At 43.3% G+C, this 124,368-nt stretch overlaps 2 protein-coding genes across 6 annotated transcripts; one reads left to right on the forward strand and one right to left on the reverse strand.

Annotated features, from left to right (window-relative positions):
- Positions 1–4,311: 4,311 nt before the first annotated feature.
- clcnk (chloride channel K) lies at positions 4,312–73,460 on the reverse strand. Of its 5 annotated transcripts, none has more exons than XM_072245316.1 (19): positions 73,115–73,457; positions 61,574–61,702; positions 49,773–49,901; positions 43,357–43,496; positions 42,787–42,864; positions 40,740–40,818; positions 33,618–33,743; positions 32,562–32,646; positions 30,866–30,967; positions 28,710–28,794; positions 28,438–28,611; positions 28,198–28,267; positions 23,092–23,202; positions 21,778–21,991; positions 20,346–20,479; positions 20,053–20,150; positions 18,293–18,373; positions 11,824–11,910; positions 9,848–10,157 (listed from the first exon to the last, which is right to left on the reverse strand). In XM_072245316.1, the coding sequence occupies exons 1-19, from the start codon at positions 73,248–73,250 to the stop codon at positions 10,104–10,106; spliced, it is 2,112 nt and encodes a 703-aa protein (XP_072101417.1). In that variant the 5' UTR covers positions 73,251–73,457; the 3' UTR covers positions 9,848–10,103. The 5 variants fall into 5 exon arrangements, with proteins under 5 accessions (XP_072101420.1, XP_072101417.1, XP_072101416.1 ...); XM_072245315.1 differs by having other exon boundaries at positions 18,293–18,376; positions 73,115–73,456; XM_072245317.1 differs by lacking the exons at positions 9,848–10,157; positions 11,824–11,910 and adding an exon at positions 12,323–12,531 and having other exon boundaries at positions 18,293–18,376; positions 73,115–73,458.
- A 22,726-nt stretch (positions 73,461–96,186) lies between these two features.
- Positions 96,187–105,285, forward strand: hspb7 (heat shock protein family, member 7 (cardiovascular)). Its single transcript, XM_072245320.1, has 3 exons — positions 96,187–96,744; positions 100,096–100,229; positions 104,440–105,285. The coding sequence occupies exons 1-3, from the start codon at positions 96,543–96,545 to the stop codon at positions 104,623–104,625; spliced, it is 522 nt and encodes a 173-aa protein (XP_072101421.1). The 5' UTR covers positions 96,187–96,542; the 3' UTR covers positions 104,626–105,285.
- Positions 105,286–124,368: the final 19,083 nt, after the last annotated feature.

A 124,368-nucleotide genomic window follows, 5' to 3' on the forward strand; every position in this document is an offset into this window, starting at 1 on the left:
ATACTGCCATTTGAAAGACAAATGGCCAACTTTTAAGATTACAATAAAATACAAGATTTGTTTAATCATTGTGGTGAAGAGCGGCATTGAATTTTTATTTCAGGCCTGGTTCAGACAGTAAAAGATCACATTACCAAACCAACAGCCATGGCAAGTGGGCGTGTTGCTCACATCATTGAATGGAAGGGTTGGGGTGCCCAGCGCAGAGGGTGTAATGCCCCTCCAATGGATGAAGACCAATACTCCAATCTGACCGATGAACTAAAGGAAGCTCGTTTTGCCGCAGGTAAGGGAACCACGCTGGATGTTGGTTCATTGTTGAGATGGAAAAAGGAGGCATGAGTTCCAGACAACTGGAATATTTGATTTCAGCGCAGCAAGGATCAAACAGCAGGATAGCAACAGGAAATGGCCAGGAATTTGGAAAGTATTGAGATTTTGCAATAGGAAAGGCATTCCTCTGATATTTATATCTGAGGGGCTCAGGTGTGTAACTAGCTAATTGCAACATTTTGATTTACACATTACATTCCCCTATTGCAACAGTGATTCAGGAATGGTAGTAACAACCTGCAATGATACGAGGGGAAGCACCTGTTCCCAGGTATCTATCATATTGTAAACTCTAGAAATTCTGCAGATGCTGGAAATCCAAAGCAACACACACGAAATGCTGGAGGAACTCAGCAGGTCATGCAACATCTATGGAAAAGAGCAAACAGTTGACGTTTTGAGCCCCAAAAAGAGTCTCAGCCAGAAACACCAACTGCTTATACTCTTCCGTAGTTGCTGCCTGACCTGCTGAGTTCCTCCAGCATTTTGTGTGTGTTGCTTTATATATCATATTGCATTTCTCCAGTCCTTAAAGCCAAAGGATATTCAGGGGTTATGGGATGTCCCAGAGTGCATCTGAGGCCTAAAACATGAGATACCTCTTTCTCCCTCGTTAGTGAGAGAGAGAGAGAGAGCCTGTGGGATGTCGAACTGTTGGGATGAAGAGGGTTTTTTTTGATGGACTCTAGATCATGGTCTCTTTGTGGGGTGGGGGGCTGAAAATTTCTGCTGGAACAAGTGATTGAGGGAGAGGGGACGAGTTGATGCTTTGTTGCTGCTTGTGCGTGGGAGGGGGGGTTTTTGGGGCTCTAATATTTTTCTGTCATTCATCCTTTGGGGATTTTTCTTCTGTTTCATGGATGTCTGTGAAGACTAAGAATTTCAAGCTGTGTACTGTGCACATTCCCTGATACTGAAGGAACCACTGAACCATTGATATCTTAAGGCATTTTGGAGAATGCAGGCTGAAGCCTTGTTTCAGAGGAAATCATTGGTTTTAGTTGGGGCTGGCGGTGGGATGGTGCCTTTAAAGAGAAGTAGCAAAGCTAAAGGTATTGATCTGCAGATTCACCGATATCTACTTTTATAACAGAATTGGCTCCAGAGTCTCCAGTCAGTGTGCAGACTTGCCTTTCCCATTTCATCATCCCAGGTCTCTCCCTGTTGTACACCACAGTCTGTTCAGAGCTTGACTTGAGTTATTTGAAGAGCCGCTGATAACACTGCAGTTTACCTTGTGCCAACTCTGCAAAACCTGTTGCATCTAGCCTTGTCGAAGGTCATTGTTGCCGTGGGCAAACAGGGTATAAATGCCAAGAAAATCAGCTTTTTGTGTAAGCATAATTTAAATTAACATAAATTATATATATATATAATGCGTGTGCACAACAAACAACAAGATAAACATAATGACTCCAGTGTAATATTGAAAGAGCCAAGGGGGAGACAGACAGAATATATATATAATATATATATATATATATATATATATATAATAGTGTGAGGTAATATTAGAGTTTTTCAAGTTATTTCAAAAACCTGATGGTCCTGGGGAAGGAATTGAAGGAATTGTTGTTGAACGTTGAGGTGTTGGCCTTCAAACTCCTGTATCTCCTGCCTGGCAGTGATGAGAAGAGGTGGGAGGAAGTCCATAATGATGGTTGTCACATTCCTGAAACAATGGTTCTTACTGGGCTTCTTGTGGCTGTTTTTTTAAATCACATTTTTAAAAATTCCATCTTCTTTTTCCAACAGGCGTTGCTGAGCAGTTTGCTATTACTGAGGCAACACTGAGTGCTTGGTCCTCGCTGGACACTGAAGAAGTGCTTGGAGACAGCAGTCCAAGCAATATAGTTAACTACCTCAGTAGGTCAACATTCTTCATTCTCCCTCTATTTATTGGTCGTGGTGTCGGTTATTACAGGGGTGGGTTTCAATGAAAGGCCCCTTTGAGCTATTCCTTTCAAAACATCAACCATTCTCTTTCATTGCAGCATCTTGCTATTTCGTGTGCTGATTTACAATCACCTTCCTCCAAAATCTGTTCAGGTTGTCTTTCCTACTCTGAGGAACTGCTTAATATTAGTTGCAAATTTACCTTTCACAGTCTTGAACTCAGCACCTTGCTGGCTGGCTGTATCTGAAAACATTTCTCTGGGTCAACCCAATCCCCTTAACTAGCTCATACTGTCCTCAGCTGGGACCTCCTCTGAGATATCTCTTTGATAGTCTTAGATCATTCTTGCTGGCTGCCTATTCTTTAACACAGAGAACACTGGTGCACGATGGCACTGGTTGAGATGTAGGCTGTAGACACATAGATTATTAGAAATGACAGCAGAGGGAGGTTGACTTTCAGCCGGACTTTCTTGTACTGTTACTAACTCTTCCGAAGGAGTCCTACATTATTCACACTTTCTATGCCCTCTAATGTCACTTACTTGCAAAGATTTATTTTAAACTTTATGGAATCTCTACCCCAGCCAGGCTGAGCAAAACATTTCCAAGTCTAAACTATTCTTCTGGAAGTAAATGTCACAAATATGGGAAGAGGTTGTCATTACTTTCTTCAAAACCTTTAAAAACTTAATTAGTGGAAGTTCCACTGCTTTGTCAGAACTCCTAGCCTTGGCTTTGCATTGCAATACCTGAAAAAATGAACAAATAGTCTTAAATCATTTGGAGCCCCACTTTATGGCACTTGGCTTCTACCCAAATGTATCTGGCACTGGTCAAATACACGATTAGATTTAAATTTAAAGACTTGGCACTGGCTAATCCTCTGTATAAATGCAATTCTCACCACACCACTCACACTGGTTATACTTATTAAGGGCACCTACAGATATCATAAGACCATAAGATATAGGAGCAAAATTAAGCCATTTGTCCCATCGAATCTGCTCCACCATTTCATTATGGCTGATCCATTTTTCCTCTCAGTTCCAATCTCTTGCTTTCACTCCCCCGCACCCCCATATCCCTTCATGCCCTGACTACTCAAGAATCTATCAACCTCTGCCTGAAGTATACATAAAGAAGGCCTCCACAACTGCCTGTGGCAACGAGTTCCCCAGATTCACCACTCTGTGGCTAAAGAAATTCCTCCTCATCTCCATTCAAAAAGGACATCCCTCTATTCTGAGGCTGAGTCCTCTGGTCTTAGACTCCCCCACCATAGGAAAGATCCTCTCCACATCCACTCTATCAAGCATAATTCATTGTTTGATTGGTTTCAATGAGCTCACCCCTCATTCTTCTGAATTCTAGTGAATACAGTATCAGACTAATGCCCCCAGTCATGTGGCATTGCCATAGAAGTCTATCATACAGACACCACACCAACATCAGAGCACAGTTCTCATGCGGCAGGGAGGAAAGTGAGTTTTACCCTACAGCGTGACTGCATGTGAGGGTGTGATTTTCTGTGTGTGTGCATACATGCTTTGTGTCCGTACGTGTATGAATTTGCGTGTGCGCACACACACACACATGAATATAGATGTGCAGATATGCACATATATGTGTCTGTGTTTATGCACACACACACGTGTGTGTGTGTGTGTGTGTGTGTGTGTGTATTTGCTTAGGCTCATGAAGTGACCCTCCAGTTTTATTTTAGGACCTTGGGAAGAGACAGACAGCACCTCAGCTCCAGCCCAGTCCTCCCCACCCTTCCTGTTGATTCCACTTATGCATCATAACTAATCCGCTTGTTTTCCTGCCGACCTTAGCAGTTATTTGCCAACTTAAAGATTGTTCTGTCCAGGCAAAGTTGAGTCTTTGACCAGTTTTTAGTCAGTTCTTCACATCTAGAAAAGTCCGACTCTGACATAAAGATTCTGACGTAACTACTGTAATTTGAGGCCATTGTTAAGTGGGGTTTCCTATTTTAGAAGTACTTCACTATTTTGCTTCTACTACCCATGAACAATGCGGTTGACACCAAAATGTCCACATTTAGCTCTGGAGTCCATAACAATTAAATTCTCTGAAGTGGTGAACACTTTAATAATTCATATAGAGCCCATCACCATGAGGTCACCAGTGATAAATTCCATTAGTTTACAATAAAGTTTCTCTTTTTTTTATAGATACAGAGGACATTTATTATGAAGATCACTCCTCCAATGGGTCTCAAGGTTTTTACTCTCTAAACGTTGAAGGACCTTGCACTGTGGTGACTCCTGTCACATCGTCTGTAGACAGCCCAGCTGGCGAGCCAGTGCAAATAGACATGGCCACCCTCGATCCTGCTCACAACGCCTCGCCCGCCGCGACCTTGACTTACGAGCCTCCAAATTGCTTGTACCTTCCAGAAGCCAGCTCCTGTGGGGGGGTTTTGCACAGGACACTCGGACAGAGCACTGGAAGTCACCATCACCATTCACACTCCAGCAACAACAGCTCGTTCATCGAAGATGACGTATTTTATAATTAGCCTTATTGTGCCAGGAACTTATGGTCGGAAGCCACAGTGCTGGACAAGGATGCTTTCTGCTTCGTTATTCAAAATGGGACTGTTGTTGTTCTACTCCATTTGAACATTGTGTATGTGTGGTGTGTGCGTGTGCGTGTGTGTGCATGCACGCGTGTATGCATGTGTGTGTGTGTATTACATTCATCGGGATATAGGATGATTAAGTAACACGACACAACAATTGACCTCTTTGTCCCAGCGTTGAGCAGGAGAGGAAGTCTGTGTTTGCCCTGCAGTGACCCCTCCTAGAGGAAAAGAGACTCATTGCCCTCCACTGTCACATCCACACCACGCCTCGAAAGCTGAAGGGACTCCTGGTGTCCTCGAACTCCTGGCAGAACTTGCAGGGAGAAGACGACCAGGCTCACGCATTAGAAATGATCATCTTGGTAAGAAACAGAAGGCATCGAGGGTGAAAAACTAGAAAATGAAAGGTTGTTTATGTCCTAGCTTTGCTCGCGAATAGTACTGTGGTAACACAGAGCACCCCACTTTGGTGAAAAGGATTTATGGCCTGTCTTACTCTTGACATTGTAGCTCTATCTAAACTTGACCCAGCCCTCCGGTGAAGTATTAAAAAAGAAAAGGTTTATGTTGCAATTCTTCCTTTCAGTTGTTAGATACACTTTTCCCCTCAGGTATTACTCATCCAATAGCTCTTTGAATGATGTGTTATTCCTCCTGGTCACGCAATGCATAAAACATCGTCAAAAGGACTTCACAAGGACATGTGGTCATTGTCTCACAGGCCGCCGTGATACTATTTTGTCTTTGTTGTGTGGAATGTACGTGGAATCTATCACAATCAAGAAAAAGAAAAGAATTAAAACATTTAAATGTATTAAATGAATTACTCTGTCAGTCGTATTGTATGCCTTTAACATTCTGTGATGTGAATACTTTGGGGAAAAGGTGGGATGGTTTGGAAGAGGCAGCTGGAATGTAACACCTAAAAACGCACAGGCTGTGTGGTCTCTTGTGGGGTGAGGCCGGAAGGAAGCACCTTCTGCTGATGACAGAGATCACTCTCCGGAAGTGTGTGGGGCTTGCTCCATTTGTAATGACCACAAGGAACTGAGCAACACACATCAAAGTTGCTGATGAACACAGCAGGCCAGGCAGCATCTCTAGGAAGAGGTACAGTTGGCGTTTCGGGCCGAGACCCTTCGTCAGGACTAACTGAAAGAAGAGCTAGTAAGAGATTTGGAAGTGGGAAGGGGAGGGGGAGGGATGGAGCCAAGAGCTGGACAGTTGATCGGCAAAAGGGATATGAGAGGATCATCGGACAGGAGGCCCAGGGAGAAAGAAAAGGGGGAGGGGGTAAAGCCCAGAGGATGGGCAAGGGATATAGTGAGAGGGACAGAGGGAGAAAAAGGAAAGTGACAGAAAGAATGTGTGTATATAAACAAATAATGGATGGCGTACGAGGGGGAGGCGGAGCATTAGCGGAAGTTTGAGAAGGCGATGTTCGTGCCATCAGGTTGGAGGCTACCCAGACGGAATATAAGGTGTTGTTCCTCCAACCTGAGTGTGGCTTCATCTTTACAGTAGAGGAGACCATGGATAGACATATCAGAATGGGAATGGGACGTGGAATTAAAATGTGTGGCCACTGGGAGATCCTGCTTTCTCTGGTGGACAGAGCGTAGGTGTTCAGCGAAATGATCTCCCAGTCTGTGTCGAGTCTTGTCAATATATAGAAGGCCACATCGGGAGCACCGGATGCAGTATATCACCCCAGCCGACTCACAGGTGAAGTGTTGCCTCACCTGGAAGGACTGTCTGGGGCCCTGAATGGTAGTGAGGGAGGAAGTGTAAGGGCATGTATAGCACTTGTTCCGCTTACAAGGATAAGTGCCAGGAGGGAGATCAGTGTCCTCCTTTTTTAAAGAAAGGGGCTTCCCTTCCTCCACCATCAACTCTGCTCTCAAACGCATCTCTCCAATTTCATGCACATCTGTTCTCACTCCATCCTCCCGCCACCCCACTAGGAATAGGGTTAGGGTTAGGGTTACCTCACCTACCACCCCACCAGCCTCCGGGTTCAACATATAATTCTCTGTTACTTCCGCCACCTCCAACAGGATCCCACCACTAAGCACATCTTTCCGCCCCCACCCCGCTTTCCGCAAGGATTGCTCCCTACGCGACTCCCTTGTCCATTCGTCCCCCCCATCCCTCCCCACCGATCTCCCTCCTGGCACTTATCCTTGTAAGCAGAACAAGTGCTACACATGCCCTTACACTTCCTCCCTTACCACCATTTTGGGCCCCAGACAGTCCTTCCAGGTGAGACGACACTTCACCTGTGAGTCGGCTGGGGTGATATACTGCGTCCGGTGCTCCCGATGTGGCCTTCTATATATTGGCAAGACCCGACGCAGACTGGGAGACCGCTTTGCTGAACACCTACGCTCTGTCCGCCAGAGAAAGCAGGATCTCCCAGTGGCAACACATTTTAATTCCACATCCCATTCCCATTCTGACATGTCTATCCACGGCCTCCTCTACTGTAAAGATGGAGCCACACTCAGGTTGGAGGAACAACGCCTTATATTCCGCCTGGGTAGCCTCCAATCTGATGGCATGAACATTGACTTCTCAAACTTCCGCTAATGCCCCACCTCCCCCTTGTACCCCTCCCGTTATTTATTTATATACACACATTCTTTTTCTCTCTCTCCTTTTTCTCCCTCTGTCCCTCTCACTATACCCCTTGCCCATCCTCTGGGTTTCCCCCCCTCCTCCTTTTCTTTCTTGCATGAGAGGTCCCATCACCTATCACCTGTCCAGCTCTTGGCTCCATCCCTCCCCCTCCTGTCTTCTCCTATCATTTTGGATCTCCCCCTCCCCCTTACAAATCTCTTACTAACTCTTCTTTCAGTTAGTCCTGACGAAGGGTCTCGGCCCGAAACGTCGACTGTACCTCTTCCTAGAGATGTTGCTTGGCCTGCTGCGTTCACCAGCAACTTCGATGTGTGTCGCTTGAATTTCCATCATCTGCAGAATTCCTCGTGTTTGGATTTGTTAGACTGATAGAGGTTGTAACTGCCAGGAGGGGGACAACTGCTCGCTTTTCCTCTTGCCTCTTCTTTTCTTGCCACCTGCCCATCACCTCTCCCTACTTTCCCATTCTCCCATGGTCCACTCTCCTCTCCTATCAGATTGCTTCTTCTTCAGCCTTTTCCACCAGTCACCCCTCCAGCTTCCTACCCCCCATCCACCTCGCTTCACCTTTCACCTTCTGGCTCGTGCTCCTTCCCTCCCTTATTCTGGCTCCTTCTCCCTTCCTTTCCAGTCCTGACGAAGGATGTCGGCCCAAAATGTTGACTGTTTATTCCTTTCCTTAGATGCTGCCTGACCTGCTGAGTTTCTCCAGCATTTTGTGTGCGTTAATCTGACTGTATATCCTGTCTGTGCCTCTCATTTTTTATATATCTCTATCAGTTCTTTCCTCAGTCTCCTTTTCTCCAGGGAAAGCAAGCCCAACCTACCCAATCTCTTCCCATAACTACAGTCCTCCATTCCAGGCAACACCCTGGCAAATCTCCTCTGCACTCTCTCCAATGTAACCATATCCTTCCTGTAATGTGACCATACTGGCATTCATAGCAAGAGGATTCGAGTACAGGAGCAGGGAAGTACTACTGCAGTTGTACAAGGCCTTGGTGAGACCACACCGAGAATATTTTGTGCAGTTTTGGTCCCCTAATCTGAGGAAAGACATCCTTGCCATAGAGGGAGTACAAAGAAGGTTCACCAGATTGATTCCTGGGATGGCAGGACTTTCATATGATGAAAGATTGGATGGACTAGGCTTATACTCATTGGAATTTAGAAGATTGAGGGGGGATCTTATTGAAACGTATAAAATCCTAAAGGGATTGGACAGGCTAGATGCAGGAAGATTGTTCCCGATGTTGGGGAAGTCCAGAACGAGGGGTCACAGTTTGAGGATAAAGGGAAAGCCTTTTAGGACCGAGATGAGGAAAAACTTCTTCACACAGAGAGTGGTGAATCTGTGGAATTCTCTGCCACAGGAAACAGTTGAGGCCAGTTCATTAGCTATATTTAAGAGGGAGTTAGATATGGCCCTTGTGGCTACGGGGATCAGGGGGTATGGAGGGAAGGCAGTTACAGGATTCTGAGTTGGATGATCAGCCATGATCATACTGAATGGCGGTGCAGGCTTGAAGGGCCGAATGGCCTACTCCTGCACCTATTGTCTATGTTTCTATGTTTCTATAAGTGGACGCAATACTCCAAATGCAGGCAAACTAGCTGCAACAAATGCTCCAACTTTTATATGCCCTGGCCTAGGAAGGCAAGAATGCAAAGTGCCTTCTTCAGCACCTCGGTACTGGTGTTGCCCCCTTCAGGGAACAGTGGCCCCGCCATTTAATCAGTATTCTTTGTTGATGTCCTACCACTAATGCAGCAAGAACGTTTCAGGGTTTTCAGAAATGTGCTTTCAGGCCAAACATTTGTAAGGAGACGGTCAGGTGAGTGAAAGCTTGGAAACTGAATGCAGAGCCAGCAGTGATGGAGCCATTAACGTCAGGCACAAGCGAGAGACCAGAGGTACAGAAAAGCTCGGAAGGGCTGAATGAAGTTTCAAACTCAGTTCCTGAGAAAGTAGGAGTTAGAAAACAAAGAAGGTGATAGTATAAAATCACACTAGTTCAACAAGGAATGGACTGACAGACGATTGTAACCTAGAATCGTATATAGTACAATCCCGATTTCAACACAGATAGACACAACATGGAAGGCAGAATGAGGGAAATCGCCCCTGGTCAGGTGCCTTACCTCATAAACCTGGCAGTCTGAACGTGACTAACATTAAGCGACAACAGTTCAGCAGACCCTTGTTTGGCTGGACAGGGGTAGACCATAATTTGCTTCTGACATCAGTTCTAACTTCCCCTTTCCTTACATAAAGCATATTACTTAGAAAACAAGAAATTTTCATACTGAATGTTAAAATTAAATTATTACAGTTCCCCCCCATAAAACCTAATTAGACAACTCGCCTGATCCTTATCATTTAATTTTTTAAATATTTTGTATTATTAATGGTTCACAACTCATTTTGTTGTAGGGAAGTAAGTTCAGTGTATTATTAAACATTTTGGAATGTAGTTGTGTATTTGTGAGGACACACGACCTTTGGGTGTTTACTGGCAGTAAACATCTGTGTACTGCATGGAACATCTTGTTAAAATAATGTCAGGACAAGACTGCAGGATGGCCTGAAAAAGTAGCACATGTTTCTTCTCTTCTGTGGTAATTATGACTTGACTGGGATGCGCCCGTTTGCCAGATCTTCAATCACTTTCTTTAGCTGAGAGAAAACAGAGGTTTCAGTTATTGTAGCCCACAGCACAACCAGCGACATCACACGAGCATCTGAATACACAAGCGACATCACAATCCCAAGTAATGGCGCGAGGGCCTTGGCAAATCCTGTCGTGGTCGTGCATGACAGGAGCTTCATTTGATCCTCTCCACCCATGCTACCCAAAATCCCAGCTCTTCTCCATAACAGAAGTCTGATAGTAAAGTATCCGTCTGATATAATCATTAGTGCAGGGAGGTCAGAGACCATTTTAGAACAGCGGCTCTCAACCTGGGATCTATAGACCCCTTGGTTAATGGTAGGGGGCCCATGGTATAAAAAAGGTTTGGGACCCCCTGCCTTAGAGTTTCTCTCTCTCTCTCTCTCACACACACACACACACACACACACACACACACACACACACACACACACACACACAATGCTGGAGGAACTCAGCAGGCCAAGCAGCATCTATGGAAAGGAATAAAGAGTTGATGTTTTGGGCCGAGACCCTTCTTCAGGATCCTCGGTGTGACCTGTTGAGCTCCCCCAGTACTTTGTCTGTGTTACTCTGGATTCCCACCATCTGTAGAACCTCTTGTGTTAGAGACCTTTCAGGGAGAGATGCAGGTGCAAATTAATTTTCAGCTCGGGAGAACTGCCCCCATAGTGTTAGTCCTGGGGATTGCGTATTGCTGCAAAAGGAATTTATAGATAGCACAGTACTTTTATAAAATCCTTACTATTCCAGTATCTGCCTTGCTTGCTCGTATTCCAATAATGAGTGCAGCAGTGAAGAAACCACTACATTTTGTTTAAAAATCCTAGCTGCTTATAGTACCGGGTATGCTACAGAGAAATGGACAAGTGATACACAGACCTGCGAAACAAACAGATTGGGCTTATTTACTGGCTCATTCATGAGCAACACAGTTTCTGCCTCAAAGCTCCGGCAATTCAGGTGCCGTCTGTGTGTGGAGTTTGAACGTCCTCCCTGTGACTGCCCGGTTTCCCCCCGGGAGCTCGGGTCCCTCCTGCGTCTCAGGGTCATGCCGGTGTAAGGTTAATTGGCCTCTACAAACTGCACCCGATTTGTAGGCGAATGTTAGAACCTGGAGAGAGGTGGTGGGAGTGTGTGGAGAATAAAACACGATTAATATAAATGTGTCCTTGACAGTGAATGCAGACTCAGTCGGTCAGGGATCCTGTTTCTGAGCTGGATGACTCTAATCCACTAGTGGTCGGCCTCTGTGCGCTGGTTTTGGTTGATGTACAGTATGTGATTTTGAAATGTTAATATCTGGGGTCCTTTCCCGTTAGTCTTGCTGGCACAGGAAGGTGGTGGAACAGGGCGCAAAAATTCCTCATTTGATCCTCAGAGGAACCAAACTCCTCCTGAACAGAACTGCTAATCTAATAAACCAGCAACAAACTTAAAAGGCAAATTGGGCTTGTTGATTAAATCACTCTTGCTGAACAGTTAGAGCTGCGGTCGTACAGGTTTATTCCTAGCCTCTGGTCCCATGTGTTCTTAAAGCCAGGTTCTTAGCACTTAACACATCTGCGTCATACTCCATACCTGCTCAAGAATAAAGTTGGTGCACAATGTTTCAAAGTTACGCATGAGCTTACTTTAAAGTTCCCATTATCTTTCCTCGTCATGTCTTACCTCAGTTCTGGTTACAAAGCCAACAACCCTGCCTGCCGAAATGACAAACGTGTGTTGAAGGACAAGAAGTTCAAACAGTTTATGGGCCTGAAAATAGATTGGATGTTTTAATATTTCTCAGTACAATTTCCATATCATTCCTATTTATTATTCCTGCAGGTGGCAGCTGGCTGTTAAAGATAGAAAGTGACGGTTGATTGCAAACCACTTAACACATTAATCAAGCCCCAGCTAAATTGTGTGATGAATTTTAAAACATTTGCAGCTTAATTTCAGACAAGACAGGCGTAATTTGCGGAAAAGTAATATTTACCTCTCTTAAATGCAACAGTATTCAAAAACCAGTCAGTATATTTTTTTAGGGAGCCAAACAGCCTAATGTATACATTGAGTATCCAGATACACTCATACCTGCCTTTGCTACATAATCATTTTTTATAATGTTTCAAAACATTTGAATCATGCCTGCAGTGTTTTAGTAAGAGATTATTGGGTTCTTTATCAATTTACGTCCCTGGTGCCAGTTATGAATAACTTAAATTTCTAACCGGTTATAGACGTGCCAGTAACATTGCCAATCTAATCCACTTGTACTGTTGCATTGGCACCATCATTCTGGCCCATACTAGATGACCTTCACCTCTGCCCCAATCCAGGAAAGGGACTACGCAGAAGCAGGGATTACGCAGAAGCAGATGACGATGGAGTCTGGAATTGAGTGAGTCAATAACAAAAGGTCAAAATACATTTTATTATCAAAGTATGTATAAATTATACAAGCTTGAGATTCATCTGCTTACCGGCAGCCATACAACAAGAAACTCGAAACAGCCAATGCGTAGAGAGAGAGAGGACAAATCAAATCAAATCACACAAACATTAAAGCAAGCATCAGCATTCAGAATGAAACTGAGCCGATAAGCCTGAAGCTCAGAGCAGTCTGGATCGGCCAGAGTCTCAGTCCATCACATGCAGGCTATACATGCAAGAAAGATGCAGGCTGGGCCAGTGAATGGTGGCCAATACAACATTACAAATGGATTAAATTAGCAATGTTAGTGATATGTCCCTACTGGATAAAGATTTCAGTTTTTCATCCCAGGCAGCAAGGGATGTAGATCGATAAAGAACTCAATATTCTCTAACTAAAGCACTCAAGAGGTCATGATCTAAATGTTTTGAAGCATTATAAAAAGTGATGATGTAGCGTAATGCAGGTAGGAGTGTATTTAGATATGGGAGCAGGTGGATAGTCCGAACTATCATTTTATAGCCTGATCTATGGTTGTATAGCCTGAGCTATAGTTGTATAGTCCGAGCTATGGTTGTATAGTCTAGGTTATGGTTGTATAGTCTGAGTTATGGTTGTTTAGTCCAAGCTATGGTTGTTTAGTCCAAGACCTGATTACAGAATGTGCAGTTTCCACTATATTGCAAATGAAATAGGGTGTTGAACATTCACAAATGACAGCATCTAGGTAGCGTTCATCATCGTTAGTGCCGTGTCACATGACATGGGCGATCATAGTCTTTAACCATGTTTGTTCTTGGCAAATTTTTCTACAGAAGTGGTTTGCCATTGCCTTCTTCTGGGCAATGTCTTTACAAGACGGGTGACCCCAGCCATTATCAATACTCTTCGGAGATTGTCTGCCTGGCGTCAGTGGTCGCATCACCAGGACTTGTGATCACATGACCATCCCCCTGCTCCCATGGGGCTTCACGTGACCCTGATCGGCGGGGGGGGGGGGGGGGGTGGATGCTAAGCAGGTGCTACACCTTGCACAAGGGTGACCTGCAGGCTAGTGAAGGGAAGGAGCACTTTACACCTCCTTTGGCAGGGACGTATCTCTGACCTGCCACCCAACAGCAATTGTTACCAATAGCAATTAACACATTAGTGTGCCTCCAGCTACTTCACAGAGAGAGAAAAAAACACATGCAAAATGATGAGTGTGAAACATTGGGAATATGAAAATCTGAAATAATATCTAAAATTATGGAAATATCTACAGAGAAACCAAGAGTTAATGTTTTGGGTCAGACCTCTAGTTGTTTAAAAAGAATTATAGTGACTTCATCACAAAAAAGTAACAGCAGCAGTTTTTTTTCCTATCATAGTGTTGATTCTTAATTGTCTTTGTGTGAGGATTCAGACGATTTTTTTCCTTTTTGAACAGTACTTGTTCATTTTAAGCTACAAATTACCTATAAGAACATTATTATCAGCATGAGTGAGAATTCAGCAGGAAGCTGTGTTTTGTTTACAGCAGGAGAGAGTTGCAAAAGCAAAGCAGCAGCTTGTTCTGAGTGAGGCAGACTAGCTGCAGGGTGCTGAGGCTAATTTAAACCTTCGTATAACTGTTTTATTTTCAGCAGGAGGAAAGCGGTGAAACTTACAGAGCTGTGCTGATTGCAGAGGTGAGCTGTTGCATATCGGGGTCAAAGGGAGCAATTAATCCCTGCCCCTGGTAGCAGAAAATGGGCAACAAAACCTTTGCAGGTTGCGAGCTCACTCCTAAATTACTTACAGCCTGTTATGCCACTGGTGTTTAGGGCAGCTATGAAAGCTTTCCGTCTCTGTCTGTCCATACAGTTGCATGCCAATATAGGAAAGCTCTCATTGCTGTTTCTGTGACAATTTTGTTTTGCCGGCCAGGGTTGTTAGCCCTGAGCTGAACCCCTGAACCTGGAGGACCGGTGCACCACTCTTAGTCTGGCCTTTACCCTTTGACCTGTTTGGCATGGGTGACCCTACTGAGAGCCAAAGCCCAAGGTCCTAATTCCAGCCGACATAGCTCCCGGGGTCGTTGAGGCATGCAAGCCTCCCAGCCCCACAGCAAGGTTGTAGTCCTCTAGTCCTTAGCCATAGTGCTTAATTTTACATTAACAAATGGCACCATCTAGGTAGTGGTGCCAACAGCAATTAACAAATTAGTGTGCCTCAAAATACTTCACAGAAAAAAGTGCTTCTAAAATGATTGGTGTGAAACATCCATCCATTTCTCTCCTCGAGTGAAGTCATGTCTATCTTGATTTGCACAGTGAAAGTTGGTAGGCTATTCAACACAATGTTCTGCCATCTCCTGGGAGTACACTTGAGAATGACCATGGACCTCCCAATTAATTTATAACTGTTTAAAATTAACTGTTTAAATTGTCTAAAGCAGGGGTTCCCAACCTGGGGTCCACAGGTCCTTTGCTTAATGGTCTTGGTCTATGGTATAAAAAAAGTTGAGACCCCCTGATCTAAATGTAGAAGGAGCCTGAACCTGAGATCTTCCCATTCTCTACTCCATTCCTAAGCCCAGAATGGTGTCAAAGACCTGACCACACTCACTGGCGAGGGAATGTTATGGACCACAGTTACGGAAAGTATGTTTTTAAAAGTATTAAAGCTTTCTTTTTCCATCTTCTTATTCTCCCCCACCCGAGTTCCATTAGACAATCACTGGAAGTTTGAGCCTGTGTCAGCAGTTTTCCAAAGTGGTGATGTCCCTCAGTCTGCCAGAGTGGAATTCACAAACTCCAGCCTTGGGCTTGTGCCTGCAGTGGCTGAGACTCAGGTCACCGACGTTCTGGCTCCACGACCCCAACAGGAACCCATGTGCTCCAGGCACCAAGAAGCATAAAGGCTGGGATTTAAATATAGGATGGAGCCTCCGCGAAGCAGTCGCACAACTTTCATATTCCTGGATTTGTCAGGCAGACAGCTGCCGGAGCTCAAATCCTCGTCCTTTTTAGTTCTGTCTCAGTTGATCATTTTGGTTACAGTAGGGTGCTTTGAAAGAGGGTCAAGAAACTGTGTCGCACACACGATTGAAACAGTCATGTTGCTGAAGACATTGTAATCAATATGGATTGAAAATATCAGGTAAGAGAAGAGAGTGATAACCTGACTATCATGGAATTTTTGGTCGGTGACATTTCAACACTACTATTAAGTCTATCCAGGCTAATGTACAATAATGCAACATTGATTGACAAATATCAAATTAAAAGTCTTTTCATTTCTGATGTATGATGAAATATTTTTTTCCTCTCTTCGTAAGCAATGACTGAATGATTTTTTGGTAGTTTTAGCCAAATTGAGAAATGTTACTGCCTCATAGCATGAAACATCTCTAATTCAGTGTTAATCAGCATTACACTGGTACTCCTGTTCAGGGAAGACACAGCTGACCTGAGTAAATGAAAATACTATGCCAAGTATGATAGATGATACTCTTCTCAGTCTGTAGTAAAGACTATGGTTAGGTTACAGTTGAGGAAGATTACTTTGTATGAGCCCATTTTGTATCTGATCTTGGACAGCTAATGGTTTCCTGTCAATGGAAGAAATCAATGCATTCCCCAACATAGATATCCTTCACCCTGATATTAAAGTTATTGAAAAATATACTGGAAACTATTGGCCAGTTCCGTGATGGTTAGCACAACACTTTACAGTCCAGGTGACCCGGGTTCATCTTCCGCTGCTGCTTGTATGGAGTTCTCCCCGTGACCATGCGGGTTTCCTCCAGGCGCTACGGTTTCCTCCCACTGCCCAAAGACCTACTGGTTGGCGGGTTAAATGGCCATTGTAAATTGTCCTGTGATTAGGCTAGGATTAAATCAGGGGACTGCTGGGAGACACAGCCGGAAGGGCTGGAAGGGCCGATTCCACACTGTATCTCGGTAAATAAAAAAAAATAAAAACTCCCTGTGCATTTAGACAGACTACAATATGTGAGGTATCAGGCGAATGGAAGCACAGACACAAGAAAGCTGCAGATGCTGGAAATCGGGAATGAAACACAAAAGGTGCTGGAAGAACTCAGCAGGTCAGGCAGCATCTAAGGAAGGAAATGAACAATCAATGTTTCAGGCTGAGATCCTTCATCGTGTCTGGAAAGAATGAAGACAGAAGTCAGATTAAAGGGGAGGGGAGGGTGGAGGAATTGGGTGGGGCAGGGAGGATGAAAGGGAATGATGTGAGAAGCTGGGAGGGGATAGGTAAAGGGCTGAATAAAATAGAATCTGTTAGGAGAGGACAGTAGACCATGGAATAAAGGGAAGGAGGTGGTGAACCAGAGGGAGGAAGATGCGGGTTATTTGGCGGTCATGAGGGAGGGACAGGGAAATGGAAATGTCAGCTGACTGGCTCAAGAGACTTCACCAATGCCTAACTCTCCCCTTCCTCCCCACTCCGACATTTCAGAACATTTTCTGTTTCACTTGAGTCTAGGTGATAGATAAATGACACTGGCAACTCTGCTCAGCCCGTGCAGCTCCGCCTCTGAGTGAGAGGGTTTCAGGTTAAAGATCCTGTCCCAGACGTGAGTGCGTGAACAAGATAGACAACCTAGCTGTAAGGCACTGTTCCATGGAGGAGAGTGAGCAGTTTCAAGTTCCTGGGTGTCAAGACCTCTGAGGATCTAACCTGGTCCCAACATATCGATGCAGTTATAAAGAAGGCAAGACAGCAGCTATACTTCATTAGGAGTTTGAAGAGATTTGGCATGTCAACAAATACAATCAAAATCTTCTATAGATGTACCGTGGAGAGCATTCTGACAGGCCAGATCACTGTCTGGTATGGGGGTGGGGGTCGCTACAGCACAGGACTGAAAAAAGCTGCAGAGGGTTGTAAATTTAGTCAGCTCCATATTGGGTACTAGCCTACAAAATACCCAGGACATCTTCAAGGAGTGGTGTCTCAGAAAGGCAGCGTCCATTTTTAAGGACATCCAGCACCCAGGGCATGCCCTTTCCTCACTGTCACCATCAGGTTGGAGGTACAAAAGCCTGAAGGCACACACTCAGTGATTCAGGAACAGCTTCTTCCCCTCTGCCATCTGATTCCTAAATGGGCATTGAACACGTGAACACTACCTCACTTTTTTTTTAATATATATTATTTCCATTTTTGCATGATTTTTAGTCTATTCAATATACAGTATACTGCAATTGGTTTTCTTATCTATTATTATTATTTTATTTTGGGTTTTTTTCTTATTATGTATTGCATTGAACTGCGGCTGCTAAGTTAACAAATTTCACATCACCTGCTGGTGATAATAAACCTGATTCTGATGATTATATTCCGTCTTTCAGTTCAAGTGTGCATCTACATGGTGATGATTTTTTAAAAAAACCTTGGCACTGTTTGAGGAAGAAAAAAGGATTGTCTTACCGATATTTTCCCCTTGATACGCCTGACACAAACGAAAGGTCATTCACGACTTTTTCCTTAAGCCTTCTGTATGCCCAGTTACAAACAGACACCATATGTGCATGTGTGTGTTGAGCTACATGCAGAAACACACTCAGGAAACAGTTCAATCTTTTACTTCTAATTAATTATGATGAATATTAGATTAGGGTTTAGGACTAACCCTGCAAAATGATTGCAATTATAGTCTAAACCTGTGTATATCCTGATTCTCAGTTTCATATCAATTTCCTTCCCAGACTTTGATTTATTTACCTGATGTAGTGATGTACTTGGAGAGAGTTGGAAGGTTATTGGATCAATATGCCATTTTCCCTTAGGGTTTTCGTCCACTTCCTTCTGCAAACAAAAAGACTGATTTCAACCTGAGGTTTCTCTTTCGCAGCAATGCTATGACAACATTTATTCCAGAATTATAGATGAAGGAACTAAACAGACCTTTTCTCTCCCATTGTCCGGCATCGGTTTGGAATTCGACTGGGCTCTTCTGATCCTTGATGTCAAATTTGACTCCCCATCCTTTTTTATGTCATGGACCAATAACATTAAGCAAGGGATCCGTGAACCCCAGTTTGGGAATCTCTGCTCTAAGGAAACCTTTGGATCATATTATCTGCGCCAAGAATGGCCACTTTCATGTCTGCCCTACTCCACACTCTCCGCTCTTGAAACTTCCGTCCACGCCCCTGGCAATTCCTGCACACTTCCAGTTGCATCATTTCATACTCCATAAACTGAGGTCCTCCAAAGCTCTCCTGCTGGTGTTCCAGCTGTTTAACTCTTGGCCATGTCCTAGCTAATCTGTAGTGGCTCCTGATTAAACGTTGCCTGTTTTAAACTTCTCATCCTTATTCACAATCCACAGCCTTCATCATCTGTAAATCTCCTCAAGCCCTATAATCCCCTCAAGCAATCTCCACTCCATTGAATATGGCTCTTCATCATCACTAAATTTGTTTGTACACCATTACTAGTCTACACTTCATCTGTCTTTGCCTTAAACTTTGGAATTGTTCCCCTCCCCCAAAACCTCTCCACCTCTTTTTCTTCATTTAAGTTCGTTCAAATTCAAGGTTATTGTCATCAATGCACGCATACATATGTAAAACTGCCATGAAAATACCTTCTTATAGCAGAGGCACAGTATCTTGCAAGATAAGGACAAACATAAATTGGTATGAATTTAAATTCTCTTTTTAACCTACTTCATTATCCAAGTTTTCTATTATTATCAAACGTGACCTTGAGTTGTTTGACGCCGTGTTCTGCTTGGTAATGCCTCGAAGCATTTTAACAGTTCAGATATTTTGATATTAAGAGAACCAAATGACAGGAGGTTAGTTCTGGAAGTGGTGATCAAGACATGGATCAGCCAAGGTCTTGTTGAATGGTGAAGGCTACTTCTGTATTTTTAAACATTCTTATAACTTTGACCGGGAAGAAAAGCAATAGCTTGGATACGAGATTGCTAACAAATAGAAGACGATTTTCTTAAAGACAATCATGGATGACATGCTAGAGAGTCTGCAATATTATTGTTTTTAAAAACTCTATTTTTCCAGAATTTTAGTCTGACGTGGAAATTCAGTCATAATATTTCCTTAGATTGTGCAATAGCTGGGTTAAAAGATCAAATAATGAGCCATAATTAATCGTGAAATTAGGCTCTTTCAGTATATTATCAAAGAGGGTTAATAATAACAGTACAGGTGACCCGGGTTCAATTCCTGCCACTGCCCGTAAGGAGTTTGTACGTTCTTCCCAAGACCACGTGGGTTTCCTCTGGGTGCTCTGATTTCCTCCCACATTGCAAAAACATACTGGTTGGTAGGTTAATTGGTTATTGTAAATAGTCCCATGATTGAGCTAGGATTAAATCGGGGGGGGAGGGCATTGATGGGCAGTGTCATACAAAGGGCCAGAAGGCTCTATTCCACACCGTGTCTAAATAAATAAAATAAATTAATAAGCAAGACCATTCAGCCCATCATTCCAGTGCCCAGCAGTCTGCTTACCAGTGGCAAATTTTCTTCATGGCTTTTCTGTTCTGCTTGAGTCTGAAGAAAATTGATAAGTTCGCTCCTTTGAACAGATCCCACGAGCACCATGGACTCTGGCAACAGAAATCAAACCTCTGCTTAGGCTGTGTTACGAGGCAGCCAAAGTAAGAAGAAGCTGCAAAGCTCAAGACCTGAAGTAAAATAAAGGAAAGCATAAAAAAAAATGCAGAAGCTCACTCCGGTTGCCTACATGTGTTGGAAAACTGAGGCTGGTGAAGAAGAGTTTCCACGATTTTGAAGTTTATTACCTGCATTCTCAACTACAGGATATACGCCACTGGAACTGGAGGTTATCACTTGCAGAATATCTCTGTAGCTGCTGCTTGGATCCACACACTTGAACTTGGTGTTCATGAACTGTTCCACTGTCACACTGTAAGAGCTGAAGAATGGATGAGTGCCATCGTACAGTAACAGGCAGATTCAACCTACTGACAGGCAGTGGTCTGAAGCAGTGCCGTGCGGGTGTCTAACGCCTGCGTGAGAAGCGGTATCACAGAACGGGTTGGGCAGGCTGACTCCGGTTAGACCAACGACAAAGATGAGCAGAGTTTGAGAGGTGACGGGGAAAACATTAACCTAGGGCAACGGGTGTTCCTGGGCTGGGTGGGTGGTCGTAAAGTCACAGAGTTGTACAGCACAGAACCAGGCCCTTCAGCCCATCTCTTCTGTGCTAACCAGGACTTCCACCTAAGCCAGTCCCATCTGTCCGTGTTTGGTCCATAACCCTCTAAACCACAGGTTCCCAACTGGGGGTCCGCAGATCCCTTGGTTAACGGTAAGGCTCTGTGGCGTAAAGAAGATTGGGAACGCCTGCTCTAAACCTTTCCTATCCATGTACCTGTCCAAGTGTCTTGAAAATGTTGTAGTTGCCCCTACCTCAGTCACTTCCTCTGGCAGCTTGCTCCATAGACGCATCACCCTCCACATGAAGAAGTTGTTCCTCAGGTCTCCTTTAAATATTCTCCTCTCCCCTTAAACCTGTGTCCCCACCTTTTGATTCCTGTTCCTTGGATTCCTTGAGCATTCACCCTATCAAAGCCCCTCATGATTTTATAAGCCCCTTTAAGTTCATCCACCCCGGAGTCTTCTATGCCCCAATAAAGTCTAAAACTGCTCAGCTTCTCTCTATGACTTTGGCCCTCGAATTTGGCAACAATCTTGTACAATTCCTCTTCGCACTCTTTCCAGCTTAGTGAAATGCTTCCTACAAAAGGGTAGCCAAAACTGTACACATTCGTTCAGGTATGGCCTCACCAGCGTCTTGCCGCAATGTTATGAGGCAGAAACCGAGCCCCACACGCTCTCCTCCAGCTCTAAGGGAGGGGGAGAAAGGACGCAGGTCATCAGGTTACAATTACAGGGTGCGCAGGGTACCAAAGCTTCACTCAAACACACACCTCGCAACATACCCCATCATGATGATACACTTTAATATCAACCTGCACTGTACTCCTCTTTAGCTTCGATACTGAATTGTTTCACCTTTTTCTACCTCAGTGCACTGTGTAATGAGTTGATCTGTGCGACCAGTATGCAAAACAAGATATCTCAGTCCATGTGACAATAATAAACCAGTTCCAATTCATAAAACTCAAGCTAGTAAATTTCATTTGCATGCCTACCATCACCCATTCGTGCCTGCCACTCTCATCAACCTCCCACTGGAATCGTACATACCCAACATCAGTGCTCCATATTCTGGGTAAATAGGGCAGCTTTTTCACAATGATGGCTCCGTCATAGAACGAAGGTTGCAACTTCTGTGCGATGGCGTTTGCTACAAGTACAGCCAGTAAAACAGGAAGAATATGAGCTATCTGCCCGGTGAGCTCGAAGACCAGTAGTGCTGTGGACAATGTATGAGTCACGGCTCCAGAGAACGCTGCTGCTCCTGTCAAGATAAACAAGAAGGTTATCTCGTACTCTTTATGAGATTATCGGAGATACTGGCTACAGCTTCATGTAACAACCTAATCAGATGGGACTGCTCAAAGACAAAGCTTGGGTGCCATAGTAAGGGAATCTTGGCTAAATATAGAACAGAAATGGAAAGAGTGAGCAATTTCAAGTTCCTGGGTGTCAATATCTCTGAGGACCTATTCTGGACCCAACATATTGGTGGGCTATGAAGGCAAGACAGCAGCTATATTTCATTAGGAGTTTGAGGAGATTTGGTATGACGCCAAAAACACTCACAATTTTCCACATGGACCCTGGAGAGCATTCTAAGAGGCTACATCACCTTCTGGTATGGGGAGTGGGTGTGGTGTGGGGGCTACTGCACAGGATCGAAGTAAGCTTCAGAGAGTTGTAAAATTAATCAGCTCCATCATGGACACCAGCCTCTGTAGTATCCAGGACATCTTCGAGGAGCTACACCTCAGAAAGGCGGCGTCCGTCATTAAGGACCCCCATCATCCAGGACATGCCTTGTTCTCATTGCTACCATCAGGAAGGAGGTACAGAAGCCTGAAGGCACACACTCAGTGACTCAGGAACACCTTCTTTCCCTCTGCCATCCGATTTCTGAATGGACATTGAATCCACGAACCCTACCTCACTATTTCTTTTATTTCTATTTTTTTGCACTACTTTTTCAACTTAACTATTTAATAAATGTATAACTACTGTAATTCACAGTGTTCTTCTCTCTATTATTCTGTATTTCATTGTACTGCTGCCATAAGATTAACAAATTTCACGTCATATGCCGATGGTATTAAACCTGATTCTGAAATATGGGGTTATATGCATTCAGAGGAATAAAGTGAAAAAGGGTTTGATGGTCCAGGATTCAGGTAATCAAGCAGCCTCACAACTGACCTATACTGACCCTTTCCCCGAGGATGGTAGCAAATCTCCTGACTGGGATACTCCATCGCATCTGCAGTGCAAGGGACTATTTAGGACTACTCCTGCAGGGTAGGTCGGAGGAGATAAACCAACAATGTAGTAGCAGATTTAGAAAGTTCAGTATCATCACATACTCGCCTGCAAGGGCATATCCCCCTGGGATTATTGGGCTCAGTACGCCTTCTGACTTGATGCCATTAGGAAATATAGAAACCATTAGTTCTCCCACAGTACGACCTATAACAGCACCTACACAACCCAAAGGAGACAGGGAAGTACATTAGCTTTATAAACCCATTCTTTTCCACCAAAATAAAATGCGGATATAAAGTTCTCCTGAGAAAGGATTACATGCAAATCCTATTACCCCTCGGGTGGGAGGCTGAATTTCTATCTACAATTAACTTGAGGACAAATTCTATGTCCTTGTCTTTGTAGTCAACTATAATCAGACTAGATACATTCCTTTTCCATAAGAAAGCAGCTGTCTGTTCACTACTGGTGACACCTGCATCCTCCCAGGCAAAGGAATTCCAGATATTACAGGAAGTTTCTACTCCAGACTGTCCGGAGGAGATGCTCAGTTCTACTCTAAGACAGATAATAAGAAGATAAGAAATAGGAGCAGGAGTAGACCATCTGGCCCATTGAACCTGCCCCGCCATTCAATAAGATCATGGTTGATCTGTCCGTAAACTCAGCTCCATCTACCTGCCTTTTCCCCATAACCCTTAATTCCCCTACTATGTAAAAACTTATCTAACTGTTTCTTAAATATATTTAGTGAGGAAGCCTCAAATGCTTCCCTGGCAGAGAATTCCACAGATTCACCACTCTCTGGGAAAAACAGTTTCTCCTCATCTCCGTCCTAAATCTTCTCTCCCGAATCTTGAGGCAATGTCCCCTAGTTCTAGTCTCACCTACCAATGGAAACGACTTTCCTACTCCTATCTTATCTATCCCTTTCAAAATTTTGTATGTTTCTATAAGATCCCCTCTCATTCTTCTGAACTCCAGAGAGTATAGTCCCAGGCAATTTAAACTCTCCTCATAGGTTAACCCCTTCATCCCTGGAATCAACCTGGTGAACCTCCTCTGCACTGCCTCCAAAGCCAATATATCCTTCCTCAAGTATGGAGACCAGAACCGCACACAGTACTCCAGGTGCGGCCTCACCAGTACCCTGTATAGTTGCAGCATGACCTCCCTGCTCTTGAATTCAATCCCTCTCGCAATGAAGACCAACATTTCATTTGCTTTCTTAATAACCTGTTGGATTAAACTGATGAGAGGATTAAACTGTGATTCTATGTTATCAACAAGCGTAAGACTGTAAAATTCTTGAAAGATCACAGACTGAGCCTGTTCAACCTTACAATGAACCTTATCAGGAAAGGTGAGGGTTTGGAGGCTGGTGAATGGTTCAGGGTGAAAAATGTTTGAGACCTATATTCACCTCTAACAAGGTATAAGAAAATTAAAGCTTAAAATCCTGATGAAAGGACTTGGCCTGAAGTATCAACTCTTTATTCCTCTCCACAGATGCTGCCTGACCTGCCGAGTTCCTTCAGCAAACTGTGTGTGTTACTCTGGGGATTTCCAGCAGCTGCAGAATCCGCTGTGTTTAAGCACAAGCACTGAAAGGAGGAATGTGGTGTTTAGCCAATTGAACCTTCTCCAACATCCATCAAGATTATGGCTGATTTTCTATCCACCACGATTTTCCTCCACCTTTCCTATGTCACCTGATTCATTTCATACTCAGAAAGCTAACATAGTCTGCTTTGAATGCAATGCACCAATAACCGGGCCTTCAGAGCCAACCATGGTAGAGAATTCCAGGAGTCACAGTCTTTCTTAATGAAGAAAATGCTCCTTGTTTCAATGCTGAACAACCTTCTCTTTATTCTGAGACTCTGACAATCGGGTTTAGACGCTTCACCCAGAGTAATCGTCCTTCCTACATCCACTCCTGACAGAATAGTCTAAGTTTCGGTGAGATTGTCTCTCATTCCTCCAGACTTGAATAACAAAGGTCTAGGTTACTCAATCCCTCACCATACAATACAACCTTCCATTTCATAATCCTTCCTTGTAGTCTTGTCCTGGGAAGTAATGTTTTTAAGTTAATAACTACTAAAACCTTCCAACCTGATGGTATGAATATTGATTTCTCCTTCCCATAAATAAATTTTCCCCTCCTCTTAATCTCTTACTAGCTCTTCCTTCAGTTAGTCCTGACGAAGGGTCTCGGCCCGAAACGTCAACTGTACCTCTTCCTAGAGATGCTGCCTGGCCTGCTGTGTTCACCAGCAACTTTGATGTGTGTTGCTTTCCCCTCCCCCGTTCCCCACTCTGACCTTTTACTTCTTCTCATCTGCCTATTACTTCCCCCTGGGTCCCCTCCTCCTTCCCTTTCTCCTATGGTCCACTCTCCTCTCCTATTAGATTCTTTCTTCTCCAGACCTTGAGCTTTCCCACCCACCTGGCTTCACCTATCACCTTCCAACCAGCCACTTTCCCCTCCCACAGCTGCTTAACTTAGGCATCTCCACCACCCGCCCCCCCCCCAGTCCTGATGAAGGGTCTCGGCCCCAAACCTCGAGTGTTTATCCATTTTTATAAATGCTGCCTGACCTGCTGAGTTCCTCCAACATTTTGTGTGTGTTGCTTTGGATTTCCAGCATCTGAGTATTTTCTTGCATTTGTGATTTACAGCACACAATATTCAATGGGTGTTTTCACCAAGGCCCCGTTTATAAGACATTTCATTCCAGTTCTCAATTTACTTAATAATGGAGACCGATGTACCAATTGGTTAATTGTTTTTCTAGTGGCTTGATGCATCTGCAATTTAACTTTCAGGGGATTGCATACTAGGACAGCTGGGTCTCCTTAAATATTAAAGGTTCACAATTTCTCACCTTTTAACTGTACTCCATTTTGCTGTTCTGTGCACTAAAATGCATGACCTATTTTTCAATGTTATATTCCATCTGCCATATTCTTGCCTACTAATTCAAAGTGTCCACATCTGTTTGAAGTCTCCTTACGTCCCCATCTCGGCTCACAAAACTATCTGATTTTATACTCTCAGCAAATCTGTAAATATGACATTTGATCCACTCAGCAGAGTCAATGCTAGGGATCGTGAACAGTTGGGCCCAGATCCCAGTCCTTGTGGTAGCTGATAGATATCACCAGCCAATCTAAGTCATATCTGATTATTTTATTTTATTGTGTTCGCTTTATTAACCAATACTTAATTCATGCCAGTACATTAGTTACAATTTCTTGTATTCTGTTAACTAACATGATTCCTTAAGCTTGTTATAGCCAGGGGTGGTAATGGGGACAAGCTCTCACTACCTATCCAATAGTGTGTACCTCAAATTGCCTCTGACAACCAAGACCAGCTCCTGGCCTTTACATGTGGCTTAACTACTAAGCACAGCAGAACCATTTCTACTGACAGGAGAAGGGGCAAAGGAGGATTAAAACCACCTTAAAACCAGTCACTTTGAGCAGATGGGGCTCATCGGCTGTGGTTGGCAGCTCATCTAGGAGAGGGAAAACTCTGATCTCAAACCTCTGCTGCCTGGCGACTATACCCAGTCATGGGGAAGGCTTCGGGAGTAAGCCCCAAGGGAAAAATCCGGAGCTGGAGTCCCTAAGGCAGGCCCACATTGAGTTCAATGCTGACTGACAACTCCTGCTGGTGCCAAAATGTGTCGGTCCCTGCCGTTCCTTTGAGTTCATCAGATGTGTGGAGAGGGGGAGTTTGCTGCATGGGCAACAGCTTGATCTCCATATTGTACTGCCCAGGCTCGTGTATCTAGACGGCTAGGACATGACCAACAAAGGCCTCACTCACTCACTCACCTCACTCACTGTTAACTAAACTCTGGAAATCTAAATACATAACATTTACAGATTCTTCCTTAGATTTTACACAGGCCACTCCCTCAAACAACTCTAATAGATTAGTCGGACATGATTTCTCTTTCATTAATCCATGCTGAATCTACTCATTTCTATTATTTTTTACAAGGTGATCTTCATCACATTATCTATTGTAGATACCAGCATTTTCATTCCCACGGATGTTGGGCTGACAGATCAACAGTTCCACTTCCTCCCTTCCTCCTTGTTTAAATAGTGGCGTCACATTTCCGGTCTGCAAATCTACAGGAACCATACCGGTACCTGTAGAGTTTTGGAAGATCACAACCAAAGTACCCATTTTCTCTGCAGCCAGATCTCCAGGTTCTTGGGACATTTTGGCTTCTCATCTCACCAGCTCCTTCAGTACTTCTTACTTACTAATGCTGAATTCCTTCATTTTTGATGATTCTTCATTTATTTTTGTCTTTTCCCATGAGAGTGAGTGAAAGTCGCTTCTGAATTTCTCTGCTGACTCTTTGCTCTCCAATTACAGATTTTCCTTCTCTCTCTAAAGGAACTATATTTGCTCTCACCAGTATTTTCTTTTCAATGTGTCAGTAGTAGAAGTTCTTACAATTGTTTAAGAGGTTTCTTGCCAAATTAATCTCAGATTCTGTCTTCATTTTCTTTGTCAACTTCTCGATCCTCCATTGCTGAATTCTAAAATATTCTCAATCCTCAGGCCCAATGCTACTTCTCACAACTTTCTAAGCCTCTTCCTTTGATTTAGTCATAGTTATAGTCATAGTCATACTTTATTGATCCCGGGGGAAATTGGTTTTCGTTACAGCTGCACCATAAATAATTAAATAGTAATATGTAAATTATGCCAGTAAATTATGAAATAAGTCCAGGACCAGCCTATTGGCTCAGGGTGTCTGACCCTCCAAGGGAGGAGCTGTAAAGTTTGATGGCCACAGGCAGGAATGACTTCCTATGACGCTCAGTGTTGCATCTCGGTGGAATGAGTCTCTGGCTGAATGTACTCCTGTGCCCAACCAGTACATTATGTAGTGGATGGGAGACATTGTCCAAGATGGCATGCAACTTGGACAGCATCCTCTTTTCAGACACCACCGTGAGAGAGTCCAGTTCCATCCCCACAAGATCAATAAAGTTATATTTAATATAACTTTAACATCTGCTCTGTCATGGACCAGGCAGCTTACCTGCTGGAATTTTGCACATCAAAATATTTTTTTTTGTAAATGATAGGGTGCTTTCTTGAACTTACCACATATAAGTACCATATGTAAGTATGGTTAGATTGTACCATATGTAAGCACGGTTTGAACTTACCATATATAAGCACGGGCATGAAATATCCAGCTGGCATTGGCATGGTGGTGGCAAGGATCAACATCCAAAACTGCAGAAGAAGAAGCAAGGCAGAATCAGCCTAGACTGAACCCCCACATATTGCTCCTTATTGTATAGCCCTCCCTGCATCTTGAAGCCTGGGAATTATAAGCTCACTTTGGGAAAACACTTAATGAGGCAGAGCTTTATATTGCCAGGAGTGGAGACCTTCGCATCTACCTTCATGAATAAGAAGAAGAGCAAGGTGCCGTAAAAAGTGAAGGTCGGGTGACACCAGTCGATCCAGAGGTTGTCGGGATCCACTCTTGTGTGAACATTAAGCGTTGCGTTCTGGGAAAGCACGCCCCACGGCCGATGATCGAGGAGCGAGGAGAGGAGTTCCTTCATGCTGAGCTGCACAGAAGGAAGCAAGACATTCAGCGGCTAACTTTTCTACAAAAAGAGATCTCTTCATTTTCCCTTTCCATAAATGGAGCAATTGGAACACTTACCCTGGATGCCATGAGCTGCCCCAGTCCAGCAGGGAAGGTAATGGATGCCAAGAATAAGGTCATAACTCCAGAATATATAGCTTTCCTAATGGTAGAATGTTGCTATTAGCCAATGCCTTCGCAATTCCATCAAAATTTCACAGAGCTTAATACTTCCAAGTTAATTTTTCCATGGAAAGAGATGCTTGTTCTTGTTGTGTCTGTCTTTCCTGAAAACTTTAACTTTGAACCTTCACTAAAATTTTGACCAGCAACATCTCAAGTTTCAGAATAATTCAGCTAACTGAAGATGACCCTCAGCTCAACCTGCACAGAATTCTGATAGATCCCCCCTCTTCTTATTCCACATCTGCAGGCGCATTCTATTCCAGTGCAGAACTTTGGTGTATTTGTCCACGCTGGCTATCCACTGTAAATCAAAATGTGACAACCCATTTCTAATTTCTCCTAAAGCGATTGGGAAAGGGATCAAATTTTATTGCCTTGTCAATATTGCACAGTTAAAGAATATTAGATTGCAGAATGTTGCTTGAATTGAGACTCATTTGCAGAAAAACATCATTAAAATACAATGTTGGAAACCTAAGGTTTTGCAAGGTTTATTTTCAGAAATTTGACATTGCATGTGATAGGTTTTCATAGATGATACAACTGGTTTTGAAAATAGAGCCATAAAAGAAATAAGGTGGAAGGAAATTTGTTGAACTTGTTCAAAACCTTATTTGGAGCTTAGCAAGCAGTTTTGGGTGTAAACTTTGTGCAGCAGTAGGGCCACTGGATCCTTGTCATGAGTAAAATCATGAGTAATCTCAGCTCTGCAGCCTCCCTACCTACAGTCACTTTCCTCTCTCCTGCCTGTCAAGGATCCAACTTCTCTTCCTTGAGTACATTCAAAGACTCTGCTCCCAAAGACTCGTGATGAATAAAAACTGCTTCGTTTCTGGTGGACTCCAGATTTTAGAATGAGATATGCTCTCATACGGAACAATGGAACTCGTGTGTTTTTGTTCAGTAGGATTTTGCGAGGGATAATGAATGAAATTTTTGCTAAGAGGTGGCATGAGAAGTTAAGGTTTCTTACTAGAGCAGAGTGACTAAAGAAGCAACACCAAGCTTTAAAGGTTCACAAAGATTGTTTCTGTTGACTTATAACTCAAAATGAGTGGGTATCAACCAAGATAATCATGAGAAGAAATAAACAGAGACTGGTGGAGAAAAATAGCGAGGCAGGTTTAGTGGTCTGATTGATCCTCGATCTGGCCTGCATACTTTTTCCTTTCTTCATTGATTTTAACCTTATTCTTGCCATGTCTATAAACCCATTTCTCTCTTTAGCATCATGTCCAGGGTCCAAATTTATTTTAGGGACCACTGGCTCATTCATCTGCAAACATTTACCTGCTGGGGAATTTTGCATGAAACAGAAAATTAAACCCCATATTGGCAAACTCACAATACAAAATTATGAGGGGTGTAGATTGGGTCTATACCCTATGACCTTGGGGGATCTTAGGAAGGCGGTTTCCAACAGGAAGGCTTGGTGTAGAGGGGCAGTTTGCTCGGGAGAGCACGCGCAGAGTCGCCAGTTGCCGGCGCCATCTTGGTGTCACCTTGCTCGTGACCCTAAGGTCACGAAGAGTCAGACTCGACTTAACGACTGAACAACAACATAGATAGGGTAAATGGAAGCTTTTCCCACTGAGGTTGGGTGAGACTCGAACTAGAGGTCAGAGTTTAAAGGTGAATGGTGAAATTTTTAAGGGGGACATGAGTGGGAGCTTCTTCACTCAGAGGGTGGTGAGAGTGTGGAACGAACTGCCAGCAGAAGTGGTGGACGTGGGTTCGATTGGAAAATGTAAGAGAAATTTGGATAAATACATGGATGAGAGGGATATGGAGGGCTCTGTTTTCTGTGTGGATTGATTGGACTAGGCAGAATAACAGCTTGGCATGGATCGGACGGGCTGAAGGTTTCTGCTTCTGTGCTGTGGTGCTCCCTGACTCTAATTGAAATGATTCTGAATACCATTCCATTAAGCCTCAACTGAAAATATTTTCCCTTTCCCACCCCTCCACAACAATGGACAAGACATGTCTTGGGTCGACTGCTAATTTTTTGCCCCCTGCAAGCAGTGTATGTGGTATTCCATCCTCACTCAGTTGCCATGAAGTTCTGGATGAAGGCATTTCCCTTGATGTAACGCAGCAGCCGCCGCTGACAGTAGAGGTAGACGCAGCTCAGGATCCCACAGACCATTCTAATCACACCAGCAAGAGAAGAGAAAGGAGTTACATTGTAAACTGAACAACAAAAGATCTTTGTTACCGTAACGTTCATAGCGTGCCAATGTAGAACACCCATTTCATTCCAGCACTGTGTGTGTCAAGAGTGGTGAGCAATTTACCATAATCATAGTGTGCTGCCGTTACTTCTTGAATAGACGGCAGTGGGGCAAGTACCTAAAGGTGTCGCCTGTGCTGCGTGTGACGTCTATATGACACAAGTGCTGTGTGTGATATGCCCAAGATCTGATTCTATCGCTCCAGTGTTGTGTTTGATATTGCCAACGATCGTGTGAGTCACTGACATTTGCCTCTGGCATCGTAGAGCATTTACAGTCTGAAGAGTGGCAACATAGATGCAGAGACTGCAGATGCTGCACTCAGAGTGCAGGATACACACTCAGCAGGTCAGGCAGCATCTGTGGAGGAAGATAGACCGACAACATTTTGGGTTGAGACCCTTCATCTGGACTGGAAGGAAGGGGGAGATAGCCAGTGCAAAAAAGGTGGAGGGAAGGGGAGGTGGAGGAAGAGCTGGGAGGTGATAGGTGGGTCTGAGTGATAGGCAGGTGGAGGGGTTGGTGGGAATGATGTCAGCGGCTGGAAGCTGATAGGTGGATCCAAGGGAGGGTATGATAGGTGGATGGAGGGGTTGGTGGGAATGATGTCAGCGGCTGGAAGGTGATAGGTGGATCCAAGAGAGGGTGTGATAGGTGGATGGAGGGGTTGGCGGGAATGATGTCAGAGGATGCGACGTGGAAGTGGCAAAAGGATGAAGATGATGGACTCTGATAGGAGTGGAAGGTGAAGCCATGGAATAAAGGGAGGCAGGTAAGGTGGGGAGAAAATGGTTGTCTTTGTGTGGGGTGATGGGCAGATGGAGGTGGTGGAGAGGGAAAGGACATAGGGTGATGGAGTCCAGCTGGATCAGGAGGAGGGAGAGGAAAGAACAAGGGAAAAAGAGGTGGGGGAGGTCTGAATTCTGTAAGTTTGAGAAGACAGTGTCAGTGCCACCAGGTTGGAGACTGCCTGGATGGATTACAAGGACTGAGCAACACAAAGCAAGTTTCTGGATGCAAATGCTGTGTTTATCACATCAGTTAGATAAAATATTCTGTGGCCACGACATATCAATGTGCTTCCCCATCTTTTTTTCATTCAAACAAGTCTTCTGAAGTTTAGAACTGTTTAGATAAAGGGAACAGAATAAGGTCTGCAGCACAAGCTCACTTTATTCCATGTGTTTTTTTATGTCAATGTGCTATTTGACGAAAATCACGACGACTGCAGAATACGTTAAAATTGACTTTTATAATGTTAGACACTGCAACAGTAATTAACTCTTACCCTGTCTTTCAGTGAATGTTTAACACCAACCCAAAGGCTTGGTGTAAGCTTTAGGAGAATAAAAAATGGGGTCGTTTAGACTCCTAGTAACAATGTGAGGGAAATGCTACGTGACAGCTAGGACACAGCACAATGAGGATGTATGGTTGTGTGTGTGAGAGTCTGCAGTGTAATCACATCCTTCAAATAATCACATACACTAAACTTGCAAAGACACCTCACCCAAGGACAATAAAGATTAAAGTTTCTGGTAAATCAAACGGGAAGTCAACTTGAAACTTTGTCTTGAAAAGAGCAATGATGGTTTCTGCAGGGAAACAAAAATACATAAAAATGAGCTTTACAATTAACCTAAAACCGGAACGCTGAAGCAGGCAGTGATTGAATGCAAGTGTCTGGAGATTACACGCCGCTCCCCGCCCCCCCAACAACTTTCCTGCCTTCCTCTCCTCTTGTTCACAGAGATACATTTCCACATATTGTGCTGGTTACCCAGACAACACAGACCCTTTATGTTCATCAAGGTGGAGAATAACCTGTTGAGGATTACACATTCACCCTCTTCATTGTGCAGAATTACACTGCTGAGGATTACACATTCACCCTGTTCATTGTGCAGAATTACACTGCTGAGGATTACACATTCACCCTGTTCATTGTGGTGAATTACACTGCTGAGGATTACACATTCACCCTGTTCATTGTGGAGAATTACACTGCTGAGGATTACACATTCACCCTGTTCATTGTGGAGAATTACACTGCTGAGGATTACACATTCACCCTGTTCATTGTGGTGAATTACACTGCTGAGGATTACACATTCACCCTGTTCATTGTGGAGAATTACACTGCTGAGGATTACACATTCACCCTGTTCATTGTGGAGAATTACACTGCTGAGGATTACACATTCACCCTGTTCATTGTGGAGAATTACACTGCTGAGGATTACACATTCACCCTGTTCATTGTGGTGAATTACACTGCTGAGGATTACACATTCACCCTCTTCATTGTGCAGAATTACACTGCTGAGGATTACACATTCACCCTGTTCATTGTGGTGAATTACACTGCTGAGGATTACACATTCACCCTGTTCATTGTGGTGAATTACACTGCTGAGGATTACACATTCACCCTGTTCATTGTGGTGAATTACACTGCTGAGGATTACACATTCACCCTGTTCATTGTGAAGAATTACACTGCTGAGGATTACACATTCACCCTGTTCATTGTGAAGAATTACACTGCTGAGGATTACACATTCACCTTGTTCATTGTTGAACACAGAAAGCAGTCGGAACATGAATGCACCACATGTGGCCGCAAAGAATCCCCTCCAATAGTTTCGCACTGCAAAATGGGAAGACATCACCTCCACACTGAACAGAACACCTGAGGGTAAGAAACACAGTGTACATTTTAACATCAGCAATCTTGGCAGGGCTGGTTCCTAACCTCCTAGTGGACAACGGGTTCAGTGTCACTAATCGTTATTGTAAAACATCCTGATCATTCAGGGAGCACAATCCTTCAACACTCCGGTTTAAGTAATTACCCAATTATTGCCCAACACCCCGAAAGCTTGTTGTGAGTAGATTCGTACAGGTTAGGTTTCTAGCTATCTTGAGAAACATTATTTGAAAATAACTTGTCAGGGGTAAATTTGTTAATAAAAGTTTATTCTTTCCTTTCTCATTCATCAGATCACGTTCTCAGGTGACCCCGCTGAATGTGGGCAAGTGTTTCCAGCATGAATTCAGCTCTTAGATCCCGTATTGGTACAGTGGGGCTTAGTCCCTTCCAAAATGCAGCCTTAGCTTTAGAAGTATGCGTGTACTGACCAACATCTAACATCATTGCCCAAGGCCTAACGGTTTTAGGTCCATTCTGACCTGAACTGGCTTTTCGTAACCGTGCAGGTGACATTCAGTCTTGCTGAAGGTGAACTAAAGCCCAATTTATACTTCTGTATCAAATGTGCGCCGTAGTTACTGTGTACCTTACGTCGTAGGGTGACGTGCACCTCCCCAAAAATGTATCTCACACGTCGCGGCGACGCAGACCGCAACAACTGTGATTTGGTAGCATTGCATTTCCTCCTACACAATTCCGGTTGCTTTTCTCCACCATGACTGTACACTGATGCAAAATAAATGGTTGGGGACAATGAACCAAATCTTCAAATCTACTGCCGACATCCAAAAATATTTGAAATGCATTTCCTCGTCCATGTCTCTCACGAAGAAACTCAACACAGTGGCATATAAACCCCACTGCCAATTAGCGTTTTGGCGGTGAATTGCAGAGCGACGCAGACACAACTATGCATGCTCACTATGGCGTAGGGCAACACAGAAGTATAAATCAGGCCCACGGCATAGCCCATAGGCACAAGTATAGATCAACCTTAAGGAACTGTTTGGGATAAAGTGGTCATTTTCCCAGTTGTTAACAGTTGTGACCGGATTCATTCATTTCAAATAATACAACCCGTCTTTGCAACAGCAATGCAAAATAATGCTTGTGTTACTTTTCCTCTGCAAAGGTAGATTGCCTTACCTGACTGAAACAAAATAACTTCAATAGATTCATAGATTCTCTTTTTTTTTAAAGCCTAGCAGGACATTAGCCTTTCTCTGGACTTGGCAGCCTTTGCTGTTTCTAAATGGAAGCCTTTTAGAAACTGTAGAGTCAAACATCAATAGGTGTCCTCTGGGAAGAGCACGGGTGGAGAAACAGGGATCATTTGATGTGTAAAGCCCAACTTGCCTCAGCTGATGGGCTGAACCGTGAAGCCCTCTGCTGGCCACAGGTGGAAGAAAAGAGATTTTGAGTGCAATGCCTTCCAGCATCTGCAAAAAGTCTCCTGCTCTTCTGCAAAGGCTTCCACTCAGGCCCAAGTTAGAATTGCTGCCTTATTTTTCACTGATTCTTGAGCATTTGGATAAAACAGGTTTTAATTTTGAAAAGAAAAAATTTTAAGTGTTAAGAAACCTAAACTTATATGTTTATAGACAAGGTCTCAGCAATCAAACAGTATTTCGGAGCAACCTCCTGATTTTGTAATTTTTTCATAAAATATGTGTTTTTCCTGCCATTACTTAGTTTTTGTCAACACAGTCCGACACAATAAAAAGCTAATTGTTCGTATTTATTTAGTCTTATATAAATTTAGAGCTTTTAAATCATTGTGTCTACACCATAGGTACACATGCATGCTGTTAAATATTGAATATTCACTTTTGTTCATTTTTTATACTATTTCACGTGTACTCCTTTAAAAACTCTTACATCATGCAACTTTTATCACTAGCATTAAATATACAAAATAACAATTTTGGACATAAAAACACATTTTTAATTTTAAAGAGACAATTACTTTAATAAATGAACTGTTTTGGAGGAACAGATTGTAAGCATATTAATTTAAAACAAAGAGAGTTCCATCTGACGGTGGTGACTGAGACCTGGCAGTGGTGACAGTGGCCTAATTACAACAAACTATTCCAAACTTTTCACCACTCAAGTCAATGCTTCCTTGCTCAACAACTTTACTTAACAATTTGGTACAACAAATAATAATTTGTCATGTACATTTTATCCTTCTGTAAATATTAACAAACAACAGTAAACAGTAAAATAAAAACTACAGTACAACTGCAATGTTTAAGTATAAACATCAGAAAACACACCAGGAACTAAAAAAAAGTTCCAACCATTTCTGGGCTTGAAAATCTTCAAAAACGTTCAGTCAGTTTTATCGGGAAGTAGATGATTAATATGCTCCTCCTCTATGAAGTCCATTACTTCAGTAGACAGGTGGTATATCTCCCTCGTCATGCTTGCACGACCTGGTGATGATGGCTCCATCAGTTTGACCAGAATATCTTCAACTGGTATGAAGCACATATCCTTTCCGCCCTGGTTTTGGATGGAAGCGCGTGTTGGGCCCAAGAAGGTGGAAAAACTCCACTTGAACATCTTGATGATGAGCATCCACAGTGACAGCCTTTGCTAACCACTAATTCTGGTCATAAATGACTGCACGCCAATCTCCACAATTAATGACACCAGCAGATATATCTGTCGTAGTCCCGTCAGGACCACTCTGGGGTGCCTGCTCCATTTCCTCCATCAGCATTGCCAAAGGCCTCTGGTCTTTCGCATTGTGGTAGGGCCATCTCTGAGGACTGGTTCCATGTGAGTCCAAATGGCAGAAGCATCCTGTCGTTTAGATTCTGATATTGTACAAAATCCTTCTTTCTCTTCTTTTGTGTAGTACAAGCCAACGTGCAGATTGAGCTGTGGGAGATTCTGACCAAAATGGCATGCTATATTTGCATTTCCATGCCTCAGAAAGGTCCACACGCACAATTACAGTGCTTTCATTGCAGTTCTGTATCATGCTCCTGTATTCCCTGGACTGGTTATGAACCAAGCACACGTGTTGTTGTTTCACTCTTTAGTTTGTCTTCATACAGCTTGTTGAGCTCTGCCAGTGTGCCATTGTGCTTCACAAGTCTTGTATTGTAGTGAATTCCATCTGCTGTTTGGTCCTGAACTCGTTCCCATTGCTGCCACTCCACAGAGGTCAACTCTTGCTGTAGGGTGGGAAGTGTGTGCTTGTGGAGACACTGGGTGCAGCAGCGCAGAAGACATGCCTCTCTTGTCTGAGAACAACACACAAGTTCAAACCTATCCTCCAATTTGCTATATGCCATATACTCTTAGGACCTCAAACACCAGCTTTGCATTTTCATGGTACTGGCATCTTTCGATCTGATGGTTTTGGTGCTGTGACATAGAATGGACGTAAAGCACAGAAGGATGAATAACTGAATTTTACAGTTGGTTCCTTTTTGATGAACTCCCTGTGGAGGTTGAATATTGTGTCAGTCAGAATCATTCTCTGATGCTTTATTTTCTTCCGTGTTATCGTGTCCTGTTTGTCAGTCGTCATTCATGCAGCATTACGGTAGAAATCCTGAACCATCTGGGTTATTGTTTGAATGCAAGTGGGTTTTTTGTCAGTAGCTCTTCTCTTTCGCAGTGTGTTGTATGTCAGCCCAAACTGCTTTGTCTGGTGTATTAGGCGATATTTCTTTAGAACCCTGCCTCACGGAGTCAAGTTCTTTGATTTTTGAGCAGACTGTAAATTATTTTTGTTTTGATTAAATCCTTGAATGCGACAGTTGTGGAAGAGCAGGGTTTTCTAGACGGAGGGGTTTTTGAGTTTGCTTCCCTGTAGCATCTGCTCTGTTTTTTTCTCTTGGTGATTCTTGTTTTTTTTTATTTCTAGTTTGCTCTCATCGCCAGCGCTTTTTCAGTTTGTTCCTATCTTTCATTATCTCTTGAAGTTTATTTTTCAAAGCTTTCATCTCTCTCAAGTACCTTGCTTTTGTTTACTTTCTTTCCCTTTCCCCTGCTATAGTCTGCCTACTGCGAGCTGGCTCCTGTATAGTCTGATCCAATGGACTATCTGGGCGTTCTGGGCCCTTTCTCTTACGCCCTCTTGATTCTTGCTGTCTACATTTCCACGCCTTTCTCTTACTCCTCTTTACCCTTTCATTCAAATCACTGAGTTTTTATCTTCCCACCCTGTACTCTCTTCTTCCATCTTTGCTTTTCCTTTCTCAGGTATTCCTCCTTTAACTTTGGCTCACTATATATTTTCTCTTTCCGCTCTTTTTGGTATTCCCTGTTTCTTCTCCTTCGCTCCTCCACTGATAGCTGCTGCCTAGCCATAACTTCTAAAATAGATAATAAAATACATACAATTTCATAGTAATTCAATTACTATGAATTTAATTGTGTTTAATTTGGTGAAATTTTATAAAATGATTATGAAATGTTGCAACTAAATTCACTTATGGTTTGTCATTGGGGATACATATAGTAAGGAAATATTGTAGGCCTGTGTGTGGAAGAAATAAAAGGGAAATTATGTATATTGTAAATAAAGAGGTTAATGAAACATTACAAGCATTATTACTATTTATTGTGATCATAAATTATATTCAAGCCTCCAGTGAGGATGATTTGGATGTTTTTGTCAACAACGGCAAACTATGTGTCACCACCATCAGACAGAAAACTTGACGGTGTTGACGTCTGACGGTGGTGACAAAAATACATTTTTTTACACGACATGCATGAGTTGTATACAGGAACCATCTTGTTTTCCTTCTGTTGCTAGCTGCCTCTGGCCTCTACTCAAATGCATAAATTTATGACATAATTTAAAATAATTCTTTCTATACAAAAGAGACTGTTGACATGTCATGGTTGTGACAGTACCAACATCAACAAATATGTAAAAACTATTGAAAAAATAGCAAACTTACAGGAGCTTGTTTGACCTTGTTGTATTTAGCAGATCTGGAGGGTGGAAAGGGGGTCCTCAGGAATATAGTTGATCATGTGGTTGTCTGATTTTATTGCTTTTTTTATATATAAATATCTGACGGTGTTGACAAAAACTTGGGACACACTTTGATCAACCACAAAATAAGAGTAAATATTGTTGAAAATGCACTGCTTTTAGTTCTAAAGAGGTTTTTCACTCTACTCTTTCATCTGGCATATATATTATATATTTTAAATGACTTTTTTTCCACACTCTTTTATCAAATTGAAATGATAATCTCTTGTCTGAGGACAACTGATTTTGTGGGCACTGGACTATCATATAATCATACAATTTATAAAATTAAAAACCAACATATGAAAAAATCTTGCATTTGTGCAAAAGACCCACAGATTATCAACCCTGATTATTTTAAATAAGAAAGTATTCATTTTCAACGGAATTAGCACTTTTCTTAGTGGGACATGTTTTCGCCGAAGTCTCAAGAATCAGTGTTTTGTTAGAATGCTTTCCTCCAGCTCTTTTATTGTTTAGATTATGCTGGTATCATACAAGTTTTGCCTGAATTCAGCAAGCTTGGACAATGAATTGTTGAACCGTACATACCAGAAGACTCAAACCACTATGGGCTTTACCCCTATGAGCTAGATAGGAGAAAACTATCCACACTTGATCATTAGATGGTGACCACCAGAGCAGCTTGTGTGAGGGTTGCCATTTGGTGAGGTCATGCTAATAGTCACCCAGGGCGGGCATGACTGATGACCACTAACACTGACCACTGAAGGCTGACAGGGACTCACAGTTTCCAAGAGTCAAACAGCTCACAAACAGACCCTTTCGCCCAACGTGTCCATCCTATGCATTAAGTATCTCGGGAAGAAGCCGACAGCTTTAGGAGAGATGGTTACACGAAACAGCAGAGAAACACATTCAAACGAGAGGAGGTTGGAAGAAAAAATTTCCACAGAAAAACTCTAAGACTCTGTTGTAACCAAAGACCATAAGACATAAGAGCAGAATTAGGCCATTCAGCCCATCGAGTCTGTTCCACCATCATGGAGCCATCATGGAGCCATCATGGCTGACCCCGGATCCCACTCAACCCCATACACCTGCCTTCTTGCCATATCCTTTCATGCCCTGACCAATCAGGAAACGATCAACATCCCCCTTAAATGTACCCACGGACTTGGCCTCCACCACAGTCTGTGGCAGAGCATTCCACAGATTTACTACTCTCTGTCTAGAAAAATTCCTCCTTACCTCGGTTCTGAAAGGTCACCCCTCAATTTTGAGGCTATGCCCTCTAGTTCTGGACACCCCCACCAGAGGAAATATCCTCTCCACACGCACCCTATCTAGTCCTTTCAACATTCGGTAGGTTTCAATGAGATCCCCACGCAGTTTTCTAAATTCCAGTGAGTACAGCCCAAAGCTGCCAAATGCTCCTCGTACATTAACCCTTTCTTTCTCAAAATCATCCTTGTAAACTTCCACTGGACTCTCTCCAATGACAACACATCATTTCTGAGATACGGGGCCCAAAATTGTTGACAATCCTCCAAGTGAAGACTGACTAGTGTCTCATAAATGCTCAGCACTATCTCCTTGCTTTTATATTCTATTCCTCTTGAAATAAATGCTAACTTAAGCATTATATTCAGAAGTTGTTTATCTTTGGTTTCCACAGCTCTTCTGTCAAATATAATCTACACAAGCAAAAAGCAAACCCCACTAAAAATAGAGTTCATCCTTAAGACCTTTTCAATAGAAGTAGGAGATGTCAGTTCCAATTACACAGCCAGCTCATGGGGATCCATTATGTTTTCAACAATCTTACAGATCGCTAAAAACAAATTGTCCCCAACTAAACTGTCTTTCACCATTTTTTACCTCCTTGTGTTAAGGAGTGGCCATTACTACACCAGGAACGTTATCCACATTTCCTCAACTGTGACCAGGCATCGCCTCCAGTCTCTAGCAAAAAGGGAGCTACTTTGACCCAACCAGTTACTTACCACTGATGGGTGCGCCAAAGCAACTTGCCACCCCAACGGCCGCTGCCACCACCAGCATCTCGTACCTCTTGCTTGTATTCTGTAGGAAAGGAATAGCAGGGTGAACTGGGCTTGGTTCAGTCGCAATACAAAGTACAGTAGATTCCAGTTAACTGGGTCAGCTGCTTATTTGAGACAGCTCTTCACGAACAAAAACTCATTGAACAAATAGCCAGGATTCCCTTTGCTTATTTGGGACACAATGCCCCTTAACTGCTGAACAGTTTCTAACCAATGTCCGTTGAGCTCACTTGTGTGGCCATTGGGCACTTCCCTGTGCTTAGAGAGGACACTTTTTAAATAGCATCAGTTGTGTGTGCAAGTGTTGAAAAAGGCAGTGATTTTTGCCACTGATAGTTAGCGAGAGATCAGCAGTTAGACAATTCAGAACTGTTTTGCTGACTGCGGTTTCAGGCACTCGGGCTTGGAGATGCCAGAAATGGCCGGGAATGAAAAATGAAACGATTTGCTACTTCAACAAGTTAGAACTACAAAGAATTTGAAGGTATCAACAGCCATCCTGAATGTTGCAGTGAAAATGAAGATTTGGAGGATGAATTCGTCAAAGGCATTGTATGAAGGCAGTCGATTACCTGCACTGATTTTGTTTGTTTACAGTAAAAAAAAACACAGCAGCATGCACTGGATGAATTTCTCTGTCAATAACTATTAGGAACTAATACACAGTTTTATAGCACCGTAGTAGTATTGGTAGTGTTCAAATTCTGCATTTCATTTAAATATGTAATTTATGACTCAACAGTTTACCTTTTTTATACCTTTTAAACTATTTTCATTAAATTTCGGCTAATTGGGGCAGCCACTTAATTGAGGCAAAATGTACTGGTCCCGATGTGTCCCAATTAACTGGAATCCACTGTACTGTGAGCCTGCTATGTACTTTGCCATCCAGACAGAACTCGGGCAAGTTTAAGTACATTGGGAGTTTCTTTGCTGTCATATGAAAAATTACAATTATTACATGGTTTGTTAATGGCAGGAAATACTTCCAGCAGTAACTAAATATACAGTGGGGCTAAACTGGATAGTTCTAATAATAAACACGAGATTCTGCAGATGTTGGAAATCCAGAGCAATACACACAAAATGCCGGAGGAACTGAGCTGTGTCTGTTTATCCTATTATTGGGTGCTTACGTAAATCACCTACAGCTGTTCCAAGACAGAAAATGGCTGAACGTTGGAGCAAGTAGTCGCTTGGTATCTGGAGGGGCCGGGGAGAGTGGTGGAATGGAGTCGATGTCCAGAGATGTCATGTCGGTGCCAGGAGTCCTGGCACAAACACCTGGATCTGTGCCCTGAGGAGTCAACAGATCTTGTTCATTTGATCCAGGCTTGCAAATGCCTTTTCTGAGGCCACATCCCACCGTCTGCACTGCTCTGCTCACCACATCTCCGTCATCCAACGGCTGGTGACCTCTACCAACCGTGCCTAATGTTCACAGACCTTAGCGCAGCCTCACCTGTTCCAAGGTCCATGCCCACACCTCAGCTCCCACTGACTGCAGGTTGTCCAGTCAGGAAAGCCACACCATCCGAACTACTTTCAGAGCACTAGCTCGCACATTTCCTGTAAGAGGAGTGGGTAAAAGCCAAGTGCAGCTGCAAGTTATTCAATCTTCCATGGAGAAGAGGGATTGACCAATGAAGATCACATATTACAATCCGCTACAAGCAACAAGGGCTTATAGACAAGCACCTCTAATACTTCCCTCTCAGCCCCACTGCATTAACCTTGTGCCCTTCTCCTTTCAGAAACCTAACAAGTGCAGTCTGGCAGAGCAGTAGGCGAACGTCGGGAAGCAAGTGATGAAGTAAACACTCTATAAGACTTTGGTGAGGCCTAATTTGGAGTATTGTGTGCAGTTTTGGTCACCCACCTACAGGAAAGATGTAAATAAAGTTGAAAGAGTACAGAGAAAATTTGACAAGGTGTTGCCAGGTCTGGTTTAATGATTCATAAATTTAACTTCAATGTCCCTCCTTACCTCATAATCCCTGGTGACTGTCGTTCGGATCCTTCCCAAGTAAGTAGCAATCATGCTGCATATGTGTACAAAGGGACCCTGAGGATCAGAGGAAAATTGTTACGTTTCATGTAAAAATACAGAACGCTGCAAACGCTCAGCAGATCAAAGGCATGGACCTTAATACCGTTTCTCCTTCTGCACTTGTTGCCTGACCTGACAAGCGCTTCCTGGACTTTCTGCATCTATTTCAGATTTTTGCATCCGCAGTGTGTTCTTGTGTAAATTTCAGTGTTACATTTGCGGATCATTCCCACACTTAGGTTCCTGTCATCTCACAAGTATATTTTTCTTCCTTTTTGTTTTCTTACCCTTCCAAAAGATTTTCCTCCTCTTGGATCTTTGTCCCCCCTGGCCTTCCTTTTCTCTGCCCATTCTCAGTTACTTCAAGTCTCACTCAATGTCCTTCAGTTCAACATTTCCTTCCTGACTTCATCTCTCCTCCTCTTCCTCTGCCTTCCCTTTCCAGCTTCCCCAGTGCCCAAGCTCCTACCATTTTGTCCGGAGAACGTGCACCAGGTTTAAACTTACCACTTTCCCTAAAAAAATTGTACTCCCTGCTGCCAGGGAGCATATCAGACCGACTACTTTTGCTGTAAAGGTTTTCATGGTCAGGTACTCCTCCAGAAGAACTCCGGTCAGGATTGTCTTCAGCTCCGGAATCCCTGAACCTGAGTGAGAGATTGATATTCATCTGCAAACATCTCGAAAACATCGCCCGGAGAAGCAACAGCATAGAATGTCCAGGCTCAAGTAAACTAAACAACTATCACAAAGAGTTACAAAGCTCCGAAACTATAGGGAAAGGGCACCCTTGGTGTTTACCATTTGTTCTGTGTGAATTTCCCCCTGTTTTATTCCATCAGAATCACTTCAGGTCTCAATATTGAAACTGTCTCGAGCAAAGTTATAACATAGTTTGTTACAGGGGTTCATTAACGTTGCAGGTGTCAGTGTAGTCGATCAAACTACCCTCATCCAACATGCCTCTCTTCCACGTCATTCCACTTGGAATCAGAGTGTCTGAAACTGTAGATTCTAGTCCTCCTATAGTTTGTGGCGGTTGAAGTTTCTCATGTTCCCCTTGTAGGTATCTTGTGTCAGAAGCTTACAAGGGAAAGGCTGTGTCTGTATCTGCAATCACACTATGAAAGTAATTCATTGAGCGTTCAGTTTCAAAATATTTTGAGGCTCTATGTAAAGAGAAGTTCTTTCATTATTAACACACACAAAATGCTGGGGAGCTCTGCATGTCAGGCAGCATCTATGAAGGGAAGTAAAGAGCTGACGTTCGGGGCTGGGACCCTTCATCTGTTTCGTTTAAAAAATTACATTCAATTTCAGTTGATTATTTTGTCTAATAATTGTGTTATTTCAGTCAGAGTACTGCATAAAGCCTATTGGGGGCAGTCTAGCCATATTTTACTGTACTTAAGATCTGAACTATGACAGATGGATGTCAATAAACAATGCATGGGACAACAGTTCATATATCAAAAATCATCTCACTCTGGCAATATAAATATTGATATATGTAGGCAAATATGTTTTCAAATATTCTACTCAGTGCTATATTTTAGATGCTGAGGAGCAGTTGACATCCTGTCTCTCTGACAAAGATTCAATTCTGCCTTCACCTAACACACAATTTATTTACCACCAGAATTGACAGGACAATATTAAGGTGTAGCTTAACTGTTGTTTTTTAACCTTTCCTTAGTCTAGTCAAATAATTACTTGGACAAAAACACCTGATGATGGTAAGTCAGTCAGGCAGCTCCTGGCCACCACAATGGTCCATGATTCTCTCGTCTCCCTTGTGTGCATCATAGCTCAATGAAGAACTGCATTTGCAGAGAAGGCTCTGGTATCCTCTCGTATCTGTAGCTCTTTCCTATTCCATGTTCAAATATGATGGCAGAATATAGTATTAATGGTAAGACTCTTGGCAGTGTGGAGGATCAGAGGGATCTTGGGGTCCGAGTCCACAAGACACTCAAAGCAGCTGTGCAGGTTGACTCTGTGGTTAAGAAGGAATACGGTGTATTGGCCTTCATCAATCATGGAATTGAACTTTGGAGCCGAGAGGTGATGTTGCAGCTATATAGGACCCTGGTCAGAACCCACTTGGAGTACTGTGCTCAGTTCTGGTCACCTCACTACAGGAAGGATGTGGAAACATAGAAAGGGTGCAGAGGAGATTTACAAGGATGTCGCCTGGATTGGGGAGCATACCTTATTAAAACAGGTTGAGTGAACTCGGCCTTTTCTTCTTGGAGCGACGGAGGGTGAGAGGTGACCAGACAGAGGTGTATAAGATGATGAGAGTAATTGATCATGTGGATAGTCAGAGACTTTTTCCCAGGGCTGAAATGGCTGCCACAAGATGGCATGGGTTTAAGGTGTTGGGAGTAGGTACTGAGGAGATGTCTGGGGTAAGTTTTTTACTCAGAGAGTGATGAGTGCGTGGTATGGGCTGCCGGCAACGGTGCTGGAGGCAGATACGATAGGGTCTTTTAAGAGACTTTTGGATAGATACAAGGAGCTTAGAAAAATAGAGGGTTATGGGTAACCCTAGTAATTTCTAAGACAGGGACATGTTCAGCACGATATTGTGGGCCGAAGGGCCTGTATTGTGCTGTAGGTTTTCTATGTTTCTATGGACTATTCCTTGTCACTGCAGGTTAAAACCGTTTGTTTTTCCAATGTGTGCCCATTTCTCCCAATTTCTTTCCCCACCTGACTCCCCACCCCTCAGCTAATAGCCCATCTGACAGTCTGGGGACTCGTTTCTTGGAGTACGAGTGGCACAGTAGTGGAGAATCGGTTGTGCAAGTCGGGAAATCTTTTCCCATCGGTCCATAACCTCCCTCCTGGTATCCACTCCAGAAAATCACGGTTACAAAGACATCTGCTTCTTGCGACTCTCCCTCCACTGAGAATGTTAGATTGCACAGTCACGCACCATATAACATCCTATTTACAAATCAGGCTGTTAACATGACCTTCGTATATTGCTCTACTGAAGGGCAGGAGGCATCGAGGAAGGAGCTTGGGTAACTCAGCACAGAGGTGCTCTGACTAGGTGGTGGGCAGATCTACAGAATGCTCCAAGATTGGAAGAAAGACGACGTAGTAGCAGGTTGGGTACAAGGTTGAAGTAGGTGCTGAGATTTAAGCTGTTGAGTTCTGTCACCTGAACAAGTAGTCATGGTGGGAAGATGGGGTCAGAGGTGAGGGAGCTGGGGATTGGTGACGGTTGAGATTTGGAGTTGACTTCAAAAAAGAAAGCTAACCTTTTTATCCATGGCTCCTGATTGAAGATGTGATCTGACAACATGAAGACAGTTGTGGAGTTACGAAAAGTGATGGAGAGGTAGAGCTGACTGTCATCACACACATTTAGCGCTGTACAATATTCCACTGACAGCCTTATAACACTGGTCATTACAAATCAGACCACTGTTACAGGACAAGAATTAGTCTTGGGACCTTATCAGATCATCTGCCTGCTTGAACTCCTCCCCCTCACTTTCTTATTCTGGCTCCTATCCCCCTTTTCCCCAGTCCTGATGAATGGCCCCAGCCCAAAACATTGTCTACTCCCCTCCATTGATGCTGCCTGACCTGCTGAGTTCCTCCAGCATTTTGTGTGTGTTACATCAGGAGAACATTGGCCACAAAAGGGAGTCAGGTACACAGAAACATAGGAATGTGACAATTACCTCCAACCCCCCCAGGCTTTTTCAGGCAATCAGTGAGATGGGGCCCTCCGTAACCAAACTCCACATCCCCAGGCCAATCTAGTTAACAGAGATCTCAGAAGACATATAAACCACCGACTATTTACAGAAATAATTTCCAAACTCCTATCAGCCTCTGGATGTAGAAATATTTCCTCTATTTCCAACCTTAAAATCCTCGGATATGTCCCTAGTCCTCGAGCCCAGACCCTCAGAACAGTAGCTCTGCATTCATCCACGGGAACAGAGAGTGAGAGTGGACTTGATAGAGATATGAATGGGGTCTTAACAGGGTGGATGTGGAGATGCTGTTTTTTTCTCATGAGAAAGTAAACAACGAGCGGTCTCTGTTTATGAATAAGTGGACACCAAATTAAGAGAGATGTGAGTTTATTTTCTCTTACACCACCGTGGATCTTTGGAATTTTCTTCCACAAAGGTTGCTGGAAGCAGAATCTCTGTACGTCTTTCAGGCGGAGGTTGATGTTGATAAATGAGGGTGTGAGAGGTTACTGTGAGTTAGCAAGAATGTGGAGTGAGGCTGCAACCAGTTTGTCCATGGTCTTATTAAATGGCCCAGCAGGTTTGAGAGGCCGAATGGCCTGCTCCTGCTCCTAATTCATATGTTCATATATACCAATTCGCCTAAAATCATGAACATTTCAGCCAAACCACCGATTAACCTAAATCCCAGAGAACACAATATTGATTGTGGAATCTCTCCTCGTACTTTAATGCTTGGAATTCTAAAACTTAGAGCAATTTAAAACACCCAGAATGATCTTTTCAACTCTGCCATGGATGGTTCTGAGCCTGGCTGTGAAAGGAGGAGAGTTGGACATGGAGCTAGCAACTCCACCCTGTAAAAACCCAGGGCTATAGCAACACCAACAGAAGCTCCAGAGGCCTCATCCCTGGTGGAGAAAGGACAACCAAGAAGATGGGCTATGCCTGGGGACAACTTGAAGGTGTGACCGAGGACCGAGGACTCTAGTGAGCTGCTGATCTTCCCTGGGGCTCGTATAGCTGTAATGTAACTTCCTCTATATAAGAACAGTTTCTTCCTCTCTATCATCAGATTTCTGAATGGTCCATGAAGCTAAGAACAGTACATCACTATTCTGCTTTAGCACTCGTTATTTATTTATTTGTAACTTATAGTGATCTTTTATGTATTGCAAATTACTCTGCCACAAAACAACACATCTCATGACTTCTGTGAGTGATAGTAAACCTGATTCTGATCCTTGTGTCACAGTCGTAGACGATTCCTCTACTCAGTACTTTGATTTATAAAGGACAATGTGTCAAAAGCTTTCTTTACGACCCCAGCTACTCGTGACGCCACTTTCAATGAATTATTGACCTGCATTCCTTTGTACTCCTCAGTGCCCTACCACTCACTGTGTAAGACCTGCCCCGGTTGGTCCTCCCAACGTGCAACATCTCGCACTTGTCTGCATTAAATTCCATCTGCAGTTTCCCAGTTTGTCCAGATCCCACTGCAAGCTCTATTAGTCTTCCTCTCTGTCGCCCGGATCTAATTGCATTAGCCGTTTTGATGACGTTCTGTAAACACCAGTGATGTTGTGGGGATGGAACTGGACTCTTTGACGGTGGTGTCTGAAAAGAGGATGCTGTCCAAGTTGCATGCCATCTTGGACAATGTCTCCCATCCACTACGTAATGTACTGGGTGGGCACAGGAGTACATTCAGCCAGAGACTCATTCCACCGAGATGCAGCACAGAGCGTCATAGGAAGTCATTCCTGCCTGTGGCCATCAAACTTTACAACTCGTGCCTTGGAGGGTCAGACACCCTGAGCCAATAGGCTGGTCCTGGATTTATTTCCTGGCATAATTTACATATTACTATTTAATTATTTATGGTTTTATTACTATTTAATTATTTATGGTGCAACTGTAATGAAAACCAATTTCCCTTGGGATCAATAAAGTATGACTATGACTATGACTAAATGGTTTCCCAAATCTCTTAGGATGTCTACTGCTACCAGCTTTCCACCATATAAGTATACTCAGTACTATCCTTATGGATGCCTTCACATTTGCCTACATAATAATCTATTTGCCACAATAGTGTAAGGGTCATAGTGTTGGCTGCACAGAAATTAGCCCTTTGGTGCACATGGCTCTTTTAGCCAATCTATCTCTATGGTTTCTTCTATGTCTTGCTTATTTAAAACTTCCGTTCACTTCACCTGTTAGTATTTTATTGCAATCAGATGTTTCTTTCCACAGTTTTGTCTTCATGTGGTTTTCCGACCCAACTTCTAAATTATTTACGGATATGGCCAATAGCCACAGTCCGCAGGGTAGATATTTCGGGGCACCAGCGCTCATCTCTGTCTCCTGGTTTCCAGCCCGTTTCTGAGCCACCAATTCCATGAGCTTCAGTGGCAGCTATTTCGCCTTTAATGAGGGACAACAACAAATGCCTTCTGGATGTTCATCAAAACAAATATTCCATTGAGTAATGGTTTAGTCATCTTTCCGAAGGGGTCAATCAACTTTGTCAAGAGTGAGCTTCCATTTACAAATCCTTGGCATTGCTGCTCAAGCTAAAATGTTCACTGTGTTCAGCTTCCGTGGCCCGGATCAAACTACAGTCATTTTCCATTTGGGCTGCTTGCTCTATAATTTCCTTCTCTCTTCCCCCCCCCCCCCACCCACACACACACACATATCTTAAGCAGAGGAGAGTCAGCACCAATGTTTCAATTGGATGGAACAAATCCTGAGTCAAATGAAGATGGAGGGCTAAAGTTCACTTTCCATGCTCCCAGTACTGTCGTCAAAGGCTGCTTAAAGATTCAGCAGCACGAATACTCAGCCCACTCTCACTCTCCATCAAGGACCTGGCTGCCCGCTCTGAGCGGGATAACATTGACACTACCTCCGTCGAGAGCCTGGCTAACTACATCCTTGTTACCAGATTACCACACCAACCCTTACATCCAGCTGAATCCCTGAAATCTTCTGGAATTCACGGATAGGGTTTCAAAAGGGACCTGCATATCTAACAATGCTTTTCAGCTCATCTTGACGTGGGAACTTTTTTTCTCCCCCGCAGAAGACGCGCATGAGCAGCTGTGTTTTGTGGCGTGTTCACAGTGCCAGTGGGAGGCGAGTCGTGTGAATGCTTGTGCAGTTATAAATAAATCGATGTTGTGGTGGACTTACCTCCTGACTGTGGCGACAAGCTCTGAGAGAAACCGGTGGAGAACGTTGTCATAGCAACAGGGTACACAATCCAAGACATGTACTGCAGAAGATTGTTGCCTTCTAACTGCTCGTATAGCCACCGGTGAGCTGCAGAGACACAAGAAGCTCGATAAACCCCAGACCCTTAACGCAGGAATGAAGCGCGTTCTGTCTGCGTGCCAAACTCACGCTCACACAGCAGTTAGCGCGTTCGCTTTACAGCGGCCCGATTTCCCACTGCAGTCGAGAAGGAGTTTGTACGATCTCCCCGCGACTACGTGAGATTCCTCCGAGTGTCCCTGTTTCCTCCCACACTCCAAAGACACACGAGTTGGGGTGAGTGAGTTGTGGGCATGCTATGTCGGTGCTGGAAGCCTGGCGAAACTTGTGGGCGGCCCAGCATAAAACCTCACCGAGTTGACTCGATGCAAACGACGCACTTCACTGTATGTTTCGATGCATGTGTGACAAATAAAGCTAACCTTTAAAATTCACTAAGAAGCTTTGATCCAGTTTATTTTACTAACTATGCTGTGTGTTGAATATGGTAATGTACCACTCTAGAGTTAACCATTGGGAGAAATGATAATTCGCCCAGATCTCCTGGTGCCATTTCCCCAGTAATCTCACTGCTCAAATGGACGTGTTAAGTAGAAAGCGTTTATTTCTGCCACACTTTGTAACTGGAAGAAATGTTGGCAAACTATTAGCATTCAGAGGTTCAAAGGCAGGGCAAGGGCAGAAAGTGATGTTGGAAAATGAAACATAAGCCGTGTTTATTTACTAAATGTGCACTCATTGTGACCAATGGAATTATATTAGCTCATTTTATTCTTCATTGAAAACAAATCACACAAGTTAAGTTATTGAATATAAATAGTCTTTAATTTCAAGACCTATTGGGCTCAATAATCTCCTGGTTCATAATAAATAAATTATTTATGCTATCCCCACCACTCAACAGAAGATTCTCTGACCCAATCCCCTCAATGTTTGACCAAGACCAGGGCTCTCCCAACTCTTTCTCCAGAAGCCTCCAGCCTCTTCCTTCCTTTCCCAGTCCCTCGCCCTGATACCATTGCCCTTTCCCATCCTGAAGGAACCCCTGGGGCACAGGTCAGAACCAGGAGAGGTGAGTAGACACCTGGGCACAGCTCTAGGAAGTGACCTAATACCGTGCTCGCGGGTTGGCTTTGACAAGAGGAGAGGTTACAGGGAGGATGGAGAAGGGCTCATTCAGGTTGTGAGAATACCAAGACATTTAGTCACGATAATGTTGAGAGAGCAGAAGGCACAGCGAAAGACCAATGTGGACAAAATGTATTTCCATTCTCAGGGGACTGGTAACGGTGCTAGCGAAAGGGGCGGCTGTTCCGCTGGCACAGGCTTCCCCTGAATTGGTTTGGCACCAGAGTATTGAAGAACAAGACAGGGGAATTAATGGCACAAATAAAAGTAAATGAACAGAATCTAAAAGCCCTTCTGAAAAGTAACCAAACTTCTGAATTAAATTTTCCTGGAAATGGGCTAATTAGGATCCTCATCCCAATAACAAATATATAGATCATAGCTTGGAAAATCAAAAAGTAATATCAGTTTGGATGGATCAAAGATCATAAGATATAGGAACAGGAGTAGGCCATTCAGCCCATTGAGTCTGATCCGCTATTCAATCAGGGGCTGATCCAATTCTTCCAGTCATCCCCACTCACCTGCCTTCTCCCCATACCCTTTGATGCCCTGGCTAATCAAGAACCTATCTAACTCTGCCTTAAATGCACCTAATGACTTTGCCCCCACAGTCGCTCGTGGCAACAAATTCCACAGATTTACCACCCTCTGACTTAAGTAATTTCTCTGCATCTCTGTTCTAAATGGACATCCTTCAATTCTGAAATTGTGCCCTCTTGTCCTAGACTCCCCTACCATGGGAAATAACTTTGCCATATCTAATCTGTTCAGGGTGTTTAACATTTGGAATGTTTCTATGAGATCCCCCCTCATTCTCTCGAACTCCAGGGAATACAGCCCAAGAGCTGCCAGATGTTTCTCATATGGTAACCCTTTGATTCCTGGAATCATTCTCGTGAATCTTCTCTGAACCCTCTCCAATGTCAGTATATCCTTTCTAAAATAAGGAGCCTAAAACCACACTCAGTACTCCAAGTGTGGTCTCACGAGTGCCTTATAGAGCCTCAACATTACATCCCTGCTCTTATATTCAATACCTCTGGAAATGAATGCCAACATTGCATTCGCCTTCTTCACCACCGACTCAACCTGGAGGTTAACCTTTAGGGCATCCTGCACAAAGACTCCCAAGTCCCTTTGCAGCTCTGCATTTTGAATTCTCTCCCCATCTAAATAATAGTCTGCCCATTTATTTCTTCTACCAAAGTGCATGACCATACACATTTCAACATTGCATTTCATTTGCCACTTCTTTGCCCATTCCCCTAAACTATCTAAGTCTCTCTGCAGGCTCTCTGTATCCTCAACACTACCCACTCCTCCACCTATCTTTGTATCATTGGCAAATTTAGCCAAAAATCCATTAATCCCATAGTCCAAGTCATTGACATACATCGTAAAAGCAGTGGTCTCAACACCAACCCCTGTGGAACTCCACTGGTAACCGGCAGCCAGCCAGCGTAGGATCTCTTTATTCCCACTCTCTGTTTTCTGTCAATCAGCCAATGCTCCATCCATACCTGTAATTCCATGGGATCTTATCTCGCTAAGCAGCCTCATGTGCGACACCTTGTCAAAGGTCTTCTGAAAACCACATCTACTACATCTCCTTTGTCTACCCTGCTTGTAATTTCCTCAAAAAATTGCAGTAGGTTTGTCAGGCAGGATTTTCCTTTCAGGAAACTATGCTGGCTTTGGCCTATCTTGTCCTGTGTGTCCAGATACTCCATAACCTCATCCCTAACAATAGACTCCAACAACCTCCCAACCACTGATGTCAGGCTAACAGGTGTATAGTTTCCTTTCTGCTGCCTCCCACATATCTTAAGTAGCGGGGTAACATTTGTAATTTTCCAGTCATCTGGAACAATGCCAGAATCTATTGATTCTTGAAATATCATTGTTAATGCCTCCACAATCTCTCCAGCTACTTTCTTCAGAACCTGAGGGTGCATTCCATCAAGTCAAGGAGATTGATCCACCCTCAGACCATTAAGCTTCCTGAGCACCTTCTCAGTCATAATTTTCTCTGCACATCCTTCGCTTCCCTGACACTCTTGAAAGTCTGGTATACTGCAGACATCTTCCACTGTGAAGACTGATGCAAAATACGCATTCAGTCCCTCTGCCGTCTCTGCGTCTCTCATTACAATATCTCCAGAGTCATTTTCTATTGGCCCTATATTTACCCTCAACTCTCTTTTACCCTTTATATAATTAACCCTTTATATACTTGGTCCGCCGGTTAGAAAGAAGCAACAAGGGACAGAAATCATTGGGGTAGGTAATCTACCAGACCCCAAAGAGACATAGAAACATAGAAAACCTACAGCACAATACAGGCCCTTCAGCCCACAAAGCTGTGTTGAACATGTCCTTACCTTAGAAATTACCTAGGGTTACCCATAGCCCTCTATTTTTCTGAGCTCCATGTACCTGCCAGGAGTCCCTTAAAAGACCCTATTGTATCCGCCTCCACCACCGTTGCCGGCAGCCCATTCCACGTACTCACCACTCTCTGCGTTAAAACCTCACCCCTGACATCTCCTCTGTACCTGTTTCCAAGCACCTTAAAACTGTGCCCTCTTGTGCTAGCCATTTCAGCCCTGGGAAAAAGCCTCTGACTATCCACACAATCAATGCCTCTCATCATCTTATACACCTCTATCAGGTCACCTCTCATCCTCTGTTGCTCCAAGGAAAAAAGGCTGAGTTCATTCAACCTATTCTCATAAGTCATGCTCCCCAATCCAGGCAACATCCTTGTAAATCTCCTCTGCACCGTTTCTATAGTTTCTACATCCTTTCTATAGTGAGGCGACCAGAACTGAGCACAGTACTCCAAGTGGGGTCTGACCAGGGTTCTATATAGCTGCAAAATTACCTCTCGGCTCCTAAATTCAATCCCACGATTGATGAAGGCCAATACACCGCATGCTTTCTTAACCACAGAGTCAACCTGCGCAGCAGCTTTGAGTGTCCTATGGACTCGGACCCCAAGATCCCTCTGATCCTCCACACTACCAAGAGTCTTACCATGAATACTATATTCTGTCATCATATTTGACCAACCAAAATGAGCCACCTCACACTTATCTGGGTTGAACTCCATCTGCCACTTCTCAGCCCAGTTTTGCATCCTATCAATGTCCCGCTGTAACCTCTGACAGCCCTCCACACTATCCACATTACTTCCAACCTTTGTGTCATCAGCAAATTTACTATCCCATTCCTCCACTTCCTCATCCAGGTCATTTATAAATATCATGAACAGTAGGGATCCCAGAACAGATTCCTGAGGCACACCACTGGTGACTGGCCTCCATGCAGAATATGACCCGTCTACAACTACTCTTTGCCTTCTGTGGGCAAGCCAGTTCTGGATCCACAAAGCAATGTCCCCTTGGATCCCATGCCTCCTTACTTTCTCAATAAGCCTTGCATGGGGTACCTTATCACGTACCTTGCTGAAATCCGTATACGCTACATCTACTGCTCTTCCTTCATCAATGTGTTTAGTCACATCCTCAAAAAAATTCATAACACAGGAGGTGATATGAATCTGGAAATTGTAGGCCCATGTAGGAAGGGTGATCAATAATAATTGTTGGTGGTTAACCTATAGTCTGGGCAGTACTAGTGGGGGGAACAGACTGATTTTGTGAATCAGTATGTTGAAGAGTCAATGGGGGAATAGGCTATTCTAGATCTAGAAATGCACAATGTTAAAGAATTCATTAATAACATGGTTGTTAACATGGTTGTTAATAGGACTTTGGTGAAGTAATCATAATATTGTATAATAGTACTATAAAATAAAGTCTAAATGTGATTTAAATCACAGTTCAAAGTTCAAAGTAAATTTTAGTATCAAAGTACATTTATGTCATCATATACAACCCTTATATAGATAGATACTTTATTGACCCCAAAGGAAATTATAGTGTCACAGTAGTATTACAAGTGCACAGAAATACAAATATTGGAAAAGTAAGAAAGAATAAAAAATAAGTTACCTCAAACAGTCTAACAGGAGGGGGTCATCACTTCCCAGGCTATAGGTTGACTCATTATACAGCCTAATGGCTGAGGGTAAGAATGACCTCATATAGCGCTCTTTGGAGCAGTGCAGTTGTCTTAGTCTGTTATTAAAAATGCTCCACTCTTCAGCCAAGGTGGCATGCAGAGGGTGAGAAACATTGTTCAGAATGGCCAGGGTCCTCTGTTCTACACAGTCTCCAGTGTGCCCAGTCTGACTCCTATAACAGAGCCAGCCTTTCTAACCAGGTTATTGAGCCTGTTGGCATCACCCGTGTTGATGCCATTGCCCCAGCGTACCAACGCAGAGAAGATTGTACTGATGACAACAGACTGGTAGAACATGTGAAGGAGAGGCCTGCAAACTGCAACGGTCCTCAGTCTCCTCAGGAAGTAGAGGCATTCTCTTGTGGGCATACTCAACAAGTCTATCGAATAGTAACTATAACATAATCAATAAAAGACCCAACTAGGGTATTCAACCAAAGTGCAGAAGATAACAAACTGTGCAAATGCATAAAGAAGAAACAATAATATAAATAAATAAGCAATAAATATTAAGAACATGAGATGAAGAGTCCCTGAAAGTGAGTCCATTGGTTGAGGGAACATTTCAAGATGGAGCAAGTGAATTTGAGTGAAGTTAATCCCCTTTGGTTCAAGAGCCTAATGTTTGATGGGCAGACGTCCCACCCTGCAAAAACTCATTTCAGGGAGGTAGCACCATCAATTTGCGGGAGACTTCCAGGAGAGGTGGGATGTCTGCAATAGAGTAGCTCCTTAGCAGCCGGCCAGCTAGTTTAAATAACGTTAGCTATGCTAATGAACGAATGACACCTGTTAAACTCACCTCAACATGTCTTTTACAGTCTTAACCCACCATGGGCAATAGAAAAGTCACTGTTGCAAACAGCGCAGCGAGCAACACTGTCATTATTTTGACCCCTATTCGGCAGGGGTACACTTGAGGGTAGTCTGGGGTGACGTACGATTTATATTTTCTTTTTTTGGAAAACTCTGCCATGGCACGCTCTCTCTCTCTCTCGCACTCTCGCTTGCTTTCTCTCTCGCTTGCTTGCTGTCAAAAAAATTGATTTCCGTGACATTGTATATAATTTGCGGGCATCAGGGAGCCACTATTAATATGCGGGAGACTCCCGGAACTTCCGGGAGAGGTGGGATGTCTGGATGGGTAGTAACTGTTCCTGAACCTGGCGGTGTGAGAACTGCAGCTCTTTTACCTTCTTCCTAATAGCACCAGCGAGAAGACAGCACATCCTGGGTGGTGGTGGTCCCTGAAGACAGATGCTGCTTTCCAGGGACAGCGTTTCACGTAGGTGGGGAAGGCTTTACCTATGATGGACTGGGCCATATCCACTACCTTTCATAGGAATTTCCATTCAACGGTATTGGTATTTCCATACTAGGCTGGGATGCAACCAGTCAGTTTACTCTCCCTGACAAATCTATAGAAATTTGTCAAAGTTTTAGAAGTCATGCCAAATTTCCACAAACTCCTAAGGAAGTAGAGGCTCTGCTGTGCTTTCTTCGTAATTGCCTTTACGTGTTGGGCCCAGGACAGGTCCTCTGAAATAATAACACCAAGGTACTTAAAGTTGCTAACCTTCTCCATCTCTGATCCTCTGATGAGGACTGGCTTATGAACCTCTAGTTTCTTTCTAATGAAGTCTATATCAGTTCCTTGGTCTTGCTGACATTGAGTGAGAGGATATTGGTATGACACCACTCAGCCAGATTTTCAATCTCTATCTTATATGCTGCTTCATCACCACCTTTGACTAGGCCTACAAGAGTGGTGTCCTCAGCAAACTTGAATATGGCATTGGAGCTGTGCGTAGCCACACGGTCATAAGTATAAAGCGAGTAGAGCAGGGGACTAAGCACACAACACTGTGGTGCACCTGTGCCGATGGAGATCATGGAGAAGATGTTGTTGCTGTCCAGATGTTCCAGGGTTCCGGGAAGAGCCAATGATATGGCATCTGTTGTGGACCTGTTGCTCCGGTAGGCAATTTGGAGCAGAATCAGCCTTAACCCTCTTCTCATTGCTACCATCATGGAGTACGTACAGGAGCCCGGAAACAAACACTCAGCATTTTGGAAACAGCTACTTCATCTCCGCCATCAGATTTCTGAATGGACAGTGAACCCAAAAACACTGCTTCACTCATTTTGTTTTTCCTTGTTTTTCCTTTTTTTTTGCTCTCTTAAGCACCACTTAATTACATTTTTATATATACAGTACTTATCATAATTTATAGTTTTTTATTAATATTTATTGCACTTTACTCTGCCACAAATTTCATGACATTTAGCAGTGATTTTTATAACCTGATTCTGACTCTGTTCTGTGAAAGGAAAATCACATTTGACAAATCCATTAGTTTGTTGAGGCTTTAACCTGCAGAGAGGGTCAAGAACAAGGGCCTGAGTGGCCTTCTCCCATTCCTTCTCTAAGTGTGAATGGATGTTAGTCATAGTCATACTTTATTGATCCCAGGGAAATTGGTTTTCGTTACAGTTGCACCATAAATAATTAAATAGTAATAAAACCATAAATAATTAAATAGTAATATGTAAATTATGCCAGGAAATAAGTCCAGGACCAGCCTATTGGCTCAGGGTGTCTGACCCTCCAAGGGAGGAGTTGTAAAGTTTGATGGCCACAGGCAAGAATGACTTCCTATGACGCTCTGTGTTGCATCTTGGTGGAATGAGTCTCTGGCTGAATGTACTCCTGTGCCCACCCAGTACATTATGTAGTGGATGGGAAACATTGACCAAGATGGCATGCAACTTAGACAGCATCCTCTTTTCAGACACCACCGTCAGAGTGTCCAGTTCCATCCCCACAACATCACTGGCCTTACGAATGAGTTTGTTTATTCTGTTGGTGTCTGCTACCCTCAGCCTGCTGCCCCAGCACACAACAGCAAACATGATCGCACTGGCCACCACAGACTCGTAGAACATCCTCAGCATCGTCCGGCAGATGTTAAAGGACCTCAGTCTCTCAGGAAATAGAGACGGCTCTGACCCTTCTTGTAGACAGCCTCAGTGTTCTTTGACCAGTCCAGTTTATTGTCAATTCGTATCCCCAGGTATTTGTAATCCTCCACCATGTCCACACTGACCCCCTGGATGGAAACAGGGGTCACCGGTACCTTAGCTCTCATCAGGTCTACCACCAGCTCCTTAGTCTTTTTCACATTAAGCTGCAGATAATTCTGCTCACACCATGTGACAAAGTTTCCTACCGTAGCCCATTGCATTTGACTCTGAAGAAACAGGGAGTCAGTTATGATAAGCCGATGCTCCAAGCACTTTGTCAAGGGTTCTTCTAGGGTTGGATTTCCCTACCCTACCTTCCCAAACTCACCCCTTCCAGTCCTGGAGGGCTCAGAGGAATTTCGATCTGCAGTTACCTCAATAGCATTGGTGTAAAAAGGTGTGGTTGCTGCAAACATCAAGCTATGGAAAACATTTATGTTGATAAAACACCAGGCAGTTATCAGCAATAAAAGGCAAGCAAATCATAAACGAAAGAAATTCTGCAGATGCCGGAAATTCAAAGCACCACACAGGAAATGCCGGAGGAACTCAGCAGATCAGGCAGCATCTATTAGAAATGAATAAATGGTCGATGTTTCAGGCTGAGATCCATTTTCAGGACTGGAGAAGAAGTTGGAGGGGGGGAGGTGCCGGAATGAAAAGGTTGGGGAGGGGAAGAAGGATAGCTGGAATACGATAGGTGAAGCCAGGTGGGTGGGAAAGGTAAAGGGCTGGAGATGAAGGAATTTGATCAGAGAGGAGAGTGGACTATAGTAGAAAGGGAAGGAGGAGGTGATAGGCAGATAGAGAAGAGGTAAGAGGCCAGAGTAGGGAATAGAAGGGGTGGGGGCGGGATTTTTTTTACCGGAAGGAGAAATCGATATTCATGCCATCAGGTCAGAGGCTACCCAGATGGAATACAGGGTGTTGCTCCTCCACCCTGAGGGTGGCATCATCGTGGCACAATAGGAGGCTGTGGACCAACGTGTCGGAACAGGAATGAGAATGGGAGTTAAAATGTTGGGTCACTGGGAACTTCCGCTTTTGGCGGATGGAGCGGAGGTGATCCCCCAGTTTACAATGGGACTCATCGATGTAGAGGAGGCCACATCAGGAGCACTGGATGCAATAGACGACACCAGAAGATTCACAGGTTAAGTGTCGCCTTACCTGGAAGGATAGTCTTGGGCCCTGGAGGGAGGTGAATCAGGTGTAGTATGTTGGCCTCTTGCCAAAGTGCCAGGAGGGGGATTAGTGGGACGGACGAATGGACGGGGGAGTAGCAGAGGGAGTGGTCTCTGCGGAAAGTGGAGAATTGGGGGTCGGGAGTGGTTAACAGGTGACTGGTGGTAGGCTCCCACCCCCTTTCACAGAGATTAACCATAGGATCTGTGATTATTTACAGTGTGAACTGTAAGTAAAATTATCTCACTTTGAGGCCATATAAGGTTTTCTAAGGAGAGAGACATATTTAAAGAGATTTACAATTATGGAAATGCTATAAAAGTGTAATACTCCCTCTGAACAGGATCCTTAAAGTAAGAATCATCTTCGAAAATTGATTGTACACAGGAAACAAATTTTAAGTTCTGGGAGTTTATCCAAAAGTATACTAACATCTGAAAAATGCAGTGCTAATAAAGAACAAGTAATACTGTGCAATTTGGGCATCGAGGGAGAGAGGAAGAGGAGAGCCATCCGCAGTACCACCGATGTGGGAGAGAGGGCCTCAAGATGGCTGTGGCTCGAAAGAGGGGATCCATGGAGTCATAAGTAGCTAGCCATCTGGACACAAGCTGGGGTCTGATCAGCCCCGGCTGGGTCACCTGGAGGAGGTTGTATGATGTTGAAAGACCTGAAACACCCAATGATTCCAGGAACATCACTCAAGATGTGTCCAGAAGCATCAGTAGATGAATGTACACAACAGTGATGTGTAATTACTACTGTAATGCTCGGGTTGTAGCCAATTTAAGCTCACAGCAAACTTGTGCAAAGTATGGTGTGACAGTGGCTGTGTTAGAGTAAGGGTAAGTGGGAGATCACAATGGTTAGGGTGTAAAGATCGCAGGGATCACTGTACATTTCAATATAATACCAAAGGATTTCTTTTTAACTTACCTAAGAGGGTTTAACATTGCAACTTTGCCAGTTAGAGAGTTCTTCTTTAATTCTTCACTTGAATGTCACCCTAGAGCTTTGTAACAAGAATCTGGAACTGAACTTGAACTCAGCGGCATCAGGTACAGCTGATAGATTTCAATCTGTGCAATAGAACAACCTTGACGATCCCAGATCAAAGAAAGCCCTGGAGATGTTAGCTTTCTTCCTTCAGAACCACAAGCCATCTGGAAGAAGTCACGGATGCTTCAGGCCTCACACACCAGGTTCAGAAGCAGTTATTATGTCTCAACCATCAGGCTCTTGAACGTTAAGAGGGTAACTTCACTCAATTTCACTTTCCCCATCATTGAAATGTTCCCACTCACTTTCCAGGACTCTTCATCTCATATTCTCAAAATCTATTGTTTATTTATTTATTATTATTATTTATTTCTTTTTGTATTTGCATAGTTGTCTTTTGCGCAATGGTTGAACACCCAGTTGGTACGGTCTTTCATTGATTCTATTACGATTACTATTCTATTATAGATTTGTTGAGTATGCCCGCAATAAAATGAATCTCAGGGTCATATATAGTGACATATATGTCTTTTGACTTTGAAGCAGTACATTGTGTTACTCTCCGTCAGATAAACATGACACCATGAACATGTGGACCACAGAAGTGGTAGGCAATATCCATCTTTGACAGTTAAAAATCTAACTGTCGGCTCTTTGTATTCAGTGATGTGACCATCCCTGAGCCCTCACCATCATCGTCTTGGGAGGACCCACTACCCTGAAGTTCAACTGGACAAGCCACACGGCTGCCAGAGTGGGACAGAGACCCATCTTCCTGCTGTCCCAAGGCCATTCAATTGTCTACAAGACAGGAGTGTGATGGGATTAGTTTCAACTTGCCTGAATAAGTGTAGCATGAGCAACTCTTAGTAAGATTGACACAACCCAGGACAAAGCCACCCATTTGACTGGCCCCCAAGCAGCCACTCCAAGCATTCATTCCCCACACCACCGGTATACTGTGGCTGCAGTGAGTACCATCTGCAAATTGCACTGTAACTAATCGCCCAGCTGACCCCAACAGGACCCCTCAAACCAGGGATGTCTTCCATCTCCACACGCAGCTTCCCTCCAAAGCCCAGAAAATCCTTCTTGAAAAGAAATCACTGCATCTATGCAAGATTGCCACCACCCAGACCCCCGCAGCACTTCAAGAAGGCAGCTCACCATTATTTTAGCAAGTCCTGTTAGGGCAGGGCACTAAATGACGTCCTTATCTTTGATACATCCAACTCAAAAGTGAGTTTTTAGAAAAGCGTCAGAAAAAACAGTGTAAGAATTCTGACTGTGCTTACCTTTGAAAAGTTTGACCACTGTGCAGTCCATCGCAAAACTAATAAGAGCCATCAACACTCCAAGAATGAAGAGAAAATACCAGTCGTCTCCCACCCGGAAGAGCTGACGTTTGACAAAAGTCAAAAACGCTGCAAGACAGATCATGAAGCATGGCAAGTTTTTATTATAATGTATATGTAAGCTGGCATTACAGAGACTGTTCACATATACACAGGTTTCATAGCAATCATTTTAGGGTCCCAATCAGACTGCACAATTATGTTGGACAACAACTTCCACCATCTGCATTAGTCTTGGAAATTAGAAAGTTTCTGACTGGTTTCCATTCTCTTACAAAACCTTTGTGACATTGAGACTTGAGGGTATTCAAAGTTGTAAAAGAGCACCAAGTCACTCTAGTTATGTATTGGTTACTCACCAAATAAATAATAAATATTTTAATAAAGGTTTATCATGGCTTCCTGTGCTCTATGCATCTATTTGTACCACTTTTCAATAAAATATGCATAGATTCCCTCAGATCTCTATCTTCTTGTACCTTCTCAGAACTGTCCCCTCTAGTTTATACTTTCTTCTCATTCCTCCTATCAAAGTACAACAATTCACATTTCTGAGCATTACATTTCTTCTTCCATTCATTCACCCATTCTACTTATCTGTTTTTATCTCCCTGAAGTCTATTACTATCCTCTCCACAGTTTAGTAGACCTCAAAGTTTCACATCATCTGCAGATTTGTAAACTGTGTCCTGTATTTTCAAGTCCAAGTTATTAGCGTACTGTATGCACACGGGTACACCTGTATCCCTGCTCGTTAATGCAAGTGTCTAATCAGCTAATCATGTGGTAGCAACTCAATACAGTAAAGCATGCAAACATGGTCAAGAGGTTCAGTTGTTGCTCAGACCAAACATCAGAAATATTTTTCTGAAATATAATCTATGAGGAACTATGGAATGATTGTTGGTGCCAGACAGGGTGGTTTGAGTATCTCAGAAACTGCTGATCTCCTGGGACTTTTTTCACACACAACAGTCTCTAGGGTTTACAGAGAGGAGTGCGAGAAACAAAAAGCATCCAGTGAGCAGCAGTCCTGTGGGCGTAAACACCTCGTTAATGAGAGAGGTCAGAGGAGAAAGGCCAGACAGGCTCAAGCTGACACCAAGGCAACAGCAACTCAGGATAACCACAAGTTACAACAGTGGTGTGCAGAAGAGCATCTCTGAATGCACGACATGTTGAACCTGGAAGTGGATGGGCTACAGCAGCGAAGACCATGAACATACACTCAGCAGCTGCTTTATTAGGTACAGGAGGTGCAGAACTCCATTGGACTCCTCCCTCCGTATGAAAAACATTATTTCACTGCTCTCTGTTTCGTGTTAATGAGCTTAATTTTATATCCAACCACTTCCAGTCCTTTTCTTTCTGTACTCTTCATTTTAGCTAATAAGTGGCACCTTATCAAATGTCCATTGGAAGTCCACGTATACAATCTCAAGTGCATTTCCCTAATTGACACACTGCTAGCTTATCAAACACCTCTATTAAATTTCTTAGGGATGATTTACCTTTAACAAGTCCTTGCAGCCTTTCTTTAATCAATCAACACTTGTCCAAGCGGTTGCTAATTCTGTCCTTGATTTTATTTCTAGAACTTTACCCACTACCAAGGTCAAAAGGACTGGTCTGTAGCCATTATGTTTATCCCTAAACCTTGAACACATTTTCTGTGGTTAAGAGAATTATACAGGCAGAGGTAGTTATAGCCAGGGCCAATTCTTGTGTGACCTTTAGCAATGGCAATGAAGGACAAATACCTCCTCAGTATTTTACTTTGCAATTCATGTCTTGTAAAGAAATGCTCCAGGTTTCCTATCAAACCTTCCACATTAAAATAACATCTTTCTGGGATATGTGGGAATTCCTTCCAATTCCCACCTTAAAAATGGGAACTAGTACTTTTCCCTACCGTCGCCTCAAAAGAATTGAAAACTGCTCCCAAACACCTCAAGCTACAGTGTAGACAATTAAAAGTTTGGTCTATTATTTTTTTAATGAAAAAAGAGGGGAATTAGAAGCTGCAGGCAGAAACAACAGGGAAACTGCTCAACGCTCAAACGCTGAATCTCATGCATCGCAGTCATGGAAATGTTATCTAAGGAATGTAACTAGTCACAGTTCAGTAACGTAGCCTCTAATATTAGATCTGCATCCTGCAGTTTTAGTTGAATTGTATTTAATGTCTGTTAGCATTTCACTTTATTTGCTTGGAAGTTTAATTCTCCTCACTCACCTCTTACAGGCAGTAATGTACTTTGGCTTGAAGCTTCAATAATGTGAAATGCACAGAGGTTCTTAAAAGGAATAGATTATTCAGCTGACACTGTTGCAACGAGACAAATCTAATCACGAAACAACTTCTCTCCAATCTCCCTTGTTTGTATGTACTTTAAAACTGAAAATAACTCAGAAGAGGGTTTCTCTATGGACGTCACATAAATTTGCATTGATAACCGGCTAACCTGGTTACTTTTCTCAGTACCCTGGAGTCACAGAGTTAACAACCTTCTAGTTTGGACTAGTGTCCCAAAGGACACATCATGGAAATGCAAGCAAGCACCCTGCATAACACCCTGCTGCCACCCAGCACACATGTACTCCCCAACCGAAAGCCCTCCCGCTCCCCCCCACCCCCCATCCCACTCCCCAATTCACAGACACTCTCATCCTGCTCTGGGCACTCTTCATCTTCGATTGCTGCTGTTTCACGTATGAATGCAACTGTTTGTTTTATTGTGATAGTACCAGTAACATTACACTGCCTTACATAACCTCCTACTTTATGTTGACCTGTTAAGCCTCTTAGGGGGCTTGTGCTAATATTATTCTGTGGACTGCTACTGTGCGTGCTGGATTACAACTGCGTAGGCTGTGTGTGGCTACGTGTCCTGTGTTTTTCCCAGAGGAACGGTATTTCATTTGTCTATATACATGGTTATGGCTGAGCGACAATAACCTTGAGCTTGAAAATAATATAACGAAGGTATCAAGACTAAAACCTCATTGAAAGAGGTAGGCTTTAAAGATAATTTTAAAGGAAAGAGAGATAGAAACATTGAGGAAGGAAATTCTAAGGCCCAGTTAGCTGAAGTTCTCCCGTCATTGCCAGTGGGAGGAACAAAAATGGGAAAATTTGAAAAGCCACCCAATATTTTTTGCCCAACAGACCTCTTCTGCCAAGGTCACAGATATTTAACGCCTACTTAATATGCTGCATAGGGCTAGCTGCACCCAGTCTGCCTCACCAGTTGACTGAATCCGGTCGCCACTATTCTCTGAGAACGGTATCGCAGAAGTTTGATCCTATTTCTTCGTACAACCCCTACACATTTACATAGCTGCAGTGATTATTTATGCACTGGGATTAGTTCACCGTGCAGGGAAAATAAATCTGTGGGTTCTACAAACACAATGCGTGGTTTCGAGCCGTGTGCTGCACCCATATGTGAAGTATTTACTGAGAATGGATTTCAGTGAGTAAGGGATATGATCAACAGTGCAGCCTTATATCTAAATAATTAAACAGACTAACTTTGTTTGGTAAGTATATTAAAATGAATCGTAGGTCCGGCAGGATTTTCTGTGCAACCGTGAGCAATGGGAACTGTGGTGATCTACGAAGCCACATCAGCAGTTGGAGAAACTTTGGCTCACAGTTGATGGACTGAAGTTTGCGATTCAAACACTGCCATGAAGAAGGGAGGGGGAAAGTGACCTGGATACTTCATCCCAAAAGGCATCGTGGAGGAAGTCACTCAAGAGGGGGGTAAGTGGGTTTGACCAGGAGTGAGGTTGAGAAGGTACTGCTAAAGCAGCCTCACTCCTGGCACACTTGCAACAGGTACGAGGTTTCAGCAGCCTGTCAACCAGGACCAGAGACGGCGGGGAGGACAAGCAAACTGACCACGGCTCTGCGGTACAGGGAGACATTCAAACTGGGAGAGTGCAAGTGGATTCGCTAGTGATAAAAGGAGAGTGTAGTTAGGGGACAGACTCTGTTCTCTGCAGCTGAGGGCATGATTCCTGAAGGTAATGTCATCTCCCTGAGTCTGGAAAGGACTTGTGCTGTGGTCCCCAACCACCGGGCCGCAAAGCAAGTGCTACCGGGCCGCGAGGAAATGATATGATTTGGCGATATGAAGAGTCAGCTGCACCTTTCCCCATTCCCTGTCACGCCCACTGTTGAACTTGAACGCACGCGAGTTCACTACCCACGTGAGGCCATCAGTCGGTCATTAACCTACAACTACTCGATGAGTGAAAAACAAACGTCGCTTGAGAGTTTCTTTGGAAGAGGTGGTAAGGGACATAAAAGGCCTAACGCTGATGATAACTCAGAGGCAGCTGAGGCCGAGACTGCAAAAAAAAGAGAAAGCTTCCTTCAACAGAAAATACAACGAGTCATACATAAAATATGGCTTTATTGTGACCGGAGACTCGCACGCTCCAAGCCCCCTGTGTGTGATATGTGGAGACAAGCTGTCTAATGAGGCAATGAAGCCCTCAAAACTGCTTCGGAACCTTGAGTCCAAGCACCCTGCACTTAAAGACAAACCCGTTGAGTTTTTTGAGCGGAAAAAACATGAGCAAGTGGGACAGAAGCAAGTGCTTATAAGTGACTTATAATTGACTTATCACTATATTCATGCGAGGAAAATATGTGTTGTGTGTTTAATATTAAATTCGTTAGATAAACCCTTTTAGAAATGAAATTGAGTGTATTAGCCACTTCTAAGTGACTTATCACCTATATTCCAGTCGTGATTAACACCCCCCAACCCCCCGTCGGCCAGTCCGCAGTGCAGAAAAGGTTGGGGACCACTGAACTTGTGTATTAGAGGTTTGGAGTAAACCATTTGTGTTGTGTGATATACAGGTTGGATAAGGAAAGAGGATATGCAGATTGGGAATGAGCACATAATTTCTGGATAACTACCTGAGGGATATGTAAATAAACAGAGAACCAACATAATCAGAGAAGTAGTACTGACAGTAATTTATAATGAAACATTTTAAAGCAAAAAAACTCAACAGTAAAAGGGCTAATGAGGAAAATTCAAGATATTATTAGATCAAAGGTGGTAAAAAGAGCAGTAAGCCTGAAAATTGGGAACAATCCCAATTCAGCAAATAATGACCAAGGCTTTGACAAAGGAATGGAACGAAAAATTCAAGACTAAACCATGAGTAATGTCAAGGAAAACTGTAAAAGATTGTAAAATTATGTAAAGGGGAAATGTTTAGGTAATGTTGTCCCTTGCAGACTGGCTTGAGAGAAAATATATTGAGGAATATTTTATTATATTTGCTAAATTTCATTAGGAGTGTGAGGAGATTTAGTTTGACACCAAGGAGCTCGCTAATTTCTACAGAGGTACCATGGAGAACGTTCTAACTGGCTGCATCACTGTCTGGTATGGGGGCAGAGTGGTGGGGGTGATGGGGGCGACTGCACAAGAACGAAATAAGTTGCAGAGGGTTGTAAAATTAGTCGGCTCCATCATGGACACTAGCCTCTAGTATCCAGGACATCTTCAAGGAGCGATGCCTCAAAAGGTGGCATCCATTATTAAGGACCTTCATGACCCAGGTGATGACTTGTTCTCATTGTTACCATCAGGAAGGAGGTACAGAAGCCTGAAGGCACACACTCAATGATTCAGGAACAGCATCTTCCCCTCTGCCATCCAATTCCTAAACGGACATTGAACCCGTGAACACTACCTCATTACTTTTTACACTTTTTAATTTCTTTTTGGACTAAACTTAAATATTATATATATATATTTACTGTAATTCACATTTTTTCTATTGTTATGTATTGCAATGTATATATTAGTACCAACGACATAGGCAGAAAATGGATGGAGGTCCTGAAAGCAGAATACAGGGAGTTAGGAAGGAAGCTGAGAAGCAGGACCTCAAAGGTGGTAATCTCCAGATTGCTGCCTGTGCCACGCGACAGTGAGTTTAGGAATAGAATGAGGTAGAGGATAAATGTGTGGTTGAAGGATTGGAGCAGGGGTCAGGGATTCAAATTTTTGGAACATTGGGACCTCTTCTGGGGCAGGTGTGACCTGTACAAAAAGGTCAGGTTGCACTTGAATCTGAAGGGGACTGATATCCTGGCGGAGAGCTTTGCTAATGCTATTGAGGAGGGTTTAAACTAGATTTGCAGGGGGATGGGAACTGAAGTGAAGAGGCAGAGGAAGGGGAGATTGGAGCACAAGTACAGACAGCTTGTAGGGAGTTTGTGAGGAAGGATAGGCAGATGTCAGAGCAAAGATGCACTCAGCCTGATGGTTTGAGATGTGTCTATTTTAATGCAAGGAGACTTGGCTGTCTCAGGAGCAGGAATGGCTGCTGTGTGTGCCAGGCTTTAGATGTTTCAGAAAGAGCAGGGAGGGAAGCAAAAGAGGTGGGGGTGTGGTATTGCTAATTAAGGATAGTGTCACAGTTGTAGAAAAGGAGGAAGTCACAGAGGGATGGTCCACTGAGTCACTATGGGTGGAAGTCTGAAACGGGAAAGGGGCAATAACTCTACTGGGTGTTTTTTATAGACTCCCCAATAATAACAGGGATATCGAGGAGCAGATAGGGAGACAGATTCTGGAATGGTGCAATAATAAGAGTTGTTGTGATGGGAGATTTTAACTTTCCTAATATTGATTGACATCTCCTTAGCTCAAAGGGTTTAGATGGGGTAGAGTTTGTTAGATGTGTTCAGGAAGGTTTCCTGACACAATATGTAGATAAGCCAACTAGAGGAGAGGCTGTACTTGATCTGGTATTGGGAAATGAACCTGGTCAGGTGTCACTCTCTCAGTGGGAAAGCATTTTGGAGGTAGTGACCACCTTCACCAGAGTGCTGGAGAGGGATAGGAGCAGACAATTTGGGATAACATTTAATTGGGGCAGGAACCTGGGAGCATAAATTGGGAGCAGATGTTCTCAGGGAAATGCACGACAGGTATGTGGCAAATGTTTAGGGAACATTTGCATGGAGTTCTGCATAGGTGTGTTCCTTTGAGGCAGGGAAAGAATCGTGGAGTTACGGAACCATGGTGTACAAAGGATTAGAAAATCTCGTGAAGAAGAAAAGAAAAGCTTACAAAAGGTTCAAGAAACTGGGTACTGTTAGAGCTCTAGAGAATAATAAAGTTGCTAGGAAGGAACGTAAGAATGGAATTAGGAGAGCCAGAAGGAGCCATGAGAAGGCCTTGCTGAGCAGGATTAAGGAAAACCTCAAGGCATTCTACAAGTATGTGAAGAACAAGAGGATGAGCTGTGTGAGAATAGGACCAATCAGATGCGATAGTGGAAACGTGTGCATGGAGTTGGAGGAGGTAGTGGAGGTACTTAATAAATACTTTGCTTCGGTATTCACTAGGGAAAAAGATCTTGGCAATTGTAGGGATGACTTACAGTGAACTGAAATGCTTGAGCATATAGACATTAAGAAAGAGGATGTGCTGGAGCTTTTGAAAAGCACGACGATGAGGAAGCAGTGTGCATGTGGCAAAATCTGCAAGAACGATCGTGGCTTGAAGATCCACCAAGCGAGGATGAAGTGTTTGGCGGGAGCAGGAACAGCACAACGCGCAGGTGTCCAACCTGGTGAGACGAAGGAGGGGCCAGGCCCGGAGTCACCCCATAGTGCCCGGAACATCCAAGTGTTGCAAACTAATCCCTCTAACATGAAGTCTAACGGGAGGCGGATCAAGTGGCCTGCAGCTAACATGACCTCACTGTGGAAGCAGTTTGATGAAGATGTTAACCAAATTCTGGAGGCAACGGCAAAGGGAGGGGTTGATAGGAAGCTGCAAGCCATGACAACAATTATTGTCAGTATCGCAGCTGAACGGTTCCCAGTGGAGGTTGGTTGTAGGGGATTCATAGCCCGTTCTTTAGTTAGAGCCTTCAGCATTTTGGGCATCGAGGGAGAGAGGAAGAGGAGAGCCATCCGCAGTACCACCGATGCGGCAGAGAGGGCCTCAAGATGGCTGTGGCTCGAAAGAGGGGAGCCATGGAGTCATAAGTAGCTAGCCATTTGGACACAAGCTGGGGTCTGATCAGCCCCGGCTGGGTCACCTGGAGGAGGTTGTATGATGTTGAAAGACCCGAAACACCCGATGATTCCAGGAACATCACTGAAGATGTGTCCAGAAGCATCAGTAGATGTATGTACACAACAAGTTAGATAAGTCACTGGGACCAGATGAGATATACCCCAGGCTACCATGGGAAGTGAGGGAGGAGATTGCTGAGCCTCTGGTGATGATCTTTGCATCATCAATAGGGACGGGAGAAGTACCAGAGGACTGGAGGGTTGCAAATGTTGTTCCCTAGTTCAAGAAAGGGAGTGGAGATAACACAGGAAAATATAGACCAGTGAGTCTGACTTCAGTTGTTGGAGAAGATCCTGAGAGGCAGGATTTATGAGCATTTGGAGAGACATAATCTTATTAGGGATAGTCAGCATGGCTTTTTCAAGGGCAGGTTGTGCCTTATGAGCCTGATTGAATTCTTTGAGAAGGTAACAAAACACATTGATGAAGGTAGAGCAGTGGATGTAGTGTATATGGATTTCAGTAAGGCATTTGATAAGGGTCCCCATGAAAGAGCCCTTCAGAAAGTAAAGAGGCATGGGATCCAAGGCAACCTTGTTTTGTAGATCCAGAATTGACTTGGCAACAGAAGGGAAGGGATGGTTATAGATGGTTCGCATCCTGCACGGAGGTCGGTAACCAGTGATGTTCTGTAGGGATCTGTTCTGGGAACCCTCCTCTTTGTGATTTTTATAAATGACCTGGATGAAGAAGTAGAAGGGAGGATCAGTAATTTTGCTGATGACACAAAGGTTGGGGGTGTTGTGGATAGTGTGGAGGGTTGTCAGAGGTTACAGCGTGACATCAATAGGGTGCAGAACTGGGCTGAGAAGTGGCAGATGGACTTCAACCCAGATAAGTGTGAAGTCGTTCATTTTGGAAGGTCAAATTTGAAGACAGAATGTAATATTAATGGTAAAACTCTTGGCAGTGTGGAGGATCTGAGAGATCTTGGGGTCCGTGTTGATAGGACACTCAAAGCAGCTACGCAGGTTGACAGTGTTGCTTTGAAGGCGTATGGTGTGTTGGCCTTCATCAACTGTGGGATTGAGTTCAAGAGCCGTGAGGTAATGTTACAACTATATAGGACCCTAGTCAGACCCCGCTTGGAGTACTGTGCTCAGTTCTGGTCACCTCACTACAGGAAGGATGTGGATACCATAGAGAGAGTGCGGAAGAGACTTACAAGGATGTTGCCTGGATTGGAGGGTGTACCTTATGAGAATAGGTTGAATGAACTTGGCTTTTTCTCCTTGGAGCGACAGAGGATGAGAGGTGACCTGATAGAGGCGTATAAGAGGGGCATTGATTGTGCGGCTAGCTAGAGGCTTTTTCCAGGGCTGAAATGGCTAACACAAGGGGGCAAAGTTTTAAGGTGCTTGGAAACAGGTACCGAGGAGATATCAGGGGTAGGTTTTTCACACAGAGAGTAGTGGGTGTGTGGAATGCATTGCCAGCAGCGGTGGTGGAAGCGGATACAATAGGGTCTTTTAAGAGCATCTTAGATTAGTACATGGAACTTGGAAAAATACAGGGCTATGCATTTGGGAAACTCTAGGCAGTTTCTACAGTAGGTCAAATGATTGGCACAACATTGCGGGCTAAAAGGCCTGTATGTGCTGTAGATTTCTATGCTCTATGTTCTAAAGTACTGCTGCTGCAAAGACAACAAATTTCACGACATATGCCGGTGATATTAAACCTGATTCTGATCCTGAATAAGGAAAGAGCAGAGAAATTAAACAAACATTTGTACACAGGGAATCTCCCAGAAGTTACGGAGAACTCCAGATCAGGAGTCAACGAGAAGATGAAAGCAGAATTAATAAAAGCAAGTATTGGAGAAACTAGTGAGACTGAACACCAATAAATCTTCAGGACCTGAAAAACTTCATCGCAAGATTTGGGAAAGAGGCAGCTATGGAAACAGTGTTTCCCACAGACCTGAAGGTAGTAAATGCAATCCTACTGTTAGATGCGGTGTATTTGATAAAGAGCTGCACGAGAGGATTAAGACAAAATTAAGCCCACAGGAATAAAGGGAATAGTTTGGTACGGATTAAAGACTGGTTAACGGAGAGAAACCAGAGAAGTGATCATATTGGAGCTGGGAGATATTAACTAGTGTAGTATTGAAGTGATCAGTCCTGGATCCTGGCTTTTCAAATCTATATCTGATGGAACCAAGTTTAACATACCCAGATTTGCTGATGATTTAAGGTTGGTGCCTTTATGGGTTGTGCCTAACAAAGACATCCTGGGGTCTAATTATATAGGGGCTTGGTGAGGCAATTTCTGAAATACTATATGCACTTGAGTGTTCTCTTCCTAAGGAAGGATGTACTAGAGATAGACCGGAAAACTGGAAATTGTCAAAGTGTTGACGGACATCAGAGATGAGGGTGAGAGCGAACTTGACATAAAAAGGATGAAATCAAGAAACGAGGTTGGGGTGGCAAGCTGAAACAATTCCTTCCCAGATTATGAACCTTGGGCAGGAGCCGGAAGTGGGCTGTCTGCAATAGAAGGCAAATCTCCCGGGAAAATGTAGTCAATGACTATTTGAGAGACAATGACCTAAGTTTGAACCATTGTCTTATTGAATGGTGAAACAGTCATGAAGGGTCAAATGGTCTATAGTGTAATTAAACCGAGGTGATTAATATACCATTTTTATTTCCATGTAACTATCCTGATACATTGAAATTCAAATTATATTAATCCTTTAGTTTCTTTTTATATTACAAAATATTGCATTCTCCCAATGCATCAATTCAACCTAATCAGTTTATGGCACTCTTGGTGTCACCCTGTTAAAACTTATTCAACCTACAGAAAGATTTGTAGTTTGGGAGAACGCTGAACACAGCAAGCTGCTGGAAATTTGAATATTTAATCAGACCGACAAAAACAAATTAATAATTAAAATAGTTAATATAAATGATAATTATTAAAGAAATTGAAGCAATTACCATTCACCAGTAAAAATCGTGACGTTACTACCTTTGAGAAGCATTATTATGACAACAGAACTTCAATTTAGAGTTGAATAAATATTTATGAAACCATAAATCATTGATATAGATTGCTAAAATGCAAAGGCATCTTATGGCAGACTTGATATTTTCACAGGCAACATCATTGACCGACAATTGATAGCTGAGCAGATTCTTTGGGTTTGATGGCCTCTCACATTAAACAAGCAAATTATACTGAGAAAGTTACTTCTTCTGGGAAGCCAGGATTAGTGCAAGTATTTTGTATTTAACATAATCATTTTCAACATTTAAGATGTCTGTACGCTACATGCTGAAACAGATAGACCTACTTTTAAAACGGCAGGTTTATTCAGTAGGCTAATCTTATTTACCTGTTACATGGTGCCTTGTTTTTGAACAGGGTCTCTGTGGCTTTTGCTGCAGAGGAGAATTTTCTTCTGCTCCTGGGCTGGAAAATTTCTCTCCTCCCCATTCTTCATCCATTGCACACATCAGACTTTTAAACATTTCTGTATCATTTATGCCCCCACCTACCACTGATCTTAACCAGACTCAGCCCCAACATACAGGCTCGCATGCACACACACACACGCACACAGACATATACACAGGTACACACACATGCAATCCTTTGCTAACAGTCTCTTGCCTAGTACACCTGGTTTAAACAATGACAACGCCTGCCCACTCCTCAAGCCCAAAACCACACCTCCCACAGAGAACACAAAACATTTACAGTCATAACCTGCCCTTGTACATTCCTTGTAACAGCCAAAGACCTTTCAAAAAATAAAGCGACCAATGAAGCCCACCGTGTAGACAAACCTCCACTGATCACATGGATGTCTATTCACCATTAGAATGATGTCATTACTAAATATTAACACATAGCTTTTTCGGGCAATTTGTGGCCTTTGTTGAAATTAGATTCTTATGTGATATTTTGCACATTTCTTCCTAAAGTACTCGTAAAGAAACATAGAAGCAGGAGCAGAACAGTCAGAGCTTTGAAGCTGATTCACTCAATCATGATGGACTTGTAGATTTACCAATTACCAGTCTTTGACCCCTTTGCCGATCAATGGAAGGTTGTATCAACTAATCTGAATGAATTTTTCAAGGAAGTGACTGAGTAGGTTGATGTGGGCAGTACGGTTGATGTGGGCTTTGATAAGGTCTCACATGGGAAAATGAGGCCTAGTGATCCAGGGCTCTGATACTACTACACATAGATCTGAGAGATTCTGCACGTCCCTGATCCTACAGCCCCATATACATCGTGGGTTCTAGCTAGCCTCCTTTCCCCCCCACCACCTTCTTATTCTGGTGACGTCCCCCTTCCATTTCCGTCCTGATGAAGGGTCTCGGCCCAAAACATCAACTGCTTACTCTTTCCCGTAGATGCTGCCTGACCTGCTGAGCTCCTCCAGCATTTTGTGTGCGCTGCTCTGGATTTCCAGCACCTGCTGACTTCCTCGTGTTTACGACTTCCTTCTCTGAAGCAACATGCCTGACTTCCAACAGTAACTTATTTGTACCACCCCACTTTCTCGCCAGATGGTCACCCAGGAATAGGAATCAGTCCACGGAAAACGGAAAAGAATTGAATGCAGTAGAGTTGATATGTCACAGCCCCAATGACCCAGGTTCACTCCTGACTGCGGGTGCTGTTTGTATGAGATGGTACATTCTCCCTGTGAGCAAATGGGGTTTCCCTGCTTGATCCAGTTTCCTTCTACATCCTAAAGACCTGTATGTCTATAGGTTAATTGGCACTGGGAATTGCCCCAGGGAGTGGTAGAATCTGGTGGGACTATGGGAATAATGAAATAGAGTTAGTGAAGGATTAATACAGCTGTATACTTATTTCTGTACATCATGAGCCTATGACTCAGCTACATTGCTTTAGGATGACAGACTAGGAAATGCAAGATTATCTGTTTCCACTGTGATTGGACTGTAGTGGCGTTCTGCACAAAGAAACCAGCAAGGACAGGAAATTTAGATGACAAAATACTGTAATAAGTTCATCATAGTGCTGCAAGTACTTGATGAGATAGCTTCATAGGGACCAAATTTCATGGCAAAATCTGCACAAATGCATTCAGAAAGTAATGAGACAAGGGACCCATAGAAACGTGACTGACAGATTGGGAATTGGCTTGCCCACAGAAGGCAGAGGATGGTAGTAGAGAGAGAGTCTGTGACTGGTGGTGTTCTGCAGGGATCTGTTCTGGGACCCCTGTTCTTAGTGATTTTTATAAATGACTTGAATGAGGAAGGTGGAAAGGTAGGTTGGTAAATTTTCAGATGACACAAAGGCTGGTTCCTTAAGCCAGGGGGTGGTAGTGGGGACAAGCGCCCACCACCTATTAAACGCTCCCAATGATGTGTACCTCGAATAGCCTCTGACAACCAAGTCCAGCTCTTGGCTTTCATGTGTGGCTTAGCTACTAAACCTGGTGGAACCGTTTCTACTGGCAGGAGAAGGGGCAGAGGTGGGCTACTGGTGCCTTTGGCAGCTCATCTAGGAGAAGGAAAACTCTGATCTCGAACCTCCGCTGCCTTGTGGCTGTACCCACCCATGGAGAAGCCTTCGGGAGTAAACCCTGAAGGAAAAATCCAGAGCTTGAGTCCCTAAGGCAGTGCAACGCCCACTGTTCACTCCTGCAAAGCTGCCGGCACCAAACTGTATCAGTCTCTGCCGTTCCTTTGGGTTTATCAGATGCGTGGAGACGGGGCGCTTGCCACATGGGCAACAGCTTGCTCTCCATATCGTACTGCCCAGGCTGGTGTATCTAGACAACTAGGGCACAACATCCATGGCCGACCCTGGCCAGTGGAGGTCCCACTCACTCACTCAGAAAGGCTGGTGGTGTTGTGTTGAAGATTGTCATAGGTTACAACAGAGTATAGACAGGATGCAAAGTCGGGCGGAGAAGTGGCGGATGGAGTTCAATTCAGAAAAGTGTGAAGTGTGAAGCAAAGTTGGAAAATTAAACATGAAGGCAGAGTACAAGTTCACTGGCAGGATTTTTAGCAGTTTGGAGGAATGAAAGGATCTTAAAGTCCAAGTCCAGAGATCCTTCAAAGTTGCTGCACAGATTGATAGGGTGGTTAAGAAGGCATATGGTGAGATGGCTTTCATTAGTCACGGAAATGAGTTCAAGAACTTTGTGGTAATGCTGGAGCTCTATAAGTCCCTGGTTAGACCGCACTTAGGTTATTATGTTCAGTTCTGGTCACCTCATAGGAAGGATGCGGAAACTTTATACATAAGTTACCATAAATTACCAGGTTGGTGCCTGGATTGGAGAACATGTCTAGTGAGCAAAGGTTGAGTGAGCTAGGACGCTTCTCTTTGGAGCGAAGGAGGATGAGAGAGGTGTACAAGATGAGGAAAGGTATAGAAAGAGTGGACAGCCAGCTCCTTGGCCCCAGGGCAGCAATAGCCGATACCAGAGCACATCTGTTTAAGGTGAGCGGAGGAACATTTAAAGGAGACGACAGAGCTAGGCTTTTTGCACGAACAGTTGTAGGTGCTTGGAACGCACTGCCAGAGGCGATAGTAGCAGCTGAAACAATAGGGGCATTTAAGAGTTTCTTAGATAACACACATGGATATATAGGGGACTTTGCAGGAAGGAAGGGTTAGGTTAATTGTGGAGTATGTTTACAAACATCAGCACAATATCATAGCTCTAGGTCCTTGTACTTTGCTCTAGGTTCTATGATGGAAAGAAAGCACTCCAGACAATAATCATTCCAAATCTTGAACAACAAAGGAGACACTGCAGATGCTGGAAATCTGGACCAAAATAGGAAGGAAATCAGCAGGTCAGGCAGCATCTATTGAGGAAAATGGACAGTTGATGTTTCGGTCAAGACCCTTCACCAGGACTTGAATTGAGCGCTGTGGAAGAACAATGGGACATTATTGTGAATTAATTTTTTTTAAGATTCAAAGAAGCAGAAAATATCAAGAGATATTCAAAAAATATTTCATGCCAATTTAAAGTAATTACAGTAATATAAAATATTTGATACCAATTAAAAGTTCAAAGTAAAGTTTATTATCGGAATACATACATGTCACCACATACAACCCTGAGATACTTCTTCTGCCGGCATACTCAGCACATCTATAGAACAGTAACTGTAAACTTCAGGAATTGTAGACTGTATACAAACTGCAAATATCAATAAATAACAAGCATGAAATAACAAGATAAACAAGTCCTTAAGTGAGTGTATCTATCCCCTTTTGCTGAAGAGCCTGGTGGTTGAGGGGTAGTAACTGTTCTTGAACCTGGTGGTGTGAGTCCTGAGGCTCCTGTACCACCTTCCTGATGGCAGCAGTGAGAAAAGAGCCTGGCCTGGGTGGTGAGGATCTTTGATGAGGGATGCTGCTTTTCTACGGCAACGTTTCATGTCGATGTTGTCAATGGTAGGACGGGTTTTACTCATGATGAACTGGGCTGAATCCCTTACCTTTTATAGAATTTCCCACTCAAAGGCATTGGTGTTCCCATACCAGGTCATAATGCAGCCAGTCAACACACTTTCCACCGCACGCCTACAGAAGTTTGCCAAGGTTTTTGATGACCTGCCGAAACTCTGCAGACTCTTGAGGAAGCAGAGGCACTGTTGTGCTTTCTTCGCAATTGTACTTATGTGACGGGTCCGGGGCAGGTTCTCGGAGTCTGCAAGCGAGGAAATCCAATGACACAAAGAGGTATTGAGGCCCAAGTCTTGGAGTTTACTGATTAGTTCAAAAGAATAAAGCGTTAAAATATTGAGATGAATTGGAATGGAACCATCACAAATTCAGAATCAGAATCAAAATTGAGTTTATATCATTGACATTTGTTGTGAAATTTGTTGTTCTGTGTAAGACATAAAAATCACTATAAGCTACGAATAAATGAATAGTGCAAAAGAGGGACGGGTGACGTTGTGTTCTTGGGTTCATGGACTGTTTAGAAATATGATGGCAGAGAGAAAGAAACAATTGTTAAAACGTTGAATGTGGATCTTCAGGCTCCTGTATGTACTTTCTCCTGATAGTAATAATGAGAAGAGGGCACATCCCAGATGGTGAGACTCCTTAATTAACTAGTAGTGTAAGATAATGAAGAAATCTGAGCTAGTCGCAATGGATAAAGCTTGTAAGCTCAAGATAATTGAGAGTTTTGTTCAATTATTATGCATAGGTATTTGGAAGGGAGTTCTGGTCTCTTCTGAAGCTCTTCATGGCTCTTCATGGGTAAGCTCCCCACCACTGGGTGCATCTACACAAAATGCTGTTGCAGGAAAGCAGTATCCATCGTCAGGGAGCCCCACCACCCAGGACCTGCTCGCTTCTAGCTGATGCCATCAGGAAGAAGGCACAGGAGCCTCAGGACTCACACCACCAGTTCAGAAACAGCTATTATCCCTCAACCATCAGGCTCCTGAATCAAAGAGGATAACTTCACTCAAATTCAGTTGCCCATCGTTAAAATGCTCCCACAAGCTATGGGACTCGTTTTCAAGGACTCTTCATCACATGTTCTCAATACTTATTGCTTATTTATTCATTATTATTATTTCTTTCTTTTGAAATTTGCACAGTTTTGCATACTGATTGAACGCTCAAGTTGGTGCAGTTTTGTTTTGATTCTCTTATGGTCATTATTCTATGGATTTATAGAGTATTCCCTCAAGAAAATGAATTTCAGGGGTGTGACATATGGTACTTTGATAATAATTTACTTTGACCTTGAAGCTGTTAAACTTCCCAAGCATCCCAATGCCGAGAGGTGGTCATCCGACAGCACAGGACTGATTTTCTAGGCATCGGTTCTGAGCTAAGCCGAGGGTCTGATCTTATTACCATGCCTACTTATTAGGCACAATGATACAAACATGACAACAGGGTCATATTCTGTGATAAAGCAAGATTGCCATCCCTCTCAAGGATATGTCCTCTCTCTAGATCCCATCAGCTAATCTGTTCAGGGCCTTCAATATTTACTGCATCAAAACCACATAAACGTTCCTCAGACCTGACCAACCTTGGCTGGAAGTGTCAATATGAATCAGCCATTCGTTTAGAAGTCGGATGAGGTATAGTGGAGACAAGGGTAGATGCTGTGTGATGGATAATCTAAAAGTTTATTGTGACAACACCAGCTGGTATTTCACTTAAGAAGCTGACAACACCAGCTGCCAATGACTGAATCCAGCAGTGATGCCTTTCACAAGGTCCTTCCATACAAAGCTCCTATAATGCAGTTTTGGAACATTGATCCTTAAATACTCTCCTGACACAGCAATGTCATTCTGTTCCACGTCAGTTCTCCATTTAGGCCCTCTTGTCACTGCGCACAACTTTGTTAAAATCCGTGCCTTAAAACCCCCATGAACTATTCAAGTTAGTAAATGGATAACTTGATAATGTGTTGATGTTAAGTAGTTAAAGAACAGCCATTTTCCCGGGGCAGGGGGAATCGAAAACTAGAGGGCATAGGCTTAAGGTGAGAGGGGATCTGAGAGCGCATGGAATGAGCTGCTGGAGATGGGTACAATTACAACATTTAAAAGACATTTGGTTAAGTACATGGATTGGAAAGGTTTGAATGAAATGGGCCAAATGCAGGCAAATGGGACCACCTCGGGAGGACATCTTGTTCAGTCTGGACAAGTCATGCCAAGGGGTGTGTTTCTGTGCTATATACCTCTATGACTCTATAATGAAACTTGTTATGAAAATGTTGATTTGAATGTTCCAAGAATCTTTATAATGATTAAAGTACAGTTTGATATATGAACAACAAGCTGTAATCTTCTCCAGGTGAACCCAAGGTGAAGAATTCAAATCCACACCACGACTTCTTCCTCTACCCTTCTCTTGACACTCACTTGAAACTTTTTATAATCTTTTCCACTTGGCATCAAGTCCATCAGGAGCAGGTGGTCTTCCACAGGCATTCTGAAACCCTGTCCCATTTCCAGAATCGAGGGCAGGAGCAAAATGACCCAGTTGCAGTCAGAAAGCGCCGCTTGTGTGGCCCTTAAAGGGGAACTCCTAAAGTTTCTTCTCCGGAGAGCTGGGAATGTTGTGGAAGAAGTGGGAAATTAAAAGAGAGAAATATGCAGTAAATGCCATATTAACGGTTTGCAGTATTCATCTTTGGGAAAGCACACTCAGTCACCTCAATGTCACCTCTTCTGCTCGGCCCACTTGGTTACTCTTAGGTCATGAGGTTCTGAGATCCAAAGGATAAACATCAGGCACCCAAACAAGCAGCTCCCACCTTATTGGTCTTACTTGTGCTGGTGATTGTCTTCAAGTGAGAATTTTTCCCATCAGTACGCCCACCACCACACCCCAGACTCATCAGCTGACTCAGTGGAAGATCAGACTCAGAGGAAATCAACTCACACAGCTCAGGGTCAGCTGGTAACACCCTCTCTCTCTCTCTCTCTCTCTCACACACACACACACACACAAAGTTAAAAGTTCAAAGTAAATTTATCACCAAAGTACATATACAAGCCTGAGATTCATTTTCTCACGGGCATTCACAGCGAATACAAGAAACATAACAAAATCAGTGAAAGACCACACCCAAAAGGGCGGACAACAACCAGTCTGCAAGAAAATACAACAAGCTGTGCAAATATAAAAAGAAAGAGAGAGAAAAAAAAGAAATAATAATAATGAATAATCAATAAATCTCCAGAACATGAGATGAAAAGTTTTTGGAAGTGAGTCCAGTTTAGTGGGAACAGTTCAATGATGGGATGAGTGAAGTTCAGTGAAGTTTTCCCCTCTGGTTCAAAAGCCTGATGGTTGAGGGGTAATAACTGTTCCTGAACCTGGTGGTGTGAGTCCTGGGGCAGCAGCAAGAAGAGAGCATGGCCTGGATGCTGCTTTCCTGTGACAGTGCTCTGTGCAGATGTGCTCAATAATAGGGAGTATTTCACCCATCGTATCCACTACTTTTTGTGGGTTTTTCTGGACAAAGGCATTGGTGTTTCCATACCAGGCTGTGATGCAACCAGTCAATATACTCTCCACCACATATCTATAGAAGTTTCTTACACACACACACACACACACACACACACACGGAAATCTGTAATTTATAGGTTCAAGATCCCCTCCGGATTCATTCGCACAAAGATCTAGACTGGGACCCCAATGGGATCCTGACATACAGCAGGCTCTTCATCCCACAATGTTATGCCAATCTAATTAAACTAATAATTAAATGCCTAATTCAAGTAATCCCTTCTGCCTACACAATGTCCACAGACCTCCATTTTCTGCACTTTCATCATATCATTTCTATCATATTCACTTCCACTCTGGCAGTGTATTCCAGACACCTCTCATCCTCAGTGTAAAAGAGCTTGACCCACACATCTCCTTCCAATTTGCCCCCACACCTGAAATGCATGCCCTCTAGTATTAAACATTTTGACCCTGGGATACCAGCCATCTACTTTTTCTCTGCCTCTCACAATTTTATAAACTTGGGTGGTGAAACTGTGGAATTCATTGTCACAGAAGACTGTGGAGGCCAAGCCATTAGATATATTTAAAGCAGGGGCTGATGGGTTCTTGATTAGTAATGGTGTCAAAGGTTATGGGGAGAAGGCAGGAGAATGGAGTTGGGAGGAATAATAAATCAGCAAATTCGATGGGCCAACAGGCCTAATCCTGCTCCTATGTCTTACGCTTATGAGGCCTCTCCTCAAATTCCACTGCTCCAGAGTAAACAACCCAAGTTAATTGTCTCCTTCTAACCTGAGCTGCATTTTGGTAGATCTCTTCTGCCTTAGATTAAACTGAAGTTCTGTTTACCATCTTGTGTGGACACTAGGGGTCACAAGGCTCCACTTGAAGAAAGGCTGAGGGTTGGCGTGCTGTGTGACATATTTTATTCAACAAATTTGAGTCAGAAAATCTGCTCGCTATTGAACTGTTGGCTCTGCGAACCCACCATGTGCAACTGGCCAATATACATCCCATGATCAGCACCAACTATGAAGCACCTTAGATGTCCTGAGAGGAAACTGGTAGGTGTTATGCCAACACAAGTTATTCTTACTATTTGAGCGATCATTTCCAGCTTTGTTTTGGTAAACAGGTTACTTCTCTGCAGCATTTCTCAAACACAGGACAGCATCTCAGTGTTTCATCGGGCAGGTGACAGAAAATGGCTCCCACGCAGGAGTGCAAAAGGACAAAGAAGGTGAAGTGCGAAGTCAAAGGTTTTTTTTAAAAAGGAGGCTTTTGAGGCAGAGGGAGGGTGAGTATCTGAGGATATGATGTCTTATTATCTATAAGCATGCGAAGCAAGACCCAGGAAATCTTCTTCTTTGTTGTTCATCCCCTGAGGTTGAGGAAAACTTGTTCCCTCTTCAGTTTTGGAAGATCTGATACACCATCAAAACCTTGCCATTGTAGAACTGGAGGTGTTTGGCATGGACAGTGCGTGAACAGTTCGGGATGTAGGGGCACTTCTTCTACCCTCCTTGCTGGACTCCAAGTTTCCTCTTGAACAGCTTCTCAGTATCATCCTAAATACTTCTCCATTTGAGGAACCTCCCATGTGATTTAAAGTGTAAAGTGGCCAGCACGAAGAAGGGCCAGGGATTCCCAGGAGTTGGTGTGAATGTTTTAGATGGATCTGAGAATATTAGTTTCCTTATCTGGTAGGATGAGTGGTTTACTTGTGCTCTGTAAGCCTCTGATGAGTTCAAGCTAAGGGAGAGAGAAGATAGAGAAGATTAGCTCACCACATATACGTTGAAACAGAGTAAAACGTGTAATCTGCATCAACGGACAAGGCAGTCTGAGGATGAGCTGGGGGCAGCTCATAAGTGCCACCATGCATCCGACACCAATGTAGCATGCTCACAGTTTACTAACCCTAACCGATACATCTTGGAATTTGGGAGGAAACCAGGGCACTTAGAGGAAATCCATGTTGTCACCATAAGAATATACAAACTCATTACAGACAGCAGCGGGAATGAGTGAGGCCTCCATTAGTCAGGGTTGGCCATGGATGTTGCATCCTAGATGTCTAGATACGCCAGCCTGGTCAGCATGATATGGAGAGCAAACTGTTGCCCATGCAGCAAGCTCCCCCTCTCCACGCAACTGATGAACCCAAAGGAGTGGCAGAGATCAATACAGTTTGGTACCAGCAGCGTCGCAGGAGTTACCAGTCAGTGCTGAACTCAATGTGGGACTCCAGGTCTGGATTTTTCCTTCGGGGTTTTCCCATGAGTGGGTATAGCCGAAAAGGAATAGACAATGGACTATAGGTGCAGGAGTAGGCCATTCAGCCCCTTGAGCCAGCACCACCATTCACTGTGATCATGGCTGATCATCCACTACCAGTACCCTTTTCCTGCCTTCTCCCCGTATCCCTTGACTCCGCTATCTTTAAGAGCTCTATCGAATAGGGAAGGGTAATCTTGATAGGCGTGCTCATGGAGCCACCTAGAACAGAAACAAGCTCTTCAGACCACCAAATACAAATACAGATGCCGTTTGCACAAAGTCTACATTAATCCCACTGTCTTCATTTCCCCCCGCATTCTCATCAATTACCCCCAGATTTTACCACTCACCTTCACACCAGGGCAATTTACCGTGACCAATGAACCCACCAACCCATCCATCATTGGGATGTGGGAGGAAACCCATGTGGTCACGGGGGGAGTACGTAAACTGCATACAGACTGAGCCAGAGGCCAGGTCTCTGGGGCTGTGAATTAGAGGCTCCTGTAACAAAATTATCAATCCTGAAGCAATTTACCCTTAGGGGTCAAGGTTGTTTGCAGGATAAGAAAGAAATGTGCTTGGAGGCACACAACTTCAGCGAAGTGTAACAGTGCTTGAAATGGTAAAAAGGAGAATTAATTATTAAACTATTTAAAATACAAATTGAACGGGGGCAGAAACTGCATTGTGCTCCAGGCAAGATCACAGGTTGTGAGAATTTTCACCTTTAGGCCTGTTTTCGAGCTGTGTTACTCGGTGAATCTGTGACTCTATACCGAAGGGTAAACTTCTCAATGTCTGGCTCAGGACAGGGAGCTGTGGGAACTGGATGAAGTCGGTGGAGGCACTGCATGGAGATTCTTGTCCAGGTTAAATCGGGCACACGATTGCCATTACGTGCTACCATTGCAAAATGCACTGAGTGATTTGTTAGTCTCTCCTGGCAATCAGTATTCAGTTTGTAAGAACATGAGAATATAAGAAACAGGAGCAGGAGTCGGCCATCTGGCTCGTTGGGCCTGCTCTGCCATTCAATAAGATCATGGACTCATCTCCACCTACCTGTCTTTTCCCCATAACCTTTAATTCCCCTACAATACAAAAGCCTGGCCCTTGTAGTAAACGATGGTGAGGGTATGTTGTCATCTCAGGAAGGTGCAGATCTATTGGATGTGTTGTTAGACTCTGAAAATTTGGATGCTGGAGGTTACCAAGCATTTAGATCAACTTAGTCCAATAAAGATGTCCCACCAGTTCAGGGAAGGGGAGTGTGTGAAAGCATGGGAGTTTGATTATTTGCCTTATTACATAAAGATAAGTTGGATTAAGTGAGGTGAAACAAAACCATCACTTTGCATTTCACAGTAACTGATTAAATTGATTTATATTCCTGGACTTCAAAGTTCAAAGTGCATATATGTCACCATATACAATCCCGAGAGCCAATTTCTTGTGGACATACTCAATAAATCCATAATAGAATATGATCATGATAGAATCAGTGAAAGACCTCACCAACTTGGGCATTCAACCAGTATGAAAAAGACCACAAACTCTGAAAGTACAAAGAGAATGAAATAATAATAATAAATATTGAGAACATGACATGAAGAGGCCTTGAAAGTGAATCCTTAGGTTTTGGGAACATTTCAGTGATGGGGCGAGTGAAGTTGAGTGAAGTTATCCCCTTTGGGTTCAAGGGCCTGGTGGTTTGGGGGTCATAACTGTTGCTGAACCTGGTGGTGTGAGTCCTGAGGCTCCTGTACCCCCTTTCTGAGGGTAGCAGCGAGAAGAGAGGGTGGCCTGGGAGTTTTAGGGGTCCCTGATGATGGCTGCTGCTTTCCTGTGACACTTCGTGCAGATGTGCTCAATGATGGGGAGGGCTGTATGTTCCTTAGGAGCCGTGTGGTCCCAGAGGAGGCGTACTGCAATTGTGAGAAGTTGTGAGAATGTAGTCCAGATAACATTCACTGGGAGGTATGAGAAAGGGAAACAGAATTGTAACACCCCAGGGTCATTCTTTTCTAGAGATGGCGTAACAATGCTGAAAACATTGACAAGATAAGTCCTGGGTCAATGCCTGGCCCTTGTAGTAAGAAACTTGAAGTTTCTTTTAGAGGCCACAATAATACCTTGTACATGGAATGTGCAAACACCACAACTGTATAAACCCAAAATCACTATGAATGTATAGACCAAATGATAGTGAATGCACTGTTATTGCATTTCCTGTATGACTTTTATAAATAAAGTTCATTTTTGAAATATTTGGGAGAGCAGAGTTCAGTTCTAAAGTGGAACGGTGGGCAAAGGCTACTCAAAAATCTTCTATATTCTGTATGAAGCTGATGTTCTCTTGAACTATTTCCAACCCACAGGATGTACTCCATCTTCTATTAAAGGCGGTCAATGAATAGACACATTGAAGAAGCTTCATTATACCTAAAATGATACCAAGAGTTCCATCACAAACAGTATCTTGCACTTAGAAAATAGAAGAGGCTTTCTTATGGCGCAGTCATGATCATAAGTAAAGAAGGAGTCCGACTGCTTCAAGACCATTGAATTTTGGCCGCTCATAAGCCAACAGAAGCGATGAGGAGTGTACTTTGCAGACCAAAAGAACAAACCAAGCTGTTGGACAAGACCAATGTGGTCTATAAAATCTAATGTGGGGACTGCAGCAAATGTTACGTCGGCCAAACCGGGAGAGAACTATCCACAAGGATCCACGGACATCAACCAGCCGTGAAGCAGCATGACCAGCTCGCCCTAGTCTCTACCCATGAAGGTCAAGAGGGGTACAAATTTGACTGGGCATCAGTGAAAGTCGTGGCGCAAACAAGCACGCGGGACGCAAGAGAATTCCTAGAAGCGTGGTTTTCCGCAAACAATTCTGCAAACAACATTAAGGCCTAGATCCTATTTATGAGCCATTGAGGGCAAATTCCAGACCACGATGCTCGAGGTTCACCACACAACCAATCAGCGATGAGATCTCCTCCCCACATCACAACTGAGCTTCCGAAATGCCATCCAATCAGCTGATTGAAAAGTATATATAGGCCAAGCATTCGGAGGACACCACCACAGTCAACAGCACGCTGGCAATGTCTCCTCATATGGCAATGAATCATTTGCAAGTAAACGGCCAAGATCGGAGACAACCCAACCCAACCACCAACCACCCAAGTGACACATTATCCAAGTTATTTCCAGGCCAAGTCCTACCAATTTCTGCCCGAGTCAAGGGGAAAACCAAGTCTTCAAATGAAAATATAACTTTCCTTGTGCATTACTGTATTTCTTAGAACAAGTGTTAAACATACTTAATTGATGGTAGGTTTCAGTATTTACTTGTTCTGCAAGTGTCTTGGATACAAATGTAGCTACAGCATGGAGGGTTAAACGACAGTAGGTTTTAAGATCAATCCCTCCAGGCAGTACTATTGAGATGAACTTTACCTACAAGCTCGTTGTTGGAAAGCCATTTGCATTGCATATGCTTGCACGTGGATATCATTAAAAATTACAAATGCAAGAAGTATGTGATCCATCAGAGATTCGCCAACAAATCTGATGCATCATTTCCTGAAAACTGAGGGAAAACTTAAAAAGAAACACAAACAATTAGTGACCCAGTGGGAAGAACTTAATCAAAATCTTCAGTGCCAAGCTCATGAGGTAACAGAAACTATTAAAGTACAGAAGAGAATTAACCAGATTATTACTTTAAACTGCTGGAACAAAATCCATGGACACTTCTCCAGAACAAGAGTCAATGAATATGTTGTAAAAAACAAATCACTCCCCACTCTGTACATAGTTTTCTTCTTTCGATTGTTCTTTCTTTCCTCTCCTTTCTATAAGTGTATACCACAGATAAATATTATGTGGAGATTTGTGACAAATATGATTATATGATATATATGTACAGTATCTTAAAACATCTTATGGAAATGTTTGATGATGAAATTCAATAAAAAATAAACTACAAAAAAAAGAAAGATAAGAGGAATAAAAAAGAAAGAAAGGCTTCTTTTGAGATATCAGAAGATTCTCCGTGGACAACAAATAAATTGATGTAGAAGCGAAAACCCTGAAATCATTAATTAAACAATTGGAGGCTACAAAGAGACATCATGTTAGGAGATCTCCAGATTGATGAAGCTAAGACACAAGCTAATTGTCTTACTCAATTCTAAAAATACAATGAAGTACATTTAGCCAAGACTTCCAAACTTGAAGTATGAGTGAACTTACTAATAATGCATCTGTTCCAATATGGAATGTGAGAAGCTATACGTATATTCCGCCATGTCTTAGACAGTCCCTTGGGATCCAGGGTGGCTTACTTCCACCCCAGTTTGTGGGTTTGAGGTGGTCAATGACAACAAAGTAGGAGCCCAAGACAATTCCACCAACAGGACGGAAGGTAGTTTATAAGATGGTCCTTTTCTGCTGCCATTTACACTGGAGATTGATATTCATAAACTCAAGGCTCTTGATACCTTATCCCAAATGCCCTTTCTCCATTTTAAGTCATCAGGGGCCAGGAGTTGTCAGAAGTCAATGAAGGTGCTTCACTTCTACAAGGGAGTACTGACCATTCTCTTAGATTTTTTCCCCGCTCTGTCTGTATGGTAATCTGGTTACATGACTGAGATCAGAATTGAGAGTTTATTTTGGGAGTTTGGTGTCAAGCTGATGATGTGAAGATCAAACTGATGCTGGAAATCTGGAAAATAAACACCAGGAATTGTTAGATGCACTCAGCAATGAGGCAGCATCTGTGGAGAGAGAAGCTCATAAAGTTTTTAGATCTGGGTCCCTCATCAGAACTGGGGTAAAGAGAAAAAATGAGCAGGAAAAGCAACAGAGGATGGGGGAGGGTTGGAACAAAAGGAATTTCTCTGATAGGTTGAACCAGAATATTATAATGTGGCGGCAAAGGAGCAGTTCAGATCCAAGTTAAACTCTTTGTGTGTGGAATGGGAAGTGGGCAAGACACGACCAAAAATACAAAAATAAAAGAAAAAGAAAACTGTGAAAAGCTGAGCCAAAATGACAGCAGATAATAAAAGGCTAGTTCTCAAAGTAGAAGTCAGGAGTCTGATAGGCTATCACCCACTTGCATAGATAAGTTCCTCTCAAAGTCCAACCCTATGTCCCCATGGTGAGAGGTGGAAACTGTTAAGGCTGGACACAGGGCTCTGGTGAAGCTCTATAGGCCAATCCCCTGTACGGTGGATGCAATGGATTGCAGAAGCATTGATGAACTCCAACCATACCATCAACTTCAGAGGACGATGGAGATGGGAGGTCATCGATGGCCTTTGCTCCACTTAGGAGCCAAGGGTCCAAAGAAGATGAAGCATGGATTAGTGACAGCTCTGTCAACTCTTTGATCCCACTCAAAAGTAGCCCTGCAATTTGACACTTCGTCAATCTCCCATTCATTCTCTCCAACAATGACACATAGTGGCTGTAGTGCTCACCATCTATAAAATGCACTGCAGTTACATCGTCGTGGCTATCCCTCGAGGTCGAGGATGATGGTCTTCATTCTGTTGATCTACCTGTGGGCTCTCAAGTGGCTTATGAGTCCAATCTTGGCTTTGAAAGTTCTTCTGCATTCAGGACAGGTAGTTCCAGATGGCAAATCGGGCTTTGCTTGTGGCTGCCTCTCTTTCCATTTTCTTCTCTTTTCTTCTAATTCTGCACATCTGTTGGCTTCGAAAGTTGCTGTTCCTTCTTGGATGATGGCTTGTCAGAGTTTCCTGTCCTTGGCATTGGTTTCCCAATCGTTGATGTCGATGTTATATTTCTTCACGTTGGATTTTAAGTCGTCTTTGAATCTCTTCTGTTGTCCGCCTCTTTTACGTTTGCCTTCTTTAAGCTGAGAGTAGAAGATTTGTTTCGGCAGACGTTCGTCTTTCATCCGAACAACTTAACTGCTCCATCTTAGTTGGTTCTTGATGACGTAGGCTCCAATGCTTGTTGTTTTTGCTTCATTTAGCACACTGACGTTGGTTCTTCTATCTTCCCAGGTGATATTTAAGATGTTTCGAAGACAGCGTTGATGGAACTTTTCAAGTGCCTTCAGATGTCGTCGGTATGTTGTCCAGGTTTCTGATGCATACAGGAGCGTTGGAATTACCACTGCTTTGTACACTAACATTTTGGATGTCACGATCATAAAAGACTCTTGTTCGGAGACGTCCAAAAGCTGTTCCAGCGCATTTAAGACGATGTTGGATCTTGTCATTAAGGTCGACAGGTAGGGACATATCCAGGTAGGAATATCGCTAACACCCCTTCCTCAACTACCTACAGGCCGTGGATGTATGGGAACACCACCACTGCAGGCCCCCCTGTAAGATGCACAGAACCCCGACTTGGAAATCTGTCGCCAGTCCTTCAGTGCTACTGGATCTAAATCCAGGAAACTCCCTCCACAACAACAACACGGGGATACCTTCAGCAGAAGATCTGCAGAAGTTCAATGCTAGCAGTTCACTTCTACTCCCTCAAGGGGCAACTATGGACAGGCAATAAAAGTTGGCTTTGGCACAGATGCCCAGATCCCAAAAAAGTGAACTGAAGAAGAGTACAGTACACGTAAGTGACATAATTGAACGAAAGAGAACCAAAAAAAGGTTGGATGAACTCAAGCAGATGAGTCAGCATCCGAGGAGACAAAAGGTGACATCTGACATTTCTGACTCTACTCAGGATTAAAGGAGCTAGGAGTTGAAATGTGGGCCTTTGAAACAACAGGAACCAAACTTAATGTTCTCAATTAGAGCTAAAATAATCATACTTGATTTTGTCATTAATCAGAATCAGAATCAGGTTTATTATCACCGGCATGTGTCATGAAATTTGATCAAGTGTAAGCCTTGATCTTACACTTTGTAAACTATTTACTAGACTATTTTATATACAGAGGTAACAAAAGTGCATCTTGCAGCACATTTCACATTATTTCCAAAGAATAAATTGATTTTTCACAACCTTGCCCGTGACAGGTTCCAAGTAGCTGTTATTTTCAAACTGGAATGAACTTCCGAATTTAAATATACTTGTAGAAAGAAAATTAGTATTCTAAATGCATCTCTGTCCAAGGTTTCACAACTTTTCCCTCAATTCAATTAATTAAAATACATGTGTGAAACGGGCACTCAGACACCCTGTTGGGAATTGACCACGATTATTTCATCCTAACCCATGTAATGTCACTGCATGATCTCTTGCACATTAGTTTTAATAAATACCATAATCCAATGGAAATGTAGCAAAAAGGGCTGTCTTTACTATCCCTAGATAGATATTTTAGAACTTTATCATTGTTTGTTTTAAGTAACCTAATAGTATTTGGTTTCTAATAGTACCTAGAGACAAATGGTGTTTAAGCTTAGTATAAAGAATTAGTGAAATGTGAACACATAAAAATCAAAAAAGGAGGGAAAAAAAGTTTCCCAGCAATTCCCCCTTTCCTTTTAGTAAAGTTTAAAAAGTTTAAAATAGCAATCACTTACAATTTAAGCAATGGCTAGTAACCAGATATCATTTAATTCCAGATTCAAAATTTGGGTCATTACCTTTCAACTTGAGGGGGCAGTTCAATAGTGGAATAGCTGGACAACTGCAAATAACAACATTTGCTTTTGCACTTGGGTCTTCCACTGGTGACTCCTGCTTCCGATTGTGACCTTCTAGCTGGAAACCTTTCCCAGTAAACTAAACGACTGGATCCTCGGGCTTCAAAGGCCTAAATGCAGGTGCTTACGCAGAGCTCCCACTCTTCAACAAAAATTGTTAGAAACAGTCAGTGAAACAGTGAATTCCCAGGTATTTTGATTAGCTTTATTCACCTTTTAGTAGAAAACCAATGGATCATCTCCTGGCCTTGAGGAAGAGTTGAACCTCCGACTGACTCTGCAGTAAAATTACCTTCTTATGACAAGTCAGCAATCCCTTCACCTCTAAAGAAGCATCTCGCTCCTCACTAGGTCAAACATTTGTGCAGATAAACAAACATGGGTTTCCGAATCAATCTGTACATTAAAATACAAACATCCTTTTGAAAGTGTAGATGATTAGTTTCAGTATTGGTGAACTGTGAAGGAGAAAATATCTAACAATTGGGCATACTCAGGACTATGGTGATTGCTAGACTGACAGACTTTAGAGATATAGAGTCTTAGAGCACTGCAGCATTAAAAAAGCCGCTTGGCCTATCTAGTCCATTATTCTGCCCAGTGCCATCAACCTGCATCTGGACCATAGCCTTCCATCCCTTCCCATCCATGTACTTATCCAAACTTCTCTTAAATGTTTAAATCAAACTCACATTCACCACTTGTGCTGGTAGCTTGTTCCCTTCATGTTCCCCTTAACTATTTCACTTTTAACCCTTAACCTATGACCTCTAGTTCTAGACTCATCCAACCGCAATGGACAAAGCCTGCTTGCATTTACCCTATCTGTACCCTTCATAATTTTGTATGCATCTATAAACCTATAGAGTAAGCTATTGTTTCTATTGGTATCTCAACACATTTCGATTTAATATTGTTAGGTGTTACTCAATGTTACAACAAATTTTTGAATGATACTGTGTTATTATGTGTGAATAATAAAGAACTTCATTTCCCAGTGGGCAACGCAGGTGATTCATCCGGGACCAGAAGCTACGATCATGAGGGGGTTCGCACGCGCTCAGTGTTGAGCTGGAGTTCAGCAATAAGATGCTCTAGCATAAACCCATGCCAAGTTTGTCTTTATTAAGAACAAACATAACATGGAGTCAGAAGTTGACCTGAGGTCTAAACATAGAGAGTAAATGAATACCATGCTCGACTGAGAAAGAGACTGTGTACGTACGAAATGTGCTAGCAACAAGTGACAGAGGGGAGCAGGGTAGTGAGGCGAGCGAGCATGTTGTTCCCGAAGTTCATCAGATTCACCAAGAAATTTGGGTGAGAAGCCAAGAGTTCCCACCGTGGATAAGCCAAGTCCCCTTCCTGCAGTTTACCAGCAATCTGACTGATAGCTGAAATGCTTCAAAAAGCAACTCAATATATATTTAACTGCTAGCAGAGTGGGAGGGACCAATGAAAACTTGAAAGAGTCTAGCTTTCTGCACGTAATTGGCGAAGAGACTTTCAAATTAATGAGACAGCTTTTACGTTGGACACTCTGATGACAAATTTGTATTTTGCCCCAAGCTCAGTTCTGGTTGCCTCACTGTAGGAAGGATGTGGAAACCATAGAAAGGGTGCAGAGGAAATTTACAAGGATGTTGCCTGGATTGGAGAGTGTGCCTTATGAGAACAGGTTGAGTGAACTCGGCCTTTTCTCCTTGGAGCGACGGAGGATGAGAGGTGACTTGATAGAGGTGTATAAGATGATGAGAGGCATTGATCGTGTGGATAGTCAGAGGCTTTTCCCCAGGGCTGAAATGACTAGCAGGAGAGGGCACAGTTTTAAGCTGCTTGGAAGTAGGTACAGAGGAGATGTCAGGGATAAGTTTTTTTACGCAGAGAGTGGTGAGTGAGTGGAATGGGCTGCCGGCGGCGGTGGTGGAGGTGGAAATGATAGGGTCTTTTAAGAGACTCCTAGATGGGTACATGGAGCTTAGAAAAATAGAGGGCTATGGGTAAAGCCTAGGTAGTTCTAAGGTAGGGACATGTTCGGCACAGCTTTGTGGGCCGAAAGGCCTGTATTGAGCTGTATGCTTTCTTTGTTTCTATGTTTAAATGTATAAACATTACATTTCATTTTTTTCTCCTGTGACCCAAAACAAGGTGTTAGCTTCAACCAATACATAGCTGTGCTTCAAATACTAAATAAGTCCCGTGAATTTGGAGATTTGAGAAAATCACTAGTTAGATACAGAATATTTTGCGGAACTTCAGATAATGGACTTGGAGAAAGATTGCTGCATGAAAAAGAATTGATGCTGGAGAAGACTGTGAATACGTGTAGGGAAGCAGAGACCACACGAGCACAAGCTAAGGAGCTGCACAAGACAGACACAACAGTGCATTTTGTGAAAACGGAGGGGCAGAGAACAACGTGCTTCCCAGAACAACAGTAAAGCAAAGAGGAAGGCTCAAGCAGCAAATGCAGCAAATGTGGAGGCAGGCACATTCTTTTGTAAGCCGTGTCCTGCAATAATTATGGGAAGAAGAATCATTTTGCAAAGTGCTGCAAAGCTGGGGCTACTAAGAGAAAGGTGCAAACGGTTGCTGAGGAAATGGAGGAAGTCTTTTTAGATTCTCTACAGACTTCTGATGCTGGTAAAAACAGAATGGGTAGTTCCAGTGACTGTGAATGAGACAACAATTCCATTCGAGCTCGACAACAGAGTGCAGGTGAATCTGTTATCCATAGATGATTGCAAGACTCTCAAGGTAAGGAGCAAGATTTACCCAGAAAAGTCAAAAGTGACAGACTACACTGGAGAGAATGTTCCAATAATGGTGACCTTCAAGCACAAGGGGCAGCACCTAAGGTCACAGCTACTGATTGCAGAAAAGAGAGTATAGCCAATATCAGGTCTGAGTGCATGCGAAAAGCTCAATCTGGTGAAAAGAAATTTCACAGTGGCTTTACAGACCAAAGGTGGTCACACAACACTCATGGAAGAGTATGCAGATGTCTTTGAGGGGCTCAGATACTTAGCTGGTGTACATAAAATTCATGTAGAGGAGACAATAGCCCCTGTTGTCCATGCATGCAGAAAAGTTCTGTTTGCATTTAGAGACAAACTTAAACATAACTCCCATGCATGGAATGGATAAATGTCATACAGAACATTGAAGAACCAACAGACTGGGTGAGCCACTGGTCATTTTGCAAAAGAAAAATGGAGCATTGTGGATATGTCAAGTCCCAAGAGATCTTAATAAAGCCATCAAGAGAGAGCATTTTATATTGCCCACATGGGAGGAGATCATGTCCCAGTTTTCAGGTGCCAAGTGGCTTAGCAAATTTGATGCGTCGCCTGGGTGTTGGCAGATGAAGCTTGATGAGGCAAATTCGAGACTCTGTACTTTTAACACACCTCAGAGAAGATCTTGTTTTCTTTGGCCACCCTTTGGGATCCTGTCCGCACCAGAAGTCTACCTTAAAACCATCCACATGATCTTTGAAAGCATACCTGGTGTTGAGACCATGATGGATGACATCATCTTCTGGGGGTCCACCAGGGATGAACATGATGCACGACTGAGATGGATGCTTGATGTGACACGGAAGGTTAATTTGAACTTAAATAAAGAGAAGTGCGAGTTTGGTGTTAAGACACTGACTTTCGTAGGAAGTGTAATTTCGGAAGAGGGAGTGAAGCCTGACCCAAGAAAGATGCCAGCCATTGAAAACATGGAGAGGACACAAAACAAGGAAGAAGTGAGATGATTTTTGGGGGTGATGACTTACCTGGCTAAGTTAATCCCTCGACTGTCAACTGTGTCAGCACCACCTAGGTCACTCTTGAGCAGTGAAATGAGTGGATTTGGTCTCATGAGCAAGAAGAGTGTTTCTAGATGCTGAAAAGAATCCTTACTGAGATGCTGAGAATCGTGCTGAGGTTTTATGATCTGGAAAGGTGTACTAGGAGTTTGGCTGATGCACCCTGGCACGGCCTTGGAGCAGTACTACTGCAGCAGCATAACGTGACGTGTGGCAACCTGTGGCCTATGTGTCAAGGGCTTTAACAAATGCGGAAGCCAACAATACACAGATAGAGAAAGAGCTTCTCGACAGCACATATACATGCAAAAGGTTCCATCAGTACATCTATGGGCAAGCTTTTGAAGTGGAGACAGACCATAAACCACCGGTCTCAGTTATGTCCAAACCACTGAATGACTGGCCCATGAGGATAAAGCTGCAGAAGTATGATGTGAAGATGATCTACACACTGGGACAATATACGTTTGCCGCTGATACGTTGTCTCAAACAGTCAACAAGAGAGAAGAGGGTGACCAAGAGATTAATGCTGATATACAGGCCTATGTTGACATGATTGTCACCTTCATTCCAGTATCTCCTAATAGAACAGAGAAGATTAGGAAACCATGTGGATCTACAACCACAAACTGTGATGCATCACCTGTTGGTGCACCAAGGGGGCCAGTAGATGTAAGAAAGTAACATGTTAATCAGAGTTCTCAGAAAGACACAAATATTAACATATCAAATGAAAGCAATACACATGTGAAAACAAATAGCAGATCAAAAAGGATCATTAAACTGCCTTGGAGGCTGATTGAAAGTTGATGAGTGGATAAGGACTATATTTGCTCATTAGAATTGAAGTTGGAAATTTGGGAAAAAAAAAAGAAAAGAGACCAGCTACAGAATGTAGATATTTTTGGTAGAAAGGATTATTGTTCCTTGCAGGTTTTGAGAACACAATATTTTGTTTGTTTTTCTTTAAAGGGGTAGATGTGTTATTGTGTGTGCATAATAAAGAACTTCAGTTCCCACTGGGCAAAATGTGGGCGGTTCACCAGGGACCAGAAGCTACGATGGTGGGGGGAGGGGGGGAGGGGGTCACACGCGCCCTGTGTTGAGCTACAGTTCAGTAATAAAATGTTCTAGAGTAAACCCACACCAAGTTTGCCTTTATTAAGATCAAACATAACAGGTACCATATACAGGTACCAGGTATCCTAGTGAGTAGAGATGGAGTGCAGAAACCAGCACTCTGGAGAACATGAAGGACGTGTAGCTAACTTCACCAAGTGAGCAAGATGCCAAACATTAGGACTTATGAATTGTTTGATAGTAGATTTACTGCAATGGGAATTATAAATATACAGAAGTAATATTAAGGTTTCAACATCTTTTAAATGAAGCATCCCAGATGGGATGTTTAGCACAAGAGATTCCGCAGATGCAGGAAATCTTGAGCAATGCACACAAAATGCTGGAGGAGCTCAGCAAGTTATGACAGCATCTCCTTAAAGAAATTGCAACTGTATTAACAACTTTTATTGACTAATTCCAGGGTAGCTTAAGTTCAAAAGGCTAATCTGACATTTCTCGAATCTTTGCAATTCTCCCAACCGGTCGCTGCAAGTCTATATAAAGCACTTTGCGGATTCTGGATAGCAGTGCCGCAGCTTTAACGAGAATTGCCATGCCAGGAACCAGATTGCTTTTTTAGGTTCTCCATTGAGCAGTTTTGGAATGCGTGCTATGAGGACATATTCCTGGATCACTCCGTTTGTTTGTAGAGCTCTGGCAAGCTTTCATCTGTTAGAGTTTTCACAACTGCATGCCTGATGTGGCCAGGGCTAAAATTAACATCAGGCTTTAACATCGGCTGTCAGGCTAGTTGGTAGGAGACCGTATAAAAGCAGAGTAGAATACCACTGGAGCACAAAAGACGATCCAGACTTCAGAAGCTTATCCAGCATTGCCACGTCCTTGAGGGTTGCTAGAAAGGAACTGCTTACTTAGACATTTGTGATTAAAAGTCTGTCTGCCTTCCATGAGTGTAAGATCTTCAACTGCTTTCAAATCTGAGCGTTGCTTTCATCAGAACACCACGACCTCCTCCTCCTCTGCGTCGGCTCCAAGCTTGGATCAGTGCATGGATAAAACAAGGGGTCTTTTTGGGGACGAGTTTGAGAAGTCCTCAGTCATCCATGGAAGCTTCTTGAGGCCACGGAACGAGCAAATGGGATTTTCAGGTCAGTGACATCGGTCCAAACCAACAATCACACCTTTTTCCTAACACCATGATCACCAAAGGGAAGGGGTGCCGGTTTGGCTTTGCTATTTAAACTGATGTTGTTATTTAAAATTTGAAGCATTTTACATTGCCTACAAATGTGTATATAAAGGAATTTAATTCTGCAAGTGGAAAATAATGATCAGAAGATCACAGACCAGAGGATTGATCATGACATGGATGTGTAATCCTATGGGATTATAGCTCCGTACCTTAATGTATCCATGAAAAAATATATATTAAGTCAAGACAAATAAAATTAAATTAAGATTTCTTGCAAGTGATTAAATTCATATCTTGTGACGGATTGTTATGTTTTAGATATGTATGATTATGGCTATTGTGCATATTTATAAATTGTCTGAATTAATTTTAGGGAGCAAATTAAAACACCTAGACATGACCAAAAAAAGATCTATGGGCATTAACTTGGCACTGTTAAGCTGACGTAAGTATAAGATTAGTCATCTTCAAAAAATAAAACAGAAGGTCCCTTAGCAGTGTAGTAGATTAAAAGAGGACTGGCGGTGATAAACACCTAAATAAAATTAACAGGAAGCTATAAATAACATTACTTCAAAGATTCAAAGTACATTTATTATAAATTATGTATGCAGTATACACCTCTGAGATTTGTCTTCAGAGACAGCCATCAAACAAAGAAGAACTATGGAACCCATTCAACAAAATATCAAACCACCCCGCACAAAAAAAATCTGCACAAACGGTAACAAAAAATACGTGGGAAAATATAGGATATAAAACCACAAAATCAACCTGCATATTTAATGCACATTAGTTCAGCTCAGAGTTTGTTATCTGCGGACTGCCACAATTCAAAATTGCCCAAGCTAGCAACAAAAAAAAAGCAACAAGAAACCAGAAACTAGAACACATCATAAGCGTGCATTAGAGTCCACAATCCACAAACCAGGTCAATTAAACCTTGCGCCGGTACTAAACCCTGACAGCGTCGAGGGAGGGAGAGAAAGAGAGATCATTTGAACACAGTGACCTTCGCTGAGAGCAGCAAGCGAAAGGGCTTAATAAAATTATCCTGGTTTAATTTCAGTATCCCCATCTTGTGAATCAATTTCAATTGTGCCTTGCTGTCTCAACTTCACAGCGATGTTCCAGCATCTAGGATTAAATCATTAGTGCCAATTTGTTTAAGATTACAAATGTGCAAGGGATAATTTTTATAGCTTTGCAGTTCCAGCAGAGAGAAGCTTTGAAAACTCAGTAACAATTATTGCACAAAACTACTTAAACCACATTAGCTTACTTAATCAGCACCTATGGTAGACCTCCAATTTATGATGGAACAAAATCTGAAACTCTCAAAGTTATTCAGATACTCGTGACATGTTGCAAAGTAAATGATATCTCTCTGATTTTTTAATCTCTCATATGTAAGGCCTGCAATATTGATTTTCAATATTGATTTGTTGATTAATAGGTCACGTGACAAGAATTGCTCTAATTTCAGTTGTAAATAAAGAGAAAATGGTGCAAACAAGTCCTGCAGTATCTGACCTCAGTATTTCCATCATTTTCTATTTTTTTTATTTCAGATTTCCAGCATCTGCAGCATTTTGCTTTCGGTTCCTAATTTGCATCACCAACATGTTCTGTTAGCCAATCCCAATATGGCTGATGTAATGTTTCAAGTAGCCTCAGGATCTTCATACTGAGGAACTAGTGAGCATGGAGAGGGTGGTGGGCATCATCTCTAACTTCTGCTCTTTATCTCTACCTCGCAATCCTGCATGAAGACTGTGCATTTGAATAAGCAAAAGCTCTAATACGCTCTAAACTTTATTTATGTATTGAGATACAGTGTGGAATAGGCCCTTCCTGCTCTTTAAGCCATGTCACCCAGCAATGCCCTGATTAAATTCTAGCCTAATCAAGGGACAATTTACAATGACCAAGTAACCTACCAACCGGCACATCTTTGGTCTGTAGGAGGAAACCAGAGACCCCAGAGGAAACCCATGCGGACACAGGGAGAGCATACAAACTCCTTACAGGCAGTAGCGGGAATTGAGCCTGGGGCTCTTATACTGTAAAGCCTTCTTTGAACCACTACACTACCATGTCAAAACTTCAAGGTCAAGAATGGCCACTTTACTCAGGCACTCCACTTTCGCCAACAGTGATGGAGTCAGCCTTTAATGCCTCCTGCAATAAAGAAAATAAAAAGGTTTAAAATATTCTTAAAGTAGAACAAGAACATTCAGAAGAAAATTCAAGGAAAAGATAAATGTGCAAATGGGAAGCAGAAAAGAACAGAAAAGATTTTCATTGAAAAGAAAACAAGCAAATGTCCTTTGAATGGTCAAACTCCATTACAGGGCTGCCCTCCATTTTGGCTAATACTACTTTGAAAGTAATCAGATTGAGACTCTGTAGACATCTGGATCTTCTGTCAGATGATGTGCCCAATTAAAGGCTTCTGAACTGGGCATGCATAACTCATATTCCAAACCTGACCGTTTACTCATTTACTGCTTCATCCAAAAAGCATGCACACTTTATAATCTGCTTGCAGCTGGAATGTTAATGGGATGGAAAGGTCATACTGCTGATTTCTAATTAATCACCTCTGGGTGCAGTAGTGACTCATGCTCTTTAGCACAGTGCTGAAAATATCATTCACATATTTGGTGCTGAATTGCTAACTTACCATCACACTTATATAGAACATGCCCACCTCCTCTCTATTTGTCACTCAGTATCATAATCCTGAGACCATCTGAAAGTGTGCTGACCACCATCCATGTTAGGATTGTTCGGGCTAGTGACTGAAATTTAGGAACCAAAAGAGAAATGATGCAGATGCTACAAATCTGAAATAAAAGCAGAAGGTGGTGGAATACCAGCAGTTTCTAGTTAATTATAATTGAACTTAGAACGTGTCTTGACGATGTGAATTGAGGTATTTCAAGGTAATCTTGTCTACTGAACTTGAGGAATGTTTTATTTTTAAATTATGCTCCCTCACGTTTTAAATCTCATTTCACTCTAATGCCTTCTACCTTTTCCACGCAAGGAAAACATTGAGCAACATTTGATACTCGTGTGTTCCTTAGCACATGACCCTCACTGGAATCTGCACAATATATCTTGTCATCTACAAACTTGAGAATCAGGGTTACAAGCCTTACACATCAGGGAACTAATTCTCAACACCTAAACACCTAATTTCGGCGATTTACACCTAATCGCCACAGACACAGTCAAACTCAATCACAATGTAAATATGGACATTTCTGATGGGATTGGACAATGTGTTCTGCCCAAATAGGCCGCCCGGGAAGTATGGGCAACGTAAAGACCCTGGGAGACAACTATCAATTCACAGTGGATGTGAGCGATTTCTCTCCTGAAGATATTATCGTTACCACCTCCAACAATCAGATTGAAGTCCATGCTGAGAAGGTAAGGTATCTTTAACCAACTCCTTATTTCTGTCACGATTAAAGCCACAAGACAAGGAGAATAATACTGAAATGAACTTCAGCTGGTTCAATTCTACAGGCCTCCAGGGTGCACAGACTGCTATATCAATGGTTCTTACTCCACTTTTTTTAACTGGCTTCAAGACTCTTATTTTCAGAGCATTTACGTGTCTCAGCTATTGTATCACATTCAATACTCAAAGACCAACTCCTAAACATACATAAACTTGAGAAAGTCTGCAAATGCTGCAAGTCCAAAGCACCGTACACAAAATGCCGGAGGAACCCAGTGTCAGGCAGCATCTATGGAAATGAATAAACAGTTGACTTTTCAGGCCAAGACCCTTCTTCACAACTGAGAAGGAAGGGGGAAGATGCCTGAATTAAAAGCTGGGGGTGGGAGGGGATGGAGGCTAGGTGGAAGGTGATAGGTGAAGCCAGGTTGGTGGGAAAGGTCAAGGGCTGGAGAAGAAAGAATCTGATAGGAGAGGAGAGCAGACCATAGGAGAAAGGAAAGGAGGAGGGGACCCAGGGGAAAGTGATAGGCAGATGAGAAGTAAAAGGTCAGTATGGGGAATAAAGGAAGGAGAGAGGAGGGGGGACACACATTCTACAACTTTCATGGCTTACCATGAGGTTCTACTGTCTGCCATCACTAAGTTTCATCTTTTGCCCAGCTCTGTCTGATACATGGTTACCACTGTGCATATTGTTAATGACACGAGTGGTGAGTGTTCAGTGGAAATGAGGGAAAAGCACACAGAAAATCTGCCTCCACTTTCTACTCCATTTTCCCCACCACTATCACCTCACCTAGCCATGAACTTCCAATCACATTACTGCCCTCCGATCCAGAATCCAGTTGCAGCATGTAACTTTTCGATGTTACAAATGGTAATTAATTATAAACAGATGTGCTGTACCTCATAAGCTCTGAAAATAACCGGCTTCCTGAATTGTGGCCATGCTCTGCCTCAAACTTGTGATGGCAGCAACAAAGTTAGTTTTGATGCTGGGAATTTATTCTAAGAGTTACACATTCCAATTGCATTTGAAGCCACGTTCAGCCGGAATTGTTTACTTTCCAAAAGTGCCAAACATTCACAGGATCATAGAATGATGCCTAGCAGAAGAAGGGAATTCAGTTCAATGTGCCTAAGAATGCTTCTTGCAGAAGTTCTCCAATTAATCTCACTCCTCTGTTCCTCCTCTTTCCCTTGAGAACTTTTTGCCTTCAAGAATTTATTTATATCTCTTCTGAATGTCGCAATTGAATCTGCTTCCTCTCTCGTTTCAGCCAACGCATCTCAGACCTGGCTCCAGCAATTTAAAAAAAACTCATCGCAACAAAATGTTTCCTTAATTAAAATTTATTTCGGTGAACTTTTCTTCAGCTTAACACTTAGCATGAAAAGACAGAAAGCTGTGGTATTTTTAAGTAAAGAGATTCATCCCTCTGTTAATAAACGGAGGTTCTAGCTGCTAACATCAGCACCAACTCCAAACCCAAGCCCTTACCCCAAAGAGATACACGCACTTCACAGTCATACTCTGGCCAAGATCATCAAAATGATCCATTTCTGCCAAAATATTCCACTTGATTCTGGCCAGAATCCTCTGTAAAAACACAAACAAGAAAGTGGAAGTGCTCTGTGGAGATGAGGTAAGGTAGAATTATACAGAACAGTGTTCCGTAAATACGGTAAACAGCTTGGGCCTAGTACAATGCACATTCCCAGATGCAATGATAACTAGGAAAATTCCCATCTAAAATCCCCTTGCGTCACTTCCTCCCTCCCTTTTCCCCATGGCCTACTGTCCTCTCCTATCAGATTCTTTCTACTCCTGCCCTTGACCTTTCCCACCCACCTGGCTTCACCCATCACCTTCTCGGTAACCTCTTTCGCTTCCCCTCCCCTCCACCTTTTTACTCTGGCATCTTCTCCCTCCCTCCTCAGTCCTGAGGAAGGCTGTCGGCCCGAAATGTCGACTGTTTATTCATTTCCATAGATGCTGCCTGGCCTGCCGAGTTCCTCCAGCATTTTGTGTGGCTTGCTTCGGATTTCCAGCATCTACAGAATTTCTCATGTTGGTAAAATCCCCTTATTTGCTCGATTTATTTTGTTCTCTTTTGTCATAGAAGCAGGTTCCACATGTTGGTTTCTGTAAGCATAGGTGCAAGTATTAACAACCCTGTTTATTTTTACTGCTATTTCTTCTTCTCCCTCACCGTATAAGGAACGATTTCACTAAGCTGCCTAAAAGTCTTACTTGATGTCTCTCCATTGCTACCACTCCTTTGCTTTTGCACTCAAGAGGCCATTAACGAGTCAGCTTTCATCTTCAGCATATTATCCAGTACATTTCTTCAATCCTCTGCCAATGCAGGGGAGAAAGAAATTCAGATCTTAAGTAACAAGAAAAGCAGTTTAAATCGATTAAAGGCATTTATCACCAGGAGCTCAGCTCAATTATTGCAGGATCCAGCCATTACTGAAGTCACTGGTGGTTTTGTGCCCAGAAGGCTGCGTCAGATTACTTCAAACTTTGAGTAAAGAATTTCCTTGTAAATTCAGTCTTTTTTTTTGCAATTTATTATATTTATTCCTACCTTGAAACTTTTGGTCTGCCTTGCCCAACAGTTTAGTGTACCATATATTTGAATGAGCTCCCTCACTTAGCAGTTTGTTCGTCCGTTATGACATAGGTGATCATGGTCTTTCCATGGCCATGATTGTTCTTGACGAATTTCCCTACATAAGTAGTTTGCCATTGACTTCTCCTGGAAAGTGTCCTCACAAGTTGGATGACCCCATACCCTTCAGAGATTGTCTGCCTGGTGTCACTAGTCACACAACCAGGACTTGTGAGATGCACTGGCTGCTCATACGACCATCCCCCTGCTCCCATGGCTTCCTGTGACCCTGATCGGGGGGGCTAAGCAGGCGCTACACCTTGCCCAAGGGTAACCTGCGGGCTGGCGGAGGGAAGGAGCGCCTCATGCCTCCTTTGGTTGAGACATATCTCCACCCTGCCACCCAAGTTTGCAGAGTATAGTGTCTGAAATTTTTCAGAAACTAGTTACAGTCCCTCAACCATTATTTCACACTCAAACTCCTGTCAAAGGTTCAATAAGAACAGAAAACGTCAGAAATATTCCACAGCTTACGGTGTACTTCAGCTTACAGTTTGCTTCAGGGAAGAAAACATACGACCATATCTTGCTATGTCCTACATTACATTCAACTTCCATTATATTTGTCCACATCGGAAAAATACTACCACCGATCTGTAAAAAAAAATAATTAGACAAAGTACTCATCACATTTTAAATATTTATTCTTTGGGATGAGAGCATGCCTGCATTTATGTGTATTACTGGGGGAATTGATAATAATTGTAATTCAGAACCATTTGGAATTCACTCCTGAAGGATTATTAACGAATTTGCTCAGTACTTCAATAATCCAGCATCTCCTACAGTGATGTTTAGGTTTTACATCATATATAAACAGATTACATCCACTTTCTTGTGTTGTTATGATGGGAGTGTAAACACACAAACACTATGTTACCAGTTCCAACCTACCACCAGGCCACTGCTTGCAAACTACAAGGTAGCCAGGACTTTTTAATAAAGTTTTGCCAAAGTCCAAAAATGCCGCCGATATAAATTAAACACAAAAAAATCTAAAGATAACATTATTGGTGCAAAGCTTTATTTGTTAGAATTACACTTGGGACATTTTCAGCATGCACAGCTGGCAATTTTCAATTGGTTATCATCAAAAAGCAGATAAGATTAGGGTCGGACAAACGATAGTTCCAAAAATGCAACTAAAGTGCTTAAGAAACAACATCCTTCCTCCAGAATTATGAATCCAAACAAGATCCACCCCACTCCTCCCTAATGTGGCAAAGCCGGACAAAGGCAGGATGAACAATTGTTCGTTCTATTTGACCATTTCGCTCTCAAGACAAAATAAAATGTTAAGGGTCTCTGTGCCTTTGATGTGATGCCATTGAATATTAGTAATAATTTCTTTGAGAATGATGCCTCTCATCCTCTCAAAAACAGCAACAATTCAGATCTGTAGCCTTACTTGTACAATTATGAGGGATCCTTTGTATCTTCCATGCTCAAAATCCATCACTTGTACAAATGCAAAGCAATTGTATTTCATTTTCAGCTTGCTGCCGATGGAACCGTCATGAACACATTCACACACAAATGCCAGCTACCAGATGACGTGGACCCCACCTCTGTGACGTCCGCCTTGGGTGACGACGGGACACTGACAGTTAAAGCAAAGAGGCATCCGGCCAAGCACACTGAGCACGTGCAACAGACTTTCAGAACTGAGATTAAGATCTGAGAAGATTGCGTTGAGCACTGCTTTATTGTATTGCAGAGTAATGCCAGAAGTAATGCAAAATGCAGCATGTGCTGGTGTTTATCACTGCTTCCTGCCAATATATTATTGTAAAATATCATCTCAACCCTTTTAAGCAAGGAAGTAATGAGCAAAGCCTGTAAAATGGGATAACTGACAATTCCACCACATTTAGTGACACCATTTAAATTATGCTTCCATTACTGACCTATGATTTGTATCCTAGTGACAGACACGTTAAGTGCTTTGTTGTTCCACATAACTGAGAGATTCATTATATGCAGTGATAATGGAGATAATGGATGTTCTGTGTGTGTGTGTGTGTGTGTGTGTGTGTGTGTGTGTGTGTGTGTGTGACTTCTGCTGTAAGACACAAAGATCAATAACATAGATAGCAACTTTGTCTGTCTTAGATCTAAATCTCCTGTTTATCTGATCTTGTATATAGACTTGCATAGCTACTTCCTTATTTAACAATTTAAATTCTGTAACGTAATAAAGTGTACAAGGCTAATGCTATTCCAAAGGATTTGTTCAGGAATATAAGGATATATGACCTTTTGGGAATATGAAAATGATATTACATCCAATAATGTCCTTTTACCATAAGCAAAAATAAAAAGTTCTATATTATGCCCTAAAGGTATTGCTGAGGTCTCCTCTTACAATAATCAAAATACTGTACATGGGCACAGTACTGCAGGAAGTGTAACTGTGCAAATATCAAAAGTGCTTAATAACATTTTAAAAATGTCTCTGCAACATGATAATCACAGCCCCGTCCCATCGCGATGGTGGAGAAGATGACTTGGTGGAGATTAAAATGAGCTCGTGACAACGCCTTTATACATTGGTTTCACTATGCCCTGATGTATCATTAAGATCACCGATCATCAGAGCAACTCATTACTTGAAAATAAATTTATATTAAAACCAGTTTCTGTTCATCTCAGGCAATGGCAAAGTTGACTGATTGTAACCCATAGATCCGAGACATTTAACAAAATAAGTTATGATAAAAATAACACAATTGACCTTGTCTCAAATGACTGGATACAAGCATCACTCCATAGAATTGAATTAAGTCCCTTTTAATTCTTAAAAGATCCCTATTTGAAAAAAGCAGCTAGACCTGTAGGTAAACACGAGGAAATCTGCAGATGCTGGAAATTCAAGCAACACACATAAAAGTTGCTGATGAACGCAGCAGGCCAGGCAGCATCTCTAGGAAGAGGTACAGTCGATGTTTCGGGCCCAGACCCTTCATCAGGACTTGTCCTGAAACGTCGACTGTACCTCCTCCTAGAGATGCTGCCTGGCCTGCTGCGTTCACCAGCAACTTTGATGTGTAGACCTGTAGGTGCTGTGGCCCCTGCTTATTCCTCAGTCACCACCTCCACCACAAAGGCAGATAACTAGTTGTTTGCCATATTGGTGTCTGTGTGACCTCAGTGTGTACAAATTAGCTGCTATATTTCTTTACTTACAAGAAATGGTTACATTTTAAATATATCATCAGCATGGCATGCTTCAAGTAAGACCATAATACCATTAAGAAGTAAGAACAGAATTAAGCCATTTGGCCCATCGAGCCTACTCCTCCATTTCATCACAGCTGGTGCGTTTTCCCTCTCAGTCCCAATCTCCTGTTTTCTCTCAGTACCCCTTCACGCCCTGACTAATCAAGAATCTGTCAAGCTCTGCCTTAAGTATACCCAATGACGTGGCCTCCTTGGCCGCCTGTGGTAACGAATTCCACAGATTCACCACCCTCTGGCTAAAGAAATTCCTCCTCCTCTCCGTTCTAAATGTCCTGTGGTTACAAATGTGCTTTTTTAAATGCAAAGTGGTCTTTTATTTCTGTATTCCCCTACCCTTTCCCTGAAGGCTGATTTATACTTCTGTGTCAACTCAATGCCATAGGTACGGCGTCACCACGATCCCTACACAGAGCCTACGCGGATCCCTACGCCGTAGCCTGATGCGCACCTCTCCCAAAATGTAACCACATGTCGCGGCAACGCAGACCGAACAACTGTGATTGGTCCACTTGGTAGCTTCGCATTTCCTCCTACACTGCAATAGCTTCCCATTGGGCGACTGAAGGGTAGGGAAGGAACTCTGGCTGCAATACTTTCCGTAAAGCTTTACAGACCTCCGAAATTATGGAGGACACATTTCACTTTTACGAAAAAAGACGCTCGCTTTAAACTGGTTTTCCCGGAGAAAGACTACCATGACCATGAAGCCTTGCACGGGCAGGTGTGTGCGCATGCGTGACGTGCCCGAATTGCAGAGCGACGCAGACACACCAACGCACAAGTATAAATGCTCTCAACGCGTGTAGGCCACTTGCGTAGGTTACGGCGTCGAGTTGAGCAGAAGTATAAATCAGCCTTAACTTGTAGCAGCCCAAGAAACACGTACAAAAAGCTGGAGGAACTCAGGCAGCACCTGTGGAAATGAATAGACAGTTGATGTTTCAGGCCAAGATCCTTCTTCAGGACTGAGAAGCAAGGGGGAAAGACGGCAGAATAAAAAGGTTGGGGGGGAGTGGGAAGGAGGATAGATAGAAGGTGATAGGTGAAGCAAGGTGGGTGGGAAAGGTCAAGGGATGGAGAAGAAGGAATCTGATAGGAGGGAGAGTGAGAATAAAAAGGTGGGCCATTGTGAATATCCCATTTCTTAGTCCCAGTGTCCACTGATTATTTCTTAAAATTTAAATTAAAAATCTGCCTAAATGTATCTTTCATTCATTCAAATTATGTCATGCTATTTTCTTGTTTATTTTAAATTTCTATTCTACCTTTAACTCATCAATACCATGCACAAACGAAACACGAAGAACACTATCATTTACGAATGGAAATAATGTAAAAACCATGATTTCCATTCACTTTCCTCAAAGCTGACCTCCATTAAGGTCCTCAAAGGTCAAGTTTTATTAAGAAACGTTTTTTTCACTGCTGGTAGCTCCTCAACACCTCATTCAATGTATTACCAACATCAAGGGGAATTTTTCATCTAGCCACAAATGCTTCTGCCAGTGTGTATATTGTCTGCCAGTTACACTTAGTGGTCACTTCATTAGGTGCCTCCTGTACCTAATAAAGTGGCTACTGAGTGTATGTTCATGGTCTTCTGCTGCTGTAGCCCGTCCACTTCAAGGTTTGACGTGTTGTGCGGTCAGAAATGCTCTTCTGCGCGCCTGTCTTGTTTAGATTAGATTAGATTGAACTTTATTGTCATTGTGCCAAGTACAGATACAAAGCCAGATACAAATGCAGTTAGCATCTAACCAAAAATGCAAAGAATATTGTTATTTACAAAATAACTGTGAATAAAAAGTAAGTGCTACAGCACACAAATATAAAAGTACTGAGACAGTACAATATGGGTGCAATACTGCTTAGCGCTGTGATGTGAGGTTCAGCAGGCACATGGTTACTTGAGTTACTGTTGCTTTCTTGTCAGCTTGAACCAATCTGGCCATTCTCCTCTGACCTCTCTCATTAAAAAGGTGTTTTCACCCACCAAATTGCCGCTCACTGGACGCTTTTCGTCTCTCGCACCATTTTCTGTAAGCTCTAGAGATTGTTATGCATGAAAATCCTGGGAGATCAGCGGTTTCTGAGATAATCAAATCAGCCCATCTGGCACCAACAATCGTTCTACAGTCGAAGTCACTGAGATCACACTTCTTCCCCATTCTGAACAACAACTGAACCTCTTGACCAAGTCAGTATACTTTCTTTGCACCAAGTTTCTGCAACATGATTGGCTGATTAGATATTTGCATTAACAAGGAGGTGTACAGGTGTACCTAATAAAGTGGCCACTGAATAAATATTCACAGCTCAATATTTAGTTTCATTGACCTCAGTGGAACTGAATGTACAGAGATGAGGAAAACTGGGGGCCAATATTCACCCACCTGTTAGCAAAGCCTAATTTCTTTCCATTTTGGGAACAGTCTCAGGCCATTCTACTGGGCATCACCATGTATCAAAACGCAGGTTCTTCTACGGATTCCTGAAAGGAATTCCAATGATCCTAATTGAAAATGTAAGGGATTCTCATGAATTCCCTTGAAGAGATGGAGAAAAGTCAAAGGACCTGCAGCCTTTCAGTGTCTTACATCTGAGACATTCATTATTAATCACGGTAACGTTCCTCAGAGTCTGCAGTTACTTCTCCCACACACGATTAACTTGATCAAAGATGATGGCAGAATCGAGCTGCGGCCTCACTTCAGAACAGGTTGTTCAGCGTGTTAATTAGAGCAAATAGTACTGTCCTCTGTGTACACCTTTGATCTATCTAAGATGATAAAATCGGATGCCATGGTAACGTAGTGGTTAGTGTGACGCTCTGACAGCTTGGGGGGGGGGTCAGAGTTCAGAGTTCAATCCCAGCATCCTCTGTAAGGGGTCTCTGGACATCCTCCACGTGGAGCACGTGGGTTTTCTCTGGGTGCTCTGGTTTCCTCCCACAGTCCAAAGGCCTACCGGGTAGGTTAATTGGTGATTGTAAGTTGTCCCGTGATCAGATTAGGGTTAAATCGGGTGTGTCTGGGGCAATGAGGCTCAAAGGGCCAGAAAGGCCTTTTGTGTCCCTAATTAAAATAAAATTGATGCTGTAAAGGAAAGGAGAGGATAAATTCAATGCTAAAACTTGGCTTCCTGGTGAGCATGCTCGTGAGCAAAGTCAGTCATGGTAGCAGATATTGGACTCCACGTGTACATAGTGGAGATAATTATACCAGATGCAATCATCTAACAGAACACTGTTGATCGATCATGGTTACTACTGAGACTAAAACTGACACTATATTCGCACTTGCATCTTTACACAGTACAGACGTAACATTTCAGTAAAGAAGTTCTTGAAAACAGGAAGCTAATTTTTATCTCATTCTGAGTACTTTTGATCATTTACAATTAAAGCAAGTGTCGGTGTTAATGTTTACATAAATCTCTTTTCCTTCTCATTGCATCTTATCAGAATTCTTCTGTATCTGTGATTTAATAATTATCCTCTTTAATAAATATATCTTGGTTTGTGGTATTGTTATTATATAGAGCTTAGACTTTACTCTTCTGAAGAAGATACTCAGCAGTTTCTTACCATGAAGCTCCAAGTGATGGTCACAGACACTTCCATTGCTTTGGAATAATCTGTTTTCCTGACTCTTAAGATGGGGCAACCCAGCTTTGTGTTGCCTTCTCTTTGATTCTTCTATCTTTCTGCAGCTCTAGCTGGGAGCTGTCACAAAGAGGCAATGTTGACAGAGGGGTGGGAGACTAGAGAAGGGAGAGCGATACCATCTCAAAAAAGACCCAACAAAAGGAAAGACACCAAAATGTAGGTAGTATTTAGCCATTTCCACCCCGTTACAGTACAAAAGTACTGGAAAATATCACACAACTTCAAAGCTTTCATCAGTTTCTCAATGCTTCCAGTTTTTCTCCAGTTCCAACCTATTGCCTGTTACAAATCTCCTGCCCCTTCGCACACCCTTGTAACTCAGCTCCACATCATTGCCCTTCCACAGATGCCATTCCAGGAAGTAGGTCCTTGTCTTGTGGATAACTTCTCCTCATTATTTCACTGAAATTACTGTAACTCCTGTCTTGGCTTGCTCTCAACATTTCAGCGACAGCTTCTTCCCCTCCGCCATCAGATTTCTGAATGATCCATGAACCCGTGAACACTATCTAATTATTTTGCTCTTTTTGCACTATCTATCTATCTGTTGTAACTTATACTACTTTTTATGTATTGCATTGTAATGCTGCAGCAAAACAACACATTTCACAACGGTATGTCAGTGATAATAAACTTGATTCCGACTCAGTATTTAACAAGGATCGTAGCTTATTTTATACTCCCACTCCCGGCAAGGCTTGAAGGTACAAATCTATTTAAAATCTGCATCTTTTTTAAGGCTGTTCTCTGCTATCTGGTGACTCTATGGGCAGTCTGAGAAGCCAGCAGACATCCCATCTCTCCCGGAAGTTCCGGGAGTCTCCCGCATATTAATAATGGCTCCCTGATGCCCGCAAGTTATAGACAATGTCCCAGAAATCAATTTTTTTTGAGAGCAAGCGAGCGAGAGAGAGCGTGAGAGAGACCACGAGAGTGACAGAGAGAGAGAGAGCGAGCATGAGCGACCACGAGAGAAAGCGAGCACGAGAGAGACCACGAGAGCGCGCACGAGCGACGAGAAAGAGCCATGGCAGAGTTTTCCAAAAAAAGAAAATATAAAACGTATGTCACCCCAGGCAACGCTAAAGTGTACCCCTGCCTAATAGGGGTCAAAAATAATGACAGTGTTGCTCGCTGCACTGTTTGAAACAGTGACTTTTCTATTGCCCATGGTGGGTTAGGACTGTAAAAGGCATGTTGAGGTGAGTTTAACAGGTGTCGTTCGTTCATTAGCAATAGTTAATGTTATTTAAACTAGCTGGCCAGCTGCTAAGGAGCTACTCTATTGCAGACATCCCACCTCTCCCGGAAGTCTCTCGCAAATTGATGGTGCTACCTCCCTGAAATGAATTTTTGCAGGGTGGGATGTCTGGGCCAGCAATGTGCTGGAGTGTAGGCCAGACCGCGTGCAGCACTCTCACCACATGGAGAAGGTTCTTCTTTTATCCCTGAGTCAGCCCCAGCAAACATCAAACTCTGTCCACTCACGAACATTAAGTGTTCAAAAAGACAGAAGCCAGGCCTTAAGCCTTTCGGGTCAGGCCATCTGAAAATTGTTGAACGGGCAACGCTAATTTCTGGCTGCATCTGGATCACCAATTCCACTTGCCTTTCACTTTCACCGCCCCCCCCTCCGTCCCCCACTTCCAACAGCAGTCACACTGACCAATTACTCAGTCCTCATATAATCATTTAGCAAAGCAAAGATGGTTGGCAGAGCAGCCCACATGTCTCAGTGGTTGAAGTCACTGTCACAGTTGGCAGAACATGAAACCATACAGAAGTGAATCACAGAGCATGGGACTCCACATCACTGGGGCAGCTCAGCTAGCAGATGTGGTCCCTAATTAACCACTGATCTCGATGAAGAAACATCGGCCCTTGTCTGCTGACACTGTGAAACTCTTCATGGTGAAAGAGCCAACCAGCAGAGGCTACCTGGGCTTCAGTGTGAAGCAACAGGAATCAGAGCTGAGGCCCAGAAAGCAGCTGCAAGCCATCTTGCTGAGCACAAATTATGTCTCTGAATTCTCATTTAGACCAGTTGTTGGCAGTAACTGGAGGACTTTTGGAAAGAGGCAAAGTGTAAATCAGCAAAAGGAAATGGCAACAAATGTTCCAAAGAAAGTGCACCTCACAAAGAAAAGGAATGGAAGACAAGTGTGTGAAAGGTTAAAAATTAGGATCCAGGGATACAATACCTCATTAACAAACAAGGGAAAAAACTCAATAATAATAAGCAACACACATAAAAGTTGCTGGTGAATGCAGCAGGCCAGGCAGCATCTCTAGGAAGAGGTACAGTCGAACTTTCGGGCCAAGACCCTTCATCAGGACTAACTGAAAGAAGAGCTAGTAAGAGATTTGAAAATGGGAGGGGGAGGGGGAGATCCAAAATGATAGGAGAAGACAGGAGGGGGAGGGATGGAGCCAAGAGCTGGACAGGTGATTGGCAAAAGGGGTATGAAAGGATCATGGGACAGGAGGCCTAGGGAGAAAGAAAAGGGGAAGGGGGGGAAACCCAGAGGATGGGCAAGGGGTATAGTCAGAGGGACAGAGGGAGAAAAAGGAGAGAGAGAAAAAGAATGTGTGTATATAAAGAAATAATGGATGGGGTACGAGGGGGAAGTGGAGCATTAGTGGAAGTTTGAGAAGTCAATGTACCCCTTGCCCATTCTCTGGGTTTTTCCCCCCTCCCTCTTTTCTTTCTCTCTAGGTCTCCTGTCCCATGATCCTCTCATATCCCTTTTGCCAATCAACTGTCCAGCTCTTGGCTCCATCCCTCCCTCTCCCGTTTTCTCCTATCATTTCGGATCTCCCCCTCTACCTCCCAGTTTCAAATCTCTTACTAGCTCTTCTTTCATTTAGTCCTGACCGAGGGTCTCAGCCTGAAACGTCGACTGTACCTCTGCCTAGAGATGCTGCCTGGCCTGCTGCGTTCACCAGCAACTTTGATGTGTGTTGCTTAAAATTCCAGCATCTGCAGATTTCCTCGTGTTTGTGTTTTTCAATAATAATAACTGGGCTTAATCTCCAATAACAGTATTAAATGCATTGAAGAAGAAGATGCTAAAAAGGAATACAAGAAGTTCAAGGACAACTTGAGAAGACAAAGAGTAACTTATCAAATGTCGGCAAAAGTTGATCAAATGTTCTAGAGGCACACAATCTGAAAGAGAAGAAAAATTATCAAGGCAAGGCTCTATCCACATTTATGAAAAGAAACTGGAGCTGGGATTATTAAAGAAATGGATAAACACAGATATAATGACAGCAAAGCAGCAGAAATATTTAATAAACACGAGAAATTCTGCAGATGCTGGAAATCCAAAGCAACACACACAAAAAGCTGGAGGAACTCAGCAGGTCAGGCAGTATCTATGGAAATGAATAAACAATCAATGTTTCGGGCCGAGACCCTTCTTCAGGGCTGGGAAAGAAGAGGGAAGACAGCAAAATCAAAGAGGGGAAAGGGGAAGGAGGATAGTTAAGAGGTGACAGGTGAAGCCAGCGGATAGGGAAGGTAAAAGGCTGGACAGGAAGGAGTCTGACAGGAGATGAGAGTGGACCATAGGAGAAAGGGAAGGACGAGGGGACCCAGGGGAAGTGATAGGTGGGTGAGAAGATGCAAGAGGTCAGAATGGGGAATAGGAGAGGAGGGGAGGGGGAGAGATTTTGTTTTACTGGAAGGAAAAATCAACATTCGTGCCATCAGGTTGGAGGCTACCTAGACGGAATATAAGGTATTACTCCTCCACCCTAAGGGTGGCCTCATCATGGCACAAGAGGAGGCCATGGTCCAACATTAATATAATAACATTGCCTGGTTATTTGCCAGGAAAACTAACCTGACAGATGTACCATTAGAAGATGCAATCAGAAAAGACAAAATAACATCAAGCCAGAAAATCTGCTAAAGCTCGAAAGGGTAAGATCCTTCGAACTGTGAGCTCCATCCACATTTATCAAAGAAAATAGAACAGGGGTGGCAAAAGCAATGTTACTCTTAAAAAAGAAATAATGCTGATGGTTTAGACAGTTAATATGGCTCCATTAAAGGGAGAAAACACAAGTATTGGGAATTAAATACCAGCTAACTTAACATAGATAGTAGGAAAGATCATGAGATCCTAGATCATAGGCATAATGTCAAAATACCAATAAGCCAAAAAATAAAACTATCAGCATAGGGCCTAAACAAAGACATTTTTTGACTAAATTAATTGGTCTTTGAAGAAGACTGCAAGGGTTCAGTAGGGAAGGACGACAGTATGGGATTCTTCCTCTGCTGGACAGGGAGAAACCAGGTTGTTTGAGGAAGCCCCTCAATCATTGTAGTAATACATTGCCCCAGGGGTGCATTTACTGTGTAGGAATGAAACAGAACAATACTTAAAGCATTAACTGAATGTAAGAATGAAAAGGCTTTGCAGATGTTTTTTGTTATGAATAAATTTTAACTTAGAGTCATAGTCATAAAATACAGAAACAGGCCCTTTGGCCCATTTAGTCTGTGATATTCTATTTATCCCATTAGTCCCATTGACTTGCACCCGGATCTTAGCCCTCCATATGCCTCCCACCCACGTACCTATCCAAATTTCTCTTAAATGCTGAAATCGAACCTGAATCCACCAGCTCATTGCACACTCTCGCCGGCCTCTGTGAAGAAATTCCCCCTCATTTTCCCCTTAAGCTTTTCATCTTTCACCCTTAACCCATGATCTCTAATTCTAGAATCTCCCAACCTCAGTGGAAAAAGCCTGCTTTCATTTACCCTACCTGTACCCCTCATAATTTTGTAGACCTCCTTCAAATCTCCCCTCAACCTTCCACGGTTGAGGACATTTTGTATATCCCTGCTAGGACCCCTGCAATTTCTGTGCCAGCCTCCCACAGGATCCAACAGAACACCTTGTCAGGCCCTGGGGGTTTATCCACCCTACTTTTCATCAAGAAAGTAAACACCTCTTCCTCTGTAATCTGCATGTGGCCCTCACTTCTATAGACTCTGTGTCCAGCTCCCGAGTAAATACAGATGCAAGAATTCCATTTGAGATCTCTCCCACCTTTTTTAGCTCCATGTATAGATGACCACCCTGATCTTCCAGAGAACCAATTTTGTCCCTTGCTATCCTTTTGCTCTTAATACATAGAAACATAGAAAACCTACAGCACAATACAGGCCCTTCAACCCACAATGCTGTGCCAAACATGTGCTTACTTTAGAAATCACCTAGGGTTACCCATAGCCCTGTATCTGCAAAGCTCTTGGGATTCTCCTTCACCTTGTCTCCTAGAGCAACCTCATGCCTTCTTTTAGCTCTTCTGATTTCTTAAGTGTTCTCTTGCATTTCTTATACTCCTCAAGTACTTCATGTGTTCCTACCTGCCCATACCTGCTATGCACCTCTTTTTCTTAACCAGGACATCACTATCTCTCAAAAACCGAGGCTCCCTAAACCTGTTATCCTTGCCTGCTATTCTGATGGAACATACAAAAACTCTGTATTCTCAAAAATTCACTTTTGAAGGGCTCCTACTTACCAAGCCACCTTTGGCAAAAAAAACAACCTGACCCAATCCATACTTGCCACATTCTTTCTCCAATTTAAAATCTCAACCCAAGAACCAAACCTATCCTTTTCCATGATTACATTGAAACTAATGGTATTATGATCACTTGATTTAAAGTCTTCCCCTACACAAACTTCTGACACCTGTTCTGTCGTATTCCCTAATAGGAAATCTAGTATTGCACTCTCTCTAGTTGGGACCTCTATGTTCTGATTAAGGAAGCTCTCCAGAACACATTTGACAAACTCTGTCCCGTCCAGCCCTTTTATAGAATGGGAGTCCCAGTCAATATGTGGAAAGTTAAAATCATCTACTATCACAACCTTATGTTTCTTTCAACAGTCTGTGATCTCCCTACAAATTTATTCCTCTAAACCCCACAGACTGTTGGGAGGTCTATCGTATAATCCCATCAATATGGTCATCCCTTTCTTTTTCCTCAGTTCCACCTCAGCAGACGAGCTCTCCAATTTGATATATAAATATTGCTCTTTGCAGAAGGGATCAATAGGGAGGACGTGGGGAAAAAAATCATCATTGCAGTAAACCCAGCTTTAATTGGAAGCAAATATTTTTATAAAGCTAGTCATGGAAGATTTCTCAAAAAGAATGAAGAATAGAAAAAGAAGTGTAAAATTAAGTCAAGAGGTGAAAGAAATACTAGGGGTATGTAAGGCCAGAATAGAAGTTCCTTTGCAAAACATCAAATATTCAACTATATTCAGTTTCAACACTATGACATTGACAAAACATGATGACAGTGTTGGCAGCAGTACTTTTTTTCCCTGTGTACTATCAACTAGCTGATAACTCTCGTTTCTTTCATAAACAGTACTTGTTTTGGAATTGGAGGTCGGGGTGGGGAGGGTCAATGCAGTGGGGCAGTGCATGACACAGCTGTGTCATTTCCAAACAACATTCAACACACTTACTGAGGTCAATCTGAAATTCTGAGCTGGTTAAGGAAGAGGATGTGCCAGCTGCCTATTTAAGCATTGAGTCTCTATACTCGTAGCAATGTAAAAATGTATCAGTGATGATTCTCTGCTAATATTTCGACTTCACATAGAAATATTATGGCTACTTCACTTGACTCCTTGAGAAAAGTAAGCCAGGCACGCTATCAAATAAAACTCAGAGGTGTTTAATATTAAATTTGCAAATGTACACAAGCAGTTGTGCAGCATAGGGAGATAGATCTGTGGAAATTGTGAAATCCAAGTAGCTTATTGAAATAATTTATCAACCCAGTCTGGCTGGTGCTCCTGTCTGCTGTCAGACACCATTTTAAATTCCATCCTCCTTGTGTGTCCAGCACTTCGTCTTTGTCAGTGCGAAGAGCTATTTTCAGATCTTGACTCACTTATTCCTGGCGTTATTTTAACTTTATCAGCTGTGTTCCCAGCATCGAGTGAAGAGACAGGGGCACCACAGAGGGGTCAGTCTTTGTCTCAGGAGACACAATCAAACAAAGGAGGGGAGAAAGGGAGAGTGAGGGTCAGGCAGAGAATGGTGGGCCCCAGTAAAGATGGCCTCAAAAGTAGCGCCCACTGAGGGCAGGAGAAGGTCCAGGTGGGATATTAATGATTTTATAATGGGAAAACTCTCCTTAAACCCGTCAATACATATTTACTACTAATTTCATGGCATAGGGCTTACAACATGCTATTATTTTGTTCTAAGGAAGAAGAACTCTATTCATATATTTAACTCTGGGTCTGCATGGGTTCCTGCAGCCTACTGAGCCTCCAGGAAGGTGATATCTTGTGCAGAAAGACAAATCCTCTTCAAGGAAAACTTTTGGTTTTTCACTCCTGATGAAGTGACCTCTCTCTTACTCCTTTCCAATGCCCTGATCTTTCAGTCTCTCCCCGGTCTCAACTGCCGGTGGTCTGACCAGGCTCCCTCACCTAGCAACCAGCTGGTTTGCAAATGTGGACAGCCACTGAACCAAACGCATTGCGTAAACATTACCCTGAAGGTCAGCTATGAAATATGATCGCCTTTAATTTTCCAGCCTTCCCATCTCATACAGGGCTCAGCAGCACAGAACAGGGGTCTGGAACAGGAGCAAGAACAGGGTTCAGGAACAGAGGATAGGCACTGTGATCAGGAACAGGGAAAATGAGATCAGGAATGTGTATTGGAACAAGTACCAGGAATGGGACCAACTACTTGAGACAAGGAGACAGAGATCAGGAACGGTGATCAGCAACAGGTCTAGGACAAAGTTTGGGTATAGAGATGGGAGAAGGAAAACTTTCAGGAACGGGCATCAGGAACACAGGGTCGGGGATCAGGGATTAGGAGCAAGTCCAATTACATGGGACAGGGGGACAGAGATCAGGAACAGTGATCAGAAACAGATTCAGGAACAGAATCAGGAACAAGGCTTAGGAATGGAGATCAAGAATGGGACAAGGAACGGGCATCAAGAACACAGGAATGGAGAACAGGGTCAGGAGCAAGTCCAGCTACACAGGACAGGGGGACAGAGATCGGGAATGGCGATCGGAAACAGATTCAGAAACACAATTGGGAACAAAGATTGGGAACACAGGTTGGAAATGGGATCGGGAACAGGGATCAAGAACACAGGATAGAGGAGGGGGATCAAGAACAGGTTTAGAACCAGGTTCTGGATGGGGATCAAGAACAGGATCAGGACCAGGAATCAGGAACTGGGCACAAAAGGGAGATTATTAAAATCACAATATCCACTTTTAACAGCCTGGGGCTAGTTAGCTCTGTTGGCAATGAACAGTTAAAAGCAGCCCATCGTTTTTGTAAAGTGCATGGACTGTTTTCATGTTCGATGGATGATGGAAAAATACTGAATGCGGATAAGTTTGGAGGAAGTGGAGCATGGTGCAGCATTAGTAGTTCTGTGCCAGTACATGTCATGTGATATACCACTGAAAGGAAGGGCTTGCCAAAGGAAAGCAGTTGACGCTAGTGTTACATAATATCCCATGATCAAAGTAGGTGGCCCAGAACTGTTATGATGTGGGGCATCTGTCTGAGAGCCACTGAACAGAATTTTATCAAGCAGCTGCCACACAGTTCCTCGGCTCGTACAATGCACCGATGTACAAATCTCAGCAGCATTCAATACCCAGGGGGATGCCACCCCTGCAAAGTTCTTTGGTACATGCAAAGCCCATGAGTGACTCACCTGATAGCCCATCTTCACAATGCATATGTGCCCTGTTTAACTGGACAGAACTGCCCCTGACCAGGTCCTAGGCTGTGAAGTCAGCCAAGTGGAGCTTCCTATCGCAGGTCCCCTTCAAAAGGACAAGTTACCCCCTGCTTCCGTTCCAACCCTCGATCCTTCGAGCCCCTGGCTGACCGCAATCCCAACACCACCCCTGCGGCGACCAATCCGCCCCAACCTTCGCAGGACTCCGTCCTGCAGCCCAAACCCAATCCTCAGGCTCAGCCTCCACGTGGAGCTGCCACACTCCTCTACCCAGTCCCCCTCCTTCCTCACTCCATCGCGGTCCCCTCCAACTCACGACCAGTTAACCAACACATACTGAGTCCCCCCACTTGCTCTGCAATAGCAAAGGAAAGAAAAAGGAAAGGTACACGTCAAGTTGTGTAGCCTGAATGCATAATGTTTTACAGCGGTAGGGCAGTAATTGGAGTTTGAATCCCGCCACTGTCGAAAGGGCCTGCATGCTCTTCCCATGACCGCGTAGATTTCCTCCAGGTGTTCAGCATTCCTCCCATATTCTATAGACGGATGGACTAGTAAGGTTTAGTAAATTTTGCACATGCTGTGTTAGTAGCAGAAGCATGGGAACAGTAGAGGGCTGCCCACAGCACGATATTTGGACTATGTTGATTGAAGCAAAACAACACATTTCATTGCTTGTCTCAATGTACAGGTGACAAATAAAACTAATCTAGTCTACCGTCCTGCCCTCATCGTCCTTCTTGGTTACTTTTTCAAAAAACTCAAGTTCGCAAGGCACGATCTCTCACATACAAAGCCATGTTGAATATCCCTAATCAACCCGTCCTTCCAAATGTTTGTATATCTTATCCCTCAGAGTCCCCTCCAGCAGCTTACCCGCCTCAGAGAGAGGCTCACTAGTCTACAGTTTCCAGAGTTTTCTTTACAGCTCTTCTTAGATAAAGGCACACCCTCAGTTTTACCACTTGGAAATTACTTATCTCTTACTTTTTAAAAATACTAGTTTAAATATTACTTCCTCAACTTGATTTCCCCACCTACAGGAAGCTTGTAGAACACTCTTGGCATTAGAATGGTAATAGACTGGTTTTAGAATTCCTCTATTCCCCACTCTGACCTTTTACTTCTTCTCATCGGCCTATCACTTCCCTGGGTCCCCTCCTCCTTCCCTTTCTCATACGGTCCACGCGCCTCTCCTTTCAGAATCTTCTCCAGCCCCTTGACCTTTCCCACCCACCTGGCTTCACCTTTCACCTTCCAGCTCGCCTCCTCCCTCTCCCCCCCCCCCACCTTTTTATTCAGGCATCTTCCCCCTTCCTCCTCGGTGGGAAGAAGAGTCTTGGCCCAAAACGTCAACTGTTTATTCATTTCCCTAGATGCAGCTCAATTCCTCCAGCATTGTGTGTGTGTGTGTGTGTGTGTGTGTGTGTGTGTGTGTGTGTGTGTGTGTGTGTGTGTGTGTGTGTGTGTGTGTTGCTTTGGATTTCCAGCATCTTGTGTTTATGATATTAGAAAGGAATGTCTGAATGCTGTAGAAAGCTGGTTCATTTGAAACGTCTGGGAAGGGGCATATTTTACTAACATGTCCCTATTTCTAAATTACAAACTCCTTGCAACAAGGACTAATATGCTATTTTCCTTCTACATAGATAGTTCTTTCGCACTCCTGATGCTTTATAGTCAGGATGAACAGCTGGCCTCTGTTCTTTCGCAGCAAGCAGTTACAACATGCCTAAATCTGCCTACAAGGTGCTGATTGTTTTCGAGTTACTCTTAACAGCGACCTCTATTTCAACAGCATGGTTTAAATAGTCATATTTCTTCACTGTTTCTGAGCGTTACACAAACGAATCAGCTGAGCACTTGCCTCTAAGTTGGAGGATAAAGTTACCTTTGTTTATTGCATGTACATCGAAGCATCAAAACAGAGAAACGCGTCATTTTTGCGTTGTGACCGGCACACTCTGAGGATTAAGCCGGGGGGCAACCACGCTCCCCGCAGCAACGCGGCGCGCCAGCAGCTCGCTGACCCTAACCGTACATCTTCGGAACGTAGGTGCAAACTGGGGCCTGTCTTTGGAATCTCGGAACAAACCGGAGCACAATGTAGGAACAAACCCACGTAGTCATGTGGAGAACATACAAAACTCCTAACAGGCTAACTTCACTCTTAGGGGCTGAGCCTAGGATCCTTAACTGACAAGCTTTTATATCCTGTACTCCATACACTGTCTATCAAGCACTTGAGAACATCCTGAGAAAGGGAGAGACATTCTATAAATGCAAGGTCTTTCTTCTTCCTCCCTTACCTTTCAGATTGGAACACATCACTGCAGCGTCTTCCCACCTGATGGTGATGATAATTGTTACAGAAAAATTTGCTCCCGATCAATTGAGTTGTAGAGTCATAGAATCGTACAGCACGGGGACAGGCCACTCGGCCCAACTTATCCATGCTGACTGTGTCACTCAGTGAGTTAGTCCCACCCGCCCATGTTTGGTCCACACTTCTTCCATCTACATACTTACCCAGAGGGCTTTTATATGTTGCTAATGGGCCTGCCTCAACCATTATTTAATTGGGCAGGGGAGGAGAAGATGGCGGCCCGACACAGCACGCGCGGCCGCTCCGAAATGATATCGTATTTGTTAAGTAGGGGCCGTGCACAATCCTGATTTGATGGAGATGAACGTGAGAAGCATGGAGGAACATCTGGAGAAACTTCTGAAATGCCTGCTTCGCTGCCGCTGCTACTGTGCAATCAAGAATCTCCGGAGGGGAAGGCCCCAAATCCTCGGCTTTGCCTATTGCCTGTTGCTGGGGCCGGGATCGAAGCGCTCGACAGAGATGGTGCTCAGTGCTCGGTGTCGGAGGGCTAGTCGGAGGCTCTAAGTTTTTGGACAGACTCAAGAGTCGGCTGTGGTCGGGTGCTTCCAGGGTGCTGCATCGGCAAGTTTGCAGCACTGGAGGTTCATGGCAGGAAGAGAGTTTCTCTTCCTTCTACCGTCTGCGTGAGATGATGGGACTTTCAAGAGACTTTGAGACTTTTTTTTACCGTGCCCATGGTCTGTTCTTCATCAAATTATGGTATTGCTTTGCACTGTTGCAACTATATGTTATAATTACGTGGTTTTTGTCAGTTTTTTTAGTCTTGGTTTGTCTTGTGTTTCTGTGATATCATTCTGGAGGAACATTGTATCAGTTCTTAATGCATGCATTACTAAATGACAATAAAAGAGGACTGCGTGTCCTCATAATCTAATCTAATTATTTCTGGCAGCTCATATGCATGAAGAAGCTGCCCCTGAAGTCCCTTTTAAATCTGATCTTAAACATTACTTGTTGTCTTCAGCAGTGCCTCCCTGGGAAACAGACTATGTGCTTTCACTCTCTCTCTATGCCCCTCCTGATCTTATCCACTACCTCTGTCTCAACCCCCTACATTTTCGGGAATGAGGTCCTGGTCTACACGTCCATTCCAGGCAACATCCCAGTAAAGCCTTTCTGCCCTCTTTCGAGTTTAATCTCTCCTATGACAAACCTGTACACAGCACTCCAGGTGCGACCTGGCCCACATCACTTCCCAACGGTAGCATAGTGGTTAGCACAACGCTTAACGGTACAGGCGACTTGGGTTCAATTCCCGCCACTGTTTGCAAGGAGTTTGTACGTTCTCCCCGTGACCGTGGGGTTGCCTCCGGGTGCTCTGGTTTCCTCCCACAGTCCAAAGACCTACCGGTGATAGGTTAATTGGTCATTGTAAATTGTCCCGTGCTAAGGCTGGGATTAAATTGGGAGAATTGCTGGGCGGTGCGGCTCGTAGAACCGGAAGGGTCTATTCCACGCTGCATCTCAATTAACGAATGAAATTAATAATTGGTGCCCGGACTGACAAAGGCCTGTGTGCCAAGCACCTTCTTCACCATCCTGTCAATCTGCAGTCCTGGGGCCCGCAGTTGTTCCTACGTATACACGCAATTAAACGTGCATTACTATCGAGTCATCGAATATCCAGGAAATTAACCTCCATTCCCACTCTCTCACATAAGCTGAGGAGGGAAACGAACAGTCTCAATATTTCGGTGGAGACCCTTCATCTGGACCAAAAGATAGAGGGGAGAGAGCCAGTATAGACCTCTAAAGTGGGGAGCACATATGAGCGATGGGGTATACAGAGTGGGTGCAGGAGGGGACAAGCTAATGGGGGGAGTGGGGTGAAATTTGAAGTTTTGGTCTGCTTACCTAAAGAAGGGCTTACTTGATATTGAGCAACTGAAATTAACATTTACAAGACTGGCTTCCGGTTGTAATGTCCCTGACATATGAGGAGAGCCTCTCTCCTCCAGACTTTAATAGGTGACGTTGATGAAACGTGTAAAATTCCTAGTGGATTTTACAGATTGATGTGGAGCAGATGTTTCACTTCTTTTTTGCAAAAATATACTTTACTCAGAAATATTCCAAAATAAATTATTTACAAAAACCATTTGTTGACTCTCAGTCCTTATTCAAAAATAAAGTTATTTACAATAAATCATTCGTTGACTCTCAGTCCTTAGTCAAGAATAAAATAATTTACAATAAACCGGTCGTTGACTCTCATTCCTTTGCCAATGTTTCCATTACGGTCTATACCTTTCCACCTTTCAGCCTCTCATGTGGCACTATGTTGGTTCATCTTTCCCCACCATTATTGAGGGGTATACTCCCCACCACCCGACCCCTCCCATTCCCACGGGAGAAGAACCCTAAACTGTGGTCCTTCCCCACCGGGCCTTTGCAATGGCTGCACTGAGTTTCAGTGCGTCCCTCAGCACGTACTCCTGCAGCCGAGAATGTGCCAGCCGGCAGTATTCTCCCACGGACATCTCCATGTGCTGGTAGATCATCAAGTTTCGGGCTGACCAAAGAGCGTCTTTCACCGAGTTGATGATCTGCCAGCAGCACCAGATGTTGGTCTCCGTGTGCGTCCCCGGGAACAGCCCGTAGATCAGAGAGTCCTCTGTTACGCAGCTGCTAGGGATGAAACGTGACACTAGCCCGTCCATCCTCCTCCTCACTGCGGTCCTCCCGTGGGCAGTGGGGTGCGGAGACGACATTCCGGGCGTACAGGAGGGATCTGACTGGGAGGGCCCCTCTCACCGCCAGCCAGGCGAGGTCTTGGTGCCTGTTGGTGAGATCTGGCGATGAGGCATTTTGCCAGATGAACTGAACGGTCTGCTCAGGGAACCACGCCACTGTGTCCATCACGTCCTTCTCCTGCAGTGCCTGCAGGACATTACGTGCCGACCACTGTCTAATGACCCTGTGGTCAAAGATGTTCTCCTGGAAGAACTTTTCTATGAAGGACAGGTATGGAGGCAACAACCAGTTGACTGGGGCGTTGCGCGGGAGTGGGGCCACACCCATCCTTCATAGCCAGGGCGACAGGTAGAACCTGGGCACATAGTGGTACTTGGTGCCCACATACCTGGGTTCTACACACAACCTGATGCAGCCACACACGAAGCTGCCATCAGGGTGAGGGCAACATTGGGGACGTTCTTGCCCCCGTTGTCCAGGGACTTGTGCATGACGGTCCCTCTGACCCGCTCCATCCTCGATCCCCAGACGAATCTGAAGACAGCTCGGGTGACTTCCGAGCTGTAGGAGCGGGGGACGGGCCATACCTGCGCCAAGTACAGCAGCCCTGAGAGCACCTCACACCTGATGACCAGGTTCTTGCCTGTTATCGACA

Source organism: Mobula birostris, chromosome 27, assembly GCF_030028105.1.
Source record: "Mobula birostris isolate sMobBir1 chromosome 27, sMobBir1.hap1, whole genome shotgun sequence".
Lineage (NCBI taxonomy): Eukaryota > Metazoa > Chordata > Chondrichthyes > Myliobatiformes > Myliobatidae > Mobula > Mobula birostris.

What these genes read in the sequence shown, in the direction of transcription:
- clcnk (XM_072245315.1), bottom strand. Translation starts at nt 73,250, where the DNA reads ATGTTTAAAAGTCTGATGTGTGCAATGGATGAAGAATGGGGAGGAGAG. An exon ending in AACAAGGCACCATGTAACAG is followed by an intron (nt 61,703 to 73,114) that starts GTAAATAAGATT and finishes TCTGTCTTGCAG; the next exon opens with CGTTTTTGACTTTTGTCAAA. An exon ending in AGTGGTCAAACTTTTCAAAG is followed by an intron (nt 49,902 to 61,573) that starts GTAAGCACAGTC and finishes GTGTCTCTGCAG; the next exon opens with CTCACCGGTGGCTATACGAG.
- hspb7 (XM_072245320.1), top strand. Translation starts at nt 96,543, where the DNA reads ATGAGTGTAAGATCTTCAACTGCTTTCAAATCTGAGCGTTGCTTTCAT. An exon ending in CGAGCAAATGGGATTTTCAG is followed by an intron (nt 96,745 to 100,095) that starts GTCAGTGACATC and finishes CTGCCCAAATAG; the next exon opens with GCCGCCCGGGAAGTATGGGC. An exon ending in TTGAAGTCCATGCTGAGAAG is followed by an intron (nt 100,230 to 104,439) that starts GTAAGGTATCTT and finishes TTTCATTTTCAG; the next exon opens with CTTGCTGCCGATGGAACCGT.